This window comes from Eubalaena glacialis, chromosome 4, assembly GCF_028564815.1.
Source record: "Eubalaena glacialis isolate mEubGla1 chromosome 4, mEubGla1.1.hap2.+ XY, whole genome shotgun sequence".
Classification (NCBI taxonomy): Eukaryota; Metazoa; Chordata; class Mammalia; order Artiodactyla; family Balaenidae; genus Eubalaena; species Eubalaena glacialis.
Genome location: NC_083719.1, coordinates 183,948,367 through 184,086,578, shown reverse-complemented (window position 1 = coordinate 184,086,578; position 138,212 = coordinate 183,948,367). Strand labels below are relative to the sequence as shown.

Genomic DNA, 138,212 nt, shown 5'->3' with positions numbered 1-138,212 from the left:
CTGACTCCAAAGCCCAAACTCGTTCCACAGCACATGATACCGACTCATCCCTTCTTGGAGAGTAGGATAAAGAACAAGAGAGGAGATACACCCAGAAAACCCCACAGCGGGTCTCTCCCCTCCTTGGAGCCCCATCAGAGGGGAGAGCTCACCTGCCCAGCTCCTCCCCCATCTCATAGTGGTCTTCCACATCTTCCTGCTTGAATGTGGACATAGCAGCCGGCCTGCCTTCCAGCGCCTTCCACTCCAGTGCAAACCCAGTCACAGTGGCCCGGGGGACAGGACCTCAGGGAGTCCTCTAGCCGTGACCCTGGAGGAGGAGACAGGGAAATAAGAAAGGAGTGAGATGCCAGCCATTACTTCTAGGTCAATGGAGTGACCTGCTCCCCCGAAATAGGTTTCACATCACACCATGCTGAAATTCCACGGTCCTTGTAGAAAGCACTTGCACTTGGTGGGCGGGGCACTTCCATATGTCGGCTCATTTAGATACCACACCGCCCCCGAGGTCAGTGTTAGCCCCGCTGTGCCACCTCCACCCCCATAGCTCCCACCAGCCACAGACATCTGCTTCCAGACACAGCACCCCTGTCTTTTTCTGCCTCTCCCTCCTAGGCTTCTCCCAACCTGCTCGTCCAGAGCCCCACACACTCCTGCAAGTTCCCCACACTCTTCACACCCCCAAACCCTGGGGCTCCCTGATTCCCTGCCAGACCTCCAACACGCTTCCATCTCCCTACCCATCAGCGGCCTCAATCCCTCTTTCCCTTACCCACTAACCCCTCCCCCTCGGCTGGTCTCTTAAGACCCTCTGCAGCGCTGTGCTCACCCCATCTCTTGCTCCCCCCAATCCTGAATTCCCCAGTAACTGGACAATGGCTTCCAAGCTCCTCCAAAGGCCCCGACCCGCTCTTGCTTCCCCTGACCTCCACCGTCCTAGCAAATATAACTTCTTCCTCCCCCCGTCCCCGAAGGCACCCCTCCAGGTTTCAAAGGCCCCCCCACCCCGGTCTCCACAATCCCAACGGGCCTCCTCAAAGGGCCACAGCTGAGAGTCTCCTCCATCGTCCTTCTCCCCCGACCGTCTCCCAAGCTCCAAGGCAGACTCCGACGGCTTTCTTCAGAGACGCCTCCAAGGTCTCCCCAGCCCCTGACGTCCCTGCTCCAGCGTCCCAGAGACCGCCACGCCCCTCACAGGCCCCGGCCCAGCTTCTTCTCCCGCCCAGTCATCCCTTGGGTCCCCAAACGTGCCCCCCGCTAAGTCCCCCAAGAGCCCCCCAACCCGCCAGCCTCGGACCGAGCCCGCTCCGCACCCTCCTCGGCCCCGCGCCGCGAACCGGACCCTCAGCCGCGCTGGCCGCCGCCGCGTCCTCAGGGCCCGCAGCCTTGGCAGCCTCGGCAGCCTCGACGCGCTGACCCGGGCGACGTCACCGCGCCCCCCAGGGCCCGCCCCCAAGAGGTGGAGCCCACCACCCATTGGCCAGTGCGCCCGCCGCTCGTGAAGCCCGCCCACCGCCGTCTTCCAGGCTCAGGCCCTCGCGCGTCCCGCCCTCCTCACCAGAATGCTGCCTCGTCTTTGGCACAGGCTAGGCTTCCCGCAGGTGATTGGCTGCAAAGAACGCCGGTCAAGCTTACGGAAGTCGGCCTTCCGACTTCCGGCCTCTGGACCGCCCCGCCCGTTCTCCTCTGACCGGGGTCCTGAAGCTGGGAGGCGGGATGCTGAAATCCTGCATCCCTATTCCTGCCTACCTTGGGCATGAGATAGCGCGAATCCAAGGCCCAGCTCCGGCATGACAGCCCCTGAGGTGAACCCTTGGGCTGCTTTAGTCCCTGAGTGGCAGTTTCCTTCTCTGTAAAATGCTAACCATATTCCAAATACATAAAGATGCAAATTAGAGATTGTCAGATGGTATCTGAGTTAGTTCAGTGTGGGCTTTGGGTTCGGGCTTTGGGTTAGGAGATTGGTCTGGTGTTGCCATTAATGCTTGAGGATTTTTTAAAAATTTTTATTTATGTATTTATCTTTGGCTGTGTTGGGTCTTCGTTGCTAAGTGCGGACTTTCTCTAGTTGTGGCGAGCAGGGGCTACTCTTCGTTGCAGTGCGCGGGCTTCTCATTGCGGTGACTTCTCTTGTTGTGGAGCACGGGCTCTAAGCGCGTGGGCTTCAATAGTTGTGGCACGCAGGTTCAGTAGTTGTGGCGCAAGAGCTTAGTTGCTCCGCGGCATGTGAGATCTTCCCAGACCAGGGCTCGAACCCTGGTCCTCTGCACTGGCAGACGTATTCTTAACCACTGCGCCAACCACGGAAGCCCCTTGAGGATTGTTTTGTGACTCCTTTTAAGCTCAAGATACATGGTAACAGCTAGCATTGATTGAGCCTTAGTGCGTACCAATCAACAACCCAAGGAGGTAAAGTACATTAATATTTTACCCTTTCTATAGTTGGGGAAACAGACCCGAGAGGTTAGGTAACCCACCCGGAGTCACACAGCCGGCAAAGGCATAACTGAGATTCGTTCCCAGAGAGGCCCGAACCCAAAGCCCATGCTGAACTAGCTCAGATACCATCTGACACAGACCTGTGTCTTTTGGTCCTTGCTGGCCACCCTAACCTCGTGCAATTCCCCCCCTTTTTCACTCCAACACCATTTGCCTTCTCGCCTCAAGCATCTCATTGAGATGGCACCAGCTTTCTTCCTCCTGCCTGGGGACCACGTTCCTCCACTCTTAACTCCTAAGCACACTTCAGTTCACAGCTAAAGCAGCACTTTCTCCCATATCCAGTTTCCCCTATTACATCTTGTATTTGTCACCATTAATGAACCAAGAGTGATACATTATTAACTAGTCCATACTTTATTCAGAGTTCTTGTTTTTCCCTAATGTCCTTTTCCTGTCCGAGGATCCCACGTCACATTTAGTTATGTCTCCTTAGGTTCCTCTGGGCTTTGAGCTTCTCATACTTTCCGGTTTTTGATAACTTAAGACAGTTTTGAGGATTGGTCTACTCCCTCAATTGGGATTTGTCTTTCTCATGGTTAAAGAGGGGTGACGGGTTTTAGGGAGGAAGCCCATACAGTGCCATTTTCATCACTCCTTATCAAGGGTCCATACTATCATCCTGACTTATCACTGATGTTGATCCTGGTCATCTGGCTCTAGGCAAAGTTCATCAGGTTTCTATAACAACTCCTTTCCTCCCCTTTCCATACCTTAACAAGACACATATTAGTGGAGGTATAGGTCTGGGCAGCCTGGGAGCACAATGGCCACCCTCCTGGCCTGGAACCCCACACCAGCACCTCATTGTCCCTATCCGCCTTCCTGAGGACAGGCATGTAGAGTGATAACCCACGCATAACGGTACAAATCTTGGGTAAAGTTTGAATGGACAAATCCGGAGAATCCTACAAAGGAATCCTTGCTGTTTGTTCAAAGAGCTGCTCCTAGCATGAAAGTTAGACTGAGGCTCCTCCCACATCCCAGGCACAAATCAGCCCCCAGGGTGCTAGTCAGAACTGCAGTAACCACAGGGAAGTTTTGATTGCACAAAGCTGAGCACAAGGGCAATTTTCCCAGCCTGCACTGACTGCTATGACAGCACCAGCACCATCAGACTATGTCAATATATTTACAGCTAAAAGTAATGGTCCTGGGCTGCACTGCCCCCATTTCAAAGGCTCAGTAGACACGAGGCCAGTGGCTGCCCCTGTGGACAGCACAGATGTAGGACAGTTCCACCGGCTGGCCCCATATGACAGATGGACAACTGGGCTCGCCTGGATCACATGAAGTCTCACGGACCTCTGCCTCGGCCCTGGACATTTGGAGGTGATACTGAACACTGTATTGGAGCGTCACCCATGGCCTCGCTCACCGGCACAAGGAGTCCATTCTAGCCTGAGCGGATGGAGAAAGACCATGGACACGCATGCACGATCACCACCATATCAAATTTATTATTCCAATGGCACTAATACAGCTGGAGGTGCTCATGGTGACACTGCACAGGATTTCCTGCCTTCTAGCTTCTGTCCGAAGAGAACATCTACCCGCTTGTTCCTTCCCTCTTTCCGGAGAAGAATCCACTACGGGCCATTTAGCCAAATAAACCTCTTAATGCGTTTATTTTTAACTTTTTTTGGACATGTGAATTTCCCTCTTAACAAAAAAGCTTTGGGTGTCCCATCTCCTCCCCCATCCCCACCGGCCAGATAAGTCCCTGCTGTGAGGGCACTTCTGTTGCCTCTGAAATCTAGAAATAAATATCGAAAGAAACGGCATCAAGTGTTCATGTTGAGCGATGGCACGGAGTGGGCCCCAGAAACTTGTCAGGCAGAGCGTTACTGGGTCTGGACAGCCTCAAGGTGTCGTGGAGAATGTGGGGCTGTTGCTGTGGTCACCTGTCCCTGGGCGCAGGGGCTGCGCCGAGTCCCACCAGGCAGCAGGCTGCGGGGAGGCCACCTACAACTTGTCCAGGAAGTTGTCCAGGGCCGGGATGCCTTCCTTCAGGCCTTTGCGCTTGCGCGTCTCTGCCACCACCTGGCTGGGGCGGCTGGTGCTGTCGAAGGGGTCACCGGGCAGGATCTGCCAGTGGTCGAACACACACTGGGGAAAGGCCTGGCCGCCCGTGTTGGACCTCAGGTCAGCGGTGAAGCCTGTAGAAGGCACAGAGACGGCACTCACCGGGCAGCCCAGGTGTGGTGCCTCACGGCTCCCTGGCGCAGGCCAGGAGGGGAAGGTGGGAACACAGGCCCACACCAGAGGATCACTGAGTCCGGACTACCTGGCTCATGTCAGATGTCAGGCCCATTATCCTATCCCTCACCCAAAGGCTCCCTCAAAGGCTACTGATTAATAAGTGAGGCAGGGCTGGCCCTTCCTGGGCCTCTGGTCTCCACCTGCTCCTTCTCAGGATGAACCGGAGCTCCAGCACAGCTGCTCTGCAGGCTTTGCTCTTAGATTTACAGGCCCAAGGACCTTCCCCCTAATTCAACAGTCCAGAGACCCATGTGAGAAACAGGGCACCTCCTCCTCAACTGCAATGCAGAAAGCAACAGCTCCCATCAGACCCACCCTGTACCATGCACTACGAGAAAGAACTGGGCCCCTGGGACTTCCCTGGTGGCGCGGTGGTTAAGACTCCACACTCCCAATGCAGGGGGCCCGGGTTCAATCCCTGGTCAGGGAACTAGAGCCCACATGAATGCCGCAACTATGAGTTCGCATGCCACAACTAAGGAGCCCATGAGCCGCAACTAAGGAGCAAGCCTACCGCAACTAAGACCCAGCACGACCAAATAAATATTAAAAAAGATAAAAGAAAAGAACTGGGTCCCGTCCTAGACCAGATGGGCTGAATGTCTGCTGGGCTCCACCCCAAAGGCAGCGGGCATCTGAGGACCACACCAGACTGGCACTTACCAAAGGACTCATTGACAGGCAGGTAGGCCTTCACAACAAACATGGGGGTGCCGGCCACCTGGGTCTCCTCAAAGACGTGGCCCCGCTTCCTGTTTAGGACACCGTAGATACCACCAACCACTTGTTCCGGACACTGTCAGGCAAAGAAAGGCTATTAGCAACTGTTGGGCAGGCTGGGACTGGGAGCAGCAGCTGGCGGGGCCAGGCCTCCCCACCTGGATCTCCACAAGGTAGATGGGCTCCATGAGCCGAGGCTGGGCGGTCAGCACGCTGGCGTACAGGCAGCGCCGGGCCGTGGGGATGATCTGGCCGCCCCCGCGGTGAATGGCGTCCGCATGCAGTGTCACGTCGTGGACGTCGAAGCGCACGCCCCGCATGTTCTCCTCACACAGCGCCCCCTATGGAGGAAGGGGAACACCATCAAGAAACCGCCTCTACTGCAGCTCCTGAGAACAGGTCAGCCAGAACTGTCTGTGCCAGCTCCTCCAGGTCTCACCGACAGGGACCATCTAGGCCTCCCTAGGGTCCCCTTCCCAGAAGGCAGGACCACAGCCCCACCTTGCCAACAGGGAAACAAGGAAAGGAGGACCCCCCAGTGACAAACCCGCCAGAGTCGTGCCTGAGCGGCCCCTCACCTCCTTGGTGGCCCACTGGAAGCCGGCCACCACGCTGTCCTTGATCTCGTTGAGGTACTGCACGCCCTTGGTGATGTCAGTGAGGATGTTGGGGCCGGTGCCATCAGGGCCAAAGCACCAGATCTTGCGGGCCTCGGCCACATCCCACTCGTACTTCTCGGCTAGGTAGCGGGCCCGCTGCTTGAGCTCCTGGCGGGAGGACACCTCGCCCTTGTCGATGTCCTCGGCCAGGCCGTCGGGGAAGGGCCGTGCCTTCATGTACAGCCTGTTGTGCTTGTTGGGGGACTTGGACAGGCAGAGCACGTTAGACTCCTCACTGACGGTCTCTCGGTACGAGACGACTGGGTCGGATTTCTGCAAAAGGAGCACGCAGGTCAGGTCAGGTCTGCCACAGGAACCAGACACCTGAGAGGCATCTTAACAGAAGGTCTTCCTAATAACGAGACCCACTTAACAGTGGCAGTGGCACAGAAAGCAGAGCGCGTTTGATCTGACGGCACAGAGCCATGCACGTCTTCTGTGTAAACATGAGGTGTGCAGCTACTCCCTCGTAGGAGGAAGCCCACTGCCAAGAGGACTAGTGAAACTCCACATATGCGGTACTAACTGGGAAACAAATCTCAAAAGATACAAGTGCTAGGCCTAACCCCACCCCCCAGCATAATAGTTTTCTAACGTAGAAAACAATGGGGAAAAGCTGTCACCATACCCGAAAAAAGAAAACTTCATTCCTATAAGTAGAAACGAAAAGACAGAAGCTTAACAAGGAGAACCACACGTAAAGAAACCCAAATCCAGGTCTGAGAACAGACACAGATCTGTACTCAGTTCTGTGGGGGAAAAAAAGGAGAGAATGGAAACCAGAACGCACCAGCTGGGCGTGGGGCCGGCTATGTAAGCCTCAGTGTCTGCACTTCCCAAGAGTTTTTTAAAAAATTTGTTAAGAAGCAGACCACTCACACTCCAGCCTTGCCAACGCATCTAGGCCGCTGGTGTCAGCACATACCACCTGGCAGTAACGGACAGAAGGATGGAGAACCGAGTGCCCCAGTCAATGGGCCCCTCAGAGCCCAGCCGGGACCCAGGTCCGTGCTCTCCACCGGCCCCTCCATCCTGGGGACAGTGGGCCTCCGGCCACCAGAGCAGTGCCAGGCCTCACCTTGATGGGAATGCAGGCGTGGTCCTCCTCCAGGTCCTTGAGGCAGATCTCCAGGTGCAGCTCCCCGGCACCCGCGATAATGTGCTCCCCGGACTCCTCAATGATGCACTGAAAAGGGCCACGTGTCAGCCTGAGCACAGACCCCGGGACAAATGCGGGAAACCCAAGGGATTCTAGGGACAGGTGGAAAGCGGGCTCCAAGCTTCCCTCCAGCTGGAAAAGGCAGACTCCCAAAATGGGGTTTTGGGGGGAAGATAGCAGGGTCCTCTTTACTCGTTTTCAACGTTAACCTTCTAAAAGGCCCCTCTGTGCACAACCAGCCTGTAAAGACCCAAGCAGCCTACAAAAGAAATCCGGTTCCTGGGTGGAAAACCACCATTTAAATTAAGGGCAGCACCTCTGCCAGGGCAGGTGTAACCAGCACAGCTGGTTTTCTCAACACGGAATCTCTACTTGTGTGAGAAGCCAGCGGAATCTTTCCGGCTCAGCCACACCACATAAGCCAACAAACCACCGCCGCAGGTGTTGCCTCCGGCCGGGGCCCACCCACCTGCACCATGGGGTCCGACTTGGCCAGCCGCTTCAGGCCTTCCACCAGCTTGGGCAGGTCGGCCGGGTTCTTGGCCTCCACAGCCACCCTGACGACAGGGCTCACGCTGAACTTCATCACCCGCATGTTGTGGGCATGCTCGAAGGTGGTGATGGTGCCTGTCTTCACCAGGAACTGGTCCACGCCCACCAGGCCCACGATGTTGCCACAAGGCACGTCCTCAATGGGCTCGACGTAGCGGCCCATCATCAGGATTGTCCTGGGGGAGACACAAAAGGCCACAATGCATCGGCACTGGGGTGACAGATCCCCAAACGACCAAAGACAAGCCTCCTTTGTCTTGGAGCCTGCGGCTGACTTCCTGTCTGGAGGGACAGTGCCACCCCACCCTGGGCCAAGCCCTGAATCTATCTTGCGACCCAGGTCTCAGTGACAGTTCTGGCTCCTGCACACCAGGACAGAGCCACCTGCTCATTAACACGTGCCCTGTGCAGGACTCTGCACCCTGACCCAGGCCAGACATGCGTGCCACAGGGAAACCGGCGGCACTCACAGGTCACGGTACAGTCAGGGCCCTGAGGAACTAGCGGGAATGGAGACTGTCTTCCCACTACCCACACCTGGAGCAGCGACTGGGTGGCCACCCACCACATGACATCTCTGGGGTCAGAGCCTGCCCTCTGGGTATTTTAAAAATGTATGCTGCCCCCATAATTTCTGCGCAACTGCTTCCCCACTCCGGGCTGTGTCTCACTGTGAATTCCTAGTGAGGAGGAGGAGACACTATTTCCTGGTGGGCCTCCCCTGGCCAAGTCTCCTACATTCAGATAACCCTCCCCCTTGCCCCTTCACTGGCTTGAGGGGCGGAAGGGAGGCTGCTGGGCACCCTCTGCCTCATGGAGCACCTCACCTCTGGATTGGCTTCAGGTATAGGTCTTCCTTCTTCCCGGGCGTGTAGTTGGGCCCCATGATCCTGACCTTCAGGCCGGTGGACACCAGCCCTGAGAAGACCCGGCCGAAGGCATAGAACCGTCCTTTGTCAGAGGTCGGCACCATTTTGGAAATGTACATCATAAGAGGGCCTTTGGGGTCACAGCTTTTAATGCCTGAAGAGAGAGAAAGGAACCCCCCACAGGGGAAACTGATTCCCTGGCAACTCAGCTTTCCAGAATTCTGCAGCTCTGCCCAGCGTTCTAACCCCGGGGTGCAGGCACGCCCCACGTACCCATGGCAGCCTCGTCATCTGGGGGCCCCTCGTACAGGAGCTCACAGCGGTACTTCTGGGCCGTCACAGGAGAGGGCAGGTGGATGGTAATCATCTGCAGCAGGGCATCCCCGGCAGGTAGCCAGCGGCGCATCACTGCCTAAAGGAGGGGATTTGAGAGAGGGAGAAAAAAAATGACTTGAGAAAGAATCTAGAAGAGCAGTGTAAAACACCTGATGTCTCATACCCACCCCTGCTGGTGACAGGGCTCCTGCTGGTGATACTTCTGATGTAAGCCTGGGCCCAGCATGGAGCCCTGGGACCCTCACAGCCATGTCTGATTACCTGAGAAAACGGCACTCAAGCTGGGATGGGGACTCACAGGATGGCCGCTCCACTCACCTTCAGAAGTGGTTTGCCTTCTTTGTCCTTATCTTCACTGTCCAACTTGATGTCCAATTTTTCAATTAGTTTTGCTGTCTCCTCTTTCTTGAAATTCATGATTGCATCAAACACCTGACACCCAGGAGACGTGGCAAAGTGGGTTTGGGAACATACTGGAAGCCTGAAGCTACCTGCTTCCTGCTCTGGAGCTTTAAAGGCCATCCTCACTTACCGCCAAAGGCCTGACCCAATTAAGCAAATCACGGGGACACTTCTCGACAGATTGTTAAAAGAAAAAAACCCATTTCTATTTTCAGACATTGAGCATACACTCACTAAACTCACAGGCTTACAAACCCCAGACCCTCCTACCTCATCTCACCTGCTGCCCAACCAGGGAGGCTGATGGTCCCCCTGATGATGAAGCCCAGGGGTCGGGGTGACTTCCTTGTCAGGGTGGAACCCTGAGGGCGTTCTGACCTCATGCTGCCTCATCTTGTCCCAGGAGCTGCCTCTGCAGCCTGGCCCTGCCTTGCCCCACGGCATCTTGCTACTGGCTGCAGCAGGTTGGGTACTAGATTCTCAGGGAGCTCAAAGACAGCCCTGGGGACGCCCACCTATCAAGCACATGCCAGCTCACCTTGAAGATGGGGTCCAGGATGAGCTGGCAGAATGTCCGCGGAAGCTTCTTGCCATCCGGGCTGTTGGCTGACTTGCTGAATTTGCCGTTGGCTGGATCAAAGTACCTGTCAGAGAAGGCTCAACCCAAGTTAGGGGAATCTGGGGGGGCGCGGGTATGAAGGACCCCACAGACACTTGAGCTGTGTCTCCAGCACTCACCGGTCTCCCCACAGCTTCTTCATCATGTCCTCCACCTTCCTGGCCCGCTCGGCAGGCCCCAGCTGGCCCTCGCCCTTAGCGGCAAACTTGGCCACATACATCTCCGCAAACTGCTTCAGAGTGAAGGCCCAGCCGTGGAGACCAGACCCGAAGCCAACAGTACCGAGAACGGGGTCGATCTGAGAGAGCAGGAGAAAGCTGTGAGTTGGGACAGTTGGACACAAGCCACATCTACGAAGTCCCCAAGCACCCCGGCCCTCAGACACCAGATTTCTTCAACAGCCATCAGGTCAAAGTGAAGAAATTTTAGTCATCACGTACAGGGTGCCCAGCTCTGCCCCCATCACGACGGGGTGCGCGATGATGCCACAAGCACTGCCCCATGCCCCTCTGTTAGCAGGCTGAGCCTCTACCCCACAGCCTCCACCAAAGTCCAGCCTTCTTGCCATTCCAAGGTTCCTGGCAACCTCACCTTCCAACCTCCCAAGAATCCCCAGGAGGCCATGGCTTCACAACAGTGGTTTCCCAAGGGCAGCCCCCAAGGAGAAGACCACAACCCTTCCAGTCTGCATGAGGAACGCTGCCCACCCGGCCGAAGAAGCGGGAGGGGGTACTAGGAACGCAGCAGGAGACGGTGATCTGCCAAGGGACCCCAACTTCAGCAGTCAGGCAATCCTACCATGATGTTGCCCATGGGGCCGCTCTCGCCCTCCCCGTAGGTGGAGATGATGACATTGACATTCTCCACGATGCGCTGGAAGGTCTGGTAGAGCTCCTCGGGCTCCAGCTGCAGCTCAAGCAGCGCCCGGTCCATCTTGTTCATCATCAGCACAGGCTTGATGCGCTCAGCAATGGCCTGGCGCAGCACCGTCTCTGTCTGCACGCACACGCCTGTGGACCAGCACGGGATGAGGCGTCTCCGTCAGCCAAAGAGGGGACAGCCCCAGGGTCCCCGCCATCCGTGGGGAAGCCTGCTGCTTACCCGACACGCAGTCCACCACCACCAAGGCACCATCAGTGACACGGAGGGCGGCTGTCACCTCTGAGGAGAAGTCCACGTGCCCAGGGGAGTCAATGAGGTTGATGAGGAAGCCAGAGCCATCCTTGCTCTGCTTGATGAAGTTCAAGTCATTCTCTGAGAGCTCGTAGAAGAGGGAAATGGCCCTGAGAGATTGGGACAGATTACCCAGATGGAGGCACACCTCAGCCTGGCTCCTAACCTGCTCCCACTAGCCCTGTGGTCCATCAGGTTCCTGCCCACGGGAGTCGGGGTGGATGCTCTTGATTCTGAAGTGAGGCTGTAATCCAGTAAAAAGCCAGACAGATGCTGCAACCTGTCTCCTCCCCCCGCATTACTCATCCCTAGAGATGAACTGCAGACTTCCCACGCAAGAGCTATCCTATCCAGGGACATTTACCTCTGCAGCACCCTCTGCCGGGAACCACCACCTCCCTGGTACAGGTGCAATGGTAGCACAGTCCACCTGGTTCCTCAGGCTCAACAGACCTGATTTCAAAGAGCAGCTACACAATCAGGCAAGATCCCGAAACCCCAAAGACTACCTTTCACCCGTCCCGCCCCAGCTGAAACGAGTCTCAGAGCCAATGACCAAGGAGATGTTACCAGATGAAGACAACTGTTGTTACAGCCTCTTTTTTTTTTTTGTGGGGGAGGGGGGTTTTCTCACCCTCTTAACATCTGGGGCCAGAAAACTCACAGGGGGCCACCACAGGCAAGGCAAGACCTTTAACAGTATCCTTGGATGTCAGCAGCACCCACCCAGACTTCTCCAGACAATGCCAAGAGCCCCTCGGCCCCCCTCCTCTCCAAATCCCCTTAATACCACCCATCACTGTGCCTCCCCCACAGCAAAGGTTCCCATCTCACTAGCTTAAGCCCCATTGTCCCTCACAGTCCAAAAACCCAGCCCCAAGCTGCTCATCTCCTCAGAAACCTGTCAGGAAAGGGCTGGCTACTGTCTGTCTTCCCTACCCACCACCCAAGGACTCAGAGTAAGCACCTCCCCCCTTCCCTGTCCAGAGGGCACCAAGGCTTGCTCACGTCGACTTGATGGTGATGCAACGCTCCTGCTCGTCCTTCCGGGTGTCAGTGAAGCGGGTCTCCCCAGCCCGGGCGGAGGCGATGATACCCGCCTTGCACACCAGGGAGTCCGTCAAAGTGGACTTGCCATGGTCCACGTGGGCGATGACGGACATGTTTCGGATGTTGGCCTTCTTGTCCATGATGGCCCGGATCTGGTCTACTGTGAAGTTCACCTGGGCGGGGGGGCGGGGGGGAGGCTCAGGATGGCCCGGCACTCCAGGAATGAGGTTTGGCACTGAGACCTTGATCAATACAGACTGCTAGGCCATGGCCAGAGGGAGCTGGTCCTGGCGCTGCCTCAATTCCCACCCAGATGCCCCTTTCTTTGTTGACACCCCTTTAAAAGTGCAATTCACCCTGTCCCTGAAAAGCCAGACGCTGGTTGTCACAACCCAGAATGAGTACTGGGGACTAAGTCTCAAAAGAGTGACAACAGTTTCCCTTTATAGTATATTGCCGTATCTGGGGTCCAGCTTAAGTTCCCCCCACCGTGTTGCCACTGGTTATACCCCCAGCCCTCCCACAACCGAAGGGACTCTTTAAAATCCAAGGTCACCTCTCGCTGTGCAGGGTGGGGGGGTCAAACAGGCAGAGCCACGCACCCCGCCCCCGATTCTTAAATATGCCACCCCCGGTGGGGTGGGAGGCTTGCGCAGCCCTAACAGGCAGGAGCCTCCACCTCGTGGTTCTGGAATCAGGTGTTCACAATTGGGAGGTACAGGAAAGACCAAGATTACACAACGTCAGAAGACAAGACGCTTCTAAAGGTCTTACTCTTCTCTCCTTTTGCCATTTCCTTGCCGCCCCCGGCTCCCGACAGAAAATCGAACTCTAACTCCAAGCCCACGGGTTACATAAGGCGGCTCCCCTCTCCCCGCTCGCACCGCGGCGCCCGCCATTACAGCGTCTGCCACATCATCATACCCCCCGCCCCGCCTCCGCCCCAGCTTCAGCCGGGCCCGGGGTCCTGGAGGCGGCGGCGCCCCCGGAAGCGGAGCTCGGCGAGCAGTGCAGCGCGCAGACATGGCGGCAGCCGCGTCCCCAGCCCCGGGCCCGCCGGCCCCGCCGCCGCCATGTCTCCTCTCAGTCAGGGAGGCCACAGCTTTCCAGGCCTGGTAGGGCCGGCCCTACGGAGGTCCCGCCGCCGATTCAGGCCACCCGCTGAACAGCGCTGCTCACCATGGTGGCGGATGGCGGTGGATTCTCCCAGGCAGATCCGAGTGTAGCTAGCCGCGCCGAGGATGGCGGCGACGACGGCGGAAGAGAACGCTGACGTCAACACCCGAGCTTTTATAGGCCGACGCCGGTTGGGCGGGTCATCTGACCCCGCTTCTGGGGCGGGGGCGAAGCGACGCCCCGCGCAGGCGCATGGACGGCCTCCCACAGGGTAACCCTTATGCGTCGGCGCCGGTGCACTAATACAGAGGGTCTGCGTTCCACACTTGGATTTTCCCTGGGGCGTGGTCCGCCCGGTGAAGGGTGCACGCCTCCGGGATGCCACACTTAGGTGCAAAAAGCGAAGAGCCGTTTTAGCTGAGAATATTAACCATATCATAGCAACTATATCAGTCTGCAAAGTGCCAAGCACTCCTTTTAAAAGCAGATTACAATATTAATAGGGTCTGTGGATTGTACCAAGGTTAATTTCCTCGGTTTGATGTTATGTAAGATGACAGTACAGGGGTAAGAGTACTAGGGACCTCTCAGTACCGTTTTTGCAACTACTTGTCTATTTACAAGAAAAAAAAGCTTTTTTAAAGGCAGGTATTAATTACTCATTTATTCCACAAAGACAGATTGAGCGTCTACTATACCAGGCACTGCTATAGGTGTTGTGGATATAGCAGTGAACAAAACACCTTATTAGCTCCACCACTTTAAGTGTTCTTACAGTAGATACTCGTATTTTTCTATTCTTCAGTTTCCTTATCTGCGCAATGGGGTCATCAGTACGACCTCACTGGGGGAGAGTAAAATTCACTAAATATATGCACAGGGATTAGCGCCGTGCCTGACACAGTTCTCAATACACGTCAGCTATTTTTAATTAGCTATCATTACTATTAATAAAACACATTTCAAGTACTGGTTTGCCCTGTCGCAAGCACGGGGGCTAAGCGCTTTTCTACATGCGCAATCTCATTTTCTACTTCATTTTCTCTCCAGGGGGAGGCGCAGGAAGACTATTTTGCATTTGTGTCCTAATATGACCCTAAGAAACAGCTGTATTTCAGATCTTTGGCTCAAGAGAACGAATTGGCATTCAATTCAGTATTTTTATTCTTGGTAAAGAGCCCAGCTCAATGCCTGGTACACAGTAGGCGCTCATAAGTATTTCTTGCATCAATTAATGATATTCTCATTAGCGTAAATAAACCCCCTTCAGTAAATCTTCCCCTAAATTCACTCTGTCAAAAAGAGGGGGACTGCAGTACTTTCCCTGCGCTGGGAGAAGGGGAGATGTGCGTCTATAAAAAGCCAAGCAAGTTCGGGTCTGGACTCTAAAATAAGCCTATGCACTCCTCTCTCCGCAAAGCCTTTGCGCGTTTTGCTTTGTAAAGCGCTATCACAGCCCTGATTTCGTTTAATCGAAGACTGCCATCACTATCCCGCGTTTAACCCAGGGAGAAACTGAGGCAGGAAGGAGCTGCTCCAGAAATATCTACCGAACGACCGAGGATCGGAGCCGCAGAGTGGCAGGCAGCAGACGTCAATGCCCGAGCTCAATCCCGTATCTTTAACACCTGCGCCTGTGTTCCTGACACGTTATGTTAATTTTACAAGGCAAGCGCATGCGCCGTTCGGGGGACGCGATTTCAGCAGATGGAGATGCAGTTTCCCATTCTTAAATAAATGATTTATCTTAATTTTTAAAACATGTTTAAGTGCACTCAGCACTCACTGTGTGCTGGGCTCCGTCTTAGGCACTTCACAGCACTTCCTTGCAAATTGGAACATTTCAGAGATGAAAAGCAAAGGTTTTCTCGTTAAGAGGGTTGAATTTGCTCGCAAGTGAATAGATTGCTTATTGAGAAATTTTAACTTAATGTAAATTAAAGAAGCCGGGGAGAGTTTAAGGGGAATGGGGAAATGTGACATTCCCTCCCCTCTGTAACCCTCCATGCAGAGGTGTTCCACCCCACAGCTGCAGGGATGGGGCCAGATGTTGGCAGGGGACAACTCCCCACCGCCATCCCCAGACCCAGAAGCCTGGGGGAGGAGCAGGGCTTCAGCACAGAGCAAAAGCAGACAGGCAGGCTCAGGGTGTGCAGTAATAAATACAGGCGAGGGTACAGGGCGGGGAAAAGCACGAAAAAAAGCAACCGCTGCAGGAAGGCTCTGCTGCGCGTGCGCTCGCTGCGGCGCGGGGCGGACACGGAGGTCCCGGCAGCGGCTCCTGCTGACCAGAGGCCGCCACTGCACGCCCCTTGCATCTGCCTTTTGATGACGTTGAGCGCGTGTTGGATACCCATCACTACCCTTTAAATCAATTAATTCACGGGACTTCCTTGCTGGCCCAGTGGGTTGGACTCCGTGCTCCCAATGCAGGGGGCCCAGGTTCGATCCCTGGTCGTGGAGCCGGATCCCGCATGCATGCCGCAACTAAGAGTCCACATGCTGCAACTAAAGATCCTGCATGCCGCAATTAAGATCCCATGGGCCGCAACTAAGACCCGGTGCAGCCTAAATATTAAAATATAATAATAATAAACCAATTAATTCACGTAATCCTCCCCACACCCTGGGCTTTCTGTGGGCTTATTTATGCAGGAGCAAACTGAGGCTCAGAGAAGTTAAGTGATTTCCCCAAGGTCACACAGCTAATAAGGGCAGAACCAAGTGACTTAAAAAGGCATGGTTTAGTGGTCCATTCATACGCTGGAATATTAGCCTTAAAAAGGAAGGAAATTCTTCTCTTTTTTTTTTGGCACTTTTATTGTTATTTTTTGAATTTTATTTTTTTATACAGCAGGTTCTTATTAGTTATCCATTTTATACATATTAGTGTATATATGTCAATCCCAATCTCCCAATTCATCCCACCACCACCACCCCCCCGCCACTTTCCCCCCTTGGTGTCCATATGTTTGTTCTCTACATCTGTGTCTCTATTTCTGCCCTGCAAACCGGTTCATCTGTACCATTTTTCTAGGTTCCACATATATGCGTTAATATACGATATTTGTTTTTCTCTTTCTGACTTACTTCACTCTGTATGACAGTCTCTAGATCCATCCACGTCTCTACAAATGACCCAATTTCGTTCCAAAAAGGAAGGAAATTCTGACACAGGCTACAACATGGATAAAATGGTATGCTCAGTGAAATAAGCTGGACACAGAAGCACAAATATTGGGGAATTCCCTTGCGGTCCAGTGGTTAGGACTCTGCGCTTTCACCGCTGAGGGCCCAGGTTTCATCCCTGGTCAGGGAACTAAGATTCCACAAGCTACATGGTGTGGCCAAAAGAAAAGGACAAATATTGTATAATTCTACCTATAGAAGGTCCCTAAAGGAGTCAAATCCAAGGGACAGAAAGTAAAGTGGTGGAGGCCAGGGTCTGGGGGAGGGGGAGTCAGTGTTTAATGGGGACAGAGTTTCCGTTTGGAAAAATGGAAAAGTCCTGGAGATAGATGGTGGGGATGGCTGCACAACAATGTGAGTGTACTTAATACACTAAACTGTACACTCAAAAACGATTAAAAAGGGCAATTTTATGTTATGTATATTTTACCACAATTAAAAAAAAAAAAAAAAAACATGGTTTAGTCAGGGAGCAACTCTGCTCCACTACTACTTCCTAGACGGATTTCAGATTTGGTTGATCTGAAGCCAGAAATCATGAGTTTAGATTCTGCCCTCACTGCCTGTGTGAACTTGGGCAAGTTACATAATCTCTCTGAGCCTCAGGATTCTTCATGTAAAATGTTGAATAATAACAGAACCTATTCTATTATGGGGCTCTTGTGAGACTTAAAGAAGTTAATATAAAGTACCTAGCACAGTGCCTGGCATACATTAAGCCCCGTTGAAGAGTTTGCTCCTGTTATGGGCTAAATTGTGCCCCTCCCCCAAACATATATATTAAAGTCTTAACCCCCCAGTACCTCAGAATGTGACTTTATTTAGAGACAGGGTTTGAAAGAAGCAATTAAGTTAAAGTGAGGTCTTTAGGGTGGGCCCTAATTTAATACGACACCAGTCATATTGGTGAGATTGGGAAAAGACAGGCCCAGAGGGATGACCATCTGAGGACACAGGAAGAAGGCGGCCGTTTGCAGGCCAAGGAGAGAAGCCTCAGCAGAAACCAACCCTGCCAACACCTGGATCTGGGGCTTCTGACCTCCAGAACTGTGAGACAATAAATTTGATGTTTATTTACCCATTCTGTGGCATTTTGTCGTGGCCTCCCCAGCAAACTAAAACAGCCCCCATTGTGAGATAGAAACACCAGATTTTACATATTGCAACCATTCCTTCTAGGAGCATTTATTAGCACTTACTACCTGCTGCATTGAGGAGAGCAAGGTACTCTCCTCAGGCACAAAATTTAAGGGGGGGGGGAGCTCCGAAAAACTCAGTCCTGATGGTTTTTTTTTTTTTTTTTTGGACCACACCACGAGGTATGTGGGATCTTAGTTCCCCAACCAGGGATAGAACCTGTGCCCCCTGTAGTGGAAGCGCAGAGTCTTAACCACTGGACCAACAGGGAAGTCCCCGATGATTATATTTTAGTATCTTTTTTTTTAAATGCTTTATGAAATGATGTTTTCTTTTTTTTCTTTTTTTCTTTTTTTTTTTTAAAGTTTTATTGATTGATTGATTGATTGATTGCTATGTTGGGTCTTCGTTTCTGTGCGAGGGCTTTCTCTAGTTGTGGCAAGTGGGGGCCACTCTTCATCACGGTGCGCGGGCCTCTCACCATCGTGGCCTCTCTCGTTGCGGAGCACAGGCTCCAGACGTGCAGGCTCAGTAGTTGTGGCTCACGGGTCTAGTTGCTCCGCGGCATGTGAGATCTTCCCAGACCAGGGCGCGAACCCGTGTCCCCTGCATTAGCAGGCAGATTCTCAACCACTGCGCCACCAGGGAAGCCCAGTATCACCTTTTAAACTTCAAATAAATGCAAAAAAAGTCCATGATGAGCAAAGCATCCAAATTTTAAAGAAAGATAGGACCAGGGACCACGTTCGCGGCAACTAGAGAAAGCCCGCGCGCAGCTATGAGGACCCAAAGCAGCCAAAAATAATTAATTAATTTAAAAAAGAAAGATAGGACCAGTATTATTGATTTCTCTTTTTCTCTCAGGGTCCAGGATAACTGCACACAGCTCAGGGTTAGGTAGTCCCACTACATGCCCTAGGGATGTTCTGTAGCATGGAATGTTCTGTAATAGCCTTAGGAAGGGGTGTACTGCTTCTCCGGATGGTTGAACAGCTGAGTTTAGGGAGGTCTGGTGGGGCTGCATGGTGGGAATGGGTGGTCCAGTGTTGGTTCCTAAGATCACTGAACTGTGCAGAGGTCTCACGGAGGAGACGGATTTGCTGGCCCTTTCAGAAGGTTCTCACTGTTCAGATCCAGTTTACAGAGGCTAAAACTGAGACTCTTAGACGGTAAGTGAAGGTGGGTCTGTTCCGGACTCCGCCTCCTGTGACGGCTCCCAGCAGGTCCACAGGGACTCACTGAGAGCCCTAGGCAAATTGTTTTGCATTTCTTTGTAATCTGCCCCTGGGACCTCCAGGCTGAGGGACTTTCCACCCGCCCCGCCCTTCCCCGCCTGCAAACACACCCATCAGCTTTGCAGCCCAGCTCAACCTTTTTGCTTGGAATTCCTCACATCCCTCCAGTCTCAGAACTCATTGGTCTAGCAAATGTTTTCCTGGGAGCCTGTCAGAGGAAAAAAAGAATCCCTGCCTTCCAGGAGCTGACCCTCTGGTGAAGGAAATAGTCAATCAAATATCTGCACAAATGGAAGCTTTCAAATTGTGCCAGGAAGGAGAGAGAGAAGGAGCAAAGGAGAGGATAGAACAGGGAGGGCTATGATCTAGCCTAGGGATCCCAGAGGGCTGCCTGGAGGAGGTGATTCCTTAACTGTTACCTGAAAGATGACCAAAAGTGGAGATGGCATTCCAGGGAGAGGGAGCAGCAGATACAAAAACCCTGAGTGGGAGGCACAGTGAAGAAACAGTGTGACTCTGAGTGTAGAAAGAGCAGAGGGGGTACTTCCCTGATGGTCCAGTGGTTAAGACTCCGTGCTTCCACTACAGGGGGTGAGGGTTCGATCCCTGATCAGGGAACTAAGTTCCGGCTTGCCACGCAGCACCGTCAGAAAAAAAAAAAAAAAAGCAGAGCGGGCTGCTTTAGATGGACCAGTCAAGGCATGACTCTGAGACAAATGTTGGCTCATTTCTTCTAAAAGGGCCAAGTAGAAAACATTTTGGCTTTTCCGGCCCCACGGTTTCGATCACAGCTACACAACTCTGCACGTAAGCAGCCACAGATGACACATACTCAAATGCGCATAGCTGTGCTCCAATAAAACTTTATTTATGGGCTCTAAAATTTGAATTTAATACAATTTTCACGTGCCATGAACGATAATTCTTCTTTTGATTCCCCTCCGGGACTTCCCTGGTGGCGCAGTGGTTAAGAATCTGCCTGCCAATGCAGGGGACAGGGGTTCGATCCCTGCTCCGGGAAGATCCCACATGCCGCGGAGCAACTAAGCCCATGTGCCACAACTACTGAGCCTGCGCTCTAGGGCCCGCGAGCCACAACTACTGAAGCCTGTGTGCTTAGAGCCTGTGCTCCACAACAAGAGAAGCCACCGCAATGAGAAGCCCGCGCACCGCAACGAAGAGTAACCCCTGCTCGCTGCAACTAGAGAAAGCCTGCGCGCAGCAATGAAGACCCAACGCAGCCAAAAAATAAATAAATAATAAATAAATAATTTTTTTAAAATGTAAAAACCATTCTTAGCTCACTGGGGCATACAAACAGGCAGTAGAGGGGGATACGGCCCCTGGGCCTTAGTTTGAGACCACCCCACCACCCTGCCCGGCTCTAGGAGAAGGGTGTCCCTATAATTTATCTAAATAAGAACACTTTACATTTGCAAAGTTGCGATTGAATTTTTTCAATTGAAGTATAGTTAATTTACAATGTGTTTGTTTCAGGTGTACAGCAAAGTGATTCAGTTACACATATATATGTGTGTGTGTATGTATATATATGTATTCTTTTTCAGATTCTTTTCCACTACAGGTTATTATAAGATATTGCATACAGTTCCCTGTGCTCTACAATAGGTCCTTATTGTTCATCTCTTTCGTATATAGTACTGTGTAACTGTTAATCCCAAACTCCTAATTTATCCCTCCCCTCCCCCTTTCCCCTTTGGTAACCATAAGTTTGTTTTCTCAGTCTGAAGCTGTGATTGAAGTTTAACCAAAATAAGAAACGGCATAAATCAAACGTATAAAATCTGATGCCTTTCACAAAGTAAACACATGCCAGTAGCCAATATGAAAATCAAGATACAGAATGACCAGCCCTCAGAAACCCCAGAAATCGCCTGTGTCTCTTCCAGTCACTACCTCCCAAAGATACACAGCATCCTGTCTTCCAACAACACAAACTGGGGGGGGGGGGGGCTATTTTTGAATTTCATACACCTTGAATCATGCAGCATGGCTTTTTGTTTTTAACTCTTAGTCCTTATTTTTTTATTTTTATTTACTTTTTGGCTGCGTTGGGTCTTAGCTGCGGCATGCGGGATCTTTCACTGCAGCATGTGGGCTTCTCTCTAGTTGTGGTGTGTGGGCTCAGTAGTTACCGCGCACGGGCTTAGTTGCTCTGCGGCATGTGGGATCTTAGTTCCCCGACCAGGGATCGAACCCGTGTCCCTTGCATTGCAGGATGGATTCTTAACCACTGGACCACCAGGGAAGTCACAGCGGCATGGTCTCTTTTCAATCCAGCTTCTTGCACTCAACATTCATACGAAGGTTTACCCATGTTGGGGATGACTGAACTTCACCTGTTCTCACTGCTCCATTCTCTTTCTGAGACCCTGGCACAATTTACTTATCCGTTTCACTGTTGGTGGGCATTTGGGTTGTTTCCAGCTTGGGCCGGTTATGACTAATGTGGCTATGGAACATTCTAGCACGTGTCCTGGCAGCATTTCTGTTGGGTACATACATAGGAGTGGGAATGCTGAGTCATACACTGTGCCTGATTCCAGCTTGAGTGGATGTAGGCATTCACCAAAGTGCAAATCAGGACGGGTTTGAAAGCAAAAGGGACACTAATTGATTTACACCAGAATGATGGTTGTAAACCAGGCTTATCCCAGGCCCCTGGGATGTGTGGTCCCCCAGGGTATAGGGGAGCATATGAGTGAAGAGCCCCAATGAGCACAACTCTGATACCTCCCGTGCCTGATGTAAGCCTCATTTCTAAAATGGAACGGGTAATCCTCACCCTCCAGCACAGGGTCACACCCAGGAGTGATTTTGCCCTCAGGGGACGCTGGGCCATGTCTGGGGACCTTGGTAATTATCACAGCTGGGGGGGGGGGGGCTCCTGGCATCAAGTGGGTGGGGGCCAGGGAGGCTGCTCCATACCCCACAGTGCCCAGGACGGCCCCCCAGACAATGATCTGGCCACAATGTCCACAGTGCCAAGGTTGAGAAAAACCCTATATTTGATTATTTACAACATGGTCTAAATTTTTCGAGTGCAGATAGTATTCATTCATCCAACACATACTCAGTGAGCACCTCCTGTCTTCCCGACATTGAGTGAGGTTCTGGGGACACAGAACAAGCATCCCTGTCCTGGGGGGCTTATAGTTTAGTGAGAGATGACAGGGAAGACAGTAAATAAATATGTGATATGTCAGATGGTGAGAAGTGCCATGGAGAGAAGTGAAATAGCATTAGGGAATGCCGTACTGGGGGCGGATGGTAGCAAACACTTAATATGTATAAGGAGATATCCGAGCAGAGCCCTGAAGAAGATCAGGGAGGGGGCAATTGTGTGTGTCTGGGGGAAGGGCATTCCAGGTGGGAGAAACAGCTTGGGCAAAGGCCCTGGGGCAGCACCATGCTTGGCATATTGAAGGAACAGCTAGGAGTTGACTGAAGCAGAGTGAGTGAAGGGGAGAGAGAGAGGAGGGAGGTGAAGATGGGGGGTGGGCGGGGCCTTGTAGTTCACAGGGAAGATTTGGGCTTTTACCCTGAGGGAAGTAGGATCCTAGGAGGGCTGGAGGGCTGTGGGCAGAGGAGGGGCAGGACCTGACTCAGGTACTCAGGTACTCTGGGACTGGACGCTCTCTAGTGGCTTCTGTGGGGAGGACAGACCATGGTGGGGGAGGGGCTGCAGGGGGGAGGCATGGCCTTGGGGATTGTGCTGATCCAGGAGAAAGATGGTGGGGGCTGAGGAATGGAAAAATAAAATGTGGTCCATTCACACAGTGGAATATTATTAAGCCATAAAAAGGAGTGAAGCACTGACACATGCTACAACGTGGATGACCCCTTAATACACGACACTCAGTGAGAGAAGCCAGACACAAAAAGCCACATAGTGTGTGATTCCATTTATATGAAATGTCCAGAACAGGCCAATCCACAGAGACAGAAAGTGGGTTAGTGGTTGTCAGGGCCTAGGGGACAGAGGAGTGACTGCTAATGGGGACGGGATTTCTTTTTGGGGTGATAGAAAAGCTTTACAATTAGAGCACAGTGATATTAAAACTCATTAAATTGTACATTTAAAACAAACCCAGTGGACTTCCCTGGTGGCGCAGTAGTTAAGAATCTGCCTGCCAATGCAGGGGACACGGGTTCGAGCCCTGGTCCAGGAAGATCCCACATGGTGCGGAGCAACTAAGCCCGTGCGCCACAACTACTGAGCCTGTGGGCCACAACTACTGAAGCCTGCGCGCCCTAGAGCCCGTGCTCTGCAACAAGAGAAGCCACCGCAATGAGAAGCCTGCGCACCACAACAAAGAGTAGCCCTCACTCGCCACAACTAGAGAAAGCCCGCGCGCAGCAACGAAGACCCAACGCAGCCAAAAATAAATAAATAAATTTATTAAATAAATAAATAAAATTTGTTTATTTAAATAAATAAAATAAAACAAACCTGTTGACTCTGTCCATTTCACCCCATCCCCCCTGGCCCCCACCCTGGTCCAGGACCCCATCATCAGTTGCCTGGGTGACTGCACCAGCCTCCTCCCTGGCCTCCTGCCTCTGCTATTATTCCCCACCAGCCATTTTCCACTGCTGCCAGGGGGATCTTTGTAAATACAAATCCTATCTTACCCTGGGTTAATTAATTTTAATTTGGTTAATTTTAATTTTTTTTTTTTTGGCCGTGCCGCATGGCATGTGGGATCTTAGTTCCCCAACCACGGATTTAACCTGTGCCCCTGTGGTGGAAGCATGGAGTCTTAACCACTGGACCACCAGGGAAGTCCCGCTGGTTAATTTTATGTGTCCGCTTGGTTGAGCCACGGTGCCCAGTATTTGGTCAAACATTATTCTGGCTGTTTCTGTGAGGTGTTTTCAGATGACATTGATATTTTAAATCAGTGGACTATTAAGTAAAGCAGGTTCCCCTCCCTAATGTGGGTAGGCCTTATCCAATCAGTTGAAGGCCTGACTAGCACAAAAAGACTGATCTTACTAAGCAGGAATTCTGCCAGGAGACAGCCTTCAGACTTGAGCTGTGACTTCAGCTCTTCCCTGGGTCTGAATATTCAAGGGCAATTTCAATGTACTTGTTTTCCTAGGTGACATTGGCAAGTCACGTAACCACTCAAGACCTCAGTTTTCTCATCTGTAAATTGGACCTAATAATGGTACCTATTTCATGGGGTTGGTGTGAGGATGAAATGGTAGCACATGTTAAGTGCTTAAAACAAGGCTTGGGACTCCTCTGGCAGTCCAGTGGTTAAGACCCATGCTTCCAATGCAAGGGATCAAACCCTGTAGGGAACTAAGATCCTACATGCCCTGCAGCAAGGCCAAGAAAACACAACAACAACAACAACAACAAAAAACACTGAGGCTTGACAGTCAGTATTAGCTGGTATTGTTACCATCAGCAGATTACAGTGATTTCCGTGGAAAGTGGAATTGGTGGGTCAAAGGTTAATTGACCTCCTTTTTCTGAAAGGCAGTCAACCCAGCCATTTTCCACTCTGGCTCTTTTAAATATTCTCAGCTTCTCTTTCTCCTCATTTTTTTTTTAATTTTTTTTATTTTTTTAATTTTTTTTTTTTAATTTATTTATGGCTGTGTTGGGTCTTCGTTTCTGTGTGAGGGCTTTCTCTAGTTGTGGCAAGCAGGGGCCACTCTTCATTGCGGTGCGCGGGCCTCTCACTATCGCGGCCTCTCTTGTCACAGAGCACAGGCTCCAGACGCGCAGGCTCAGTAATTGTGGCTCACGGGCCCAGTTGCTCCGCGGCATGTGGGATCGTCCCAGACCAGGGCTCGAACCCGTGTCCCCTGCATTGGCAGGCAGACTCTCAACCACTGCGCCACCAGGGAAGCCCCTCTTTCTCCTCATTTTTTGAAAAATAAAATACTAATCACCTGGTAGAAAGGCCTCAGGTAAAGCAATCAAAAACATCAATTTGGGAAGCAGTGGGTTTGGGGAAGAGGGGATTGGGGCTATGTATCTAACATTTTGTCCCTGATAAGAAAAGGCTGCCAAGGACAATTTTTTTTCTATTTTTCTTTCTTTCTTTTCTTTGGCTGCGCGGCTTGTGGGATCTTAGTTCCCCGACCAACGATTGAACCCGCACCCTCGGCAGTGAAAGCACAGAGTCCTAACCACTGGACCTCCAGACAATTCCCTCTTTTTTTATACTTAAAAACAACTGTGGTTAACATACACATAAAATTTGCTCTCAAGTCTACTCCATTGGTCTATGCTTTTGTGTGGATGCCAGTATCACACTGTTTTACTTAGGTAGCTTTATAGTAAAATTTGAAATCAGGGAATGTGAGTCCTTAAGTTTATTCTTTTTCAGGATGGTAATGGCAATGTGGGATCCCTTGAGATTCCATATGATTTTTTTTTTTTTTTTTGGCTACACTGCAGGGCATTCGCTATCTTAGTTCCCCAACCAGGGATGGAACCGGCGCTCCCTGCAGTGGAAACACGGAGTCCTAACCGCTGGACCGCCACAGAAGTCCCGAGATTCCATATGAATTTTAATTTTTTTCTTTAACTTTTAAAATTTTATTTATTTATTTTTGGTTGTGCCGTCTTAGTTGCAGCACACAGGTTCCTTAGTTGTGGCACGCGAACTCTTAGTTGTGGCATGCATGTGGGGATCTAGTTCCCTGACCAGGGACCAAACCCGAGTCCCCTGCATTGGAGGTGGATTCTTAACCACTGCGCCACCAGCAGTCCCCCCTATGAATTTTAGAAGGGACATTTCTATCTCTGAAAACGTTGTTGGCATTTTAACAGGAATTGCATCGAATCTGTAGATCAATTTGGGTAGTGTTGACATCTTAATAATATTGAGTCAGACAACCTAGGGAATAGGAGAAAATAGTTGCAAATCATATATCTGATGAGGGATTGATGTCCAGAATATAGAAGGAACTCTTACACCTCAGCAACACAAAAACAAACCCTGATTTTTACAAATAGGTAAAAGACTTGAATAAACATTTTTTTCACAGAATATATACAAATGGGCAATAAGCACATGAAAAACTGAGAATCCTAATCACTAACCCTTAGGGAGTTAAAATCAAACCCCCATGAGATACCACCATACACCTATTAGGATGGCTATTATTAAAAACTAACAAACAAAAAGAAAGAAACAAAAACAAAGAAAAAAAGTAACAAGTGATGTAGAGAACCTGGAACCCTTGTGCTCGGTTGGTGGGAATGGTAAACAGTATGGAGGTTCCTCAAAAAATTAAAAGTAGAACTACCATATGATCCAGCAATTCCACTTCAGGGTATACACCCAGGAGAGTTGAAAGTGGGTCTCAAAGAGCTATTTGTAGGGTTTCCCTGGTGGTCCAGTGGTTAAAAATCCGCCTGCCAATGCCGGGGACACAGGTTCAAGCCCTGGTCCGGGAAGATCCCACATGCTGCAGAGCAACTAAGCCCGTGCACCACAACTACTGAGCCTGCGCTCTAGAGCCCGCGAGCCACTACTACTGAAGCCCGCACACCTAGAGCCCGTGCTCTGCAACAAGAGAAGCCACCGCAATGAGAAGCCTGCACTTCAACAGGCTTCATTTGGCTACAACAAAGAGTAGCCCCCGCTCGTCACAACTAGAGAAAGCCCGCGCACAGCAACGAAGACCCAACGCAGCCAAAAATAAATTAAATAAATTAATTTTTTTTAAATCCTTAAAAAGAAGAATCTTTAAAAAAAAAAAAAGACCTATTTGTACACCCATATTCATAGCAGCACTGTTCACAATAGCCAAAAGATGGAAACAACCCATGTGTCCATCGACAGATGAATGGATAAACAAATTGTCCATCCACACGGTGGAACATTACCGAGCCTTAAAAAGGAAGGAGATTCTGACACCTGCTACAACATGGTTGAACCTTGAGGACATGATGCTCAGAGAAATAAGCCAGACACAAAAGGACAAATACTGTCTGATTCCACTCACAGGAGGTCCCTAGAGGAGTCACATCCACAGAGACAGGAAGTACATGGTGGGGGCCAGGGACTGGGGGAGGGGCTGGGGAGTCAGTGTTTCCTGGGGACAGAGTTTCAGTTTGGGAAGATGAGAAAGTTCTGGAGGTGGATGGCGGGGATGATCACAAGACACTATGAATGTACTTAACGCCACTGAGCTGTGCACTTAAAAATGGTTAAAATGATAAATTTTATGTTATGTATATTTTACCAGAATTAAATTTTTTTTTTTTAAAAGCAGGATGGAAGGAAAGAGGAAAGGGAGGGAGGAAGGAAGGAAGGGCCAAATCTAGCCTGACAACTGCTTCTGTAAAGCCTTTGAGCTAAAAATGTTTCTTTTTCTCTTTTCAGTGTTTGAACCAAAGAATAATATTTCATAACATGTAAAAATTCTATAAAACTCAAATTCAGTGTTTAGAAATGAAGTTTTACTGGCACACAGCCATGCCCATTGAGTTAAGCCGTTGCTACAGATGCTGTAGCCAGCAAAGCTGAAAATATTTATTATCTGGACCTTCACAGAAAATGTTTTCCCACCTCTAATTCAAAACAGTGTCTAGCATGTAGTAAGTGTTTGATATTTGGAGAAATTATTACTGAATATCTGATGGAAGAATCTGATGCAGTTTACCACTTGACTCTGCTCTTTGGAGACGGTCAGGCCTGGATTAAGATTCTGGCTCTGGGGGACTTCCCTGGTGGTCCAGGGGTAAAGAATCTGGCTTACAATGCAGGGGACGTGGGTTTGATCCCTGGTTAGGGAACTAAGATCCCACATGCCGCGGGGCAACTAAGCCGGTACTCCTCAACTAGAGCCCAAGTCCTGCAATCTACAGAGCCCAAGCGCCCTGGTGCCTGCGCACCGCAGCTAGAGAAGATAAAACCCGCATGCCACAACCAAGAGCCTGCGTGCCACAACGAAAGATCCTGCATGCCTCAACAAAAGATCACCCATGTGGCATCTAAGACCCGATGCAGCCAAAAATAAATTAAATAAATAAATAAATAATAAAATAAATCTTAAAAAAGAAAAGATTCTGGCTCTGCCTATGTCTGGGCAGGTTGCTTCCCATGTCTGAGCCCGGGTTTCATCATCAAAAAACAGGGGTCCACAAGAATGCTGATCACACGGAAAGAGCTTGATCTGGCAGTTCTGTGAGAGCTCAGCAGCCTTAGCTACTTGAATATCATGACTCCCTCATAAGTCCATATCCCTGGCCTCAACGATAAACCACTTACAGTCCATTTTGTTTCGTCCACCTTTCCCCATGCCCTCCTCATTCTTTTTTTTCTTTTCTTTTTTTTTGCTGGCCAGGCCACACAGCTTGTGGCTTGTGGGATCTTAGTTCCCCGACCCGGGCCCTCAGCAGTGAAAGCAGAGTCCTAACCACTGGACTGCCAGGGAATTCCCTCCTCATTAGTTTAAAGCAAATCCTATATCATTTCTTCTGTACATATGCCCTCATGTATTCTTTTTTTTTTTTTTTTTTTTTGCGAGGGCTTTCTCTAGTTGTGGCAAGTGGGGGCCACTCTTCATCACGGTGCGCGGGCCTCTCACTATCGCGGCCTCTCTTGTTGCGGAGCACAGGCTCCAGACGCGCAGGCTCAGTAGTTGTGGCTCACGGGCCTAGTTGCTCCGCGGCATGTGGGATCTTCCCAGACCAGGGCTCGAACCCGTGTCCCCTGCATTGGCAGGCAGATTCTCAACCACTGCGCCACCAGGGAAGCCCCTTCATGTATTCTTCACAAAGACTCTTTTTATTTTTTTCTCCTGTATTTTATTTATTTATTTTATTTTGTACTGAAGTATAGTTGATTTACAGTGTTGTGTTAATTTCTGGTGTACAGCAAAGTGACTCAGTTACACAAATATACATACGTATATTCTTTTTCAGATTATTTTCCATTACGGTTTATTATAGGATATTGAATATAGTTCCCTGTGTTATACAGCAGGACCTTGTTCTGTATCTATTTTACATATGGGAGTGTGTATCCGTTCATCCCAAACTCCTAATTTATCCTCCCCACCCTCCCAACCAGTGCCTTACCCTTTGGTAACCATAAATTTGTTTCTATGTCTGTGAATCTATTTGTTTTGCAAATAAGTTCATTTGTATCATATTTTAGATTCCACATATAAGTGATATCATAGGTATTTCCCTTTCTCTTTGTGACTTACTTCACTTAGTGTGATAACCTCTAGATCCAACCATGTTGCTGCAAATGGCATTATTTCATTCTTTTTTTATAGCTGAGTAATACTCCATTGTATGTATAAACCACATCTTCTTTATCCATTCATCTGACAAATACTCTTTCCATAACATAGCCATAGCACCATTATCACACCTTCAGCTGTTCCAATCGTGATGGTTGCAAGAATCTATAAGTGATCAAAGTTCATAAAACTATACATGACCACCACCACCAGCAACAAAAACATGCATGTAAAAACCAGTGAAATCAGGCTTCCCTGGTGGCGCAGTGGTTAAGAATCCGCCTGCCAATGCAGGGGACACAGGTTCGAGCCCTGGTCCAGGATGATCCCACATGCCGCGGAGCAACTAAGCCCGTGCGCCATAACTACTGAGCCTGCGCTCTAGAGCCGGTGAGACGCAACTACTGAAGACCGCGTGCCTAGAGCCCGTGCTCCGCTACAAGAGGAGCCACCGCAATGAGAAGCCCGCGCACCGCAACGAAGGGCAGCCCCTGCTCGCAGCAACTAGAGAAAGCTCGCGTGCAGCAGCGAAGACCCAACACAGCCAAAAATAAATAAATAAAATAAAAATTAAAAACAAAAACAAAAAAACCCCCCAAAACCGGTGAAATCCAAATATCTGTACCTGAGTTGATTGTATGGTACCAACATCAATTTCCTGGTTCTGACAACACACTGTGGGAATGTGAGATATCATTGGGGGAAGCTGGGTGAAGGGTACATAAGGGTGAAGGGTGCTAGTTCTGCACCCTTTTCAAAATAAAAAAAGCGTAGGAAAAGTAAAACAAAACCCTGCAGAGTCAGAGTTTGGATGAGGTAGGGAGGTCCCTGTACAATTGCAGAGCTGGATTCCTTCTTTACTTAAATTTTAGTATTTTCTTCATCATGGATTTTTTTGCATTAATTTTATTTTAAAAAATACCGCACAAACATACTTACCTTGATAACTGAGTCATTTGGGGCGCTGTTTTAAATTTCGCCTAATTCTTGCCCTGAGATTTATCATCTCAAGGGATGGGCCCTGAAATATGTTTTTGTCCTCTTGCTTCCAGGTTTTGGCACACGAAAGTTTGAGTACAGCGGCCCGCGGGCACTGGGGAGCCACGGAGAGCTCTTGAGCAGGGGAGTTTCCGGTTAGTGCAGATTCCAAAGGTTTACTGTGGGTGGGGAGGCGGAACTAGGGGGGCGGGGTGGGGAGGGGCGGTTCGCCGGCATCCCGGGAATTGGGCAGGGGGTCCGGCATTTCTCCTCCGGGGGCCAACCAAGGAGGTGTAGCGCCCGCGCTCCTTCGGCCGCGCTGGGACCCGGATGTACAGCGCGCGGGTCGCCCGGCCAGCCGAGGCTGTCCCGCGCTGCGCTCCAAGGCGCCTCACTGCACGCACTAGCGGCCGCTGCGCGGGCCAACCGTCTCCTCCCCCCACGCCGCCGGGCGCCCAGTCACGCACCTGGAGGCCGCCTCGCGCCGGGGGCCGCGGCACCTGGCTGCATTGTTGTCGCCTCTGGTGTCTACTCCCTCCCCAGACAGGACTCAGCACCCACCCCCACCTGTGCCGGGCTCGTGCCACTTTAAGAAGCCAGACGCGGCCAGGGGTGGGCGTGGTCGCCGCGAGCGAAGGGGGGGGCGGTGTCGGGCCGCCCTGATTGGCCCGAGGCCCGGGCGGTGGCCGCGCGCGCCTGCGCAGTGCGCAGTCGCGCGCGCCCCGGGGAGGAGGGCGCGCGGGTGCTAATTGGCCGCGGCGGCGGCCCCGCCCGCGAGTGGAGGGTGATCACGTGACGCGACGGCTGGGGGCTCCCGGCGCGGGGGACGCTGGTGGCCAAGATGGCGGCGGAGCTGGTGGAGGCCAAAGTGAGTGAGCGGCGGCAGCGCCGGCCAGGGCGGGCGGGGGGGCGGGGGCCGGGCGGCCGGCCGAGGTCTGCGCCTTCCGCTCGGGGCCCCACAGTGCGGCCCGCCCGCGGCTCGGCGTCCGGCTCCCTCGCCAGCCCCTGGCCCCGGGGCTCCGGTTGCGGGCGGGGCGCGGGGAGGCCGGGGGCGGGGCCCCCCAAACCTCATCCCAGTTTTCGCGCCAGGGGTTCGGCCCCCAGGTGGGAGGTTGGGTTCTCCTCCCTCCAGCTCAAGCGGTTGGGGTCTGGATCTCCCTAAGCACGGGCACAGGGCCGCGCCTCCCAGCTTGAGGCACGGTCCCCCCGGACAGCATGACTGGCTGGACTGCTCGTCCCCTCCTCGAGTTCGGCGCTCTTTGGCCTGGGGGAGTGTCTGCGCCTCCCCGCCCCCCATGGTACAGTGGGCTGGCATCTGGGTCTCAGCCTCCTCGCCTAGCTGACCAGGCTGGGGTTGACGACTCCTGCTCAGAAGGGTCCCCTGACTTTTCTGCCACCGTTTCCACCATCCGGGGTGATGAGCTGGGGTCCTGAACCGCCCCCAAACACAGTGTGTCTCTTGGGGTCTCTACCCTAGGCTGGGGTTTGGAGCCAATATTCAGCTCCCGCTCTGGTCCCAGAGCCCCGCCCCCCTCCCGACACCCTCTTCACCCCGGAGTGCGCGCGGCGATAACTGAGCTTGCCCTCCCCGATGGGATGGAGCCCTGGCCCCTGTGTCGGCGCCTTCCTAATAACTCTCTCCTCTCAGTCTTGGGTCTTGGGCTCTGTCTTCCTCCTCCCTCTCTACTCTCAGGACAGCATCTGTGCTGCTTTGGACTCTGTTCCTGGGGTCTCTGGACCCCACACTCGCAGGATCAGACTCCATTTCCAAACCTTGTCTGCTTCCCTTATACTCTACCCCATCGTGAGTCTACTGCTCAGATCACACTCCCTTCCCACACAGCCCCCAGAACCCCTGCTTTAGATCTGTTTATGCACCCCAACTCTGGCATCTGAGGCACCCTTCTCTTTTTGCCGGTCTCTTACGTCGATCCTTGGAGAGTCCCTGGCTGGTTGCAGGGTAGGGTAGTTAGGAGGGCGATCACATGACGGGACAGCTGGGGGCTCCCGGCGCTGGGGGACGCTGGTGGTTAGTTTCTAGTCTTTCTCCCCCGTATTCCTGTTTGGGGTCCACATTCCACATCCCATAGATGCCACCTCTTCTCCAAGCTTGGGACCCCTTTTAACCCTCTTGGGACTAAGCTGGGAGCATCCCTCTCCTGGGGATGTATCTTCCCCCAGATGCCTCCCCGAGGTGAGGCTCCAGAACCCTTGCCCCTGACTAGGCTAGGGTTCTTCCCGGAGAAGTTTACTCAAGGCCGCTGATCCCAGGGAGGTGGGGGACCGGACCTTGCAGGACCGAGGCACCGCCCCCTCCCCCTGCTGCTCTCCCCTCCCCAGGGTCCTGACCTGTAAATGTTTTCTTTCTCTTGCTCCTCCCTCTCCTTACATCTCCCTTCCCTTCCCACTGGGATCTGAAATTCAGCCCTCAAGGTTCTGTGATTATAGGGTATTAGCCTCCATTCACCCCTGAGTGCCCGCTCCATATACCTGCATCACACACATGGCTGCCCCTCTCCGGAGTTTTGAGAAATTGAGACTTGCCGTAGAGATGCAGAGGTCTGAACTCTGCCAGCCCAAGGCAGCAACCTGCGGCCTGAAGTCCCCTGGAGCCCTGAAATTTAACCTTCTCGGCCGCTGTGGGGCTGTGGCTCTGGGCGCCTGCCCCCACTCCAGCCAGAGAGTAGGATCTGAACTCTTATATCATCCAGGGCCTTGAAATATGATCTGATGAACTCTACTTGACCCTCCAGTGGCTGGGGCCCCCCTCCCCAATTAGATCAAGTTGACCCTTTTTCAAGTGCTCTAAAACACGAGCCTCGTGAGCCCAGCCTGCTCCCATCCTAGGGAGCCTTCTTTCTCCTTCAGTCCCTTGCTGTCACTGTGGAGTGCCTACATGTCATTGAAATGTCCCCCTCTTTTAGGCGCTTTCCCAGCCTTTCGTAGTGAGAGCCGGAGACTTTGTCTTTTGGGGTGCAGAATGGGCTGGTCTGAGGGGAGAGCGAGGGGCTTGTTGATAAGCTTGGAAATCTGAGACTCTTAACCTGAGGCCCCTGAGAGGGGCTTGGGGGTGAGGGGGGGGAGTGGTCTGGGAACTCCCTGAGAGGGTGTGTAGCATTCTGCACAGAGCTCTTAGTTCCTGGAGAGAGGCGCCCCTGTTAAGTTCAGCGCAGCTGCTGTTTCTCCACACGGCTCCGAAGGAGCCCAGAGTTGAGGCTCTGGAAACCGTTGGGGCCTGGCGCTGTTTATAAACACAGATCTGAGGGGCAGGCGGGTCAGGATGAAGCCACGGCAGGAAGTGGTCTGCGCAGCACTTGGGGCTTCTTCCTGAACGTTTGCACCCTGCTTGTGCGGCACCCCCTCCCTCCCAGTGTCAAGGGCAGGCTCCTCAGTGGTGGCAGCTGCTGAGAAATCCGAGTCATGAACATATGGCAGCTCGAGGGGTGTGCCCCGGGATGCGCGTGCATGAGGCGGCTCTGGATGGCCCCAACCTGGTGGAAGGGGTAGGTAGGGGCAGGGGCTCCCAGGGGCAGGAAGATGTGCTGTGGTCAGACTCCAAAAGGCCAGGCCCACCTGCCTTTGGCTCCATGGTGGGCGGTCAGCTTCCATACGACATTGCCTCTCCCCTGGAGCGCCTTGGGGCTCTTCCAGAAGAAACATCTTGTTTGCAAGCCTTTCTTCTCTGTTCAAGGTAGGAAGTCAGGCCGAGGGAGGCGAAGCCTCTTTGTTTTCAAAAGTGTTCAGACTCTCGGAGGGCCAGCAGAGTGCTAGGCCCCCAAGCAGTGGGTGTGCTGGGGAGTGAGGGGCTCTCAGGCAGCTGGGTGTGAGTGGAAGTAAGCAGCCTCAGGAGCCCGATGGCCCCGAGTCCAAATACCGCCAGCCCTGCCCCGGATGCACGGGGAGGCCTTGGGCCAGCTGCTTGCCTCTCAGAGCCTCAGTTTTCTCACCTGTGTAATGGGCACCAGTCCTTGTGAGATTAGTGACCATGAAGGCCCTTGTGCTTGGCATTGGTGGGTGCTCCCCGTCTGCAGTGCAGGAGTAGGAGAAAGACCCTGCAGCAGGAAAAGCCTCCCCGTCGAGGCTTTGCAGGCAGGATGGGGCCTCCCCGCACCTTTGTCTGTGTCATGTTGGGCCCGGCAGACCCCTCTGCCATCAGCAGGAGCCTGGCGCCGTACAGCTGGAAAGAACGTTAGAGTTCCCATCTTGTCCGAAGTGCAGAGAAGCCTGACAGCGGACCCAGGGTCATCTGGGAACCTAGGGCAGGGTCTGGGCTTGAACCTAGGGCTTCTGAGTCCTGGAGCCACCATCAGATTCCACAGCTCACTCTTTGACAGCCCGGAAACAGCAGCGCCTTCTGGCATGTAACCAGCCTGGCAGGGGTCCCGCCCACCTCTGACCATCAGACTTTTTCTAGTTGAGTTTAAGTGATTTATTGGTTTCTTTGGGTGCTGTCCTGCCCCAGGCTCGCCGGCTTTCCATGTCCACTGTCATCGCTTGTAATTTCTCTTTTTCCATCCCCTCCGGAAGTGTCTTTTTCCCATCACGTTTCACTCATCACAGGTCAGCTTCAGGGCTTGGCATGGGTGGCCCCCATACCCCGCTGGCCCTCCCTCCAGGATACTTTGCTTATGTAGCTTATCGGGGAGCCCAGAGGGTCACGGAGGGCAGGCCACTGCCGGCCAGTCCCACAGAAAACACTGGGCTCCACTGCTCTCTTGTATTTGGTCTGATTTCGTTGGAGGGGCGCTGCCAGGTAATAATGGCCAGTCATCACTTTGCCACGGGTCAGTTCATAGCCTCTGTGGCTGCTGGATCCCCGCGCTCCTCTGTTGGGGCTGATCCTACCCCCCAGGGGACATTTGGTGATGTCTGTGGGACATTTGTGGTTGTCACGACTGGGGTTTGGGGGAGCTCTGGCATCGAGTGCGCGGGGCTAGGGATGCTGCTTCACACCCCACCATGCCCGGGACGGCCCCAGTGTCCACAGCGCCAAGGGGAGGAAGCCTGCGAGGGGGACCAGCAGACGCTTTGACAGCCTCGGCAGTGCTCAGCTGAAATAAGTCGGTGCTGGGGCAGCCTGGTAGAGACGAGCCACCCCGGCTTCAGAGTCGGGTTTGGATCTTGTCTGTAACTGGAGCTCACGCCAACCTGGTAGGGGTGTTTGAAGGATCAGAGTTAAGTGCATAATCACACGCCCAGCTCAGTCCCCGGCAGGTGACTCGGTACTAAGCAAGCGGTGGCTACCGTGCTCCAGACCAAAGGGAAAGTGTCTTTGTGGCCGACGTTGGTTGAGCGCTCACTCTGCTTTACGTGCATCGCCTCATCTGGTCCTTCGCACATCCCGATGAGGTGGACCCACCGTCCTCCCTGACGAAGAGGCCTAGGGTCAGAGAGGCCATCAGTGTTCTCGGCTGGAGAGCAGCTGAGGCTGTTTATGGAGAAGCAAGATTCCCAGTTCCTGCCCTGGGGATGCTTTCAGGCTTGAAGATGGGAAAAGAGGACCTAAAATAGAAGCAGTTGGTGGGGAGGGGTCAGACAGAGGAGCTTTTGCTGCGTTGGTGATGCTGAGGAAGATTGGAGGGGGAGGAGGGGAGCAGGGCTGAGCGGGGAGGGGGCCTCTCAGGGGAGGGGGAGGCGGCAGCCTGAGCACAGGCGTGGAGGTGGGACCAAGCCCGGGCCGGTGGGACTGGGGCAGAAGCTGCCGCCTCCTCCCCCTGGGGGCCCCGGGCCGGCCAGCTGCTAGCAGGGTCTCACTTCACTTTCCCCCCAGCTGGCCCAGGCAGTCCCTCACCCTGGCAGCGTGTCCCTCTGAACCTGTGTGTTTGTGGTTGCTCTTCCCCAGAACATGGTGATGAGTTTCCGAGTCTCTGATCTTCAGATGCTCCTGGGTTTTGTCGGCCGGAGTAAGAGCGGACTTAAACACGAACTTGTCACCCGGGCCCTCCAGCTGGTCCAGTTTGACTGTAGCCCCGAGCTGTTCAAGAAGATTAAGGAGCTCTACGAGACACGCTACGCCAAGAAAAGCTCGGAGCCCGTGCCACAGCCCCACCGGCCCTTGGACCCCCTGACCATGCACTCCACCTACGAGCGGGCCAGCTCGGTGCCCAGGACTCCCCTCACGGGCCCCAACATTGACTACCCCGTGCTCTACGGGAAGTACTTAAACGGACTTGGACGGTTGCCTGCCAAGACTCTCAAGCCAGAAGTGCGCCTGGTGAAGTTGCCCTTCTTTAACATGTTGGATGAATTGCTGAAGCCCACCGAGCTGGGTGAGTCCCCGCCGCCCCTGGGGGCGGCCCCACCTTCTGAGTTCTCCCAGCGCCCAAGGCCAGCCAAGCAGCCAACCCAGAGCATTTTCTGGGGAGCAGCAAGGGCCGAGGGGCTGAGGGGGGCTTGTCCCTCCCAGGAAGCACAGGGGCCACCTTGGGGTCCTTGAATTAGTGACTTGTTGCCATGTAACAAGTTACCCCAAATTCCAGTGGCTTGAAACAGCCGACACCTCAGTTTCTGAAGGTCAGAACTTGGGAGTGGCCTGGCTGGGTGGTTCTGGCTTGGGGTCGCTCAGGGGGGTCACAGTCCACCTGTCAGCTGGGGGCTGCCTAATCAGTAGGCTCGACTGGGGCTGGGGGCAGGGCGCTTACTCACGTGGTTGCCAGCTGCTGGCTGGAAACCCCAGTTCTTGCTGCCTGGGCCTCTGGGGGCTGATTGAGTGTCCTCCCAGCATGGTGTGGTGGCTCGCTTCCCCCGGAACCATGATCGGGGCAGGGGGGCTGCGGTGGAAAGAGGGAGAGAGAAAACGTGTGCACCTGTGTGAGTGCATGACCCCACTGGAAGCTGAGGGCTCTCTCACAGCCTCAGCTTGGAAGTGGCATATTTTCGCTTTTGCTGCATTCCACTGGTCAGAGGAACCAACTCTGGTGCACCGTGGGCGAGGGCTCCACCATGCTGGACCACCAGGAGGCGGGGGCACTGGGGGCCACCTGCAAGGCTGGCTTCTGTGGTCTTACTCCTGGTGGCAAAGGGGCTGGAGGTTCGACCTTCCCTCCCGCCCCCCGCGGAAAGCTGTTTCCTAGTAGGCAGCCTGCAGGAGTGACCTCGGTCAGTGGGTTCAGGCCTGTCAACACGGGCCGGCCCGTGAGGACATGGTCAGGTGTGCCTCTGAGAGGCGGGGTGCAGCGCGGATAGAGAGATGATGCCGGGGAACCTCGTTCTCGTTTCTCTGACCTTACGTTGACTGAGGGACAGGCCTGCTGTGTATCAGGCCTGTAGCAGCACCCCCCGTCCCCCGACTCCGGACAGCCTGATGACAGGGCTGGGAGTGGGTGTCAGCCTGGACTCAGCCTCAGATGCTGCCCTGAGCTCTGGGACCAGGACACCAACCAGCCACAGCTTCCTGGGCCTCCAGGGCTCCAGAAAGCGAGTGGAATACGATGGGGCTCTTGTCACCCCTCAGGTTTTACCAGGTGCCTGAGTGTTCTGGAGACCCCTCCTGCCACTCATCACCCACCCAGTCAAACAGCATATACCTGAGCACCTGCTGGGTGGGCACCCATCAGGGGGTGCAGCAGGGAGCAGACAGAGCCCCCCACCCTTGTGGAGGTTCCCTTCTAGCACCCCTTGTTTGGAGCCTCAGGGTGCCCCCAGCCTACCCACGCTGTGGGTCCTGCCGTCCGTCACAGTGGGCCCTGGTCGTGAGTCGGTCCCTGTGTGCTGTGGCCGAGGTCACGGTCCCTCCACGCCCCCACCCGCTGTGCCCTTGGCCACGCGGCTCAGTCCCTCCCAACCCTGCTGACCCAGCGGCCTGCCTTGCTCAGCCAGGGGGCCCTTGTCTGCACACAGGCTTTAGGTCCAGCCCCTCGCCGGCCAGCCCCCTCCGTCCTGCCCTGGGTGGGGGGAGGGGGAGGGATGGCGGCTCTCTCGGAGGGCCTGTGGCTCCAGGTGAGGCTGTAGGAGGTGGAGGAAAGTGCTTCAGGTGCTCCTGGCCCTGGGGTCTGAGGCCCCACACTCTGGCCCGGGGCTCCTCCCTCCGCTGCCTTCTCTCTGGAGTCAGGAGGGGCTTCTCGCCAGCCCCCAGGTGGGGGGCAGGTTGGCTCACCAGCACCTATCGTGGGGGTGACGTGGCAGCACTGGGGACCCAGGGCCCCTTCCTGAGTTTCTCCAGGATAACCTTCCCTGTCTCTGCTCCCCGCAACCTCTCTCTAGATGCCAGGACCCATCCCCCTCCCCCCAACCCCCACCCCACCCCCCACCGCAGGTTTTGGAGTCTCAGGCCTGGCTGGCTGGCTGGCTGGTTCTGGAGGTTGAGCTGAAGATTCAGATTCCTTCTTAAGGACTTGAGCACAATCTTTATATCAGGGAGGCTGGGTTTTTACAGGGAGGCTGCAAGGCGGGCTTGGGAGGTTGCAAGGCGGGCTTGGCGCTGGGCGGGGGGCCTGGGTCTGGAGGTGACTTTGAACTCAGGGCCGGCAGCCCCCCTCCCCTGCCCAGACCATGGGCTTCCTTCCTGCCCGCGAACGTGCAACCATTCCCGCCCCACAATGCATCACTTTGCCCTGAGCCCCCAGGGACCCCAGTCACCTGATCTCCGGGAGAGTCTGCTCCCCTGTCTACACCAGGAATCACTCTGCTCTGGGCTCAGAACAAAGAGGCCAACCCCACCCTGCCTTTGCTCCCACCCACTCCCCTGCCCCTCTCCCAAGATGTACCCTTTTCCCAAGACTCCCCTCTCCTCAGGGACTCCCCGGGGGGCTGCCCGGGTTCCTGGGGGAGGCCTCATCGAGCACTGATGGTGGCCCTGAAGCCATCTGGTCCCTGCTGTTCCAGCACCAGCAGTTCTGTCCGCCTACCCCTCACCCTGGGCGCCTCCCCATGGGGAGTTCTGCAGCACTGGCATTGCCCAGGAGCCACCTCAGGAGGCTCTAGCCAGCTTCCCCTTCCCCCTCACCCCTGGTCATGACCTGCCAACCAAAACGAGGCCCAAACAGTCTGGTCCTATTTTCCCGGAAGAGCCGCCGGCAGGCTCCGGGATGGAGACCGCGCCAGGCAGACAGGAGACATAAATCACGTGGAGGGGAATGTTCTGGTTGGGGGAGGGAAGGGGAATAATAGAGCCACAGACTGGGAGCTGGAAGGACCTTAGGAGAAAGATGATCCACTCCAGCGGGGGCTGGGGGTTGGCACCCAGAAAGGTCAGGAGACTAGCCCAAGGTCACACGGCATCCTGAGGGAAGGGACTCCGGGGCCGCGTGCTCAGCCATCTTCCCTCCTCTGACCCCCTCCCTGCGCCACTGGCACTTTGCTTCCCTGTGGGAAAGCCCTGGTTCTGAACCACATGAAGGTTCTGGACCTCAGACCTCTTCTCAGGACAGGGAGCCCAGCCATCTGGGCCAGGCACCCCGGGGGCAGAGGCGCTCGCTGCTCACCCACAGCACAACTCAGAGGGACTGGGAATGCAGTCTCGGGTCCAACACTGCTGCTTGGGGCTCAACCCTCTTATGGCCGGAGGGTCCCCTAAGCCTGGCCACTTAGGGTGTCAGCAGGCAGAGGCTGAGTGTCCGCTCTGGGAGGCCCAGACCTCAGGGCCAGGGAGCGTGGGGGAGACGAGGTACCATCATGAGACTCGCCACAGGCAGAAGGAAGGAAACGCGACCTGGCCCACCGCTGCTCCTCAAGGCTCCCGGCATCCTGTGGCCAGCGCCTTGTGGGCTGGGACCACTCCCGTGGCCCAGCAGGGTGAGCAGGCTGCCCCCCAGTTCTCCTCATGCCCCAGGACGTGGTCGGCGCTGACTCTGGTGGAGAGCCACTGATCTAGCCCTGTCCCCACTGGGCAGGGCCAATGTATCAATACGTCCCTCATTCAGGCTCCGAGCCCTTTGGCTGGTATTGCCCAAGCAAGGTAGTGGGGTCCCTGACCTGGCGAGTTTTGCCAGGAAGGTGCCCTAGAGGTGATTAAACGGTGACGGGCGAGGAATGCTCTGGTCAGGGAGTGCAGGGTTCCCCAGGGGTGGGGGGGGGAGGGCGCTGTCAGTACCAGGAGCCCCTTATTGTGCATTTGTGGGGAGGTGGCAGTCAGGAAGCCTTCCTGGAGGAGGTCACAATCCCATCCAGACCCAAGGGATAAGTAGCAATTAAGCCAGACAAAGGGGGTGGGTGGGTGAGCGTGTTCCAGGCAGAGGCCCGGTGGTGAGAGAGCTCATGAATGGAGGCCATTGTGACCAGAGTGTGGTGTGCCGCAGGCTGGGGAAGGGAGAGTGGCCTGGACGTGGGTGGCAGAGGCCAGAAAAACCAAGATCGGTGGGGCACGGGGAACGGTGGGGACCAACTGGGCTGTCCTGAGGGCTTCCCAGGTCTTGTTCTTTCGCGTCCTTTCTGAGGTGGATATTACCCCTGTGGCAGGCCTGCCTGCCGCCCCACAGCCCAGCGTGGTACCCACCAGGCCCATGGGCTGTCTGTGGCATCCAGGGGCAGGTGGCCTGACCCACTGGGCTGGCTGGGCCTCCCCTGCCCGTGGTGGTGGGAGGGGCTCCGTCAGCTCTGCAGCAGGTGGGTGCCTTGGGGAGCACCCAGCATTACCTGTGAGGGGGCCCTCAGGTGGGCGTGTAGGTTGTCCCAGGCAAGGCCTCCAGCCCACCCCAAGTCCTGCCAGAGGTGACTCACCTCCACCTGCTGTGATCCCCCTGACTTTCTGCCCGTCCCTGGCTTTAATCTGCCCAACCTCCTTCCTGGTGTCTTCCCCACACACTTTACCCCCAGCAGCCAAAGGAAGCTTTTATTTTTCTTAATTTTTTAAATTTTTTATTATTTTTTTAAGATGATTACTTTTTTTTTCAGTATTTAATTTTTTATTTGGCTGTGTTGGGTCTTAGTTGCGGCATGCGGGCTCTTAGTTGTGGCACGTGGGATCTAGTTCCCTGAACAGGGATCAAACTCGAGACCCCCTGCATTGCAAGCGTGGAGTCTTAGCCACTGCACCACCAGGGAAGTCCCCAGGGGAAGCTTTTAGAATAGCAGGCTGGTCACGTTCTTCCTCCCTCCCCTCACCTCCTCTCTCTCACCTGGCCTAACCCTAACCCTAACCCTAACCCTCACCCTCGCTCACTCTGCTCCAGCCTCCTCCAGCACTCCAGACTTGGTCCTGCCCCAGGGCCTTTGCATGTGCTGTTCCGTCTGTCTGTCACACTCTTCCCCAGACACCCACATGGCCCTCCCTGCCCCATCGTCTGATCTACAGCTCATCCCTCTCTCCTCCTTACCACTCTCTCCTCCTCCGGGGCCTTGCTCCCAACCCTGGCATTGTTTTTTTTTTTGTTTTTTTTTTTAAAGAAATTCACGTTCTTTTATTTATTTATTTATTTATTTATGACTGTGTTGGGTCTTCGTTTCTGTGCGAGGGCTTTCTCTAGTTGTGGCAAGTGGGGACCACTCTTCATCGTGGTGCGCGGGCCTCTCACCATCGTGGCCTCTCTTGTTGCGGAGCACGGGCTCCAGACGCGCAGGCTCAGTAATTGTGGCTCACGGGCCCAGTTGCTCCGTGGCATGTGGGATCTTCCCAGACCAGGGCTCGAACCCGTGTCCCCTGCATTGGCAGGCAGATTCTCAACCACTGCGCCACCAGGGAAGCCCCCCAACCCTGGCATTGTTGATTGCCTGGGACTGGCTTGTTCCCCACTGCATCCAGAGGACAGAGTGAGGTGGGGGTAGGTAAGCAAAGGCTTGGAGATGAGGAGCAGCCTGAAGGCTGCAGTGAGAAAGACTTTGAGTCATTCCTTCAGTGCTTGTTCCTCCCGTAACCCCACGAGCAGGAAGTCCGGGTTCCTCGCCCCGTGAGTGGAGGAGCTGGGATTCGAACCCAGAGCCCTTAGTTGGGGCTTGTACCCGCCCACCCCCTGCTGTTGTGAGGCCCCTGCGCCCAGCCTGGGGCACCTGTTTTCCCGCCTCCTCCAGGACGCCTCCGCCATCACCACTGGGGCCAGGCCTCAGCCTGGAGCAGGGGGCCTCGGGGGCCCAGGGGCAGGGGCTGCCCGCCGAAGGGCTTCAGGCCAGTGGGAAGAAGTCCCAGCTGATCACATTCTCTTATTTTTTTAAATTTTAAAAAAATTTTATTATTTATTTATTGATTTGGTTGCACCGGGTCTCATTGCGGCAGGCAGGGGCTCCTGAGTTGCGGCATGCACACTCTTAGTTGCAGCATGTATGTGGGATCTAGTTCGCTGACCAGGGATTCGAACCCAGGCCCCCTGCATTGGGAACACGGAATCTTAACCACCGCGCTACCAGAAGTCCCCCGATCGAATTCTTAAAATCTCCTTTTCTTTCTATTTAAACTTTTGTAAAAATACGTGTTCATCATAGAAAACACTGGTTAACAGCGAAGAGGTCACGCGCTTGTCCTTGCCGCTGCTGCCTTCTGTCTGCGTGTGCAACCTCGAATATGTGGTGTGTCCTGACTGCTGGTTTGTCAAAACACCCCCCCCCACCCCGCCCCAGTATGTGGTGAGCACCTGCTGAGGTCATTAAATACTCTTCCCTGGTGACAGTTTGCAAGGCTGCCTGGCAGCCGCCTGCGTGCGCCAGACCCTCTGTCGGGGTCTCGGATTGAGCCCGGGGTCTGAGTCCCTGGTCCACTGGCTCCTCCTGGGATTCCAGCTCCCCGAGGACCTTGGGGCAGGGGTTCTCCCTTTAGTCCCGGAGAGGCATTGAGACTGAGACCTTTGGGTGTGCTTGGGGCTCGGAGGGCGTGTACCTCATCCCAGCCCCCAAGCCGCCTGGCAGGGGGCCCCCATGGCCACCCTGCTGTGCAGCATGGGTGACAGTAGAGGTAGTTTTGGTTCTGTGTCCACGACGAACCAAAGACACGGGAAAATTGTGTTAATTCTTAGGAGGTGAGGGTTTGGGAGAAAAATGGAGCCTGGAAGGAGGTGGGGAGTGCCAGCGTCGCTGGTGGGTTGGGGTGGAGGGTGCAGTTTTTAGATACAAGCACTCGGGGAACGCTTCATTCCAGTGGCATTTGCACAGGCTTAAAACACCAGGGCTGTGTAGATGGTTGGGGGAGGAATGTTCTGGAAGAGGGGATGGCGAGTGCAAAGGCCCCGAGGTATGTTCTTGGCAGGTGGGGAGCACAAGGAGGCGCCCAGGGTGGCTGCGGTGGAATCAAGGCTACCAGGGCTGGGGACAGAGCTTCCTCCGAAGCCCAGAGCCAGGGGGAGCCAGGAGACCGGCTCTTCATACTGATCAGATGAGCACTGGGGGTGAAGGGACCGCCCTGGGCGCATTCGGAAATCTTCAACAACGGGATTGGCCAAGGGAGCTGATAGTGGGGGTGAGGGTGAGGGTCACGGACGCCGCCAGAATCTCAGTCCTGAAAGCTGGAAGGGTGGGGCTGCCCCTGGTGGTGGATGGCCCAGGTCCGGGTTTGGGGGACCCCTGCCCACTGTGTCCCAGCTGAGCTGGCAGCTGGCCTCCCACCAGCCACTTGGCTTCCTGGGGGAACAGTCGGCCACCCCAGGCTGATGGCACAGCAGAAAATCGGGATTCGGAATGCATCCCCTGCCTCCGCAGCAGGCTCACCTAGAAATAGGAGTCCTTCCGGGAAAGGGACTCCGGAGCTAGTTCTTCGGCAACCCTTCTCGCGGTTTCTGCAGGAAGAGCTCCTTGGCTGGCGGGTGGGCCGTCCCCTCCCCTGCCTCCCAGGGGACTCTGTGGGGTGGGGGAGTATTTTTGACACGCCCCCCCCCCCAGCCTTGGCGGCCCAGCTCAGATGTTGTGAGACCCCCTCCCCCCATAAGTAATTGCCCGGGGCTCTTCGGGCAGGTCTGGGCGCATCTGCAGGTAGCCTATGTGCACCCCAGCCCTCCAATTAAGCGGCCCTTCTCAAGGGCCCCAACCGGGACTCCGGAGGGACCAGCCCTCCCTCCACGACGAGCAGGAACTGGCGGCAGCAGCGTGGCGGTTTCAGCAGCCACCTCTTCCTGAGCGCCAGCTCCGGCCCCGGCACTATGAACCCCGAGAAACTGGTCCCTTGCGTGGAGGGCGCACAGGCTTGGGTGGGGGTGGGGGCGTGGCTGAGCAGAGCTGGGGTACGAACCCCAGCCCGGGAGCTCTGGCTTCTGAGCCCGAGCTGCTTTTAAATTCAAATTGTGTTTGCTTTTTAAATAGCCTCCCCGAGGCGGCGCTTTGGAATTCAGAAGGTTCTGAAGCAGGGGTGGGCCGACCAGGGCCGCGTGCTCCCTATTGGCAGCCCCGCACCCCGGCCGCGCTGGGCGGGCGCGTGCTCGCCCTCACCGACAGCTTTCATGGTACAAGGCAGAGTGGGGACGTAGAGGCAGAAACAGTGTGGCTTGCCGAGCTGAAAATATTTACACTCCAGCCCTTTGTAGGGACAGTTTGCCCACCGCTGTCCTAAAGGGTTTGCAGTATAAAAAGAGCAGACGCCTTACCTCCCCTGGCTCCAGGGCTGCGGTAGTGGCCAGTTCTGGCACCCACCCTCCCCAGAGGCGGCTCTTGCACAGACCCCCTCCGTGGCTTTGGTTACACGAAGAGCAGCCTGAGGTACACACTGCTCTGCACCTGCTCTTTCCACTTAAAACCGTCTTGGGGATTAGTCTCTGTCGGAGCATAAAGAGCTGCTTGATTCGTGACTCCCTGTGTTCGCGGGAGCGTAGTATTCCTCCCCGTGGGGCCTGGAGCCGATCTTCCTTTTTTGGCTGCGCCGGGTCTTAGTTGCAGCACACGGGATCTTTGTTGTGTCATGTGGACTCTTAGTTGCCGCATCCAGGGTCTAGTTCCCTGACCAGGGATCGAACCCGGGCCCCCTGCATTGGGAGCATGGAGGCTTAACCACTGGACTGCCAGGGAAGTCCCTTGTGTAGTTTTGGTAGGTTTTTTGTTTTGGTTTTGGTTTTTTTTTGGCTTCATCAAGTTTATTTTTAAATTGAAGTATGATTGCTTACAATCCAATATTAATTCTGGGTGTACAACACAGTGACTTGATATTTTTATTCATTACAGAATGATCACTACTTCTCAGTGTAGTTTTAAAATTTTAAACATTGAGGTATAGTTTACATACAACGAAATCCACAGATATTTAGTGTGTAACTTGAGTTTTAGCGAATGCATGTGACCGAGTAACCCCAATGCCACCAAATACAGAACATTTCCATCACTGTTAAGTTCCCGAGGGGCCCCCCTCCCAGGCAGTCCTTGCCTTCCCCCGACCCCCAGAGGCTGCCTCTGTTCTGAGTTCTATCACCATAGATTAGTTTTGCCTGTTCAGGAAGCTGATATAACGCACACGCAGCATGTACTTCTCTGCATCTGCCTTCTTTGGCTCAGCTTTGGGGCTTCAGATTCGTCTGTGTCGATGCGTGGACTGCAAGTTTTACTGTATGAATGTACCACAGCTTGTCCATTTGTTCTTCCGTTGTGGGGCACTTGGGTTGTTTCCAGTTTAGAGCTGCCAGGAATAAATTAGCCAGGCGTTCTTGCACAGGTCTTTTTGTAGACGTACTTCCATTTATTTGGGAAATAGCTAACAGCAGATTGCTGGTTACAGGGTAAGCGTATGTTTAACTTTACTAGTCATTGCCCAACGGTTTTCCAAAGTGTCTGTAGCATGTTACAACCACCCCTACCCCCAGGAGAGAGTCCTGGTTGCTCCAGGTCCTTGTCAACACTTGGAATTGTTGGTCTTGTCATTTTAGCCACTTTAAGTGGACGTGTGGAGGTTTTCAACCAATCTTGCATTCCAGGGCCAGATCCCAGGGGCCCTGGCTGTTTGCTAATATTTTGTTAAGGATTTTTTACATCCACGTTCATGAGGGATATTCGGCTGTGTTTTTCCTTTCTTGATGCATTTTTGTCAGGTTTTGGAAGCAGGGTTATGCTGGCCTAGTTAAAATGAGTTGAGAAGTGTCCTTCCTCCTCTAGTTTCTGGAAGAGTTTATTTATTTATTTGTTTTTGGCCGTGCCGCACGTCTTGCAGGATCTCAGTTCCCTGACCGGGGATTGAACCTGGGCCCCAGCAGTGAAAGCCCAGAATCCTAACCACTAGGCCACCAGGGGACTCCCTGGAAGAGTTTATATAAAGTTCGTATGGTTTCTTCCTTAAACGTCTGATTGAATCCACCAACCTGGGCCTGCAGTTTTCTTTGTGGAAAGGTTTTTAATTATGAGTTCAGTTTTTTTAACTGATAAAAAGCTTTTCAAACTTTCTATATGTTTTGGTGCCAGTTTTGATAGTTGGCATCTTTGGAAGAGTTTGTTCATTTCATCTAAATTGTCAAATTCATTGGCATGAAGTTACAGCCCCCTATTGAAGGCTATAGGATCTGTACTGATGTCCACCTTTCATTCATGATAGTTTGTGTTCTCACGATCTTATCGTTCAGTCTAGCTAGGTATGTATCAAAGAACTTTGGCTTTGTTGGTTTTCTCTGTTGTTGGCTTTTTGGTTTATTGACTTCCATCTTTATCTTTAATTTTCTCCCTTCTAATGGCTTTGGCTTTTAGTTTGGGCTTCTTTTTCTAGCTTCTTGTGGAGGAAGCATACATCATTCATTTCAAACCCTTTTCATTCTCTTTTAATAGAAGCATTTAAAGCTATAGCTTTCCCTCGCACAACTGCTTTAGCTGCCTCCCACAAGTTTTGGAGTATTGTATTTTCTCGTTCAGTTCAGAGTGCTTTCTGATCTTGCCTGGGGTTCTCAGTACAGTTATGACTGAGAGTGAAGAGCTGGCTCTTCACTACCAAGGTCTCCGTCCCCGGCAGACTCTCTCCCGACTTCTGCACCCAGTGCTCCATGATGGCGAGCAGGGCTCTGTGTGTGCTGTCCCTGCTGCCCTCCTCACACCTCCTGCTGTGAGCCAGGCCAGGCTGCTCTGTGACTCTTATTTTGTGCACTTGGAGGTTCACTGCCGATTCACTTCCGTATCTCCTTGGCCATCCCGTGAGTGCCGGAGGCGGGACCTTGTTCAACTTGTCCCCATTCCCTCTGGCAGTGCCGTGCTGAGCCCGTGCGGGTCCTGGGCCGAGTGCTGCATGGTTGGGCACATGGCTCACCAGATGCCCGGAACAGCCCTGGGAGTTGGGGACAGAGTTGTTGCTGGCGTCTCACAGACAGACCTGGAGAAAGTGGCTGGCCCGAGGGCACGCGGCCTGGTGTGCTGCATCCTGCCGGCCCAGCAAAGCTCTTCTGCCCCCGCCGAGCAGTTCTCGGTACTCTTGAGTAGATGCCTGAGCCCCGGAGGGCTGAAGAGGCTGCTACTCCCTTAGTGGCCCTCAGTGGGGGACATGGGGGGGCGTGAGTGCTCCCTGAACCATGGGCTGTGGTTCTCCTTACCCAGGAAGGGGCAGGATCCCCCAAATCCATCCCACCTGGGTGGGGCTCAGCCTCCCCTTTCCTACTTCCCAGTCTGAAGAGGGCCAGGCCTGTAGGAATGACCGTAGTCGGCACCCTCGCCAGGGAACAGACGTGACCCTGACCCCAAATTTGTCTCCAGTTCCGCAGAATAACGAGAAGCTTCAGGAGAGCCCGTGCATCTTTGCCTTGACGCCCAGACAGGTGGAGCTGATCCGGAACTCCAGGTGCACTGTGTCCGCCCCCTGCCCGCCGCTATGGCAGCCCAGGGCAGCCTTCGCCAGGCCCGCAGCAGACCCTGGGCTCGGCGTGGCGGGGAAGGGTGGCCCCCACCCCATGCTCAGGGCCCGTGCGCTCTCACCACCTTTGACCCACAGCCCCGAGGTGGGCCAATCGTCCCCTTTTAACAGGGTCGCCCCCTCACTGCTCCAGATGTCAGGGTCGGGGCGTTCTCTGCGGGGTGTGGAGCAGCATCCCTGCCCCCACCCCCTTGATGCCAGGAGCCCCCCAGTCGTGACCGCCACAAATGTCCCCAGACATCCCCAGTGTCCCCTGGGGGCAGAGCCGCCCCCGGTGAGCAGATGAGGGATGCAGGCTGGTCCCAGGGCTCTGACTCTGCTCTCTGAGGCCTTCAATCTCCAGCTGAGACAGAAGTCACCATTAGGGCCGCCGCTTCTCTGGCACAAGGCCCTCACCCACCAACCCTCTTACTACCCATACCAGCCCCGCATTTTCCAGAGAGAGGCGGTCATTTGCCCAAATCACCCGTGAGTAAATGGCAGGAGAGAACACTCTAGGCAGTACCCTTGGCCTTCGGTCGCCATGGGAAGTAGTGGGTTAGTCCGTCTGGCTGGTCCCCCCGGTGAAGGGTCAGAGGCGGCTGCTGGGCGCTCTCCCGCCATTGACCCTCCCCTCCTCCCCCCGCACAGAGAACTGCAACCCGGGGTCAAGGCCGTGCAGGTCGTCCTAAGGTAAGCCCAGGTGTGCCCGGGCCCCGGGGTGGGTGGGGACATGACCCTTGCCCACCTTCCCCTCCCCCACCCTGGGAGGCCCCAGGACCCTCTCAGACACACACACACACACGCACACCCGCTATCTGGCCTTGTCCGTGGGTATGCCAGCATGCAGCCCACTCAGGCCAGATACGGGTCCTGTCACCTCCACCCTCGCCCCCCATCTGTCCTCCCCGCCTCTCCCAGCGGGCCCTCCCCTGCCCGAGGTGCCCGTGGCCCTATGGTCCCTGGTGTCCTTGCAGAATCTGCTATTCAGACACCAGCAGCCCTCAGGAAGACCAGTACCCACCCAACATCGCCGTGAAGGTCAACCACAGCTACTGCTCGGTCCCGGTGAGTGGGCCACCCTGGCAGCCCTGGATCTGCTGCGGGGGGCGAGGCAGAGAGTGCAGAGTGGGGCGGGGGGGGGGGGCACATGGAACACCTTGTGACGGTCACAGCCGTGGTGTCTGCTTCCAGGGCTACTACCCCTCGAACAAGCCTGGAGTGGAGCCCAAGAGGCCGTGCCGCCCCATTAACCTCACCCACCTCATGTACCTGTCCTCGGCCACCAACCGCATCACCGTCACCTGGGGGAACTACGGCAAGGTGAGCAGGCCCCAGAACTCCCTCCCTCTGCCCTCCCTCTCCTGCCCACCCCGCCTCCATTGGCGCAGCCCTGACTCCCCTCCCCTCCCCCACCCCCAGAGTTACTCCGTGGCCTTGTACTTGGTGCGGCAACTGACCTCCTCAGAGCTGCTGCAGAGGTTGAAGACCATCGGGGTCAAGCACCCGGAGCTGTGCAAGGCACTGGGTGAGCCCCGGGGCTTTCTGCACTGCTGGGTGGGGCTCCCCACGGTCCCTGGGGGTGGCCATGGCTCCATCACTGCTGACCCAGTTTGCTGGGCACAAGGCACAGGCCTGGTCCTCAGGAGCTTGTTGCCTGTGGGGGACCTGGACCTCCCCAGTCTGGCCATCACCCTGGTGGTTGGGGAGCTCTGGGAGGTCTCTGGAGGATGCGGAAGGAGGAGGGGGAGCCAGGCAGCGAACCATCAGTGCAAAGGCCCTGAGGCAGGGACGAGCTGGGTGTGCCGAAAGCCCCCAGCGAGCTCTGTGAATGGGGCGAGGAGAGCCGGGGTTGGTGGGCGAGGAGCCTTGGAGGGCTTGCGGGGAGGGGAAGACCCCAGCTGATCAGTGTTCCAGGCGGGTGCTTCTGGCGGCTGTGCGGTACCGGGAGGGGGCGGGGGCCAGCGCTCAGCGGGAGCAGAGGATGGATTCCCAGTTGGAGGCACACGTGATGATGAGGGTCTGGCCGGGAATGCTGAGGCCATTGTTTTTTTTTCTTTTTTGTACTTTTAAGAACCAGAAAAAAGGGGGTGGGGATACACAGAGCATTAAAAAACCCCAGAAGAGCCACTCAGACGGGCAGATCGAACCTTCCTGTGTCCTGCCCCGGGGGGCTGCCCACCACACAGCGGGGGCTCAGGAGTTCCCTCTCTGGTCACCTGGAGGCCCTTGCGGGGTGCCTTCTGACTCCATCCTCGCTGTGGATCCGGGCAGTGGGGCCTGGCCACGTCCCAGTCTGACCAGTGGGGACACTGAGGCCAGTGTGGCAGAGTTAGGGCTCTGTGACCCCAGGACCTCAGCCTAGGCACCCTGCCCTGCCGCCTGCCTGTTTCCTCAAATGGCCCTTTCTTCGATTCCCCCACCACCACCACTTGCCCGCTTGGCAGGTTCAGGCATTGGCGCAGGGTTGGGCAGGGCTCATCCAGGCACCCGTGGGCCCCAGGGTGGGGACGGACATGGGGAGGCCTGGCTTAACTCCTCCGTGACCGGCCTGGAGCCAAGGCCTGGGGCAGTGCAGGGGCCCCAGCAGCATATGTCGCGGCTCATGGGACAGCCCGGGCCCCTGGTGGGGCGGGCAGGGCCTCCCCTCTGAAGCAAGCCCCCAGCTTCCTTCCCACAGCCAGCTCAGGCTGGGCATCGTGCCTGCTGGGTTGCTGTCTGATTGCAGCCGGGAAGTCCTGTTCTCTGTCTCACTTGAACCCTTCCTGCTGCACGTACCCTCCCTCTATTAGGTGGAGGAGGACCGAGGCCTTGCTTTGAAGCATGATAACGCACTGCACCCGTCCTCAGCTGCCCAGGGTCTTTTTGAGGGGCCAGGGTCTCTGGGTCTACCATTTATCTGCACCTGTCAGCCAGAGATGGGAGCCACAGGGTGGCTGAGGACAGTAGGGGCGTTGAGGGGGTGGGAGGACAAGCTGGCAGGTCACCCTCAACCCCTTGTGGGAGGGGGAGGAAGGCTCTCTGGAGGAGGGGGCGCAGGCGTTGTATCAAGGAGGGAAGGGCAGTCCCATCGTCCAAGCCGAGTGCCCTCCACTCTGCAGGGCCCAGGCATGGTCCCGAGCCATCTGGGGATGGAGCTGAACCGCTGCCCCTCTCAGGTTGGTCGGCCAGCCTCCCTGCGCCCCCTGCAGGCCCATCCCCAGGGCTGCAGTGGGCCAGTTTCCTTCCAGGCTTTTTTCCTCCACCTCGTGGGCTCACCGTGCGGTGGCTTTATGGTGGGCGCCCGCTGTCTTCTGATCTGTTAGAGAAGCAGACTGAGACGGTGCAAGGGAGCTGTGCTCGTGGGCTCACTCCGCCCTCGGAGGGTCCCTGGTGGGGCTCTCCCGGCCTTGGGGCTTCCCAGCCCTTGGAGTGGTGCGGGAGGTCCTGGCGGTTTTCATCAGAGCTAACAGTCACAGCAGGTGGCCTACGGCAGCTCTTTGTTGCCTGGATCTTTCCAGAGAAGGGTGGTCTTGTTGGGGGGCTGGCCCCCCTCATTGTGCACCCAGGTTATTGTCAAAAATAAAATGGCTGCTGCCGAGGGCTTTTTTTCTATTTTTGGCTGCTTTGGATCTTCGTTGCTGCTCGCAGGCTTTCTCTAGTTGCGGCGAGCGGGGGCTACTGTTCGTTGCGGTGCACAGGCTTCTCTTGTTGCGGAGCAGGGGCTCTAGGCGCGCAGGCTTCAGTAGTTGTGGCACGTGGGCTTCAGTACTTGTGGCTCATGGCTCTAGAGGGCAGGCTCAGTAGTTGTGGCGCGTGGGCTTAGTTGCTCCGCGGCATGTGGGATCTTCCCGGACCAGGGCTCGAACCCGTGTACCCTACACTGGCAGGCAGATTCTTAACCAGTGCGCCACCAGGGGAAGTCCCTGCCCGGGGCTCTTTTAACATAGATTCTCCTCGTAGTCCTGGGTCCTGGAGCTAAAGCATGTGTCTCATCGTCCTGGGAGGTGAATATGGGGTGCTCACCGTGTTTGGCTGAGGCGAGGGGTGCTGAGGGTGTTCACTGCTGCCCTCCTGAGCATCTCTGGCTGCTGGGAAAACCTGCCCCTCGGCCCCACTGACACCGGCCGCCCCTTCCCCACAGTCAAAGAGAAGCTGCGCCTGGACCCCGACAGCGAGATTGCCACCACCGGCGTGCGGGTCTCCCTCATCTGCCCGGTGAGTCGGGGCGCGCGGGTTTGTGGGAGCGGCTGGGTGGACAGTGCTCGCCGGGCGGCCGCTCACACCCGTCACCTCCCACCCGCGCAGCTGGTGAAGATGCGGCTGTCAGTGCCCTGCCGCGCGGAGACCTGTGCACACCTGCAGTGCTTCGACGCCGTCTTCTACCTCCAGATGAACGAGAAGAAGCCCACCTGGATGTGCCCGGTGTGCGACAAGCCAGCCCCCTACGACCAGCTCATCATCGATGGGTGAGTCGCTGGGGCGCACGGGGGCCCCGCCGCCTGCCAGGCTGTGCTGGGCTTGGCCCCTTGCCTGTCTGGGCCTCTGGAAGGAGGAGCGGGGCCATGCAGCTTCTGAGGCCTCCTGGGGCCTCCGGGCTGCCCAGCAGCACCCTGTGGCAGCTCTGCAAGCCCTGGGCTACAGAGAGAGGCGGGTGTCAGCCCTGCGGGACTTGTCAGGGCCTTTGCTGTGTGGGTGGCAATGGCGTAGCTTAGGGTTCAGAAGTGGGGCTCCAGATCCACGAGGTCCTCTGTTGCTCCCCACGTCACCTTGCGTTTTGTGAGTCTGTTCTTCCCCCGTGTAAAACGGGGACCCGAGAACCCCTAGCTTCCATCCCATTGCACGACTCGGGGAGCTGCTTCTCAAGTGGTGTTCAGCAAAGGCTTGGTCACATCCTCCACATAGGAAGGTGAAGGGGACGCACGTCTTCCCAAAACTCTGACCACCTTCTGTTGGACCCTTTCCTAGGTGACACCAGCGTGCGGCCAGGCTGTCCCCTGAGCCTAATCAGCAGGCCCTCCCCATGCCGCAGGGGGGACAAGGAGAAAAAGGCCATTCTCCCTAAAAGGGAAACTTTGCTCTGGTCTTAAGTTTCCAGAAACTGAGCCCAGCACCTGACTGACTGGCTCCTGCCAGGCGCCAGCCACACCCACTTCTGTCCCCAGAGCCGGGGCTGGGGAAGGGAATCTGGTGGCCCAGGCAGGAGCGGACCATGGGGCAGCCCTGGACCGCCGACTGCATGGCCTCCGCCCGCACACGATGACCGAGGCGCGGCTGGGGTGTGTGCCATGGGGAAGGGGGTAGCCCTGACCTGCAGTGGCCGCGTGTGAACTTTCCCCACGGTCGGGCACTCGTCTCCCTCTGGTCATTGCGCTCGAGGTCTCAGAAGCCCTCCCTCCCAGCCGTCCAGGGAGGTGGACCTTGATCATCCTCACCTTACAGATGAGGAGACAGATTCAGAAGGGGTGGCCACTAGCCCAGGCCCCCAGCTCACAGGTAGCCGGGCAAGGACTTCAAACCAAGTCTGACCAGCTCTGAGCCTGGGTGCCCTCCCCGGAGGAGCCGAGCAGCCACCCCAACGCTGTCCAGCCTCGGGGTGGAGTGAGGAGGCCCCTGGGGCCGGGCACAAGGGCTGGGCCTGAATGGCAGCTCTGTTCCCAGCCTGGCAGCTGTGCAGCCCGGGGCCCGCCTTCCCCCCCACAGGCCTAGAGCAGGTCACTCAGGCCCGGGTGGTGGTAACTGACAGCTCTAGGGACAGACGGGGCTGGGGCTGGGTAGTGTGACTGTGCTGCACACGGACTGCCATTCCATCAGCGCATGCGGCCTGGGTATAGCCAGGGAGGCTTCCTGGGGGAAGGGTCCTTGAGTCGTGCATTTATTCCACAAGGCTCTGCCACTTGGTTTCTGGCCCTTAGCTGGGTGATTTAGGGGTCCCCAAAAGGACTCCATCCCAGACCCTGCCTTCAGGGAACTCCCAGCTGGACGTGTGGGAGGGGAGGACCGAGCCAGAGACAGACATTCCTATTGCTTGTGCTCTGCTTGGAGAAGAGGAGCCGTAGAGTAGGGCTTTGGAGGGTGAGTAGGAGTTTTCCAAGTGCAAAGTATGTTTCAGGCAGAGCTGTAGTCATACTGTGGTGACCCTCTGCCGTACTATGGCAGAGCTGTATTCATACTATGGTGATGGGGCTGGGAGGGGCCCTATCTGCCACAGAGGGTGTCCTGGACAAGGCCTCCCTCCTGTGTGATCGTGACTGAGGCGGTCAGAGTCACCTGGAGGCAGTTGCAGTGTTGATGTTGAACGAACGCTGGGGGCTCTGGTGTGTCCCTGCTCCCGGCCTGGCATGGGCCCCCGCCCCGAACCTCAGGTCAGCAGGTGCGGCCAGTGCTGTCCTGAAGCCACTTTTGGAGAGCAGGAAGTGGCTCGGCGAGCATCCCACCCCCGGCCAGGGGAGCAGGGTGGGGCCCAGGAGTCAGCACGCCCTCCTCCCGCCTCCAGGCTCCTCTCCAAGATCCTGAGCGAGTGCGAGGATGCCGACGAGATCGAGTACCTGGTGGACGGCTCGTGGTGCCCGATCCGCGCCGAGAAGGAGCGCAGCTGCAGCCCCCAGTGCCCCATCCTTGTGCTCGGTGAGGCCTCAGCCGGGCTTTGCCCGAGTTTCTGTTCCCGGAGTTTGCCGATTGCTGAGTGTGACTCTATCCCACCGCGTGGCCTTTTTATCTGAAACGCGACCGTCCCGGTGGAGTCGATGCCCCTGGAGCGGGGCGTCTGAGGCGGTTAGTGAGCGCCTGCTGTGTGCCAGGCCCCATCCAGACGCGGGGGAGCCGGTGGCCTCAGGTCACCTCGCTCCGTCCTCCGAGGTGTGCTGCTGCACAAGGCTGCCCCCGCCCCTCGCCGGCCTCGATTTCCTTGCTCTGCGGGTCACCTGCCATCCTGAGCATCTGTCCCTGTCTCTCTTCCGCAGGCACCTCGGATGCTAATGGGCTCCCATCCACCCCCAACGTCAACGGCGGGGGTGGCGGCGCGCTCGGGGGCTCGGGCGGCGGGGGCGGCACGGCGGGAGGCGTGGAGAACGGGAAGCCGGGAGCTGACGTGGTGGACCTCACGCTGGACAGCTCGTCGTCCTCGGAGGAGGAGGAGGACGAGGAGGACGAGGACGAGGACGAGGACGAGGAGGGCCCCCGGCCCAAGCGCCGCTGCCCCTTCCAGAAGGGCCTGGTGTCGGCCTGCTGACCGCTGGCCACCGCCACGACCAGCCGGACACTCGACTTTCCTGGTGCTCACCACGCAGAGGGGCGCAGGCGGGCCTCGGGCACAGCGGGAGGAGTGATTTTTTTTTTTTTTTTTTTTCTTTTTATTGTTGTTCATTTTGTTTTTCCACCCCTTTCCCTGCCTGGCTCCTGGCACCTGTACCTCTGGACTCTCCTATCGGAGGATTAAAAAAAAAAAAAGTAAAACGACAAAAAAAAAAAAGTCCAAAAAAAAAAAAAGAAAAACAAACAAAAATCAAACTTAAAAACAAGGCAAGCCACCCACACAGCTGCTTCCCCGGCCGGAGTCGGAGCCCGAAGTCAGAGCCAACCCTGGGAAGGGCGGGTGGGCCCAGGACGCCGCGCCCCCCGGACGACCATTCCAGCTGGTGCGAGGGACCGGGCGGTGGGGACGCGGGGAGGACAGCCTCTACCCGGGCAGCAGCCCCTGACTCTGACGTTCGTCTGTTCCTTTGCTTTCTCTCTCTCTGCAAGCGTGTCCTCGTGTCCTCTCCTGAGAGCCGGGAGCAGGGAGCTTTTTTTTTTTTTTTTTTTTTTAGCCAAGAAGCCATGGAGTGGTGGGGGGGGGCGGGGGGCGGGGGGCGGGGCCGGGCAGTGGGGGGCGGGGGGGGCGGGGCGTGGGGGGCCGGGGAGGGTTTAGCCACAGATGTGTTGTATTTTTTGAAAGTGCAATAACTTGGTATTTTGAAGACCCGGCGTATGGCCAGGACCCCCGGCGGAAGGCGGGGGCCCCAGAGCGCGGCACCGTGTGGCGTGGGGGGGGGTCTGTTTTCTAGCCAGCTACCTCGGTAACTCCAATTCAGGTTAACTTCCCTACGGAACAGCGCAGGTGTCCACGGACGCCGCCGTCGCCAGCCCCCTCCTCAGTGGGGCAGGGGGGCGCGGCCACTTCCGAGGGGTCGGCCAGGACTTGCCCCGGCCTCTCCATTTGGGGCGGTTCCTTCCCCGTCTCCTTGCTCTTGGGTTTTCCAACGGGTACGAGGCCTGCCCGGCACCCGCTCCCCCGGGAGCCTCACTCTTGTCTTCCAACAGGACTGGGCCTCAGCTCCCTGCCCAGCCCCAGGTGGCTCCCGGCCGGGGGGTGGGCATCCAGCGACCACGGGGGCCCACAGCGGCCCCAGACGCCTCCAGGGACCCGCAGCTGGGTGCCCAGCCCCCCGCCCAGCACCCTTGTCCCCCGGAGGCCACACCTGGTTCTCCAGATCTCCTGTGCCCGCCATTCTTTTTGCTTTTTCTTTTCTTCCCCGCACCTCTCACCCCCAAGCCCCAGAATATTTTTTCTTTGTATAAACAGAACTCTCCTAGTCAGGAAGCAATATCATTTCAGGTCTAAAGAAGAAAGGGACATGAATCTGGTCGAGGGCAAATTCAGTTTTACTGTATAAACTCGGTTGTGCAGTTCAGCCCCCCCTCCGTCTGCGCTGGCAGCCGAGGGCCGCTGTTTTCTAATATTTGTATTCTAATTTAATTGTTTTTTAAAAACGCAAATAAAAAAGTCAAGGTGAAGCTACCGCAGCGTCCACTTCTCTGTGCGTCGGGGCCATGGCTGGGAGCAAAGGACAAAACCTGTGCCCTATCCCATGCTTCTCCTGGCCTTGTGCTGCATGGCCTTCCGGATTCAGAAGTCACAGCATTTGGTCAAATGAGAAAGATTCCACCTTGAACTGCCAGGTCCAGTGTGTGTCTGCTGGACCGGGCAAGGAATTCAGACAGAGCCATTGAATCCCAGGATGGCCCCTGCTCCCCTGGGTGGCCAAGAAGATACACAAATGGCCAATAAGCTCCTTAGAAAGATGCTCGACATCATCAGTCAACAGGGAAATGCACATCACAACTGCCACCTCACCCCTCACCCCGACTAGGACGGCTAGATGGCGAGGACGGGGATTAAGTGGGGACCTCGAGCTTGCCGGCGGGAATGTGAGATGGGGCAGCTGTGGTGGGAGAGTCCTGGGCTGGAGTTGCCGTCTGACCCAGCAACTCCACTCTTAGGTGTCTACCCCAAGGTCAACGAAAACAGGCTCACATAAACACTCGTACACACCTGTTCACAGCAGCATGATTCACAACAGCGAAAGGGTTGTTGTGAAAAAATAACCCTTTCATCTGGGAAAAACCCAGATGTCCAACAGGTGAATGGACACACCACGTGCTCCATCCACCCAGTGGAATACGATTCAGCCTTAAAAAGGAGCGGAGCGCTGATGCTCGCTACAGTGTGGATGAACCTTGAGGACATGATGGCCAGTGAGAGCAACCATACAGAAGACCACATAGCGTGTGATTCCATTTATGTGAAATGTCCGGAACAGGCCAATCCACAGAGACAGGGGTTAGAGGTCACCAGGGGCTGGGAGAGGGGGATATGGAGTGACTGCTAGTGGGGAAGGGGTTTCTTTGCGGGGTGATGAGTGTTCTAGAACCAGGTGGAGGTGATGGTTGCACAATTCTCCGAATATGCGAGAATTCTCTTAGCGGGGGAGGCATGGGAGCCTAACCGAAGGTGCCCTCCTGGGCCGAGTGGCTGCAGAACCATCCTTCACCATCATCCGAGGCCTCCAGTCTCCCTCTCGGCTGGCTCAGGTCCCCTCGGGGTCTGGCTGTGGAAGCCCTGGTCCCCCACCCACCCTGGCCCGAGTTGGACACCTGGGTCCACGTGAGCACAGTGACCTTGCTGCTGATGGAGGACCCCCGGAGCCGCCACTCTGCATCCTCCCCAAGCTCCTGGCAAGGGCTGGCTGGCCCTCCTCTCCCAGGCCGCGGCGTGGCCATTGTGTCCCCTCGGGGCTCCTCCATCACCCCACCCCCACCCCAACCCGCTGGCCCCAGTCTGACTGGGAGACAGACGGGAGGAGGGCTCTTCCAGGGCCCTGGAAGTGGCTGTGTGTGGTGACCCCAAACCAGAGGTGGGGCTGCAGCCTACGACCCCTGTCCCCGGTGAGGGGGCCCCGGCCTGACTTCCCCCGGGAAACGTGGGTGGAAGAAGCCAGCTCGGATCCGGGGTCATGTCAGTGGGGCCCAGCGTGGGGTGGCACCTTGGGGCCCTCTGGCAGACTTGAGGTTCCCGGGCTGAGGCCACCCCAACCCAGGGCCTCCAGAAACCCTGCAGTCGGAGGTGACCGAGGAGGCCGCCCAGCCGGTTCTCCCTGCCCACCCCATCCTCGCCCTCACCGGCCCTCGGGCCCCTTCCTGGTGCCACCCGCCCATGCCCCGGGGTGTGGGTCACCTCCTCTGTAGGGGCCCCAGGCCTGGCACTGCTGGCGACACCCACCCAACCCTGGAAGCCCAGAGGCAGGGTCACTGCATCCAGGCCCCTGCCTCCCAGGCCTGGCAGGAAGGGTCAGACTGAGTTTGAAGTCCTCTCCCTGGAACCCGAGTAGGGGGGCCCAGAGTGGTGTGGACAAGGGGCCCAGCCCACAGGGAAGGGGCCCCCCAAACCCTCCATCCCCGCTCCCCAGCCTCCCCCCGCCCCCGACAAAACACAAAGAACATCAAAATCAGGCAAATGAGGCAGCAGCGGTCGTAACAGGCTGCGTTTAGTGGTTTTTTTATGTACAAGAAAAATGATTTTTTTGTCTGGTTTTTCATCATCTTTTGTCTTTTTGTTTTTGTTTTTTTTGCTTCTTTTATTACTTTTAAAGCTTCTCCCTCCCCACCCCCAAAAAGTGCATTTTTATCAATTTTTTTTTTAAATCTCCCACACTTTTATAAAGACTCTCAAATACAGTCTATGGAATGTCTGCTCTGTGCTCTGTGCCCCCGGTGGGCGCCACCCCCGCCCCCCTCCACCAGGCCTGGCCCCCCAAAGTCCAAGGCACCTCATATCTGGGCCCAGGTGGGGCAGGGGGGACCCTGGGCATTGGGACCCCTGGCCACAGCCTTCAGGCAGCCCCAGCCAGGGGATGGAGGTCTCCCCAGCCCCCTCCATCTCCTGCCCTGCCCCCCACCCCCCGTGAAAATCTATATATTTAGTGCGAGCTAGTCTGACTCTGAGGTTATGGCTCCTGGGGTGCCCGAGCCCCAGGCCCTGACCCGTCCTGCGCCAGCCAACATCCCCACTCCAGGAAGGCTGCTTCCTCAGCTTAAATAACTTTTTTAAAATAAAACTGCAAATATAAATATCTTTCTTTCTCAAAAAATAGGATTTTTGCTTTTTTTTGTTGATTTTTACTTTTTTTCTCCTGCTTTTCCTTTCACTCTCTCGTTTCTCGCCGCCTACAATCCTGGCTGCCTGGACTGCCTTGGTCCTGGAGGAGCCCCTGCCTCTTCTGTCCCATCACATGCCACGAGGCCGTTCCCTCCACGGACAATGGGTCTCAGTAGTGCAAAGACTCCCCAGAAGACTCTTGAAGGGGCTGGGGGACCCCTCCCCCTCCCCAAGACCCCCTCCCCCTTGGAAGGAAGCAAAGGGACACCACGTACAAACAGGGTGACAAGACAGGATAGCCATGAGGGGTCTCCTGGGCGAGCCGCCCATGGGGGGCAGACTTTGGTATGGCCCAGGGGAGCCCGGCTAGGCACAGGTCCAGACCCATACCCTTGTCAGGCTGGGCCTGGTCCGGCACTTTACATTCACTGGTTTTTAAGGTTTGTTTTTTTTTTGCCTTTTTCTTTTTTTTTCTCCTAATCTCAAAAGGCGGGGTGGGGATCAAGGTGGGGGGCTAGCCAGGGGGCAGCAGCAAGGGTGCTAATCTCTCTCTCCCAGGTCCTGCAGGCTGGCGACCGCTCCAGGTGAGGGCTCCGGCCCCCACCATCCTGCTGGCCCACCGCCGCCGTCCCAGGATGCCCTCCCCCCGTCCGCCGGAGCCCCCTCCTGGAGCTCCCCCCGCCTGGACCTCACTCATACACAAGCGCACACACACATTCACGCAGCTTCACCAAGATGATGGAAATAACAATTTTGCTATTTTTCTTTTTTTCTTTTTTTTTTTTTTTTGTACCAGGCAGTTTAAAAAAAAAAAAAAAAACACCCCAAAAAAAGAAACCACAAAAAAAAAACCCAAACAACCAAACAAAAAAACTTTTTGCTGTGTCCTTTCTGACCAGTCAGCACGTTCCCCCTCAGATTTTTTTCTTTTTTTTTTTGTTTGTTTGTTTCCTGAAACGCGAGAATTCAGCAGTATCTTTGGCAACACTTTATCACGACCTTAATTTAAAGAATAAAAATAAAATTGATCCACGTCTATATACAGTATGTGATTGCGCGGAGTTGGGGGCAGGGGCTGGGCTGGGAGAGCGGGGGTCCCGGCTCTGGGCCCATGCAGATGCTGCGGCCCCCGGGGATGGGCTGGTGGGCAGCAGGAGAGGGGTTAAGGCGGAGTGGGTGGGCAAGGCTGGCGGAAGCTGAGCGCAGAGCTAGGGGTAGGGGTTTAGTGCAATTCCCGAGGAGGTTTGTGTTAAAGTGTGCTCGGCGGGGGTTCAGCCCTTGCCCCCGCTGTAGTCCCAGAGGCCTTAATCCCCCAAGTCTGGTCTCCCCCCACCCGGCCAGGACGACAGCTGTGATTTTTCAGTTGGTTTTATTGCGAGGGGTTGTGTGGGTAGTGGGGGAGAGGGCTGTCCCCTCAGGGAACCTCTCTGGGAGCTGGGGTGGGGTAGGGGTGCAGGTCCCTAGCCTGGGCACTCGAGCTCCCTGTTCGGCTTCCACGGGTGGTTCTCCGAGAGAGTTCGCCCCACGATGCTGGGGTGTGGGCGGGGCCACCCGGCCCTGGGCTCCCCTGCCACCCCCCTCAGGAGGGGGGGTCCTGAGACATCTGGGGGGCTGACGGGCTCAGGGGTGGGGGGAGCAGGAGGAAACAAAAAACTGTCCTGTAGAAACAATGATGAAAGTTGCCTTCTTTAAAAGCTTCCCTTTAAAAACAAGAAAGAGATGGGGTCCGTCACAGAACCAAGGGGCACGGGGTGACGGGCCAGCAGCTAGAGGCGGGGAGTGGGGACACCCCCCGCACCTCCGGCTTTTGACGAGGAAGGGTCTCCGCTCAGCAGAGCGTCTATTTACAGGGCCCCACGCTAGGGTTGCATATGCGACAGGGGATGGGTGGGGGGGAGGAGGGTGCCCCGGCCTCTGGCGACACGGCCTCCCCAGCCCTGGCCCCAGTCCGTGGCCTGTGGCTCGGTCAACGCCGGGCCTTTGGGGAGCCAGAGGCTGGGGGGAGGCAGGTGCCAGCCCCCAGGTTACAGTCAGTGCCTTTGAGTAAAAAGAAGGGTGCAGTGGGGGGTGGAGTAAGGCCCTGGAGGTGGGGCCCCCTGTCACCCACCTCGGTGGGGATGGCGTATCCAAGATGGCAGCTCCTCGGTGGCCACAAGGAAGGGCGGCCATGTTGGAGGGTTGGGGGACAAGGGCAGGGAGACAGGATTGCTCTGGCTGGTTGGAAGGCCAGCCCTCTCTCGGGCCCATCCCTGAGCTGGGGAGTCGGTAAGGAGGGTCCCCGTGGACACGGGTGGCCACTGTATGGCTAGCAGGTGACGAGACGTCTCCAAATCAGAACCCAAAAAAGGGACAGAATCGGGGGGGGGGGACATGGCAGAAACACAAAAACCCCGCAGTCCTGCCTGCAAGGCGAGCCCCCGTGGTAAAGCACAAATACCTCAGAAGGCTTCGCCCTCACCCGTGACTTCCTGACCCCCTTCTCACCTCGGGGAACAGAAGTGGATTCTACGTCTGTGGTGGGTTTCTTTTTTTATTATTTTGTACAAAAATAAATCGACTTTTAGGAATCTCTGTTTGCTCTCTCTCGCTCTCTCTCTCGCTCTCTCTCTCGCTCTCTCTTATTTTTTTTGTCTTTTTGACTTTTCATAGAAGTTGGTTGCAACTTGTAAACATGTTTTTAAATTAAGAATTAAGATAAAGTGTAGTACCCGTTCTGTTACAAAGTGCCAAGACTTCTATTTGTGGTTGGTTGTCTTGTTGTTGTTTTTTTTTCCTTTCTTTTTTGTACAATCTTGCTTTTATTGCTTTTGTGACACTGGAACTTCTGGACACTCGCGCTCCCCGCATCCCTGCCACCGTGAGACCCTGCGTTCCCTCTGCTCTTGGCTCTTTCACCCCACACTGTCGCCTGCTCCTCTGAGGAAAAGTATATTTTATATATATATATATCTATATATAAATTTTGTTTTTAAGGAGGAAAAGAGAAAAAAAAAATCTAAAAAGTGCTTTTAAAAATCGGGAGAGGGCTAGGGGAAGGGGAGAGGGTGAAGACAAAAAGTTTCGCTCCAAACGTCTCATGGGGTCTGGGGTGGGCCTGGGTCGGGGGACCAAGACGGGGGTGGCAGGGGCGCCCTGAGTGGCGGCCCGCAGGTCCCGCCGGGTTGTAAGTGCCGTGAAGGAAGGCGGCGGGGGCCCTTGGGGAGTCACCCTGGCGCCCTCCCTCCCCCCCTTCCCCGTCTTCTCCCCTTTCTCCACGCCTGGAAATAAATAGATTTGTGTCGCGGTGGCCAGGAGATCCGGGGGACCACAGGCAGGGACGGGAGGCGGGGAGGCAGTCGGGGAGACGGAGGGGGAAACCCCCACTTCGGAAGTGCCCTGAGGAAGGAGGGTGGGGGTGCGGATGGGGCCGTTTTAACGTCCGCTCACAGCGGACACAAATCATTTTTAAGGTCTTATCTCAAAAGACTCTAGAAACCAGCGGGGGCGGGGAAGGGCGAGGAAAAGAAAAGCCCACCTCCCCCCCCCCCCCCCGTGACCACCCTCACCCCTGCCGGGACCTGGGGCCCTGATCGCGCCTCCGATGGGACCCCAGACCCCGAACCGCGGGGCACCCGGGGAGCTCAGAATCCTCGTGTCCCACAAAAACCCCAAGCCGAGCCCCGAAAGCCATCGACGGGGTGGGGGGCAAGCGGGGCTGGGAGTGGGGTGGGGCGAGGGTCCCAGTGGAGGGAGAGAACATCATGAAGGAGAAAAATCTGAGAAAAGCACTACCCTAGATTCTGTGACGCTTCATATATATATATCTGTATATATATATATATAGATATAGATATCTGTATATAGATAGATTTTCTTTTTTTGTGTTTTTGGGGGGTGGTGGTGGGTGATTTGCTCTCTCTCTCTCTTTCTCGGGTTTCTGTTTTCTCTTTTTTTGGTTTTCAAGCGAGTCCGGCCGCGAAGCTGCCATCGGCAGTGGCCCCGGCGCCCCCGTCGCCTCCCCCAGCGGCGCCCGCTACATTCAACCTGCCCAGGCCGTCGGGGCTGGCCTCGTCCTCATCCTCGTCCTCGTCCTTAAAGTGCTTCTCCTGGCCGTTGCGCCGCGCGTCCGGCGAGCCGGGCGGGGCAGGGGCACCGGGCGGCGCAGGGGCCCCCGGGGCGGGGGCGGGGTCGGGCCCCCCAAGCCCGCCACCCCGCACCCGGGGCTTGCGGCCGCGGCGCGAGGGCACGCCGTTGCAGCCGTCCTTCTTGAGGTGTCTGTGCAGGTGGTCGGAGCGCACGAACGTCTTGCAGCAGCTGTCGCACTGGTAGGGGCGCAGGCCAGTGTGGACGCGCATGTGGTTCTTCAGGTCGTAGTTGTGCGCGAACGCCGCCCCGCACTGCTGGCACAGGTACGGCTTCTCGCCTGTGTGCTTCCTCATGTGCACCTTGAGCTTGTCCTGCCTGTGGACGGGCCGAGGGTCAGCCGGCGCCCGGCCGGGCCCCTGCCCGGGATGGAAACCCCTCCGCCTCCGCCAGCCTCGTCGCGGGGAAACCGGGACCCTCGCGGAAAGGTGGGCTGCAGCAGGGGGCGCCCCCATTTTGCGGGGAAAGGGGCTGCGGGTCCCCATTCTGAGAACAGCACCAAGGAACCCGCGAAGGTGTGAAAAGGGCCTTGGACCCCGCTCGCTGTGTGGCCACGGGGAAATGGCTGAACCTCTCTGAAACCCAATTTTTTTGTTTTTTTGTTTTTTGGCCGCACTGCGGGATCTTAGTTCCCCACCAGGGAATCAAATCCATGCCCCCTGCAGTGGAAGCGCAGGGCCTTAACCACTGGACCACCAGGGAAGTCCCACTGAAACCCTTTTCTTATGCATAGGAGGAGGAAGATAACAGGCCTCCCTCCCACCTGGGGCTCTGCCCAGTGGCAGGTGCATGGCTTCACACTACAGGCATTTACTGAGCACCTGCTGCATACCAGACCCTGTTCCAGGTGCTGAAAATGCTACAGGGAACAAGGAGGAATGCCGGAGTATTTGGTAACAGAGAGGGTTAAGCTGTCCTGGTTTTAGCACTGAAAGTTCTGTGTCCTGGGAAACCCCTCAGTCACTGAAAATCCAGGGCAGCTGGTCACAGTAGTAACCAAGCCCCCACCCCAGGGACCCCACCCCCTACCCCCAGTTCCTGCCAGATCTCCCCTCACCTCTGCCTCACTCTGCTCTGGCCACACTGGCTTCCTGGCTGTCACCCCAACATGCTGATAACTATGAGCCTACCTCAGGGCCTTTACACATGCTGTTCTGGCTACCTGGAGCACTTTTTTCCCTCCCAGATCTTCACAGTTGAATTTCAGCCCAAACGTGATCTCAGAGAGGCCCTCCCAGACTCCCTCACCCCGGTCCCTCATGCCACTGCCTTTGTTTCTCATCTGTCTCCCTGACTGGACTGTGAGCCCTAAAAACAGGGACTGGGTGTGATTCCAGGGCCCCTCCATGCCCATCTCACCCCACAGGGAACTGTGTGGACCTGGCTCAGCCTGGGGCCTTTGGCCCACAAAGCTGGTCACCATTATCAGTTCTGGGGTGACTATGGCCCAGGTGTTGCTCTGTCCCCTTGAGCCCTTGAAATGTGGCTGCTCCAAGGTGAGATGCGCAAGAAGTGCAAAAGGCACCCCAGATTCTGAAGACTTCATTTGCTCAATGTACTGTAAAAGATCTCATTTATAATTTTGCTTATTGATCACATATTGAAATGGAACTAATGGATTATGTAAAATGATTAAAATTACTTTCACCTGTTTCTTTTACTTTTTAAAAATGTGGCTGCCAGAAAATGTAGAGTCACGGAGGTGGCTCACATGATATTTCTATTGTACTATGCTGGTCCATAGTGATGGGGGTGGATTCCTTCCTGGAATCCACAAGGCAGGGGCAGGGACCTCGGTCTCCAGAGCTCTGGCTAGAATCTGACCTGCTCCTTGCTGCAGACTCTTATGCTCCACTGAGTCACTCGGGGTCTCTCCCTTCTGATGCCCACCAGACTGAGAGCTTCTTCAGTGCCAGGACTAATAAACTCCTACTCATCCTTCAAAGCCCCACCTGAAATGCCCCTCCTCCTCCAGGAAGTCTTTCCCAACCCCGAGACAAAGGCCTGCACCCCCCTCCCCCGGGGCTCTTTCAGTCCCAAGTCCCTCCCTCTGGCACCGCCCACAGAGCTGGTGTCCCTGCTTGGCCTAACTTTTCTATGGCTTCTTACTATTCTGAGGATCAAGACCTGGCCCTTTGCAACCAGACCCCCTGCCTATTCTCTGGCCTCGTTACACCCCCACGTGAGCCAGCAGAACCTGGGCCACAACAAACTCATCGCTCCCTGGATTAACTTGGGCTGTTACCAGAAAGAGGATGGCAATGGCCAGGCGCTTCCCACCACCCCCCACCCTGCCTCCTCGGAGCCGGCTAACATGGTCTCCCAGTTGCCCCGCTCAGACCCTGGGGCCAGGTCACGGAGGGAACAGGAGGGACTCGGATTGTTCTAGCACTGTACAGTGATGTCCCTAGCTGAGGCTTGGAGGCTCAGAGAGGGGAAGTGACTTGCCCTGAGTTGCACAGAGGGTTGGGGGCTGTCCCAATGTGGGGTGGGGGTGGAGGAAGCCCCAGTTTCATCACCTCAAGCCCCGGCCTGGGTAATTATAGCCCCGGCCGCCACAGGCCCTGCTTACTCAACTCTTTAGTGTGACTCAGAGGGGCCCCTGGGCTCCCCAGCCTGGAGGGAGGGGCGGGGGCTGGGGCCCTGGGGGGCAGAGAGGAGCCAGGTGGGCGCCTGGGAGGAAGAGGCCTGGCCTGGTGGCCCTCTCTACGCCTCAGTTTCCCAGAACGGCAAACAGGATCAGCCCCGGGTTGAGGGTGGGGTGGCCAAGAGAGCTCCAGGCCAGAAGGTGAAACTGAGCCTGGATGAGGGTAGGGGCGTGGGGGAAGGTGTCACCTCTCCAGGCTCTGGCTTGCTGGGCCTCCACCAGGCTGCTCCTCCCAGGCCCCAAGACCCCTGAGGGCAGGGCCCACAGCCAGCCCAGTCCACCATCCCCACATCTGGAGCAAGAGGGAGGCCCCTAAGACCACCGGCACCCCGATCTCACCAAAGGGGGGGAGCCAGGCCACCTACCAGGCTGCCTGCCTCCCGGCCAGTGCCCTTTGCCCCTGCCTGGCACTCCTGGGCCCTGGAGTCCCAGCCACACCCTCCTCTCCTGGCTTGCTGGGGAGGGGGCCCAGGTGCTGGTCCGGGGGTCAGCTCCCAGATCCTGTCCCCACAGGGCAGGGCCGGGAAGTTGGGACAATGGCCTCTTTCTTCGGCCTGGGTGGGTGTGGCTGGGGGAACCCCGGGGCTGGTGAGGGTAGGGGGTGATGCTGAGTCACCCAGCCTGGCTAGGCCCCCGCACACCAGCCCCCCGCCCCCACCGGGCTGGCCCACAAGGCCCAGCCTGCCACCTCTGGACTCTTAAGACCAGATCGCAAAATCCCCCCAGCCTGGCCTCAAACTCCTCCTGTCCAGGGACCAAGCCCAATGGCTCCCGTGCCCTTTTCCCTCCACTGGCTGTGGCGATTCCCTAAGCTGAACTGGCCTCAGGGCCTTTGCAGTGGCTCTGCCCTCTGCCTCTCCCTTCCCCTCTCCCCACGGCTTCCTCCTTCTCCTCCTTCAGCTCTCAGTCCTCAGGGAAGCCTCCCTGTTTAAGGCAGCACCTACAGCCGCACCCCAACCCTGTTCTCTGCTCTTTTCCTCCCTGGCACTTTCCACCAACTAGTGTTATCAGTTCTGCGGTTTTATCTTACACATGCTCCGTCGCCCCCACGGGGATTTTGGCTTGTCCCTCCACTTCTAGAACAGGGCCTGGCACCCAGCAGGCACTCCATAAATGTTGGCTGAATGAAGCAAGTCCCCCGGGCTCACAGAAGACTTCAAAGTTACCTAACGACCAGAACTCCCTGCTCCAAGTGGGGCTGTCGCCCTCTCCCAAAGCCCACATGCTCCAGTCGGGATGAGAAGAACCACCCAGGGAAAAAGAAGAAAAGCGACTCCTTGGGCCCTTCCTTCCAGCCTCACGCAGGTCGGCACCGCCTGGCACGCTTTATGTTCTTGTGGTCACCTTGTTTAGGGCCTGTGCGGCACCACCCACCCAGGCTTTCTCGACAGGCGCATGGGGGTCGGGGGTGCCCCGATGGACAAGGCACCCTTGCAGGGCAGGGCGTGGTGTTGTTTTCACACGCGGAGGCAGGGTGTGAGCGTGCTCGCGCAGGGCGGGGCAGGGGGTCCCCGTGTGGCTGCTTTTGGGGCAAAGCGCCCCCAGGAAGCACCCCCCACGCCCCCCCGACCCCCGCCCCATGCCGCGGTGGCGCCGGCTCACCTGGTGAATCGGACCTTGCAGATGTTACACTCGTAGGGCTTCTCGCCCGTGTGGGTCCGGATGTGCCGCGGCAGCTTGCCGGCGCCCTGGATGACCTTCTCGCAGATGGGGCACTTCTGGAAGGCCTTAGCCCGGATCTTCTTCTCCACCTTCTGCGACCAGGCCGGGTAGACGTCACCGTCGTGGGCGCCGCTGAAGTACTTCAGGTAGTAGTCCACGACGCCCTTGTCATCCGCCCGTGACTCCTCGTCGCTGTCCCCCGCCGTCGCCGCCCCCGCCCGGCCCACCGACGACATCATCTGCTGCAGAAGCGTGCTGGCCGCCAGCCCGTCCGCGTCGGCCCCGTCCCCGTCCTCGCCCTCGGCCGTGCCTGACAGGAAGCCCGGAGAGTCGCCCGGCTCCGGGGCTGCCTCTGACAGCGAGGCTGCCTCCTCCTCCCCGCCCCGGCCGTAGTGGCCGTTCTGTGTGGCGGTGGACGGCTGGGCCACGGGGGTCGGGAAGAGGCCCCCAGTGGGGGCGTCGTCATCCCGCTCCGGCCACAGACCTGGGTTGCTATCTCCCTCATCCCCGTCCCCGGCCGGGGGCCGCTCGGCTGGGGGGCCGGGCCCGTAGAAGTCCAAGCCATTGCAGTCGCCGGCGGCCACAGCGGCCACGGCAGCGGCCACGGCCTCCTTGGTGGCGTCCAGGTCATCGTCGGATGCGCCAAAGGCGGACCATGGAAATGAGGCGGCGGCGGCAGCGGCGGGCAGGCTGTTCATGGGGTTGCTCTGGAAGAACTCGAGGTACTCCTTGGCGCGAAGGAGGTTTCGCTGATCAATTTGATCTACGAGGTCCAGCTGGCCGGCATCGGCACCCGCATCGGCCGCCAGGATCTGCCGGTCGAGGAGGTCGGCACAGACGTGGCTCACGGCAGGGATCTCGAGCAGGCGGGCGGCGCTGAGGATGTCACCCACGTTGGCTGTGCTGACGGTGAGCGTGGCCGTGTAGGCGAAATCCATGAGGGCCGTGAGCGCCTCGGCGCTGACGAAGTCGATCTCGTACACGTTCTGCTGGTCCACCACGGCGCCCGATGTGAACAGCTTCTTGAAGTACTGGCTGCAGGCAGCCAGCACCGAGCGGTGCGTGGGGAACTCGCGGCCCTCCACGAGGATCACCACGTCGCACAGCAGGCCCTGCGTCCGCTGCTCGTTGAGTCCGCTCAGAATGTCGCTGCTGTGGTCGGGGAACGGGATCCCAATGGGGCCGTCCACGCCGCCGGCCATCTTCCGCGCCGAGACCTGCAGCACCGGGGAGGAAGGGGTGGTCGTGAGGGACAGGGAGGGCCGGGCCAACTGGCCGGGCTGCGAGGCCCTCAGAAAGTAGTGCCCCCACATCCCCCCCCCAGCCTCGGTTTCCCCAGCTCTGCACCAGGATGGTCCACGGCTGGTTCTGCATCATCAAAGTGAGAGGACGTTGGCGAAACCCAACTGGGTGCTTCAGAGATGAACACCGGCCCCCATACCCGCTTTACGAGAGAGGGGAGTGCCCGTCCAAAGGACAATTTGAAGTGGCGTGGGAGCACACAGAAGGTGCTCAATAAATGCCCGACACAAGTTGTTTCCTAATGAATCTGAGCACGGGATTCTGCCCATGCCCTCTCTAGGAGGCCACAGCGGTGACATAAGGCACCCACCGTGCGCTGCCCTGGCTGAGCGCCCAGCAGTCTCAGAGGCAGCACCGTCTCCACTGCAGAGGTGAGAAAACGAGGCTCAGGGAGTCCCAGGGCCCCATGGCTGCACCTCAACTCAAACCCAGGGCAACTGACCCAAGACCCAATATCCAACCAGCATGGCCATCCATCCCTGCCTAGCTCCTCAGCCTCCCTAACCTTCTCTCCTGCCTCCTGGTCGGGCCCAGTTCTCTTGTGGGGCTCTGAGTCAGCAGGACGGGATAAGGCCAAGACCCGGGTACCTGGCCAGGGTCATCAGGGCCGAGGGTGTGCCCTGGTGGGGTGGTGTGGTGACTCTGCAGGACAGACCCCTTCCTGCCTTGTGGAACCCCTAGGACATGGCTCGGCCCTCGCAGTGAGTAACTGGGGGAAACCAGGCCACTGCCTGACGCTCCTCCCTGCCCACTCAAGCTGACCCCGTCAAGGAGGAGTGGGGGGCCAGGGGCCTCCTGCCCACCTCCTGCCTGGCCAGCCCCTCTCCTTTTGGCCACCCTGTTTGCACTGTTCAACCCGGGACAAGGCCCTGCCACTCTCCGGGCCTCAGTCTCCCCATCTGTCAAATGGGCAGAAGCCTTTGGAAAAGCAGGGCCATGGGGGGACTCTGTCCCGCTCCTCTCCCCCCCCTCCTATTTTCCGCCTTCCCCTGGGCTGTGACTCATCCACCCACTCGGGCGCTTGTGCAACCCTCTGGCTCTGTCCCCACCCCTCCACCCTCTCCGGGGAGCCCCCGGCTGCCCCAAGCCACCCAACAAAACCCACATTCCTCTGGGCCCAGCCAGCCTGCTTTCAGGCCAGAGCCTCTGCGTGTCTCTGGGGAGAGGGCCTGAACCGGGCGTTCCTCAGCCTCCTAAAGACCCCAGGACCCCCAGCTGGGTGACCCAGCTCAGCTCTAACACAGATCCCTCCCACTGTGCCTCTAGTGGGATACAGGCGGCTGGCCTGGCAAGGGAGCTGGGCTTGGTCTGGTCAGCCCTAAGGCCAGGTTAGGCCTGTCCCGACCCAGGGCCGCCCTGCGAATGGGGTCCAGGCCTTGGGGCCGACACAGAGGCCTTTGTGTGGCGTGCAGGCGGCCAGTACACTTCCCGGGACGCCTCTCTCCGCCGCCCGCCCTCTTTCCCGCCGACCGCACCAGCTGCTTAGCTCCCGCCTCTGTTCCGCCAGCCCGCGGTGGGTGGCGGGGCACGCTCAGATGTGGCTGCTGGGAGCAGGAGGATGGGGATGGGGGCGCGACGACCCCCCCCCCCGAGGCTCGGCCACGGGAAGCCTCGGCAGAGCCCCCTGTGGCGGCTTCCACCCCCTGCCACCATCTGCCGTCTGGCCCCGGGCCCCAGGGAGCAAGCGGGCAGATGGGACTCCGGATCAGACCGGCCTCGGCCCCTCCTCGCCCCTCCTCTGATCCGGGCCACCAACATGCCAAGATGGCCACCCTGGCCCTGCTTGCCAGTGTCCCCTCAGGGGTCCTCCTGGGGCCTCTAGGTCGAGACCTGAATTGGTCCGGGTGACTCACCCCTCGCCACGGCCCCTCCACCCCCGCCTTCCCACCAGCACCGAGCCCACCGGGCCAGGTGCTGGCACATCCTTACTTCAAGCGTGAAGCTGCCCAGGCTCCCACTTGCTGGAAGCCACCCGGCTGGGAAGGAGCAAGCTCTGGCCTTGAACCTGGCCTGGGGCAATGTACCCAGCCCTGGGCCTGGGTCTCCACCAGCTGCAGGAGCCGGGCCACATGCTAAGAGCCTGTTGTGTGGGGCAGCCCTTGGGTCTGGGCTGGGTCTGAGGGTCTGCGCCCCTGTCCTTTCCCAGCTGGGGCCTCTATTTCCCCCAGATAATCATCTGAGACCCTCCCCCAAAGGGCAGGGCCTGGGGCAATACCAACCAAGGAAAGCCCCAGGGAAGTAGCATGACCCCCATGTACAGATGAGAACACCAAGGCCCAGAGACAACTAGAATCCAGGCCAAGGGCACCCAGCAAGGCTGATCCAGGAGCTGACAGAGGTGAGAGGCTGGGGGTCCCCCAACCCGCCCCCCGCCGACACCTCCCACCCAGCCACAGCCCCTTCCCTGGCCCTGGAAACTAAACTGACCCAGCCCTCTCTCCAGGAACACACGCCACCTGCCTGCCACGCCCGGGGCCACTGCCCTCCCCGCCCCCCCCCCCCCCGAACCGGGCCTCTCAGGGCCCTCCCTCTAAGAAAGCAGAGGAAGACCCTGCCAGGTGGGAGAAAGAAGCCACGTGGGTCCAGGCAGCAAAAAGCACGTATTGCTGAGCACCCCCTGTGCGCCACAGCACCACCTCACCGGGAGGGCCCCGTGGCTCCCTTCCTGGCTCTAAGAGGCCCTGCCGGCACCTGACACCTAGTAGGTGCCCCGACACGTGACGGTTTCCTCAGTAATGACGAGCCAACGAAAAATTCTCTCCTCCAGGAAGCCTCACCCCCTCAACGGCCAGGGTCCCCTGAGCCCAGGCCCGCACCCACCCGGGGCCCCGTGTTTCATCACAGCTCCACCCCGACACTCGCCCCCATGGGATTTCCGGGGCCGTTCGATGCTGACTCGGCGGCCAGCCGAGGGGCAGGCCTCGGCAGGCTCTTCCTGGGCTGGAGGTGGGGCGCCCTCCTCCCTCTGGGCTGCTCCCAGGCCACCCTCCACCCCCCGCCCCCGGCCCAGGCCTCCCCTGGGCAGTGCACGTTAGGGGCGCAGCAAACGACAGGAGGAACCAAAGACCAAAGAGCTATGCGCTGGAGAGCCCACACCCAGCCCCGCCCACCTGGCTGGCAGGCACACCCAGTACCAGGGGACCGTGCCAGTCCCACCTCCAATCTAACCTAGGGTCACTTGCTGCAGCAGGCAGCAAGGACCCGGGCCTGCTTTTTGCCCTCCCAGGGGGCCTCCTCTGTGCCCTGGAACCTTCAAGAACTAACTGGACCCTGGGCTTTAGAGATGAGGACAGGCTCAGGGAGGTGATAAGACCAGGGCAAGGTCACACAACAGACTGGCAGCCAGGCTGGGACTCAGATGCTCTCACTTGAGCCGGCCTGAGCTGACACCTCTCAACTACTGGGGATGCAAGGAGAGGTCAGGAGCGTCCTGACCTGGTCCCAGGAACAGCAGGTGTCACCCAGGAAGGACCCTAGGATTGTGGGAAAGGTGTCCCAAGCATGGGAAACAGCAGGGGCAAAGGCCCGGAGGTGGGCACCTGGGAGAGGGGCAGGGGAAGGAGGCTGGAGAGTCCCCAAGGTCAGGTGCAAGGTGAGGGTTGGGGCCGGGCCTCCTCCTCCCCCCCACACTCCTCAGGGGGTGGCCAGCAGTGGATAGGTAGGTAATTGCCACCTGACGCCTTCCTGGAGGAGTGTCCAGGGATGCGGGCAGCTTAACAGGGGGTTAAGGCCTCCCTCCCTACAACTCAGGGAGAGAATGAAAGGAAACTATATAAGGGACCTCTAACACCTACTACTTGCCACAGCAGCCCGCGTCCATATCCTGGCTCCTCCATTTCCAAGCTGGGTGAACCTGGGCCAAGAAAAGCACCTCTCTGTGCCTCATTTTCCTTGGGGGTTGTGACAGTGGCAAAGGGTTCCACTCCCATCCTCTTAGCAAACTTTGGCCTAGGACCTACTATGTGCCAGGGACAATCCCCAAAGGCCCAATGAGGCTGTTTACCCCCTCCCTTGTGGATTGGGGGCTTTGAACTTCACCTCTGAACGTCATTCCAGGAATCCAGCCCCCTCCCCAACTACTGTGTACCAAGGAAGTGTGTGGTGAGCCCCAGGAGGAAGCTGAGCCATCATGTGTGTGTGGGGGGGGGGAAACCAGGCCCAGAGAGGGTGGGCGGCCGGCCCAAGGTCACACAGCAAGTCTGGCGCCCAGGTGCAGCTGCCAGGCCAGTGCCCGGCCGCCCCTGCCCGCTCCCAGCCTGGCAGCCTGTGTTGCAAGGTTGGTCCTGACGGGTTACCCCGCCCCGACCTGGTGCCAACCCCCGCCTGGCCCAGTACCGAGGCCGGGGTTTAATGGGACAGGAATGCAGCATCCTGGTCAGGAGGTGGGGGGCACCAACGGCTCAGGGTGACTGCTGGCTGCCAGCTGTCAGCCTGCCCCCTGCCCGCCTGTCCTCGCAGGCCTCCCTCCAGGCCAGACACCAGCAAACAGGCCCTCGGCCATTTTATGTGTCCATTTATTGCCCTAAATGGGGAGGGGCTTCCTGCCCGGGCCTTAAAGGGCCAGAGGCAGGAAGGTTGCGGGCCCAGTGGGAAGTGTGTGTGTGGAGGCTGGTGGGGGTGGGGATTAGGAGGTCATGGGGATCCCATCTGAGCCCCAACTCATGGGTGGGGCTGAGGCCCACCCTGTTCCCACGCTCTGAGTGCTGTCGTGGGCCAGGAAGTACAGCCCCGACACCAAGACCAGCTTCCAAGAGGAAGCCCTGCGAAGACAGAGCCATTCTCAGTGGAGGTGGAAGGAATAAGCTTCCTGTCACCGGGGGTAACCAAAGCCAGGCTTCACAGAATCCCATCCGTGTCTACACTGCCCTCAACTCAGGCTGCACCTGCTTATCCAAGATGCCCAGGAGAGGCCTGGGTGACTTCCATCCAGACTGCTCCCTCCCTCCCCTGAGGCCGGCTTGTCACCTGGAGGTGCCTGTACCGCCCCCAGCCCCACCCACAGCCTGAGCAGGCAGACAGCTCGGCCTGGAAACCCCAAAGGGGTGCTTGGCCCACTGGGCCCCCAGTGTCCTGTGCCTACAAATCCAGCCAGTTCCCTCCTATCAAACACATCCTGATGGGAGGTGGGACCGAGCCTTGTTTTCCAGTCAAACCAGAAAGGCGTGGGTGGGGACGCTTCCACCGAGTGGCCGTCCACAGCCTGCTGGGGGGACAGATGGAGGGGCTGGTCCTTTGGCCAGATTCTCCACAGGGCACCTTCCGCGCTTTGGTGCTCCAAAGACTCGGGACTCAGGCCGCAAGGGCAGGGGCTGTTCCTCAACGGGGCTTGACGGGGGCCTGGTCTGGATCAACTCAGCATCAATCCTCATAGCTCTGGGAGGCAGGGTCTGTAACCACTGCCCCACTTCACAGGCCAGGAAACTGAGGCAACTTGCCCAGGGTCACACAGTAGAGCTGGATTTGAACACGGGTCATCTGTCTGGCTCCATCTGGCCAAACTAACTAGTCCTCCCAGGGCTCCACCCTCCTCCCCCACCACACACACTGCCCCCAGGTACCAGCAGGGGACTAAATCCCCCCACCCTGGGGGCCTGGGGGGGAGGACAGCTTATTCTCACACCCCCTCAGAGCTGCCTTGTGATAGCCCAGAAAAGGGAGAGGTTTGCCTGAGGTCACACAGGGAGCCTGGGGCAGGGCTGGAGTCCAGCTGACACCTGTGAACTCAGAGCATCAGAACAGAGATGCAGGAGAGGCTCCCCCAGGCCCTGACACCACACAGCAGTCACTCAACAAACATTCCTGGGGAATCACTGAGTAAATCCTCACTTTTGGCCTAAAGGTAATCTCCCCATTGTACCGATGGCAAAACTGAGGTTGGCAGAAGGGAGGTGACCTCCCGAGGTGGACCTCAGCTGGAGCGGAGGGCCGGGCTGAGATTGGACCACAGTGGCCCCCACCCAAGCCTGTTCCTCTGGTCTCCACTGCCCAGGGCTGTTGCAGGGTGGTTTATGGTCTATCAGGTGCCTGGAGCACAAGATGACAGGTGGGGGGGTGTCTCAGACACACACACACACACACACACACACACACACACACACACACACTCTCTCTCTCTCTAGCAGAATCCCTGCTGTGTCCTGAGCTGACCCAGGTGCTTCCTCCATGAAGGAGGAAAGGAAAGAGAACACAGGTGGATCTGCAGGCAGTACCTGGGGGGAACCCACAACCACCTCATTTTACAGAGAAGGATGCTCAGGCTCCAAAAGGCCACGGGGCTTGTCCAAGGTCACAGAGCAAGTGGGCCAGCATTTGAAACCCCTGTGGACCCCTTCCTCAGGCCAGCTCTGCTTCAGAGGGGCTGGCCCTGACTCTTGGCTCTGGGAGGTGACCTGGGTCTCCTCGGAAATAATGGGTTGTAAAAACACAGAGCCCTGCCGGTCTCCAGGGGCCAAGGTGCCAAGGGGCGGGGCTGCAGCTCAGATGGGGTGGGAAGGGCCTGCCTCGGAAGGCTGGGATGCAGGGAGGCTGAGGCCCCTGCTGTGTGACCTTGGACACCTTGCTGCCCCTCTCTGAGCCTCACTGTCCTCTTGGGGCAAAGGCTCCATTTGGCAGACAGGTGCCTGCTGTCAACCTCCAGGCCCTCTGGAAGAAAGGTGGGCCGGCGCCCCTCGGCTGTGACACACAAAGGACTTTGGACGCGTCCTAAACTAGGAGGCAGGACCACAACGGTCAGACCCAGCTCTGGCTGGGTGACCTTGGGCTGCTCTCTGCTTCCCCCAGGGCCTCAGTCTTCCCTGCCCCATAGAGCACCGCTCTGAGCCTTGCTCTAAGCCCCTGAGGCCCCACGCTTGCATCTGGCCTCCCCTCCTGGTCTCAGTTTCCTCGCATGGCATCGGGGACCTCCACCAGCCCAACCAGCTTATGGGTCAGAGGGTTCCAAGGAAAAGAAGGGAAGGAAAAACGCCAACACAAGGGCTAGCTACTGCCTCGAGAACCTTCCCCACTGGACGAAGGCTGAGCACTGCCGGGCCTCAGTCTCCCACACGGAGAAAAGGGTGCATGGGCTCCCCGCAGCCACCCGCTGCCGAGGGCCTCTGCTGAGAGTTGCGTGGCTCCCCGCCCGGGCCAGGGTGCTGACTGGCCACCACGCAGCCAGTCAGCCAATCAGAACTGAATAATAAATACCCCCCCAAAGTGACCCACGAATTAAAATTTCAGTGTCCCCGTTGGCTCCTCTTTCCTTCATTAGGCATGCGGATCCCAGGGCTTCGCTCTTCCAGCCACTGGCTCCTGCCCCCCCTTCTCCCCCAGGCTCCCGTCTCCACAGCGATGGCTGGCGGTAAACAGAGCCCCGAGCCCAGCCGATAAGTGCCAGGCCCCACCCGGGGTGGCCCTCGGGGGAGAATGCCCCCCTACCTGGAGCCTCGGGGGCCTGGGCAGCAGCAGGGCCTAGCCTGGACTCCCCGGACCTCTCCCAAGACCAGCTCTGCCAGTAGGAAGTGATCGGCTGGTCCTGGGGAGGGCCCCCCAGTGTGGGAGCGGCACACTCAGGGTTACGCCCTGGCCCTGTTGGGGTGGGGGTGGGGGGCTGACATGGAATCCTGGACGCCCTCTCCGGCCGGGCCTGCTCCAGCCCTGGTCCGGGAGGCAGCTGGCAGGGAGGGGGGGTGGGGGAAGCCAAGCAAGCCCGCCACCCATGGGTGAGCCAGGTGGGCACACCCGGTGGAGGGGCACCAACACCTCTCTCACTTCCGCCGCCTGGCTAGGAGAGAGGAGTTGCCTGCCTCCCCCTGCCACCCCGCCAACTGCTGGCTACATTCCCCAAACATTTAGTGGGTGCCCACAGGGTGCCCGGGCCTGGTTGGACAGCAGTCTCTTGCCGCGGTCCACCGGACTCCCTCGCCGCCGGCCAGCCAGCGCGGACAGTGCCTCCCAGGACCCGCAAAGGCCTGGGCCCCGGGGGGTGCACCGGCCCCAGCTCAGGCCCCTGCCTGGTTCCCAGGCCCGGGGCTGGGGGAGGGGGCCGGTTCCTAGGCCGGGGAGGGAGGCAGAGCGAGGGAGGGGGCCGGATCCCACCAGCTCACCCCCTCCTCTGCCCGGGCTCAGGGTTCGCACGTGGTGGTGGCGTCAAGGGGAAGGAGGGGTGTCCGGGCCAGAGGAGACGGGGTCACGCGCTTTGGGGGCGCGGGCGGGGGAGAGGGGTGCTCTCTGCTCCCTCCCCCGGGGCCGGGGCCGGACGGCCGCGCGGGCAGGGCGAGGGGCCTGGCCGGTCCCCCCGCCCAGGGCTGAGTCAGGCCCGGGCGGGGGCAGGAAGCGGCCCCCTCCCCCGCCCCGGCCGCAGCGCGCGGCCCCCGCCCCGGCCCGCGGGCCCCCACAGCGCCGCCCGCGTGGGGGGCTCCTACCTCCTTCCCGGGGCAGCGGCGAGGGGGCCCGGCCCCGGCGGCGGCGGTGGCGGCGGCTGCGGCTGGGCTGGCTCCCTCCGAGGGGCCGGGAGGCGGCAGTGAGCCTGGCCCCGCGCCACCCCCCGCCGCCGGCGGCCAATCCCCACCCGGGCTGGGGGGAGGGCGATGCAAATTACCCCGGATCTGGGTCCGCCCGCCCGCCTCCCCCACGCCCCGGCCCAGTCTGCACTAGGCCGCGCATCCCCGGGCTCGCCTGCGCTGTGCGGCCGCCCGGGCCGCCGCCCTCCCCGGGGAGCGCCGGGTGGGTGACCCCCCCCCCCGGGGCGGGGGGCTGAGGGGAGGGGGGCTGGGGACGGTTACACAACCAGGCGGGGAGGGGCCCCGGGGCGGGGAGGGGGCCGGCCCGCGGGCCGCGCAGCCGGAAGCCGGGGACCGCCACCGGCCCCCGGCAAGGGGAGCCCGGCTCCAGGCCCCGCCCCCTGGCCGGCAGGGCCCGCCCCCGAGCCGCGCCGCGCGATCGGCCCGCGCCCATTGGCTCGCCAGCCCGCCGCTCACCGCCCCTCCTCCGCACCGCCCCTACCCGCGGGCCGCGGCGGGCCGCCGGCGCAGGGCACCCTGGGACTTGTAGTCCTAGCCGTCTGCCACCTGCCAGCCGCAAGCGCGGGGGAACTACGATACCCAGAGGCCCGAGCGGCCGCGCCCGCCCACCCGGACACCCCACCCCTTCTCCCTCCTTTGCAAAGCCCCCCTCCCTGTTTTTTCAGCCCCCTCCCCCCCCATCCCCCATGGAGCTCAATCCTGGCCAACTCCAACGTATGCACGCAGCACCGAATAGGCCCCCGGGGGGCGAGAGCGCCCCCAGTACCCAGATGCAAACTTAGCACGCGACGCGCCCCCCTATCTCCCCACGCCGGCTCCCCCCACCCTCAATGCAGCCCCGCTTCCCCTCCCCCTCTCCCCACGCGCCTGGGAGCCCCGAAAAACCATGCACGGAGGGGGGGGGCTGGCGCACAAGCCCATGCACTTCGCCCCCAATACCCACTCCCGGGCGGCGCCCCCTCCCCGCCCTCGGGATCCAGGGCGCCTCCCGCCTCCGGGCAGCTGCCAACCACCCCCTCCTCTGAAACTTGCGGAACGTCCCCGGATCCCGGGATCGCCCCTTCCCGAGAGGGCAGCGGTGGGCGCAGCGCCCCCGGCCCGTCCCCGCCCTGCACCCCGCGCTGGGGGCTACGCCGGGCGCTGACTTACCTCGCGGGGCCGGGCCGGGGCCGGGCCGGGCCGGGGCGCGCGGGGCCGGGGCCCGGAGTTGGGACTGGGCTCCTCGGCCGCTCGCCTCTGGGGTCCGCGTCTCGCTCTCCCCTCGCTGGCTCTCCCCTCGTCGCTCCCTCGCTCCGGCGGCGGCGTCACTGCCCCTACAGTAACTGTACAGTACAGCCAAAGCCCCGTATGATGCTCGCGACTCCCTTCCTGGTTTCTCCGAGGGCAAGAGGGGTCCTCCCTTGTCTTAAAGGTGCCGCAGCCGCCGGCCCCCCCACGCCCAGCCCGCCCCCCCCACCCCGGCCTCAGAGGCCAGAACAGGCTCGGCAGGTCCCCTCTTGCCACGTCTCTGCCCTCCCGTGGGGCTTCGCCCGCTGCACCGGGGAGACCGGGCTGTTATTAGGTTTTGTCAAGTTGTTGGGGGGGTCCAGCCCGCCCCCGGCGCGCCCCCCCCCTCCTCTGACCTCTCCGCCCCGCTGTGCGGCGCCGTGCCAGCCTGCCAGCTTATCTGGCCCCAGAGCTCCCCGGGGCGCGGGGGGAGCGGGCCCCCCGGGGTGGAGGGGGTGGGGGCCTCCAGATAAACAGGCCCCCAGCCTCTGCGCAGAGGCGGGTGCGGGGGGGCGCGGGCTTTGCCCCCGACGCCTGGGGCGTGGCAGGATGGCAGCGGGGGCGGGGAGGGCTGTGCGCACTGCGAGGAGAGACGCGGGCGTGGGTCGCGGCTGCCCGGGCTGCTGGGGGTGGGGGGGGCGCGAGGGGGTGGGGACCGCGGGCCTGGCGCCGGCCCTCCCCGGGCCTCAGTTTGCCCAGCCGCGGAAGGGACCCGGGGGCAGGCTTTCAGCTGACTGCTTGGGTCCGCTGGGCTCCCGGGTCCCTCAATGAAACAGCCAACCTGCCCGCCCGAGATTATATAAAGGAGTCGCCTCCGCCCGCTGCGCCAGGGGCGTAGCGGGGGAAGGGGTTGGCGAGGGGCGGGCTGGGCTGTTGTTTTCCCGGCTTTCCAAGTTCCCCCACCCATCTGCGGGCCACTGGGCGGGACGGGGTCCCGGCCCCGGACGCCTGGGTTCTGCGGTCCGCTCCCGCAAGGGTCTGCGTGGCTCGGGAGGGCCGGAGGTGGGGAGTGGGGAGGCGTTGGCTCAGCCCAACTTTTTTTCCCTGTCCATTTCTCCCACTTCCTCCCCGGTCGTGGGAGAGGTCCGGCGGGGGACGGGGGAGGGGGAGGAGGGGACGAGGGGTGAGAACAGCCTGACCCGGCCCGGCCGGCTGCCCACCGCACACAGCAGGCGCCCGGAGAGGGCTGGCTGGTGCAATCAGCCGCCTGGGGAGCTCTGAGCCTCAGTTTCCCCTTCCTCATTCCCTTGGTCGGAGAGGGCTGGCACCTGCTTCGTAGCTGTCGTTTACTGAACGCTTCTCTGGTGACTGGCTCTGTCCGGGGTCCTGTTTACCTTCATTCTAACATCTAATGCCATTATCATGATCATTATTTATTGTTATTATCATTTTTACCACCATTACCTTACAGGCAGGAAACTTCCACTGCCGTGGGTGAAATGCACCCCGTCTGTCCTTCTCCGACTTCAAAGCTTTCCTCCCCCCCCAACCTCCTGCACTTTACTGCCTCTTCACACACGTATTAAAAGTGCCTTTCAACGCCCAAATGGGTTGAATTGGCTTTTGTAATAATAATTGGGCTTCAAGGGGAAACCCGGGAGGCCCCCAGAAGGGAAGCGACAGACCCAGGACTTGCAGCCTGAAACCAGCCCCGGGGTAGGTGGAAAGGGACTGAGGGAGGGGCCGCATGCGTCCAGCGTGAGGGCGGAGCCCAGGGACTTTGTTCTAACGACCCTGCCTGGGATATAAGCCCTCTTCCTTCCAACGTGCAGGTCCCAGGGTAGTGCTTGGTCTCTGTAGATACCTGAAGCTCAAGCCTTAGTCCTCAATGGTCTCATTTGCCATCCCGCCTAAGCTCCACCCACTCAGCCACAGCAGGGGTGACTCAGGGCCCCCTCTGTACCACCCAGCCTCAGATATCTGGCACCCTTCTCTGCAGTTAATAACCTGACTCAGAAGGGGCAGGGAACTCGTATGTAGGATTGGCGTTGAATCTAATCCTTATCAGGCCCTGGGAAAAAACAGGGATCATATGATTTCCATCTTACATTTGAGGAAATTGAGACCCAGAGAGGGACAGTGGCCAAGGATGTTGAACCCAGCTTCACCTGGCTCTGGACCCTGCCGGAAGGGCTGTGGGCAGGTCCTTCAGAAAATAAATGCTGGGATGGCGTACCCCTACCCTGTGCCCACTCCTGTCCCTGCAGTGAAAAGAGAGGGAAGGGAGCAAAGCTTTGTCCTGACCCCCACTCCTCAGTCCCACCCCCTCCCCTCCCCCCAAAAAGATACCCAAGTACATACTATTTGAAAACCTAATAAAGTATAAAAGATTGAGTTGCTGTGTGACCTTGGGCAGCTTATTTAACCTCTCTGACCCTCAGAGTCCTCTGTAAAGAATAATGGTAGAGGGACTTCCCTGACGGTCCAGTGGTTAAGACGCTGCACTTCCACTGCAGGGCGCATGGGTTCCATCCCTGGTCCTGCAACTAAGATCCCCACATGCCGCAGCGTGGCCAAAAAATAAAAATTTAAAAAAAAAATTTTAATTAAAAAATTAAAAAAGAATTATGGTAGAGACTTCCTAGGGTTGTGACAAAGGAGAAACAAGATGGTACATGTAACATACTTAAACAGCACAGTGCCTGCTGGTGGGAAGTCCTCAACACAGGATAGATGTGACCATGCTGTTATTGCTGTCATTATTATTATTACTTGGGCCATACCCTTCCCCCCACCCTGTTCCTGGCCAGGGTAGAGTTGAAACCCACATCTCCAAAGGTGAAAAATTCACGCACACACTCAAGGCATTTTTTTTTTTTACCTCATTGGCACACACCGCCCCCCCCCGCCAATGTGCTTGGCTAAAGGGTTCTTGGAATGTATCAGAACCAACTCCATCATAGCCATAAAACAATACAAAAATTGATAAATACTTGAAACTTGCCTCAGAACAGATTTGTTCTAGGGTGAGTAGTAACACCAGCTCTCATTTTCTGAGTTCCACCTTTGTGTGTTATTTTAGTTTATCTGTGGAGCAGGGATTATCATCCTTGATGTACGTGATAAAGACACCGAGACCCAGAGAGGGTAAGAAATTTGCCAAAGTCACACAGCATTCGAGCAGGGTGACTTGAATTCGAGTTATATGGGCTAGGCTGCAAAGTTGTATAATATTTTGAACCGATAATTCTTGTCACCATAAACAGGTGTTGCTTCTGGGAGCAGAGAAAGAGAGAGCTTCTATTCACTCTCTTTGATCTTTTGAATTTTGTATCATGCATTTATTACTTATAATAAAATAAAAAATACTTCTAAAGTAACACATTACTTAACCTATGTGCTTCAAAGAACACCATCAAGAAAGTGAAAGAAAAACCTACAGAATGGGAGAAAATATTTGCAAATCATAGATCTGATAAGGGTCTACTACCCAGGATATATAAAGAAATCTTTAACTGAACAATAAAAACACTACCGATTTTTTTTTAAGGGGCGAAGGATTTGAATAGACATTTCTCAAAAAAGATATATAAATAACCAATCAAGCTCATGAAAAGTTACCCAACATCATTAGTCATCAGGGAAATGCAAATCAAAACCACGAGGAGACACCAGTTCACCCCTGCTAGGGTGGCTAGAATCAAAAAGACAGACTGTAACAAGTGTTGATGAGGATGGGGAGAAACTGGAATCCTCATATGTGGCTGGTGGGAATGCAAAATGTTATAGCTGCTGTGGGAAACAGTTTGGCACTTTCTCAAATGGTGAAATAGAGAGTAACCATAGGATCCATTAATTCCACTCCTAGGTGTCTCTACCCAAGTGAAATGACAACACGAATATCCATAACAGCATTATTCCTAAGAGCCAAAAGTAGAAACAGTCCAGGTGTCCATCGACTGATTAATGGATAAATAAAATGTGGTCCATCCATACAATAGAATATTATTCAGCCTTAAAAAGGAGTGAAGCACATACACGCTACAATGTGAATGAACCTTGAAAACATGATGCTCAGTGAAACAAACCAGACACAAAAGGCCACATAGTGTATGATTCCATTTACATGGAATGTCCAGAACAGGCAAATCCAGAGACAGAAAGTGGGTTAGTGGATGCCTGGAGCTGGGAGGTGTTGGAGAGAATGGGGTGGGGGGAGTGCACCAATAGACATGAAGTTTCTTTTTAGGGTGATGAAAATGTTCTGGGATTAGATAGTGGCCATGGTTGCACAACTCTATTACTAGGCTAGAAACCACTGAATTACACACTTTAAAGGATGAATTGTATAGCATGTGAATTATATCTCAATAGAAATTATATGGAGAGAGTTACTTTTTTTTTTTAATACATTTATTTATTTATTTACTTTTGGCTGCATTGGGTCTTCGTTGCTGCGCGCAGGCTTTCTCTAGTTGCGGCAAGCAGGGGCTACTCTTTGTAGCAGTGTGCAGGCTTCTCATTGCAGTGGCTTCTCTTTGTTGCAGAGCACGGGCTCTAGGCACACAGGCTTCAGTAGTTGTGGCACGTGGGCTCAGTAGTTGTGGCTCGCGGGCTCCAGAGCGCAGGCTCAGTAGTTGTGGCGCACGGGCTTAGTTGCTCCGCGGCATGTAGGATCTTCCCGGACCAGGGCTCGAACCCGTGTCCCCTGCATTGGCAGGCGGATTCTTAACCACTGCGCCACTAGGGAAGTCCCTAGAGTTACTTTTTTGTTGAAGTATAGTTGGTTTACAATAGCTTTACTTTTTGGTTGAGGAACATTTTGCAGCTGACAAAATTCTTACATCTTTGTTATCTCATTTAAGCTTCCAAATACCTGAGATATTTTAAAAGAGGGTATCTCAGTTACTACAGAAGGTCATACGGGTGCTGAGCTTGGAAGGGGGACTGGAGTTCAGGTTTCCTGAGTCATAAAGGTTTTCAAGTGGGGATGTTAGCTGTCATCTAGGGAACTTCTTGGATGAGACAGGTTGAGTTCCTGAGAGCTCGCTCCCTCCTGGGGGAAGACGTGGAGGAGAATCTCAGGGCCAAGTGAGCTCTGGGCAAGAGGGAGCCCGCCATCTCTCCATCCCAGACCCCAGCTCCTCCACAGCCTGGGGGGTGGCTGTCTGAACCCCTAAGGCTCCCATGCATGAAGCTGGCGTTTCTTGAGACCAATCTTCTTGTTCTGATTCTGCGGCCCAAGTGACCCTCCCACTCTGGGCCTCAGCTTGCCAATGGCAGCGAGTGCCATACCTCTTTCACAGGCTTACAAAGCAGCCACCAAACAAGGCAAGGTGCCTTTGGGAACTTGGATCAGATGTCTTTAGGTTTTGTTTGTTTGTTTGTTTTGTTTTGTTTTTAAATTTTATATTGGAGCACAGTTGATGAACAATGTTGGACTAGTTTCAGGTGTACAGCAAAGTGATTCCATTATACATATACATGTATCTATTCTTTTTCAAATTCTTTTCCCATTTAGGTTATGTCTTTAGGTTTTTCAACAGGTATTGACTGTTCTCTCAACCACGACCCAAGAGGGAGTGGATGAGGGGCCTTCCCTGACTGCTGTGGGTGAATTAGGGGCTGTAGCTGGACCCAGGGGCCTCACAGCTCAAGGTGTTAAAACAGTTTCTGCCGTGGACCCGGGTTCGATCCCTGGTCGGGGAACTAAGATCCCACAAGCCGCGTGGCGCAGTCGAAACAAAACAAAACAAACAAAAACACAGTTTGCACATGGGCCTTGGGAATCCTAGCTGATATTCCTGGAGGAACTTCTGGGAAAGGGAGCTGCGGGGTAAGTGTTCCACTTTTGAAATAGACAGGGACATAGGTAGGTTCTAAAACCCGGGGTGGGGAGGTGGGAGGAATTGGGAGATTGGGATTGACATATATACACTATTGATACTATGTATAAAATAGATAACTAATGAGAACCTACTGTATAGCACAGGGAACTCAGAGCTCTGTGGTGAACTAAATGGGAAGGAAATCTAAAAAAGAGGGGATATATGTATACGTATACCTGATTCACTTTGCCATACAGCAGAAATTAATACAATATTGTAAAGAGCTACACTCCAATAAAAATTTTTTTAAAAATCTGCCTATAATTTGCATAATGTAGTTTATGAAATAGAGTCACTGCAACCATCTTGAAAAAATTAATAAATAAAATAAAACCCAGGGGGTCACTGAGCTTGATGTTGACCCCATGACGATTTTAGTATTTATTTTTTATTTTTGGCTGTGTTGGGTCTTCGTTTCTGTGCGAGGGCTTTCTCTAGTTGCGGCGAGCGGGGGCCACTCTTCATCGCGGTGCGCGGGCCTCTCACTATCGCGGCCTCTCTCGTTGCGGAGCACAGGCTCCAGATGTGCAGGCTCAGTAGTTGTGGCTCAAGGGCCTAGTCGCTCCGCGGCATGTGGGATCCTCTCAGACCAGGGCTCAAACCCGTGTCCCCTGCACTGGCAGGCGGATTCTTAACCACTGCGCCACCAGGGAAGCCCCCCGTGACGATTTTAGAACATTCTGCTCAGAGTTTGGTCTGCCTGGAAGCCCACTTAGCCAGCCCTTAGTGCCTCCCATGGACCAAGTCCCTGATCTCCAGCTTACATTTTAGTGACAAATACTGACAATAAGCAAAGACACAGATAAAATCATTTCAGACAATTAGCGGTGAGTAACTGAATAGACAGTGATGGGGACCTGGGGGCTATTTTTTTTAAATGAACACATGTCAAAAGATTTTATTTCGTTCATTAATTAATGAGGGAACCAGCAAGATGTTACAACGGGTTCAAAGGAAAAATCCGAAGAACGTTCCTATAGAGACAGGTGAGCAATGCTGGAATGAATTACAGACAGAAGAAAACAGGACTGTGTATGATTCATTTGTATTTGTCTGGACAAGAATCATTGCCAGCGAGTTCCCTGGAGGTCCACTGGTTAGAACTCAGCGCTTTCACTGCCATGGTCCCAGGTTCAATACCTGGTCAGGGAGCTAAGATCCCGCAAGCAGCACCACACGGCCTAAATAAGTAAACAAATAAACAAAAGAAAACAAAAAAAGGATCATTGCCATAAGTATCAGTTTTCTACACGTACACAGTTGTAGAATAGCCCAAAGATGGCAAAAGGTGAGAGACCCCATAGAATCAGACCATGGCTAGGTTTGTCTAGGGGCTAGTTCTGTTATTGAAATGATCATCAGGGAGAATTCTTCAAAGGAAGTGATACTGAGCAGAGATCTGAATGAAGATATGGGGGCAGGTTCCCAGGCCTGAGGGTAAAGGGTACTGTGTGGGACTGCCCCTCATGACGGAGGCTCAGCCAGGAGGCCAGTATGGCCGGAGCAGCAGATTCAGAGGACAGTAAACGGGCACCTGCAGGCCAGGCAAGTGCTTTGGACTTTATTTAAAGTGTTATGGATTCAGTCATAAAAAGGAGTGAAGCACTGACACTCGCTACAACATGGATGCGTCTTGAGACCATGTTGCTCAGTGAGAGAAGCCAGACACAGAAGGACACATAGTGTGTAATTCCGTTTGTGTGAAATGTCCAGAACAGGCAAATCCACAGAAACAGAGACTGGGTTTGTGGTTGCCAGGGCCTGGGGGAGGGGGAGGGGAGTGACTGCTAAGGGGGATGGGGTAGTTTTTGGGGGTGATGGAAATGTTCAAAAATTAGATAGTAGTGATGGTTGCACAATTCTGTGAAAACCACTGAATTGTCCACATTAAAGAGTGAATATTCTGGTAGTGAATAACATCTCAATTTTTAAAAAGCAAAGAAACACCCATGTTTAATAACAGCCGTATTCACAATAGCTAAAATATGGAAACAACCCAAATGTACATTGACCGATGAATGAAAAAGCAAAATGTAGTCCATCCACACAATGGAATATTACTCAGTCTTAAAAAGGAAGGAGATTCTGACACCCGCTACTACATGGATGAAACTTGAGGACATGATCCTCAGTGAAATTAGCCAGACACAAAAGACAAATACTGTCTGATCCCACTCACAGGAGGTCCCTAGAGGAGTCACATCCACAGAGACAAGAAGTATATGGTGGGGGCCAGGGGCTGCGGGAGGGGCTGGCGAGTCAGTGTTTCATGGGGACAGAGTTTCAGTTTAGGGAGATGGGAAAGTTCTGGAGATGGATAGTGGTAATTTTTGCACAACAATGTGAGTATACTTAAATGTCACTGAATTGTACATTTAAAAATAGTTAAATTGGTAAATTTTATGTCATATATATGTTGCCGAAAAATTTTGTTTTAAGTTCAAAAGGAAAGTCGGCCTGGAACAGGATGTGAGGGTGGCCAGGCGCCATCTCATTCCAAAGTCTGGGAACTCCTGCGGTGCCTAATGGATTCGCACATCCCATTAGTATGAAGCGTGGTCATTTTAAAATTAAATGTTATTTAATTTTAAATGTTAAAATTAAATGTTTTAATTTAAAAAAAATAAAATTAAATGTTTTTCCTTTCCAAAAAATTAAAATATTGAAAGGTACCCCCCAAAAAGTATTGATGGAAAGACATCAGTAAGAATAGAATTACCGTATGACCCAGCAATCCCACTCCTGGGCATATACCCAAAGAAAACCATAATTCAAAAAGACACATGCACCCCAATGTTCATTGCAGCTCTATTTACAATAGCCAGGTCATGGAAGCAACCTAAATGTCCATCGACAGACGAATGGATAAAGAAGATGTGGTACATATATACAATGGAATATTACTCAGCCATAAAAAGGAACGAAATTGGGTCATTTGTAGAGACGTGGATGGATCTAGAGACTGTCATACAGAGTGAAGTAAGTCAGAAAGAGAAAAACAAATACTGTATATTAACTCATATATGTGGAACCTAGAAAAATGGTACAGATGAACCAGTTTGCAGGGCAGAAATAGAGACACAGATGTAGAGAACAAACATATGGACACCAAGGGGGGAAAGTGGCAGAGGCGTGGTGGTGGTGGGATGAATTGGGAGATTGGGATTGACATACATACACTAATATGTATAAAATGGATAATTAATAAGAACCTGCTGTATAAAAAAATAAATAAAATAAAATTCAAAAATTCAAAAAAAAAAAAAAAAAGAAAGACATCAGCCTGGGTTTGAGCAGACATGTGCCCTGCTTTACGTTTTGTTAATCTTTCCAATAACTGTGTAAGAGCCCTGAGCGGGGCAAGACCAGTTCGGACACTGGTGTGGGCAGCCCGGTCAGCATAGATGGAGACAATAGTGAAGGAAGGTGGACAGGGTCCTTTTTTTTTTGGCCGCATAGCACTCGGGATCTTAGTTCCCCAACCAGGGATCGAACCTGTTACGGAAGCGCTCAGTCCCAACCACTGGACCGCCAGGGAAGTCCCTCCTTACACTTATTTTTATTTATTTATTTATATATTTTTTAAAGTCTTTATTGAATTTGTTACAATATTGCTTCTGTCTTATGTTTTGGTTTTTTGGTCCCCGAGGCATGTGGGAGCTTAGCTCCCTGACCAGGGATCGAACCCACACCCCCTGCATTGGAAGGCAAAGTCTTAACCACTGGACCGCCAGGGAAGTCCCTCCCTACATTTATTTTTAAAAGGCTCATGATCTGCTTTGCCATCTTCAAACCTGCAGCTTGACATCCTCCCATTTCTCTCTAACTCTGACCCTGCTAACTCCCTCTTATAAGGACCCTATGAAATATGTATATAAATTAGTTTCCTAGGGCCTCTGTAACAAAGTACCACAAACTGGGTGCCTGGGGACAGCAGAAATGTATTCCCTTTCAGTTCAGGGAGCCAGAAGTCCATAGTCAAGGTATTGGCAGGGCCATTCTCCTTCCAAAGGCTCTGGGGAAGGGTCTGTCCCAGGCCTTTCTCCTGGCTTCCTTCCAGTAGCCTCAGGTCTCCCTTGGCTTGCAGGTGGCCAGCTTCCCCAGGTCCCTTTAGGTCATCTTCCCTCTGTGCTCATCTGTCTCTGCATCCAAATGTCCCCTTCTTATAAGGACAGCAGTCACATTGGATTAGGGCCCCACTCTGCTCCAGCATGACCTCGTTTTAACTAATTACATCTTCAACAACCCTATTCACAAATAAAGTCACCTTCTAAGGTACTGGAGGTTAGGACTTCAACAAGTCCTACATACATATGTGTATATGTTTATCTATCTATCTATCTAATCTTTTTCACCAGTGACTTTGAATAAAGATGCCAAGATGCTGAAGGCTGGCTTATCAGTTCTGGGAGAACGGAGATAAATTTGGATTCAAGGCATATCACAACAAACACACAAAGAAACACTAACCTTCCTGGGAGAGCTGTAAAGTTCTATGCACACTCTCAAAAGCCAACTGAGGGGACTTCCCTGGCAGTTCAACAGTTAAGACCCTGTGCGTCCACTGCAGGGGGCAAGGTTTGGATCCCTAGTCGGGGCAACAAAGATCCCGAAAGCCACGCGGTGTGGCCAAAAAGAAAAAAAAAAAAAAGCAAGCCACTGAGTAAAAGGTGACAGAGTTTCAGTTTGGGAAGATAAGACAGTTCTGGAGATGGATGGTGGGGATGGCTGCCCAACAGTGTAAATGTGCTTAATGCCACCGAACTGCACACTTAGAAAGGGTTAAAATGCTCAATGTGATGTAGGTATATTTTACTACAATTATTTTTTTTTTAAGGTGGGGAGTCAGTTGATTCAGCCCAGTATGGGCTCCAGGATGGGATCCTGAAACAGAAAAAGGGCATTTGTGGAAAAACTGGTGAAATGTAAAGACAGTGTGGGGTTCTGTTCGTGGTGATTTACGGGTATTCGTTCCTAAGTTGTGACAAAGATACCGTGGTGATATATGACAGCATTAGGGGAAGATGGGTGAAGGGTATATGGGAAGCCTTTCTGGAATCTTTGCAAGTTTTCTGTAAATCTAAAATATTTCTGAAATAAAACATTTATTTAACAACAAAAAAAAAGCAAAAATTGAGTCCACATGGGTGTATATATTTGTCAGATTCATCCAACTCTATACGTAATATCTGTACATTTTATTGTATATAGCCTATACCTTAATTTTATAAAAACACACAGAAATTAAAACACCCGAAAAAAAGTTGCTTGACCAAAAATGCGTAAAAATGTGCACAGCCTTTGGCCCAGAGATTCTGTATCTAGAAATTTATCCAAAGGAAATATTTTGAGACAGTCAAGCTACAGTAACTAGAAAAGTGGGTTACAAACCAGTACATTTAAAAGGCCCCATTATTCTGGGGTAGGGACTTCCCTGGCGGTCCAGTGGTTAGGACTCTGCACTTCCACTGCAGTTTTGATCCCTGTCTGGGGAACTAAGATCCCACATGCTGTGCTGCATGGCCCCCCAAAAAATTTTTTTTAAATAAATGAAAATAAAAGGTCCCATTATTCTTAAAAATATACACATGTATACTCTTTGTACACACACTGAGGTATCAACAGTGCTTATCTCTAGGTGATGGGATAAGGGTGACTTTTTTGCTTCTCTGAATATTTGAGTTTTTCTTCAATTAATATATATTGCTTTTCTAAAATAAAAAAAAATTTTTTTAAAAAGAGGTAATTGCACCAGATAGAATATCCTGTGAGGGCTTTGTATGAGTTTCCTTGGGCAACTGTAACAGATTACCATAAATGTAGTGACTGAAAACAACACAGATGGGCTTCCCTGGTGGCGCAGTGGTTGAGAATCTGCCTGCCAATGCAGGGGACACGGGTTCGAGCCCTGGTCTGGGAGGATCCCACATGCCGTGGAGCGACTGGGCCCGTGAGCCACAATTGCTGAGCCTGCGCATCTGGAGGCTGTGCTCCGCGACAAGAGAGGCCGCGATAGTGAGAGGCCCGTGCACCGCGATGAAGAGGGGCCCCCGCTTGCCGCAACTAGAGAAAGCCCTCGCACAGAAACGAAGACCCAACACAGCCATAAATAAAAATAAATAAATAAATAAAAACAAAAAAAACTGATGTCTTACATTTCTAGAGGTCAGAAGTCCGAAATGGGTCTTGGGCTGATCCTTCGGGAGGCTCCAGGGGAGCATCGGTTCCCGCCTTTTCTAGCTTCTAGTGGCGCCGCATCCCTGGCTCGTGGCCCCGTCCTCCATCCTCACAGCCAACAGTGCAGCATCTCCCATCTCTCTCTGTCTCTGACCCTCCCATCACAGGGTCTTATAAGGACCCTGTGATGATGCTGGGCCCCTAGAGAATCCAGGATAATCTCCTTTGTCAAGAGCCTCAACTTAATACCATCTGCAGAGTCCCTCTGACCACGTAAGGGAGCATCTTCGTAGGTTCCAGGGATTAGGACACAGACGTCTCTGGGAGACCATTACTCTGCCCATCACAGGTTTGTATGGACAAACCAGGCAATTAATAGTGCAGCTGAGATTCTGAAAAAGCTAATGTGATTTCAGGCCACATTAATAGAGGTCTAGCGCTCAGCTCGAGGGAGATGGTGTTCTTACCAAACCATTCTGGGGACAAGACCAGCATGCTGAAAGGAGACAAGGAGCCATGTCCCGCGAGGAAAAGACAGACAGACAGACTGATAGCTGGGCCTGGCTCCCAGGAGTTCTCTGTAGGGCTTACAGGTGGAAGGCGGAAATGATTCTGGGATGTTCCCGAGGGAAGGAGGGATGTCAGACCTGGTCCCAGTCCTATCTGAGTCTCCTCTTACTGCCTGGCACCCAGCACTAGGCTCAGTCAATGGGTGGTCCACTGTACTCTTGGGGGGTGGACCAGCCCAATATCAGGAGAAACTCCTGGAAGCCTTGTCGGGGGCGGGGGGGGGGGGTCTTTCCACCAGACTCATTAGGTCAAAGTGCTGACAGGGCTGCCGAGGCCTAAGTCAGAGAATCCAGAGCAAAGTTCAATTCCTAAAACCGTGCAGGTGTTTGCACACCTGTATTCATAAGAGCATTATTCACAGAAGCCAAATTGACAGATGATGGATAAACAAATTGCGGTCCATCCACACAGTGGAATATTATTCATCTTTAAAAAGGAAGGAGATTCTGACACACACTACAACATGGATGGACCTTGGGGACATGATGCTCAGTGAGAGAAGCCAGACACAGAAGGACAAATACTGTCGGATTCCACTCACAGGAGGCCCCTAGAGGACTCAAATCCATAGAGACAGAAAGTAGATGGTGGGGGCCAGGGCCTGGGGGAGGGGCTGGGGAGTCAGTGTTTAATGCGGACAGAGTTTCAGTTTGGGAAGATGAGAAAGTTCTGGAGATGTTTGCACAACAATGTGAATGTACTTAAAACCGCTGAGCTATATGCACTTAAAAATGATCAAGATGGTAACTTTTGTGTATATTTTACTACAATAAAAAAAATCAGGGTCTGTTTTTAAAAAAAGGACTAAAGAAAAACCCAAAAGAAACTATTTTGGGGTCCAACTTAACAGAGCGCAGCCTTTTTATTTTCACAAGTGACGACATTGGAAAGAAAAGAACGTGAGAGCCACCAGCCACAAGTACAGAGTCAAATGGCTCCCAGCTTGGCTTCTGGACGCTTCAAGCCCTGCCGTGACCACTCACAGGCACATTGCTGGTTTTGTGGGCAGGGACTTTGTCTGCCCTGGGTGCCCCATAAACCCGGAACTGGTGCCCGGGTGCAAGGAAAGCCAGGTGAGGCGCCGGAAGGCCCTGGTTCCCCAGTGGGTGGATGCCTCCTCCCATCCAGGCTCCTCCCAGGTCCCCAGAGCCCCACCCAGACGAGCTAACATTTAACCAGTACAACCCGGGGTGGCCAAACCAGGTGTGCAAGTATCGAAATACTTCAGCAGCTTCACGGAGGGCCCCCAGCATCACGGAGAAACATTTTCTAAGCAGCAGAGGGTGGGGCAATGGCTGGTCCATGGGTACCTGGGGGGCTAGGGAGCCTCACTTAAGAGGTGGCTTAGACCGCTCCAGAGGTGGAAAAGGCAGGACTGATCTGGTGCTGCTGTCCCTCCCTCCTTCCACCCACCCCCAGGATTCCCGTCTGTGCAATGGGCCCTGCCAGTCTGTGCAATGGGTCCTGCCAGCCGGAAGCTCCCAGTCTCTGCCCGGCCCTGGCTCCTCTCTACCTGAGCGCCAGTTTCCTGGATGCCCCCTCACATTCAGGCTGGATGACAGCTCCCAGGGGCCTCTCAGAACCTCGAAGGAGTGCTCCAAAGCCGGGGGGGCCAGCCTGTCTGCCTTTGGGGTCCAGCCCAGAGTTCTGTCTCTGTCATTCTTTCTGCAGCCGAGTCCCCCCCGACAGGAGTTAGCTTAGTGCAGGGGGTCACATTGGGGGGGGGGTGTGATTCCCCTACCTCCTGGGGACAACTATGGCTGTCATATTGGGGGAACTCCAGACATGGAGCTGGTGGAGGCCAGGGATGCCGCTCAACACCCCACAGTGCCCAGGACAGCCCCACCCCAGGGAATGACCGGTCCCAAATGTCCACAGTGCCCAGGGGGAGAAACTCTGGCCTGGATCTAACGCGCCTGCTTGTTTCTTCCTCTCCGGGCTCTGCAGAGAAGGAAAACCACTACGCGGTGGCCTCTGCTTGACCGGTGGCCAGGTCCCAGCCCTTGAGCCATCCCGCTGCCCTTCCCCCCTCCCCCAGCAAAGCCTCCTCCCCACCCACACCCCTACACTGCACCAGGCAGCCTGTCTCCACGCTGGGGGGTCCTTGGCTTTTTATCTGTGCGGGGGGCCTGAGGCTGGTCCCTCAGTAGAGACAGTCTCCGTGGGTCAGCTTCACCTGAGGGACCCCGGGTGAACCAGGCCAGTCCTGTCCTCCCCCACCCCAGCCCCTGCCCACCCAGGGCCGTCTACAAGATGGCACCCCTGGGGGAGCCTGCAGAGTGGAGGGGGCCACAGCCAGGGAAGGCAGTGGAGGAGCAGAAGAGGAGAACGTGGCAGCCTTTCGGGTCGGCCAGACCTCCCCTTCGGATCTTTCTTTTTTTAAAATCACCGCAATTTAAGGAGGGACTCCTCCCTCCATCCTGCCGCCTGCCACGTGGGCCAGCCAGGGGAGTCACCCGCTGGCCCTCTCGCTCCCTTGGCTGGTTTGGCTGCGAGGCAGTAGCTTCAGTTTCACTTTGGTGTCACCAGTTTCACTTTCCGGGAGAGAAAGAAGAGACAGAGAGAGACAGGGAAGAGAATAGGGACAGAGAGGGAGGGCAGCTGTGTCAGGTGCAAGGTCAGCCGCCGCCCTGTCCTGCGGGGCCACCGTCTGCCCGCAGCTCTCTCTCCTGACCTTCCTCTGGCCTGTGGATTCTCAGAGTCAAGGTCAAGGGGTCAAAGGGCAAGTTCTCTCTGCATGACCTTGGGCAAGGCAAGCCACCTTCTTATCCTGGGCTCCTTCCCCACCCCCCCCCCCCCGACCTCCTGTAAAAGTGGGGCAGGGGATCAGGTCCACCCCATGGGGTGCTGGGAAGATCAAAGCTCTGCTGACCGCTGACTCGGGCCAACGAACGTCAAGAGCAGTCCCACAACATCCCCTTTGGGAGGGGGTGGAGCTAGGTCCAAGGCAGAACAGGATGTCGGCTGCCTTAACCCAGCAGGGACCCTTGGCCCAGAAACCACCAGGAAGGAGGATCCATGTGGCCTGAGTCAGGGCTGGGTGGGGAGTGGGGGGGGACAGTGTCCCCTGAGGCCACCTGCTGTGGCTTGGGGCTCATGGTCTGGCAGATGGGGCCGCAGGCCCAGGTGCCCCACTTGCTTACTGGCAGGCCTGCCTGTCGCCGGGCAATGGCGTGGCCTTGTCCCCCTCACCCCTGCTGTTCTTCCTGCAGGGTGTGGGTCCACAGCCTGGGGCACGGATTCACTGCCTTCTGGGCCTGGTTGAGAGCTACTTGATGTCAGGAGATGGGCCCATTCTCCAGGACTCCCCAGACTGGATGGGACGCGGGGGGCGGGGGGGAGAGTCACCTGTGGATGTCAAGAACATAGCTCAGGGAATTCCCTGGTGGTCCAGTGGTCAGGACGTGGGCTTTCACTGCCATGGGCCCGGGTTCGATCCCCGGTCGGGGAACACAAGCTGCGTGGCGTGGCCAAAAAACAAAAAAACCTCACAGCTCAGCGAGATAGGAAGCGTGGGAGCCAATGGGAGAGGGTGGTTCATTTTTTATTTATTTATTTTTATTTTTATTTTTTAATTTTTTAATTTTATTTATTTTTTATACAGCAGGTTCTTATTAGTTATCTATTTTACATATATTACATTTTAGTGTATATATGTCAATCCCAATCTCCCAATTCATCCCACCACCATCCCCCCACCCTGCCACTTTCCCCCCTTGGTGTCCATACGTTTGTTCTCCACATCTGTCGTTTTTTAGTATAACAGCTTTAATGGGATATAATTCACATACCATACAGTTCACACACTTAAAGTGTGCGATTCACTGGTTTTCAGGACATTCACAGTGTTGTGCAACCATCACCACTATCTAATCTTAGAACATTCCATCCCCCCAAAAGGAAACCCTGTCCCCATTAGCATCACCCCCAACCCCTGACAACCAGGAACCCACTCTCTGTGTCTGTGGATCTGCCTGTTCCGGACGTTTCCCATCAATGGAATCACACCCTGTGTGTCCTTCTCTGTCTGGCTTCTCTCACTGAGCATCATGTTCTCAGGGTCCATCCACGGTGTAGCGAGTGTCAGTGCTTCTCTCCTTTTCACGGCTGAGTGATGTTCCCGGGTGTGGATGTGCCTTATTCCGCTTATGCATTCCTCAGCCGATGGACGTTTGGGGCGTCTCCAGTTTGGGCTGCTGTGAATGAGGGCAGGTGTTAACCGAAGTAGGTGTTGATTGGTGCATGTCCACCCACCGTAAGTGATGTCTGGGGACCCCACGTTTTCTGGGGGGTAAGAAGCACACCCTAAAAGGCACAGAGAGAAGGAGCACCCCCAGGGGCGGCCCAGCACCCAGTCTCCCTGGATCTTTGCTGGATGCTGGGAAAACACCTTCCCCATCCCCACCCCCGCCCAGGTTGGCTCCAATTGTGAACCCAGAACTTCAAAAGGGAGAGTTTGAGAAGCTCCCAGAACCTCAGGGGCCAGCACGAAGCAGCAGGGCAGGCAGGCTGGGAGCAAGGCCCCGGAAGATGGCCCCTCCCTTTTAATGAGGAGTAGAGCCGGGCTGAGGGTGGGCCGGCCGAGGCGGGGGAGGGGAGAGCAGAGGAGAGGCAGGAAGGGGAGGAGGGCAGGGGCGGGGCTTCCTCAGAGGGCAGGTAGGCAGGTGGCTTCTTCGCACCTGTGCCGGGCTTTGCGCCGCCCCTTTGGCGGGGAGCCCCCGGGCAGGGGAGGAGGAGGAGGAGGAGAGGGAATCACACAGGATTCCGTTCCTGTCACTCCGGAGCCACTTCCTGCTCTTTAATGTGGGGTGAAAGCAGGAGACAGCGCACCTCCGGGTTCACGCATGCCGGGGGGACCCCACCCCTCTGCGTAGAAGCTGATCCCACTCGCCCCGTCCCCTCCTCCAGCCCAAGTCCAGGTGTAGGGAGACCCCGTCCAGCAGCTCCTCACGTGCTCACTGGGCACCTGTACAACGTCTTTGGGGAAATACCCGCCTTTTTAATTGGGGCGACTCTTTTGGTTGCTAAGTTTTAAGGATTTTTTCTTTTTCTTTGTTGTAAGGATTCTTTATATCTTCTGGGTACTAGGCCCGTCTCCCCTACAGGATTTGCAAATACTTTCTTCCCACTCCGTGGGCTTTCTCTTCACTCTCCTGAGGGCGTCCTTTGATGCACCCAAGTTTTCAATTTTGATCAAAGTCCAAGTTCATCTATATTTTCTTTTGCTGCTTGTGCCTGTGTGTCATGTTGAAGAATCCACTGCCAAGTTCAAGGCCATGAAGATGGGTGATGGGAAAGTCAAAGGAGCAGTTTTGCTGAGGGTTTTACATGGGTGGGGGTCTGGCGGCCCTCGGCGGGGGGAAGGGAAAGGCTGCCTGAAGTTTGAGCAGGAGCTGAGGGTGGGGAGGGGGGAATGGAAGAGGAATTCCATAACAGGGAACAGCAGGTGCAAAGACAGGGAGCCAAGAGTGAGTGAAAGGCTTGCACTGCCTCCCCTCTCCCCCCTCCTCTTCCCCCTCCCCCTCCCCTCCCTCTTCTCTCTCCCCTCCCCACTCCTCCTCCCTGACACTCTGACCCCTGGGCAGTCCCTACCGCTGTACACTGGGTCCCCCCACAGACATCAGGGGTTGGGGGGTGACGTGTCTGTGCTTAGAAACCTCACTGGTCCCCACCTCAAAATCCAAGGCTGTTATAGAAGAAAGGAGATGGGTGGCCCGGCAGGGGAGCTGGTGGCGGGCTGACCCTGTGTGTGAACTTGCAGGTGAGGGTAGTGGGGGGGGCATCCCAGCCACACGGGAGGGGGGAGGGTTATGGGGGCTCGGAGAACCCTCCCCAAGAGACACCCACAAGTGAAGGAGCAGGAGCTAGGCAGGTGCAGACAGAAGGGAGTGAAAAGGCTCACAGGTGAGCAGAGTAGGAAGTGCGACAGAACAGACAGCAATGCCAGTGCTGGGGACAGGTGGGCTTGGTCTTCTGGGAGGAAGAGGGGACATGGGGACAGGAGGTAAGGGGCCAGCCTTTACCTCCACCCAGGGCAGGCCACCAGGATGAGGGTATTTGTGGAGCGATAGGTCTAAGGGGAAGGTATAGGGGGGTCTCCAGTCCAAGGCCTTGCCCTGCCCCACGGCCTGGCTCTCTCTGTGACTTTTTTCTTTTTATATTTATTATTATGATCATTATTATTTTATTTATCTTGGCTGCACTGGGTCTTAGTTGCGGCACATGGGATCTTCGTTGCGGCATGCGGGATCTTTGGTTGCAGCATGTGGACTTTTTTTTTTTTTTTTAAATAAATTTATCTATTTTTATTTATTTATTTTTGGCTGCATTGGGTCTTTGTTGCTGCACGCGGGCTTCCTCTAGGTGCGGCGAGCGGGGGCTACTCTTCGTTGCAGTGCGCGGGATTGTCATTGCAGTGGCTTCTCTTGTTGTGGAGCACAGGCTCTAGGAGCACGGGCTTCAGTTGCAGCATGCGGGCTCAGTAGTTGCGGCTCGTGGGCTCTGGAGTGCAGGCTCAGTAGTTGTGGCGCACGGGCTTAGTTGCTCTGCAGCATGTGGGATCTTCCTGGGCCAGGGCTCAAACCCGTGTCCCCTGCATTGGCAGGCGGATTCCTAACCACTGCACCACCAGGAGAGCCCAGCATGTGGACTTCTTAGTTGCAGCATGCATGCAGGATCTAGTTCCCCAACCAGAGATTGAACCCGGGCCCCCTGCATTGGGAGCGTGGAGTCTTACCCGCTGGACCACCAGGGAAGTCCCTCTCTGTGACTTTTTGCAGGAGAATCTGTAACCTGAGGCCAGCTTCCCTGGATGTCCATGCCCTCCTAGCTGGTGTGACCCCCAAGAGGACAGCCACAGTGGGGACTGGCCTGGACCCCTATGGTGGTATTTCCGAGCATCCTGTTCCTTTGCTAATTCATTTTCCCAAACCTGCTTGTCTGAGTTCACTGCCCAGCTTGCAGTCGGCCATCGTCCCGACCATAAAGTTCCGGTTTCTTAGCCAGACATCCAAGTGACCTGGCTCCCCACTCAGCCACCATGTTGTCCTGCACCCAAGGCCAGTGGGGGCTGAAATGTCGACAGGCTTCCGTTCATTCACCTGGTAGGCACCCAACACCCCAGCCCCTATGTCCCCCGCACCCCCCCCCCAGAAATTAAACAGTCAACACGAGGTCCAGTAGAGGACCCCTTTCTGAGTCCAGGCGCCCTCGCGGGCCCATTAGGAATGGGCACTGCTCTGCTGGATGGTTGTTAAAGATCTTGCACCCTGGCCCCGCTGCCACGCCCTTGCTCACGCGGGTTCCCCTGCCCCGGATGCCCTCTCCGGTCCAAGGGTTCTCAGCGTGGACACCCAGTCCACGGCCTTCTGCCTGGTGCTGCCGCTAGGGCTGTGAACTCTCCAGCACACAGGGTGTGGAGATGGGGGGCAGCCGGCATCTGTCGGGGGAGCTCGGAGCCTCTGGACAGGTCCCGTGTCGCCAGGGCTCAGGGGGGGACGATGGGGTTAGCTGTTCTGGCCAATTCACGGGGTGTAGCCAGGGTGAAGGGAAAAGGGATTCAGGATGCTCAGGAGGAGAGGGTCTGCTCCTTCCTGGGGGGTCAGCAGTAGCCATCTCATTTAGTCCGGGATGACCCCCTTGCAGGGGGCGTGGCCTCCCCCAGGGGTGGGGGTCAGGCGAGGGATGGGGGTGGGGAGGAGACTCAGCTGCGGGCCTCGGTCCCTCCCTCACCTGAGGCTTCTCTCTGATTCTCCAGGTGCTTCTCTGCGGGCCTCCCTCGGTCCCCAGGGAAGCCTGGGCAGAAACCCGAGCCTCGGTTCAGGCTGCCATGGGGCCTGGCCTCCCCCTCCGCCCTTCTTCCTCCTCCAGAGCCTCCCTGCCGTTGTCACGGGGACTGCAGACCGGGCAGGTCCTCCAGCCACTGGCCTGAAGTTCAAGGTGTGGCCTCCAGCCCCGGGTGGGCGGCCTGGGGCCCGCACACCTGGTCAACAGGGAGCCCCAGCCCCGGGAGGCGGGGCGAGACCCGCAGGGCCCCTGCTGGTTTCATTTTGAGGCCGTCCCTTCCCCTTCCTCACTCCCACTCCGCCCGCCCGATGCCCACTTTCTGGGAAACGCTGTGGCAGCTTCTTCTGAACTGAACTCGGTTAACCCGGAGTCCACTGAGTTCCGCCTCCCGGACCTGAGGCTTCCTGCCCAGCACACACCTCCACCCCCGGGGCTGGCTGAGCGCCCTTCTCCAGACTCCCTGCCTTCCAGAAGGTTCTGGGCCGCCCCTGCCCACACGCCCCCTGCCACACCGTGTCCCAGGCTCTGGACACAGGAAACCTGGTGGCTTCAGACAGGGCTGCCTTGGACATAGAAGACCCAGGGTCTGATTTCTGCTACTGGGGGACTGTGGCCTCCTACACTGTCGGATCCCGGGAGGGGTGTGGGCTAAACCAGCTTCCTCCCTTCACTGCTGACAGGGGGCCGGGTTACTCTCTAAGGGGGCCACTGCGGGCTTGGTGGGCGGAGCAGCATCCCCGGCCCCACTCGCTGGATGCCAGGAGCCCCCCAGTCGTGATGACCACAGATGTCCCCAGACATCAGTGTCCCCTGGGTTGAGGAGGGCAAGACTGTCCCCACTGAGACCCAGTGGGCATGATGACAGCTGGGAGAGGACAGAGCAGCCTCTGGCCACGTGGGGCATCGAGCACTGGAGATGTGGGCCGTCCGAATTGAGATGCACCGTGAGGGCAAAACACACGGTATCACAACTCCGTACCAAAAAAAAAAAAAAAAAAAGGAAAAGACCAGACTGATTCTCATATTGATTGCAAAGTGCAAGGGTAATATTTTGGCTACATTGGGTTAAATAAAACATACCATCCAATTACCTTCGCCAGGGACTTCCCTGGCGGGTAAGACTCCGCGCTTCCACCGCAGGGGGCACAGGTTTGATCCCTGATTGGGGAACTAAAGATCCCGCCTGTCACGTGCCATGCGGTGAGGCCAAACCAAAAAACAAACAAAAACAAGAAACCAGAAGGGTTAACTCTTTTTCCTATTTTAAATGTGGCCACGAGGAAATTTAAGTTGCGCCTTCAGCTGAAAGATGCGCATGCGTCCCAGTGGCATCTGAGGGCGCAGGGGGCCGAGACCCGCCTGGAATCTGCCTGCCGGTTCTGGGTTCCGCACACCTTCTTTCCTTCCATTTTCCCTCTGCCCCATCCCCGGAACATCTGTTACACTCAGAGAAGGGAATGCGACGGTCCCGGGGCCGGGGCTGGTCCAACCTGAGAATTCCACTGGATCAGGCGGGCAGGCATTTGCCCGCCCGTGACCCCGAGCTTTTAGATGGCTCTGGCCCATGGCCAGGGTTGGGGGTAAAAGCCTGTGGCACCCTGATTGAGCTGGGCCACCTTTCCCGGCTCATCACTTGTTCCAAGGTCACTTGTGAGCTGCTCAGAACAAGGCAGGGAGAGTCTGCTCTCTGGGGACACAGGGGGTCAGCACACGTGGTGTTGTAAAGTGCTGTTTATTTAATATGATGAAAACTTGGACCTGAGGAGAAACTTGCATCGACAAGACGCTGGATACCTTCTTCTTCCAAACCAAGCGCAAAAGGAACCAAAAAAACAAAAAAACCCCAAAACCCCAGAAGCGAAGAAAACTCAAAACCCAAGTAAGAAAACACCCAACAGGTGAGATTCTGAAGCTCTTGGATTCATTTCCTGATTGATTTGTTTTTGGACAAAGAGGTTAGACAGAGGGGCGCTGGGGGTCCCAGGGGCCCCGAACAGGGCGGCTGCATCATCTCACGCACTTGGCCGTCTCGGGGTTTAAGGAAGAGCCACGGGGAACCTTGACACAGAACACAGTTTCTCACAGGAAGCTCGGGAGAGGCCAGCAGCCTGGCTGCCTGACCCCCCCTTCTGCCTGGACCCCTACACGTCAGGAGACCCCAAACCAACAGATGTTACATGTTTCAGGGAGAAGAGCTTGCCCCCTTGCAAGAGAGGACCTCGACAGGACAGGCAGCAGCGTCCCCAGGCCTGCCTGTGGTCACCTTTGGCCAGGTCGCTGGGAGCAGCCAGGCCTGGACCACTGTGAACCGGGGAGAGACGGGGTGTCAGGGTGTGGGAGCAGAGGGGGCCAAGTCTAGGGACGTTTGCAGGGAGCGGGAGCGAGGAAGCGGGCGGGGGGCCGGGGAGGGAGAGAGACCCCTGGCTGTTAAAGTCGGACACTTTCATCACGGTCTCCAAGGCTCTGGCGTGTTCCTGGCTGACTCGGAGTGGGAAGGGTAAGCGCCAAGTGTCTCTCTGGTCCTTTCCTGAGGCGCCTCGGGGTCCTGGCAAAGCAACACAGCAGACGGTGGGCGGCTGGAGCCGATGGGCTGGGGGAGGCGCCTGCTTTCGATCCGTGCTCCCCCAGCAACCCTGGAGGCCTTACCCCACTGACCCGATTCACCCGCACCCCTAGGAACCCCGTCAATGTGGTCTCACTCCTTGCAAACGGCAGTCGGCTCTGTTAACAGACATTGGTCAGGCCCACAGCCTGACGTGTACAGGACTGGCCCGACGATGGGGCTGTGACTGCCAGCGCCGGGCGCCCACGAGCCAAGACGCTGAGTCACAGTCACCCGTTAGGCCCCCTTCCCCCTCTGAAGCTCTGGAGGGAGCTGGGGTACCCACAGAGCGACACCTCCATCACTTTTAGTTATCTTTTTTATTCTTTTCTAAATCAGGAAAGACTTTGGGGGCAACTACGAGGTGGCGGAAATCTGGAAAGCTGGTTGGAACAGCTTGCCAACTTGTCTTCTCTTTGGTGACCACAGGAAAAAACAGAGGAGACTTGAAGGGTCTCCCTAGGAAGAAAAGGACCCAGCAGTTCCCAGAGGGCCACAATCCCCCACCTTCAGCTGTACCTTCTCCAGAAACGCGGGGCCGGTGTGGCTTGCACCAGGACCGCTGCTCTACGAGAACCCTTCCTCTGCAATTTATCACAGATAAATATCGGCTCGTTTCGAGCCTTCAGGAAGTATTGGGGTTGTGGGGAGACTCACAGCTTCATCTTCAGAGAGCCTGCAGGAGGGGAAGCCTTAGAAGCAGCCCTGCCCTCCACCACTTCCTACTGCCCGATGGCCCAGAGGCGGCCTTCTCCGTTGGAGGTGGTACGGCCCTGAAGGCGCAAAGGCTGGGTCTCGGGGCTCGGACCTCATGCAGACCCCTGCAGGGGGCCTGGCTGGACACCTCAATGGCCACCAGGAGTCAGGACAGCCTCACCCCCACCATCTCATTTCCGATCCGCTGCGGTCGAACGGTTCAAGACCCGAGACAGTGACGTGCCTTGGGTGGTCACTTCTGATTTGCTGGGCGAGCGGAGGTGACACAGAGCCACCCGCCCACATCTGTCGGCCTGCAGGCATAGGGGAGCAGGCCTTATCTGCAGGATCTGCTGGGGCTTCAACCACAGGACAGCTTGGAAACCCAAGGCTTCCTTTCTGAGGAGCGAGTGTCAGCTCAGGCTGCTGCGAGCTGTCAGAAGTCTCTGTTCCCCGAAGCACAGGAGAGGACCCGGGGGTCCCTCCCAGAGGGCAGGTCCCACACTGCTGAGGACAGGCTGCATGGCCCGAGGCTGGAGCCGCCGGGGCGGGGGGGCGGGGAGGGGACCCCACGAGAGCCACTGGGCCCGATGGCTCTTGCGGGCCGGGAGGGCCACCTCCAAGGGGCAGATGCCAGGCTGGGGGCACACACGCACCCCAAGGCGGCAGCCCCCTTCTCTTCTGGTGAAAGTCACCCACGGCTGTGGGTCCCCCCAAGGCTTCAGCCCTGGGAAAGGAGCAAAGCCAGTGCCCAACGCCACGCCCGTCTCTCGGGGGTTGGGCCGCCCTCGCAGAGGCGCCCACCCCGGGCTGGACCAAGGCTGACACCCCAAGGACGAGGCACAAGAAGCACAACCGGCACGTTTGCGTTTTCTTTCCCTGTTTTGTTTCGGTTTTTTTCTTTAAACCTAAGGAAGCAGGTTCTGAGAAGACAGCACAGCGGCGTCGGCCTCCCCGGGCCCGAGGGCCACACGCGCATCCCCGCGGAGGGTGCAGCGGGAGGGGCGGGAGGGGGAGCGGGTCAGACGGCGGTGCGCGTGGGCGTGCTGGGCTGGTTCAGCCGCAGCGTTTTACACAACCAGCCGGCAAAATCCACTTCTTCCACCTCGGACCGCTTGATGAAGGCGTGGTTCTGAAAGGGAAGGAATGACGTGAGTGGCCCGGCCCTGGCCGGCCAGCCGGGTCCCCACCCCAGAGCAGGGAGGCCCGGGCCCGAGGCCACGCGGCCTGGGACGGGGTCTCAGGCGACGGGGGAGGCCACTCTATGCCCCCTGGAGCCCAGGGTGACGTGGGGTCGGCTCACCCTCTGTGGGGCGTCCCGGGCACTGCGGGGTGTGGAGCAGCATCCCTGCCCCGACCCGCTCGACGCCAGGAGCCCCCCCAGGTGTGACAACCACAGACATCCCCAGATGTGGCCCAGGGATCCATGGGGGCAGAGTCAACTGGGTGAGAACATCTGATCTGGAACCACGGAACTCTGTGAGGATAGCAAGTGCCCTACGTGCCCTGTCCAGGCGGCAGCCACCGGCCGCTTGAGGCTCCTGAGCCCTTGAAACAGGGCCCGTGTGGCTGGAGAGCAGGATCGCGCCTCGTCCGTCAGTTTAAGTAACTTTAACAGTCACCCTGACAGCGGTTCCCGTTCGGAAGGGCGGGGGTCTAGGCCTCCCACGTGACATCCGCCTGTTATGCCAGCTGGGGAGGCGAGACCACCCCCACCTCCCTAAAGGTGGGCGCAGGCTTGGGTGAAACACCAAACCAAGGGAACAGGACTCGTGGTCGGGGAGACAGTCAGCCCCACACGGCCCGCGGTGTCACGCAGGCAGAGACCTGGACGTCGTCCCGCACCGTGTGAACTGCGCAGAGCTGGGCGGGGTGGGGGGTTGGGGGGGAAGACGATGGCAGGTGTCAAAGTTCACTCCCCTGTTCCGTGGGTCTGCATGTTCCACAGTGAACACGTGCTTCTTATGTCGTGCGTGCCCTGAACACACGTCACTGGACTCAGTAAGGAGCTTCTAGAAAGCAGCAGATGGACGCAGACCCCTTCCCACAAGGCGCTCCAGGCCAGGCTCACTCTTGGGGCCACAGCAAACTGACTACAGCTGCGACACACAGGCTGTAGCCACAGCTAACAGAGGGGTGGGCTTAGACAGGGTGCCTTCCTGGAGGCGGTGCCGAAGCAGAGGCCCACAGCTGGGGAGAGAGCAACAGGACACGTCCCAGAAGGAGAAGGGCCATCCTGTGCAAAGGTCCTGAGGTGGAAAGCGGGAGGGAGGCTCGGTGGAGGACATGGTGGGGAGGGGGGAGCATGGTCCTGCAGGCGGGGGCAGGGGCACAGGAGCCCACCGGAGGGCGTGGCTCGGTTATTCAAACTACCGCATCGTGACCACCCTAAGAGGCTCCTTCTCTCCCGTGTGGACACCTGAGGTTGACAACCCACGTCTCACGCCTGTAGCTGGCAGTGTTTTCTCTCTTCGAGACACAAGATGCATAAACAAGGGGCTGACTCAGCATCGGGGGTGACTCAGGGGGTCAGGCCTGGTGGTGGAGGAAGAAGGCCTAACGTCCACAGCGGACGTGGGTGGAAGGCACTGTGACGGTCACCCTGAGGCTGGCAGGCAGCCCTGCCGGGGGAAGGCCAATGCTGGAGACCACCTTGGTTTTCAAGGACGTTGGACAGTATGGGTTTAGAGGAAGGCAAACACCCCCAACGTTGGTGCCCCCAACGCCTTGGAGGCCGGCCATTCTGAGACACAGCCCTAGCCCCGGGCACACGGGCCCTTCTGTCCCCCGAGGAGCTAAGGGGACCACGGCCGCTCTGCACAGCCCCCTCCAGCAAGCCAGGGAGACCCACAGAGGTTCTCCAGCTTGGCCGAGAGACAGCGGAGCCAGCTCAGCGTTCACTCAGGGCGAGGAGGGCCTGCCAGGGACCTCCGGAAGTCCAGAATCTGTGGGTGTCACTCACCATGAGCATCTTCAGATCTGCTCGCTCCGCTGGGTTCTTAATGAGGCTGCGGGTTCCAGGGGGGGGAGAGAGAAGACAGGCGGGCAGTCAGCGGCCTTGGGGGAAGAGGCCTGCATCCTGCTGCCCCTTCCTGCCTGGCCCCCGTGGGTGAGGGGCTCCACCGCCACCCTTGGGTGGGAGAGCAGGATGCCCCGGGAGGGCAGGGCAAGAATCTGAGACCAGGACAGGAGGGAAAGGGGAAGAGGTGGGAAACGCCCCCACGCTGCTCCATCAGAGGCCCAGCAGCAACCGCAGCTAAGTTTCTAATAAAAACCCCCAAGTCTGGGAGTCCAAGGGTCAAAGTGGAAGTCTTCTCTTCACGAAAGCAGAACTGTCTAAAAGGCAGCTGCTCAAAGCAGTTCAGGGCTGAGTGGCAGTTCTTCAAAGTGGCAACCTCACAGGGCACAGAGAGGTTTACGGGGAGCGCTGGACGCACAGCCAACAGGCTGGCTGCGAGGTACGCAACCCTGGGCCGCAGTGTCGCGTCCTGACATGCAGGGCGCTCGACAGGCCGGCCCTCCGGGTCCACAGCCCGCTCGCCCGAGGCCACATCACCCAGACGCTTCAGAGGGTGGGAGGGCCACCCCCCGGAAACCGGCTCTGAAGGCCTGCCTAGCAGCAGCGGGTTAGGGGCTTGAGGGGTTAGGACACTGGGCTGCCTGCTGGCAGAAGGCAAGGCGGGAGTAGCATTATTTCCAGAGAGCCTGCCATCCTGGCTCGCGTGGGGTTTTGGGGACAAGCTAGGGGTGGCAGCTGGACGCCGTGACTCAGCAGCCTCGGTGGGGGGTTGGCGGGGGGATCTGGGTTCTCAGGTGAGCTCCGGTCCCGCCAGACGCCGCCACTGCCCGGCATCCCCGAGGCCCCGGTCGCCCCAGGAAGCAGACGGCCTGGCCCCTGCCCCACCCGACCCGAGCTGGCAGCCGTGGCATCTTACCATTTATTTACAAACTCCTGGAAGTCCTGGGTGAAGACGCCATTGGGCAGCTTGGGAGGAGGCTGTGGGGCAGGACAGACAGGCGGGGGAGAGAGCTCAAGGATGCTTCTGGAATCAGGGAGAAAAGGCGCTTCCCAGCCTGTGCCTCTGAGGACAGCTCGGCACTTGTCGGGGACCCTCAGGACGCACCCTTCCTGGAGGCAGAGGGCGCCCACCCCCCCCTTCCAGCAGCTTCCCCGGGCAGCCCTGCCAACTGGGTCGGCCTTTTCCCAGAGTTTCCTCCAAAAGCTCTTCTTGTTTGGGGACCACGACTGGTTCTGGAGTGAAGGAGAACAGGGCTCATCCTCATTTTATGGACGAGGGTGGTTACTCTCGACCACGTGCTACACGGTCTGGGCCACTACCCTCCGGAGGTGCTTGGAGAGAGCTGGGGGTCTGCCTGAAAAGAGGGGGAGCCCGAGGGGCCTGGCCCCGCACAGGTCCCGGGGTGGGGACAGCCGTGCGCAGGCTCAGGCCCCGTCCAGGAGGGCGGTGGGGCTTCTTCCTGTTCAGGGGTGGGAGGTGTCGGTGGCCTCCCTGGAAGGACGTGCTCGCTGGGCCTGGGCGTCACTGCCAGGTGCAGGGATAGCTGTGTCACCGGAACCACCCCGCTGTTCTGTCACCACTGACCCTGCTGTTCTGTCGCCACTGACCCTGCTCTGAGCTGCTCACCTCAAGACCCAACCCTGGGCCAAGCTCGGCCACCCCAACTCCAAAGGGCCACTGGAAACACACTTCCATCAGAGAAGGGCCAGGAGGGTGACCCGGCCACGCCGAGGAGGAGGGCTGTAGGGTCAGGTCCTGCTCGGTCCCGTCCCAGCTGCAGGCCTGAGGAGGCCACTCCCATCCTTATGCCTGGATTTACCCATCTGTACACTGGGAGTATCCACGCTGCCCTCTCACGGGGCGGGGAGAAGGATTGCGTGGGTGCCCTGTGCCCCCTTCCCAGAGAGGAAGGTGACGCCTCAACTTTCCCTGAGGAAGTGGGATGATTTATGGCTTCACCCACAGGGCCCCAGCGCTCGGCCACTGCGCTCAGAGTGAGAATTCTGGGTCCATCCCCGTGAGAGGATAAAAAAGAGTCCCCTGGGGAGGGGAGGTGTGCGCGTCCTACTGGACTCAGTGGTCTCCACGGCTCCCTGCGGCCCCTCCCCGACACGACCCACAGTCTACACGTCGAACGCTCTTCTTTCTGGGGGACGCTTTCCAACGCGAACGGCCTGATGCCGCTGCTGTGGAGACCTGCCTGCCAGCAGGGCTCCGGGCACGCACCTCGTTCACGATGTAGTCCAGCAGCTCAAAGATTGCCATGGCCGGCCGGCTGTCCATCCCATGACCTGCCCAGGGCAGAAACAAAGACGGGTGAGATGGGCAGGTGGGCACCGTGCTTCCGTCGGGCGGCGGGGCCTGAGCGCCCTCCTCCGCACCCGGCCCGACCCAGAGGGCAGGCTCCCGGGCCCAGCTGCCTTCCTGGGAGAGGAACGTCCCTCCTGAGCCTCTGGTGAATTAAAAAAACAAAACACCAGAACGAACAGGGACGTTTGTCGAGAAGGCACACATCTGGCAGGGGGCTGCGTCCGGGCTGTGCTAAAGCCGACCCCCTGCCCCCTGGCGTTGGGGGAGGGGGCACGGGGGGCCGAGCAGGCAAGGGCAGCAGTGTGACCTGGCACGGACCTGCGGGCTCAGGATGGTGGCTGGCTGGGATGGCTGACCCCTGTCCTAGACCCAGCTGGCCAGGCCCGCGTTTGGCAGCTGGACTTTTGCCTTCTGTCCCCTGTCCTGAAATGGGCACGTGGGCCAGGGCCGGGCCTGGGGGAGGTGCTGGCAGGCCGAGCGGCCTGGCACAGCGCCCCGCTCCTCCCCACCTGGAAGGCCTGGGCACCGTCTGGGAGTTGGGCTGGAAAGGGAGGGGCAGGGCCGGGGCCTGAGGACACAGATGCGGGCGGGGGGGTTCTCCCCTCGGAGGAAATCAAGACACCTCAGCAGTCTGGGTGCGGCACCAGGAAAGGGGAGGGTCTGGGCTTGAGAATACTGTGAAAACCACCATCTGACGACCCAAGTGTCCGTCAGTGGTAAACAGATACCACACGGTGGAATATTATGTGACCATAAAAAAGGAGCGAGGCACCGACACTTGCCACGGTGTGGACAGATCTCAAGAACACAATGCTCAGTGACAGAAGCCAGACACAGAAGGACACACAGTGTGTGATTCCATTGATGGGAAACGTCCAGGACAGGCAAATCCACAGACACAGGGAGTGGGTTCGTGGTTGTCAGGGGCTGGGGAGGGGACAGGGTTTCCTTTTGGGGTAATGAAATGTTCTGAAGTGAGATAAAGGTGATGGTCGGACAACTTTGTGAAGGTATAGAGATCCAGTGAGTTATAAGCCGGAATCGAGTGGACCATATGGTATGTGAATGCTATCTCAATAAAGCTGTTAGAAAGCAACCAACTGCAGTCCACTGCATGGTCCTTTGGGCTCTCACTCAATTCAACTCTCTTCCGGTCACTTGACTTTAAAAAAAAAAAAAAATCACAGAGCCCTACGCGCCGCTTCCTAATTACACCACCTGAGCCATGACCCTGACCCCTCGCCAGCCCCCAACGTGGTGGAAGCATCGGCCTGAACCTCGCAGGCGGCTGCTTGAGGTACCAGGAGGCCCCTGGGAGCCCCGCTGCCCTCTCGTACCCGTGCTGTGTGTTGGAGCTGAATCTAACCAGCCGCCCGAGACCCGAGTCGAGTTCCTTTCACTTTGGACTCCCTGAAGGGTCTGGCCCAACACAGCAGGACGGCCACTGCAGAGTCCAGGTGGGGGGCAGAAGACTGCCTGCTGGGCAACCCTTTCGGCTTTTCCGTACACTTGAACGTTCTCGTGATGAAATGCTGGAGAAACCACCCGCCACCCCACGGCTTGGCTGAGGGGCGAGTGTCTTGACCCCGCCAGCTGGCAGCAACAGGTGCAGCTGCCCCAGACGGGACAGTTCGGGGCGTTGCTTGCAGCGTTGTCCCCAGAAGCCTCAGGACCATCTGAGGACTGCTGACCGCAGTGAGCGCGGCCCAGAGGGACAGGTGGCGCTAAGAGGGGCCAGAGGGGAGGCAGCTGCCGTCCCCAGGCGCCGTATGCCCCATCCAAACCGGAAGTCCCAGCCTCGGGCCATACCGCTGATGGGGCGTCCGGGGGGTCTCGGCCGCGGCGAGATGCTGTGAGGCTCTCCTTCCGCGCCGTCGACCATGGGCCGGCCAAATATGGCCTCCAGCTCCTTGGCGTCCGGCGGGGGGATGGGGTACCTTCCAATGGACAGCTCCACCAGGGACAGGCCCATGCTCCAGATGTCTGACTGCACTGAGTAGTGAGTGCCTTGCAGCCGCTCCGGCTGGGGGGGAGATGGGCAGAGACGGCCCGAGGGAGATGGAGGGGCGCTGGCACCCTAGAGTGTCCCTGTGGTCCCCCTGCAGCCCCCATCCCGCTTAGGGACCCAGCAGCAGAAAGAAAGCCATTCCGCCCCCTCCCTCCACCTGCTTCCAGCCGTGCTGACAGCAGTCCCTTAAAGCCCCACAACCCAAAGTGCTTCTGGAAAGCGACCGGCCCAGGAAAGACGCCGGAACGTCTCCTTCTCCCAACAATCCCAACACGGACTTCTCAGAATCTGCTCTTAAAATCACCCAGATGGGGACTTCCCTGGCGGTCCAGTGGTTAAGACTCCACGCTGCCAACGCAGGGGGCGCGGGTTCGATCCCTGGTCGGGGAACTAAGATCCCGCATGCCACGCGGTGCGGCCAAAAAAAATTAAAGAGATAAAAATGAAAATAAAAAACTAAAATCACCCAGATAGTTCCTAAAATAACGGAGGGCTAGTCGACTGGCTCAGAAATTAACTGACTACTCTCCCCGAGCGGACAGACACCAGGCCGGCGTCTCCAGAGAGACAAAAACCCAGATGAGAAGATGATGGAAACTAGAAATTCTAAGGAGAGAAGAAAGCCCGCAAAACAAACTATACTACAGGGAAGGGCAGGCTTTTGGAAAAGCTTCTGGAAAACGGGGAAGAGCTGATGAGGGTCGGGGTGGGGGGGCAGGATGCTGGAGGGACTCACAGACATGTAGGACCGCGTCCCCACGAAGGAGTTGGCCATGGAGTCGATGAGCTGCCCGCTCACCCCAAAGTCGCACAGCTTGATCTCCCCTCGGGAGTTGACGAGGATGTTGGATGGCTTCACATCTGGGAGCAGAGCCGGCGGTGTGGACGCTGCGGGCCGCCGCCAGCCCCTCCCGGCCCCGGGGCGACCGTCCCCTTACCTCGGTGCATGATCTGGTGCTTCTCCCGGAGATACGCCAGGCCCCGCAGAACCTGCAGGGAAGCCGCAGGGCGGTGCCGTGAGGGGGACTGTCCTCTGGACAGGCCCGAGGCCCAGGCCGAAGTGGCCATGTGACAGTGACGACATTCTTCGGGTGGGTACAGTCACCCACCTCCCCAACTCTCACACGGCCCCCCACCTTGAGGAGGACACCGCTCTCCCCTTGTCTGAGGAGGGCCCAAGGCCCTGTCAGCAGGGCTGTAAGTGTCCAGCCGACCGCCCCGCCTCAGGGGTCACCCCAGCCCGAGAGGCGTCCTCTGTTGAGCCCTTTGGTGCCGGGACTGTGCTCAGGGCCCCCAGGTTGACGGCGTGAAGGATACAGTGGCTGTTTCACCGAGTTAGACAGGCAACACTCGACGACGACAGCACCGTGGGACAGTGTGTGCCTGGCGCCACGCCACGGCTCCTCCTGCCACCCCTATGCTTGTATGGGGCAGGGAAGTATCACCCCCACTTCACAGGCAAAGGGACGCCACCCGCTCAGTCCCACAGCCAGTGGAGGCTGGCACTGGCACCTCTGCCTCTTTGCCCGGAGGCGGATGCCCACCACTGGCTTCCGGAGGCTCCTTGAACCTGGCCGCGTGGAAGGGGGCAGAAGTAAGAAGAAACCCATGAGAACGCGGGGCCGGGAGCGCGCGCCCGCACGCACTTACCGCGATGCTGACCTTCCCCAGGATCTCTTCGGGGATTCTCTTGGCTTCTTTCAACACCTGGTCCAGGGAGCCACCATCCTAGGGGCAGCACAGGAGAGAGAGGCAGAGCTGCCCTGAGCCGTCGCCAGGCAGGGCTCCCCAGAGGGACGCCAGAGTGGCAGGGAGGAAAACGAAGCATTTCCCTGGTTCCCAGCGAGCTGGTGCTCAATTTCCTCCATGGAAAACAGAGGCCAGACCACAGCCAAAGGCAGCCCACTGGCTCAGAGCAGGGACTCCCGCAGCCCCGGCCACCTCTGGGGCCTCAGGAAACGGAAAGGGTGCCAGTGTGCTCGCCAGGAGGTCCATCCTTCCCGGAACTGAGGCCCATGGCTGGACGGCGTGACTCAGCCTTCCTGAGGTTGCCACGGCAGCGGCAGGCGGCCAGTGCTCCACGAGGCCTGCGGCTGAGCCGCCCAGCTTGCAGCCGGAGCACCAGAGAGCGTACCTGAGCCAGACCCGCAGCTCTGGGCCTGCGTCCCCTCCCAGCAAGTCAGCCGCGGCCTCGGGAAGGGGAGCGCGAGCACAGGGGCGCCGCCCGCAAGTGCCCGGCGCAGACGGGAGGCCAAGCCAGCTCCGCCAGGAAGGCCTGATGGCCGAGGGGCATGGGGGAGGGGGAACGATGGCTCGGCCCCCCGTCCTGCCGGTGTAGCCACTGCTCGCCACCCTGAACCTGGGATGTCCAGCAAAGGACGTGACACAGGGCACCCTAGTTGATCCCCTGACCAGGGCATGGCCCCAAATCCACACGATAACGAGGAAGTGACAGAAACCAAGTGTCTTGCGCAAGGTCACCCGGCAGCAAACCTGGAGACCAAAACCCCGGGTGTCGCCGACCAGCCCAAGGCACCTCTTCAGAGATGGGCTCCGAGGACACACCGAGGCCCCCCCAGGATGCTAGGCAGACCAGAGCTGAGGCTCGGGGCATGCAGTGGGAGGTGGTCAGCATCTGAACTCACAGCTGGGTGGAGAGCCTGTTTTCTCTCCATGCTGCTCTAGGACTCCTGTGGCCACCGGCTGTCCCAGGAGGCCTCTTATTCCGCTTGAGGGTGGGCGAGAAGCCTGCAGCCTCGGAGACGCCTGGTCCCCCCTCCCTGGCACTCTGCTCCAGCTGTGCTTGGGGAGAAGGGCCGTGGCAGGAGTTGTGGAAAGCCCCAGGCCCTCCAACGCTTTGGGAACCCATGAGGGACTCTGTAGGCTAGCCCCAGCCTGAGGACGAGGGGGCTGTGCGTGCAGCGACGGCGGGTGTGGCCGCGGAGGAACCCACGGGACCAGGCGGTCCAGTGCACTTGGTCGGCAGGCTGCCCGGCCCAGCCCCGTTCTGCGTGCAGGGCGAGATGGGAATTCCACTTTTTTCTCATTTTTTGTTTCATCAACCTCAAAAGGATTTTTTAAAAAAAGCGTTCGTGATCCCTGCTCCCTGACTCGGCTCCCTATACTCTTAACTTTCCGTAGGATTGCGGTATGTTTGCTGGATGACATTCAGGGAGAACGTCTCCGCAGCGACTACGGTGGGCCAGGCCCCAGACTGGGGTCTCAAGGCGACTGAGGACACAGCGCGGGTCTTCTCCACGCAGCCCCACTGCCACCCACCCCCTGACATCAGCGTGGATCATCCTCTGTGAGGGGCCGAGCTGATACGGAGTTTTAAGTCTATCTATCTATCTATCTATCTGGGGGCTCATATTATGCATACTTTCCTCTCGGGGGATTTTCTCATCCGGTGCATATATGCTGCTTTCACTTCTCCCCTGGAAAGCGGCCTGGTGTCATTCTTCACCTCCCCTTTGCTGACGGACGTGTCTGATTTTTCATTATTGTAGAACAAGGGAGTGCATTCTTCAGTAGATTTGACCAGGACCCAAGAAAATACCAAGAGGTGCCTCTGAGTGGTCAGTCGGCTGCTCCTTGGCCGCTCCGGCCCTGAGACACCCGCTGTCCGCTGGTCCAGGCCCCTAGTTTCCCCAGGAATAGGAATAGGTCTGGGCACCGGGGAGCCGCCAGCCCTGCTGTTTCCCGTGCCCACAGGTGAGTTTCTCCTTCTGTGCTGAATCGGGGCTGCTCGTCACAGCCAGCGGGCCTTTCTCACAAGCTGGAGCTGGAATCTACCCGGTGGGAGACGAGAGTCAATTCGTGCACGACCCTGCGTAGAGACGAATGCGCGCCCTCGACAGGGAGAGAAATGGAGGTGATGCAGGAATCCGGGGAAATGGTGGCGGTGGGGACAACGTCACGGCTGACGCTCCGTCAACGTTCATGGACCAGCTCGCCCCGTCCTCACACCCTTGGCCTGACAGACAAGGTGTGAGACTCGCCCAGTCCCGCGTGAGAAGTGGGGGGACTGCAAGCGTCCTCTCACCGCCATGTGCGAGACCCTGCAGGGGACCATCGGGCACGAGGACGCCGGGGTGGGTGGCACAGGCCCTCTCAGCGCTTCCTGTCGTCTTGTCCTCCGCACGCCCTCCCCGCCCAGCAGCCGCCCGCCACTTAAGGCTCACCTCCACGGATGTAACCCGTCAGCAGAAAGAGGGCCGCGCGGGCCACACCCGGGCCCGTGTCTTTGCGTTTGTGTGCCATCTACGCGTTCCACTGTCGTCATACGCTCGCTATGAAAGCGAACAAGAAAAGCCCAACCGTGAAGCTCTGAAGGACGAACACAGCCAACAAAGAGAATCCAGCATCTCCCCTGCATCCCAGTGGTTCCGTCTGTGCGCTGCCGGGGTGCAGGCGCCTCACCTGGAACTGATGCTTTACACCCACCAAGGACAGAGGGGGAGGGGGTGGGGCTGTGAGGCTGCCTCTTTCCTTTTTTATTTTATTTTATTTTATTTTTTTTAGACCGTGCTGTGTAGCACGCGGGATCTTAGTTCCCCAACCAGAGATGGAACCCGTGCCCCCTGCAGTGGGAGCGCGGAGCCTTAACCACTGGACCGCCAGGGAAGCCCCATGCTGCCTCTTTTGTACAAGGCAAAGAGGGGCCTCCAAACTCTCAGGGTATTCAGGGAGCAGGGATGGGGGTAGCTGAATGGGGGGGTGAGCAGGGGAGGAGCGGGGAAGGGGAGAGGGAGGGAGGAGGCGGGGAGAGACAGCACAGAAGAGGCTCCCCTCACACCACAGCGATGTCACATCCTTTTCTTGCCCTGATACTCGTCTGTGCAGTGTCGACCAGGTGGGTGGGCAGATACGACTGCCCTCTCCCAGGTGGGGAAGGGGCTCCCACGGGGCAGTGCCAGGCGGGAATCAGGCAGCCAGGTCGGCGCAAGGCAGCTGGGGGAGCCCTCCCTCCGGCCCACATTCCTCGCGGGCTCTTGCTCAAATTCGTTTCCTGCCTCCGTTACAAAACCATCAGAGGGGACGGCACGCTGGAGGCGAGGCGTAATCGAAGCCACCCGCTAAAAGCCACGCGACATCCTGGTTTTGCAAGGGCCCTGAGGGCCGGGGCCTGGACAGCCGGGCGCGGGCAGGGCCCTACCTGACAATGGAGGCACGGCAGAGGGCCGGCGGCATTTCCTCTGGGGGCCTTCGGCTCTGACCACTTCTGCTTTCGTTACACCTGATCCCACCCACTTCTGAGCCTCGAGACCAGAGTTCCTTAATGAGGGGGCACATCAGAATCAACCATGGTTTAAAAGAGATGGGCGGCCGCCCTCCATGGCAGAGGCCTGGTCCCATGGGTCTGAGCTGGGGTGCAGACCTGGGTCCCCAGACCACGCACTCTGGTTAGAGGGCACTTGGGAAGGAGAGATCAAGTGTTTAGTCGCGTAGCCCACCGGCGGGCCTCAGCCCTCAGGCGTGCCTGCTTAGGTGCAAGGACTTTCAACGCTGCATTACTCAGAAGGCCGCGGGGGCCGGAAACAACCTCAGTGTCCACCAAGAGCGTTTCATAAATTACCCAACAGGTACACGTGGACGCCAGGGCGCTAGACGGGGGGGAAAGAGACGGAGCCGGCTCTGTGCCGACAGAGAGCAACGTCTACCATGGATCCGGGGAAAAAGCAACGTCGGGAGGAGGGTGTCTGGTGCTTAAGAAACAAAGGAGCCTACGTGCACACACGGCTGCACCGCCTCGCCCACCTCCAAGAGGGTCCCCCGGGAACAGGACGGGGACTCCGGGGTGGGAGGGGAGGTGCCCCGGGCCCCGCCGCGCTCACCATGTGCTCCATGCAGATGCTGATCTCGCCGTCGCTGTAGAAGGCCCCGTAGAAGCCCACGATGTACGGGGAGTTACACTCATGCAGCACCTGCAGCTCACGGATGATCTGGTTCCGGATGGCTGGCTTGATCTCCAGGTGGATCAGCTGCAAGGGACAGGGAGGCGGGGTCAGGACCGGGCCACTGAGGGGGGCCGGGAAGGGGGGGTGTCTATGTACCTGAGAACGGGGAACACACACCCACACACAGACTGGAGCGGGAATGTTCGCAGCAACCGGCTTCACAGCAACTGAAAGGTGGAAGCAACCCAAATGCCCTGAATCAACGGAGGAAGGGACAGAAGAATGTCTCTCTACGCCCTGAACATCGCTCAGCTGGGAAAAGGGGTGATGCACTGACACTCGCTGCAATGTGGATGGACCTTGAGAACATCATGCTCACTGAGAGAAGCCAGACACAGAAGGACACACGGTGGGTGACTCCACTGATGGGAAATGTCCAGAACAGGCAAATCCACAGAGAGTGCATTCCTGGCTGTCAGGGGCTGGGGGACAGGGGAGTGACTGCTAACGGGGATGGGGCATATTTTTGGGGTGATGAAAATGTTCTAAAATTGATGATGGTGGTGGAGGCACAGCTCTGTGAATATACTAAAAATCAGTGAATTAAATACTCTAAAAGGGTCGTTTGTATGGTAGGTGAAGTACGTCCCAATAATGCTGTTTAAAAAATATATATCATCAGAGGCAACATTATTCACTTGGTTACAGGGGGAGCTCTGTTAATCAAATCATACAAAGGGCCAGCCTTTCCCAGGAGCAGACCAGGTAATGCCCTGTCCTATGCGGCAATTACTTCACCTCTGCCCCCCTCCGCCCCTTGGGTTTTCTGAACCCCTTCCCACCCCCAGCCTAGAGAGAACAGATAGCCTTCCACTGCCACCCTAGGATCCTAGCTCCCCTTCCCCTTGAGTTTGTCAGCAGAGAGGACTGTCACCAAATTCATCGCAATATCTGGAAAAGTTAGAAAAGAAAGGATCGTCCAGAGATGCAGAAAAGACAGCTGACAAACAGCCAAGAGCAACGCCCAGCTACAAACCCCAAATAAGCCAAGATCCCCCGTACAGCGGGGGAGAGTCAGGCCGCGGGTCCACGTCCTGGTTACTTCGAGTCCTAGATGCTACAGCCATGGTGATAAGACAAGAAAAGGGTGTGATTTCCACCTGTCCATCAGAGAGGCGGAACCAGATCCCCGGTACCTGAAAATGACCACTATCAATTCAACAGACATTTCTGTAGAGTCAGTTACACTCGGGGCTGGTGAGAGGGAGAGACAGCACAGATGGTCCTGCTTGGAGGAGACGCACCACCAGGAGGGGAAGAGACGCAGGCAAAACAACCCCGCTGTGGTGGAGATGCTGACGGAGGAATCACAGAGGGGGGTCCAGGGCTCAGGCGACACTCAGGCCGGGCCTTGAAGCACAGGTGGGACTCTGCCAGACGGACCAGGTGGGGTGGGCATGCCGGGCGGAAGGACACAGAGCTGCCTGTTGGCGGGCTGTGTGCCGAGTTCAGCGGGGCACAGGGCGTGTGTGGGGCACCCACCAACGACCTTCAAAACCTTGAGAACTGCGGCAGCTCCCGGCAAAACGGTGCCTGGTGCCTACGCCGCCCCCAGGCAAAGCCTCAAGCCTCCACGTGAAGGTTCCCCACCTGACCCAGCCTGCAGAGCAGAGCTCTGGCTGTGGGCCCTGGGACACCGCACCTGTCCCTTGGCCACCACCAGCGGGATGGCGGAACACACCAGAACCCCAGGTGCTCTCTCCTCCATCGGCCGCCCCCGTGAGCACGTGCACACAGACCCGCTTGGAAAGGGCGAGATGAGGGTCTGAAAGCCAAGTGCTGCCGTCCGCATGCAGCGCGGCAGGTTCATCCTGCAAGCCAGGCGGGAGGGCACGGCGAGGCTGACAGTGGGCAATGCCAGCGTCAGGACCATCAAGGCCCAAGAGAAATACAGCGCGGGCCACCAATTTAATTTTGAATCCTCTAGCTGCTGCATTCAGAGTACAGAGAGACAGGTGACATGAATTTTTCATGTGTTTTGTTGAAACTCGGTGTAATGTATCAAAAATTGACTGTTTCGACCTGAGGGCGATGTAAAAATATTAACGAGTTTTTTCACACGGAGCCCTTGAAACCTGGTTTGTGTTTCTGCACGTACGGTGAGCCCTGGCTGACATCGACCGTGTTTCACGGGCTCGGCCACCGCGTCTGACCAGGGGCAGCCATCGTGGACAGAGCTGCTCTCGACCAAGAACTTCAAAGGAGCCGCAGATGAATCACTGGGGGGGTGGGTAGAGAAGCAGAAGTGGGGGAGTGGACGAAACTGGGCAGATCTGAACAAATCCCAGGGGTCCTGGAAGCCTGGAGTCAGGGCCTTAACGTGAATAAGGCCAAAAGAAGTCAGAGGCTTTCCAGAAAAATATGGTAAAGAGAGGATGCAGGGGCGGCTGCCATGTGAAGTGAGCCTCATGGATCACCTAGGAACCACCGCTGAGGGGGTGTGGAGAAAAAGCAGGAATGGGACGAGGGCCACGTTTCTGAGCACTGGTGCTTGCGATTTGCCCTGACGACGATGACCCATAGTGGGTGGAGAGTGGTGGTGAGAACTGCCCCCATTGGGCTGACCAGCAAGTTCAGGTTCAGAGACTTAAATGACGTCCCCAGGGGCATACAGCTGGTGAGCGGTCAGGGAGGGTTGGGGTCTGGCTCATGGAACGCCAAACAAAACCCACGCTCTTTCCACGGCAGCACCTGGGCCGTGCGAGCTCCAACAGCTGATTAAATAAGTATGGTGCTAGGAGTTCAAACCCCATCTAGGAGTCTAAGGCTGTTCCTACTGCAGAATGGGGGATTCAAGTTAGGGATGGGGGCAGGGGGCACAAACTAGGTAAAGAGGGAAATGGATTGTGGAGGCGAGGCCTTGACAGCTTCCTCTGGGTCAGGGTCAACTGCAAAGGGAGAACCCGAGAGGGTTCAAGCCCAATTCAGACACCGACCCAGCTAAGCCTCAGTTTCTCAGTAAAACAGAGCTGTTGGTCGATACAAATGAGAACGTGCGCACCGGCTTTGACCCAGGGCCATCACTAGAAAGAAGGCAGCTAGTGTTAGGACGTGGCCTTGGGCAGGTCTGTAACCTCCATTCTGGAAGCATGCAGATGCCGAGGGGAGAGAAACACACACACACACACACACACACACACACACACACACACACAGAAGGCTGAAAACATCCCTCCGCTTGGAGCGCAGGGAAGTTGGGAGAGCCCCACAGGTGCAACACGGTCACCGAATTCCTCTGCCGGTCCCAGTGACGCAGAGGTTGTGTGCCCAGGGCTCCCGCAAGGATGCGGGAGGAATCCTGACACCAGGCATGAGTTCAGAGAACATTTACGAACGGACTAACAGTGGAAATGGAGACCGGTTCTCGTGGGTCTTAGGGAACTGGTGTCACTGCTCGTGTCGTAGTGGTCAGGATAATCCCCTGCCCATCACAGGGGCTGGAGGGATGCCGGCCCACAGCAGGATCTGTACAGGCCTTCCAGAATGTGTGGAATTCCTACTCGGCTTCCCAGGAATTCGGAATTCCACCCAGGGTAGTGGAGGAAGGACGGAGGCCACTGTTCCTCAAAAACCACTTTGACACGTCAATTTTCCCACCTGTGTCCTCGGCTGAATACAGGCAAACAGAGCTCCTGGGAGAACTGGCACTCTGGGAGCCCTTGACCTCCGCAGACCGGCCGAGGGCTCCGGGGTCACCAGGGAGTAAATTCACGCCCTGAACTGCATGACTCTGGGTGCGGCTGCACAGGCCACAGGCAACTGGAAGGGGTTACGATTGATGGGGAACAAAATCTGAAGTTCACTCCCCCAATTTTTAGAACTTTTTTTTTTTTGGCCGTACCACGTGGTATACGGGATCTTAGTTCCCTGACCAGGGATCGAACCGGGGCCCTTGGCAGTGAAAGTGCTGAGTCCTAACCACTGGACCTCCAGGGAATTCTCTTTCTTAAAACAATTTTTATTCTATTATTATTATTTTTTTGGCCAAACCGCGCAGCATGTGGGATCAGTTCCCCGACCAAGGATCGAACCTACGCCCCCTGCAGTGGAAGCTTGGAGTCTTAACCGTTGGACCACCAGGGAAGTCCTCCCTTTTTTTTTTAAGCCTTTTATTTTGAAAGGATTATGCAAGCACGGGAAAGCTGCAAAAACAGCAGAGAGAGTCCCGTGTGCCCTTCACCCAGCTTCCCCTGGCACTGACGCTGTCTGTGACTGAGGCCGGTGTCACAGCCGGGACACAGACATCGGGGCACCACCACTAACTAGACTACACCCGGGCCCCCCAGCTTTAAACCCGGAAGCCTTACTTCGCAGGCTTTCAGAAAGCCGTAGACAAACTCTCGGATTTCATGGTTATACAAGGCACGTCGGCAGCCACCTGGAAGAGTCCTGGCTGGCCTGAGAACCCTCCGACCCTGACAAGCACTCTGACCCGTGCACTCTGTTCCCAAGTCCCCTCCTTCCGTCACCGTCTGAATTTCACGTCTGCCCTTCCACTCCCTGTGCTTTGGGCGATGGCAGACCAGGGATTTCGGGGGCTGCTCTGGTTTTGAAAAGGCTGCCTGTGGTAAGCAGACAGAAATAGAAAGCATGTGGCTGTAGGTTTCAGGAGGGAGGGCGGGGCTCTGGAGGCAGGAGGAATAGTTGCTGTGCTAACCTTCCCCCCCCATGGAAACCGAGTGCATGGTTCCCAGGAAAGGCGGGCCCTGCGCAGATCCCCCCGGGGAACGGGGTGGTCAGGTTTCCAAGAACGCAATTCGGAAACTACAGGACGATGGGCTTCCAGAAAGAGGGGGCTTTCTATGTCTGCAGGAACATGCCTGTGTGGGCTGAATCACGTGTCAACTCAACATCCCCCAGTCACGTGTGCAGGAGCCACCATCCCCAGGTGGTGACCTCCTCCTCTTCCCCACTCCCGATGTCTCTCAGGGACCCTCCCCTACGTGTAACAGGGAGGCTGCACTGTGGCACAGGAGCCCCGATGAGGGACTTCTCAGCACCAGGGTTTGCACTGAACAAGGAGGTGATGGTTGATTTTGTGTGTCCGCTTGGCTAGGCCATGGTACCCAGCTGTTCGGTCAGACGCCAATCTAGACGTCACTGTGAAGGTATTTTTTAGATGTGATCTAACATGGAAATCATCAGACTTTGAGGAAAGCAGGTGACCCTCCATAAGTGGGTGGGCCTTATCTAATCAGTTGAAGGCCTTAAGAGAAAAGACTGAGGTCGTGCCCCCCTGCCCCCACAAAGAGAGGATTCTGCCTCCAGACTCCTTCTCTCTCTCTTTTTTCTTCTTTTTAAATTTTTTGGCCACGCTGCGCAGCATGCAGGATCCTAGTTCCCTGACCAGGGATTGAACCAGCGTTCCCTGAAGTGGAAGCATGGAGTCTTAACCACTGGACCGCCAGGGAAGCCCCCAGACTCTCTTTGGACTCAAGCTGCACCAGCTCTTTCCTGGGTCTGCGCCCACCGGCCCGCCCTACAGATTTCAGACCCGCCAGCCACCACGATCACCTGAGCCAATGCCTTAAAGTACCTCTACCTACCCCACCCCCTACACACCCCTAGTGCTTCTGTTTCTCTGGAGAACCCTGGCTACTACAGGTGGCTCGGGTACCCCGTTGCCAAGGGACCTCCCTCCCCCACCCCACCGATGTGACCGTCACTACCAGCAGCCAGTCCTGGTCGGCAGGGCCTTCTCCTGGTTGTGAAGTCAGGGGAAGGCCGGCTCTAAGGGAACTCGATTCTCCTCCCTTCCGTCTGCTACCCTTCTCAAGCCAGTCCGTTCCCGGCGACCTGAATTTCAGACATCCCGCAAGGCAGCGGGTGGCCTCCAAGAGAAGAGCTGCGTGGGACCAGGCTGCATCACCACATTCTAACTAGAACCCACGTTGGCGGGGGTGGCCTCTGAGCCTGGGAGCCCGTCAGAAGGCAGAGGCCGGCACCCTGGAGGTCCCTCTCTCCCGCTGCCAGGGCACCCGTCGCCACCGCTCGCACCCGCAGAGCACGGGGACAGAGCCGTCGCCCTGCCGCCAGCTGCCTCTCACCTTTCTTGCCATGATGAGGCCCGAGGGTCTGTGCTGGACCTTGGTGACCACCCCACCGTTCCCGGCGCCCAGCTCCGAGATCCTTTCAAAGTCATCGTCCTTGAGCTCCCCGACCTTGGCCTTCTGGGTGAGGAAGGCTTCCAGCCTCTTCTTCTGCTGCTCGTCAAGTTCTAGCTCCTCTAGCTTCTTCTGCAGGTCCACCAAGCTTGCTCTGCGGAGACCCCAAGGGCGAGGGTTAGCCAAGACTGCACGCGCTACCGAGAGATGACTCAGCCCGAGCCGAGGTCACCGCGTGGCCACTGCACATTCCAGGCCCGGGGTTTGTAGCTGGGAGGTGAATCAGACCTGGTTCTGGTGCTTGAAGGGCCTACGATCTCACGGGAAAGAAAGACCACGCGCAGACACACAGCTGAGGTCCCTGAGAACTGGGGATGCCGTCCCTCTCCCCCGCTCATAAAGGTTAGGAGACCTCAGGACCTTGAGGACCAGCTCTAGCTCAGTGGCCCTGGTATCTGACCCGGGAGCCCTTCCTCCTGACACAAGAGCTCTGGACCACATGGGAAGGAGACAAGGGAACCGGAGAGACAAGCCTGGGGGTCGGGGAGTGAAGGCCCAGGTCAGGACACCTGTCTTTCACAGGGATGGAGGAGCAAACTCATTTTGAGTGGCCCCAGAGCAAAGAACTAGAACCAAGAGGCAGATGACAGAAGCCGTAGCATCTGTGCCTCTAATTTACACGAATTACCCAGAGGTACGGGCGGGGGAAAGGAGAGGGGCATAATTTAAACAGTGCAGACAATTCCAGGGCATTCCGTTCCAGCAGCACGCTCTTATTATATCTTGAGCGTTACTGTAAACGTTAGGCATTTATACGTACAAGCATTCCTAGAGCCGGTTATTAAAAACCAACCATGTGGGACTTCCCTGGTGGCACAGTGGTTAAAAATCCGCCTGCCAATGCAGGAGACACAGATTCGAGCCCTGGTCCGGGAAGATCCCACATGCTGCGAAGCAACTAAGCCCGTGCGCCACAACTACTGAGCCTGTGCTCTAGAGCCCGCGAGCCACAACTACTGAGCCTGCATGCCACAACTACTGAAGCCCGCGCACCTAGAGCCTGTGCTCCACAACAAGAGAAGCCACCGCAATGAGAAGCCTGCGCACCTCAATGAAGAGTAGCCCCCACTCGCCGCAACTAGAGAAAGCCTGCGCACGGTAACGAAGACCCAACACAGCCAAAAATAAGTAAACAAACAAATAAATAAATGTATATAAAAACCATGTATACTGCACTTTATTGGGTGATTCAACGAACTTTCAAAGGAAAGGTTGACAGTTAGCTATTTTCACTAGTGCCTTGACTTTGAACCAAATCCTGGAGTAAAAAGCAGCTCACTATAACAGGCAGGTAGACGCCAGCTCAATGCTCAGCGCGCACAAGGACTAACCTGAGGCTGCCCAACAGGAAAAGAACATGAGCTATGTACGCAATTTTAATAATTTCTAGCCACGTTAGAAAATGTTTATCTGGTGAAATTAGTTACTCTGGAATACGTATTATACTTACAGCTTCCCTGAATTTGGACAAGCCACATTTCAAGCGCTGGCTGTGGCCAAGGGCTCTACCCAAATAGTGAGTGCAGCTCTAAGAAAAGTCACTAGAGGAGAATGGGCCACCTCCAGAGGTCCCCACTCACCATTCTCCAGGGCATTTAAGCCAAGGTTTACCGCCCACCTAGGGGAGACCCCCCCCCGGGGGAATTCAAGCAGGAGATGAAGGGGGACACTGGAGTTCTGGCAGGAACCTTCCAAGCCCCAAGTTCAACCATGACTTGCCTACAACTTAAAGGGATGTGAGCAAAAGGGCACACAGGAGCAAGATGACCTGCCGCTGGGTGATGTCACCTGAGCTGGTACCTCGAAGAGGTCGCTGGGAGGTAGGGGGCTAGGTGCCACTTCCTGAGCAGGTACAAGAGCTTTAACTCCCACAATCCTCCTGGGAGGTATCTCTCTTGTAGACCCAGCCCACCCAGGAGGGACAAGGCTCAGAGGTTCAGTAACCTGCCTGAGGGTCACAAGGCAAGGAAGTGGCAGAGGCTGGAGCGACACCTATGTCCTTCCAGCCTGCAAAGCCTGTGCTCATGGTAGTGGTCCCCTGAGCCAGGACCTGGATAAAGGGGGAACAAGAAGGACGCTGACGGACAGAGAAGGAAAGGTAAAGGGAAGGAAAGAATGTGCCACGACCCCTTCACCATAGGGCTGAAGAGGCAGCTTTTGCAGCCAGACCCTCAGACCCTGGAATGTGTCCAGCCTGGCCTATGACATCTAAAATGCATTCTGGAGTCAGCTGATTAAGCCATTTTACATTTCATGGCAACTCCACTGTGGTTATTTAAAAAAACCCTGGAATTCCAACGGCTGTCTTCTTCTACTGGGGGAATTCTTGAAGGGATGGAAATCACAAATCATATTTTTAAAAAAAACGAGAAGAGAATATGATGAAGGAGCTGTCTTGTAAGAATAAGTGGAGTTTTTGAGAATCAGGAACACGTCCCCACACTGAGCTGCGCCCTCGGGGACAGAGAAAGATGTGAACTCACACACATATGCATCAAGGCGCTCCTCCTTCACCTGGTTGCAGGAGGCCAAGTCCCCTGAGAGGCACCAAACATGCCATTCGCCCATCACACCTGGTTCTCATGGGTCACACCACAGGCAAGGCACACGGCACACGGATCCCAGCCACGGACCTCTGAGACCAGCCTGGCCGCTCCAGCATGAAGAACGGGAGTGGGGAGGTCATAGGGACATGCTCTGGGGCCAAGTGGCGTGACCTCACACAACGCGACTCTGCCATCGTGTAACCCCAATGCCCCGTGCTTCTTCCTCTGTCCCTTCCTTCCTCTCAAATCCTCCTGTCCCCCTCAGTTGCCTCAAACCCACCCACACTTCTCCAGCCCCTCAAGGCTTTGCTAATCCATTCGATTCAGAATCTCTGTTCATCTGCTTTCAGGGGTCCCAGCAGGCCCCCGACTTCTTTCCTGCTGGGTGCCCAGTTCTCCCCACCCCCGCCCCTTCAAATGCCCCTCGCTCCTTGCTCCCCCCAGCCTCTATGCCTCCTCCAGGCCTCCTCACCACTCTCCCCAGGTTCAGCTCCACCCCCCACCAGCAGGGTCTTCTCAGGCTCCCTTCCCCTCAATTCCCTGAGGACCCCCCCACCCCCTCAGGGATCCCTCCCCACCCTCAAATCTCTCAGGCACCCCCTTCCCCTTTTCCTGGACCTCCTTACCCCACGCTCACTCCCAGGAACCCCGCTTGCCCCATCCCCTCCTCTCAGGAACCCCACGCGCCACCGTTCTTGGAACGCAAGGACCCCCCCCCACCCCCCCGCCTTTCCCTCCACATCACTACTCACGGACTCCTCCTCCTTCCTCCGATTTCACTACTGCGGACCCCTGACCCATCCTCTCCCCTCAGAAACCCTCCCATCATCATCCTGGCTTCACTATTTAGGGCGCCACATTCCGGTCTTCTCCCCGCAGGGACCGATTCACTATTCTGAGACCCTCCATCCCATCTTCTCCCAGCAAGAACCCTCCCCCAGCCCGATTTCACCATTCAGGGACCTCCCTCCCGCCGACAGCGATACTCCGAGCCCCTCACCTCTCCTCTCCTCTCAGGGCCCCCTCCCCGACCTTGCTACCCAGGGCCCCCTCCCCTCCTTTCAGGGACCCCCTTCCCCGATCTCGCAACTCAGGGACCCCTCCCCCTGTCCTTCCCACCCAGGGTCCACTCCCCCGTCCTCTCATCTCCTCGACACCCTCCCCCCGACCTCGGTACTCTGGGACCCCCATCCCGTCCTCTCCCCGGCCCTGGCCCTGCCCACTCACTCGGAGGCGCCCTCGCTGGTGGGGGACGGGCCCTCGGCGATGGCGGGGTTGATGGTGAGCGCCGGCAGCACCGGCTTCCTCCGGGCCAGCATCGGGGATCCGAGGGCCGGCGGTGGCGGCGCCTCTAGCCGGGGCCCATAGGGGGCGGGCCGGGAGCGGGCGGCGCCGACGCTAGCGCGGGGCTGCGGCCGCGGCCTAGGCCGGCGCCGGGGGGGCGAGGATGGGCGGCGCTGCGGATCGGGGCCGAGAGGCGCCAAGGGACGCAGGGGCTGAAGCCGAGGGATCGGGGCCGCGGCAGCCACAGAGGCCGGACCGAGGCTGACGCTGCAGCCGGAGCCCGGGAGGCAGAGGGAAGGGAGGGGGAGCTACGAGATCGCGGGCCTCTCGCGAGAACCAGAGCCGGGGAGCCGAGCCGGGCCCCGCCCCTCACCCCGACGCGTGCGCACCAGCCTGAGGCCGCCTCCTCGAAGGGAAAAGGGGAGGATACCGACTCTAGGCGGCGCCTGGAGCATGCGCACTCGCTCGTCTCCCACCGAGCGTGTGCGCATGTGCTTGGGGCGCCTGGAGGGGGTTCGGAGGAGGCAGGGCGAGATGGAGGGCGCGATGACCAGGTGCGCGTGGGGAGACGTCAGACCCTTAGAGCCTTGCAGGTGCCGGACTGGGAATACATCACCCGGTAAAATCCTCAAAAGTTGTGGGCGACTTAAATTGACCTCAGAGTCAAAGGCTTTTTGCCAATTATGGACACACACCTCCCCCCCCACACTCATAATATCAATTACCATCATTCTTTCACGAAAGAGAGGTCATTTAAAAACTTTTGTTGTTGTTGTAAGTATATGTAGCATAAAATTTACCGTTTTACCATTTGTAAGTGCACAGCTCAGTGGCATTAAGTACATTCACACGGTTTGGCAACCATCCCCACTATCCATCTCCAGAACTTTCTCATCCTCCCAAACTGAAACTCTGTCCCCATGAACCACTGACTCCCCATTCGACTCCCCCAGACTACCACTACTTTCTGCCTCTATGAATTCGACTCCTCTAGGGACCTCATATAAAGTGGAATCATACAATATTTGTCCTTTTGTGACTGTCTTATTTCACTCAACATAGTGTCCTCAAGGTTCATCCATGTTGTGGCGCGTGTCAGAATTTCCTTCCTTTTTAAGGCTGAATAATATTCCTCTGTATGGTTGGACCATGTTTTGTTTATCCGTTTACCCAGTGATGGACATTTGGGTGTTTCCACCTTTTGGCTGTGATGAATAGTGCTGCTATGAATATGGGTGTACCAATATCTGTTCATATCCCTGCTTGCAATTCTTTTGGATATCTACTTAGAAGCGGAATTGCTGGATCATATGGTGTTTCTATGTTTAATTATTTTGAGGGATCATACTGTTTTCCACAGCGGCTACACCATTTTATGAGAAAGGTCATTTTTAACACCAACTAAAAAAAAAAAAAAAAAAAAGGCAGTATATGGCGCAGAATAAAGGCACAGCCATATAAATGGGAAAATGTTGGCTTCATGAAAAACTCACCACATTGCTTATTTTGGCTCACATCTATGAGCACCTGTGTGCATTTCATGGTAGGGTGCATCTTCACGTGGGAAGAAACAGAGAGAGGAAGGTTCAGTCCACCTCTTCTAGGTCCAGCCCAGGTCCCCCGGTCCCCCTGGCTCAGCCCTGCCCATTTCCTGTCCAGGCGCCCTGCAGTCATTCTTTTAACAGTTAATTTGCAAGCCTTTTAGGTGCTAGACCCCCGCTGGGCACTGAGAGATACAATGTTTAAAAAAATAGCTACATAATCTAAATATACATAATTGCAAAATGTGACAATGGTCTAAAAATGCAAAAATGTAACCATAGCTCTCCCCTGATGAAAACTGCTCTCAGACACTGCCTGCCCCTCCACTTTTACAATCTGAGCCGTGTTTGTTTTGCCTCTCTGCTCCCAGTCGCTCATCCAAAATTCAGAAGAATGCTCATCTAGCCTCAAATAATGCCATGACCTTTCCCAGATCTGGGTGTTTCCAATGTCTTTCTGTTCTGCAAAATGATTTCTCTATGATTTTATTTTATTTTAGGCTATATATACGTATAGTCTTTTTTATTGAGCTGTAACTTACATGTAATAAATGCACAGTTCTTGAATGTTCAGTTCGTTAAGCTTTTATAACTGTATACACCCATGAAACCATTCCCGGAAACAAGATGCAGAACATTTCCATAACTCCAGAAAGTTTTCTCGGTGTACTATTCAGTTAATCCCCCTTGCCCCAAGCAGCAGTGGTGTGCTGGTAAATGTTTAACGATGGGCTTGTGAAACGAGAGATTGAGAGAGAGAGAGAGAGAGAGAGAGAGAGAGAGAGAGAGAGAGAGAGAGAGAGAGAGAGGCTGCTTTGTAATCTGTAGTACTTGTCCTTTTCTGTGGTGTATATATTCCCACCGAGACTTATTTCCATCTACCATGAAGTTGGAAAGGATGGTAACAATAGGCACCTATGAGCCAGGACAAGCTGGCTGCAGCCCCCTACTCCTCTACAAGCACCTTAGATTCTGATTTCTATCCAGAGATTAGTTTTACATGTTCTAGAGCTTCGTGGAAATGGAATTGTACAGTATGTACTCTTGTGCCCAACTTCTTTTGCTCAGCAAAATATTTTGGCCATTCATCCATGTGATTGCATGTAACAGTAATTTGGTTTTTTCCTTGCTGTATGTATGATATTCCATCGTGTGTATTTGGGGGACTGCCCTTCATGTAGACCAATCAATTCTTTTCTTTTTTAATTGAAGTATAATCAATTTACAATGTTTCAGGTATACAACAAAGTGATTCAGTTATGTATATATTATAATATATATTTTTTCAGATTCTTTTCCATTGTAGGTTATTAAACGATATTGAATATAGTTCCCTGTACTATACAATAGGTCCTTGTTGTTTATTTTATGTATAGTGGTGTGTATCTGTCAATCCCAAATTCCTAATTTATCTCCCCCCCTTCCCCTTTGGTAACCATAAGTTTGTTTTCTATGTCTGTGAGCCTGTTTCTGTTTTGTAAAGAGGTTCATTTGTATCATTATTTTTTTTTATATCATTATTTTTAGATTTCACATATATGTGACATATGATATTTGTCTTTGTCTGACTTAGTATAATAATCTCTAGGTCCATCCATGTTGCTGTAAATGGCATTATTTCATTTTTTTTTTTTTTTTTTTTATGGCTGAGTTAAATTAGTTCTTGAGGAGGATCAAGGAATCAAATCTTTTCTAATGAGCAGAATTTTCTCCTCGATTCCTAGTTGGGGGCTCAGTGTACATTAAATCTGATTCTCCCTGTTCCTTTCAGTTCCCTATTTCTTGGAATTCCCAATACACCCTGCTTGTTTCTGGCGTATGGCTCTTGCTGCATTCTGATTCCCTTCCCTGCTCTCTTATTCTATCTTCCCTTCTAGTTATGAACATTTTGAAGGCAAGGAAGATGTTGGATTTGTCTCTTCCTGTAACAGTCCAGCTCCTTGGATAGTGGAACCCTCCGAATATATCCTACTTGAATTAATGAAATGGGTGCTCCTGTCCTTGGGAGGCGAACTTCCTGCTAATCACCTAATGCTCAGCCCTTGTTATAAAACATGAGCTTTTATTGTTGCGATTACAGCAGACTTGCCCTCCACCCCCTTCTCTATCTTGACCACGGAGTACATTTTGCTCTGTAACCTCACCCTGTTACCTATCTCTCTGCTTATCGTTGGTTCCAATCACATCTTTCTTGATACATCTGTTACCTGGTCCCAGAGACTTGGATCTCTCTGAAATCTCCCCCTCCCCATGGAAATTAATTTCTAATAGCTTTGTTGATAGATTCAATCCAAAGTGACATTTATCTTACTCAGGAACAATTTAGCATTAATATCACATGTGTACACTCTGCTTATCTCAGAATGCACCCTGAACTTTATCTCTCTCACCTGGGCAATGGATTAACTGAAGAACGGCTGACCTGACCCCTTTGCATACTGCAGTTGAGCTCTATCTAGACTACCTACAACCCAGCAATTCTACCCCTAGGTATATGCCCTTGTATAACCAGGAGACACATACACTAATGTTCTCTGTGGCAAAAATCTGGAAACAACACGAATATCCATTGATGGAAAAATGGAAAAATATGTTCCAGTATAGTCCCCAAAGAAATATTAGGGAGCAGTAAACTCACAAATGACAACAACAACGTAAAAAAGTCTTAGAAACAGAAAGTTACAGGAGACTTTTTACGACACCATTTTTTTTTTTTTTAGATTTTATTTAATTTTGGCTGCATTGGGTCTTTGTTGCTGTGTGCGGGCTTTCTCTGGTTGTGGCGAGCGGGGGCTACTCTTCGTTGCAGTGCGCAGGCTTCTCATTGTGGTGGCTTCCCTTGTTGCAGAGCATGGGCTCTAGGTGCGTGGGCTTCAGTAGCTGTGGCATGTGGGCTCAGGAGTTGTGGCTCATGGGCTCTAGAGTGCAGACTCAGTAGTTGTGGTGCACGGGCTTAGTTGCTCCGCGGCATGTGGGATCTTCCTGGACCAGGGCTCAAACCTGTGTCCCCTGCATTGGCAGGCAGATTCTTAACTACTGTGCCACCAGGGAAGTCCCCATCACCTCAGTTTTTTTTAAAGGTAAAAAGTATTTATACTCAAAACATCACATCCTAATTATATTTTGCTATTATGTATGCTTTTTAATTTGCTTTGATTTTCACCTATTTTCATTGTTTTTGTTATTGTATCTGTTTGGTGGAAATATGATGGGGAGGTACTTTCTGTATCTTTTTAACTTTGTGTCATTGACATCACATTGGTAGATTGAAATGGTCCCTAGTGAGAGTATTTACACCCTGGAAATTGGCAAATGATACAAATGAGGGCTTGATTTATTGTGTTTTTGATTGCACAGAATGAGTCAGAAAATATTTTGGTAAAGGATCAGTCAATATTTTCTGCTTTGTGGGCCCTACATCTCTATTGCATGTCTGTACGGAGAGAGCAGCCACAGACCACACTAACCAAATGGGCATGGCCACGTGCCAATAAAACTTTATTTACATAAACAGGCAGAGGATCATAGCATGCCAACTCCTGGTTTAGGCTTTAAAAAGTGGTGGAGAAAAGTTAATAATGCAGATTAAATGTCAAAATGTGTGTGTCTACCATTGTTAGGTTGTGACTAGCACACACACACACACAGAAATGGAAAGATATTTTCCAGTATTCAAAAACCGTTATATGATTTACCAAAGAAGACATTCACATTATTGATGAACAAGTGAAATTCCAACATACATCTTCACTTTCATGTTACTTATTAACATAAATGAAAAATATTGCCAACGTTCATGTCAGAACTACACTTGTTCCATTATTTGCCACCAGAGGTTGGCTATGGATACAAGAGTTTGGCAAAAATCAACCAAAACCTATTCTGAGATTCAAGTGGCTATAGAGAATTTATAATACGATATTGTATATGTGATTATTATCTGTAAATTGTGTCCTACACCTCCTTTATATCGTTAACATTTAAAAATATATATTAGGGACTTCCCTGGTGGTGCAGTGGTTGGGAATCCACCTGCCAATGCAGGGGACACGGGTTCGAGCCCTGGTCTGGGAAGATCCCACATGCTGCGGAGCACCTAAGGCCGTGCACCACAACTACTGAGCCTGCACTCTAGAGCCCATGAGCCACAACTCCTGAGCCCACATGCCACAGCTACTGAAGCCCGCGCGCCTAGAGCCCGTGCTCCGCAACAAGACAAGCCACCACAATGAGAAGCCCATGCACCATAACAAAGAGTAGCCCCCGCTCGCCGCAACTAGAGAAAGCCCACGTGCAGCAACGAAGACCCAAGGCAGCCAAAAAATATAAAATTAATAATAATAATAATAAATATATATATTATATAATGCATGTATATTATATACGTGTAATGTATATTCGACATATAGAGATGTCTGCAACGCATGTATATTATACACATGTAATGTATATTCGACATATAGAGATGTCTGCAATGCATGTATGTTACACATGTATAATATATATTAGATATACAGAGATATCTAAATTCCCTTCCAAGAGAGCCAATTGTTAAACACAGACCAGCACACCGCTACTTTTACACATTGGGGAGCTGAGATATTCCTCCACCAAAACGGTGTGCATTCATTCAACTAACATTTATTGAGTGTCTCCTCCCTGCCGGGCAGAAAGACCTACCCCAGGGGATATGGATATTCACTAATTACTTCAACAGAAATGTCTGTGATCATTCCCTGCATCAGCTTCGATCCAGATACTTAGCTATTCAGAGAGAGAAAGGGATATGGGGTTGAGCAAAAACTCAGGAAGTAGCAAATAAGTGGACAAAAGCACAGAGGGCCCATCTCTGTGATGCCATCCCTAGAGGGTTTTTTTTGTGTTTTTTGCTTGTTTTTTTGTTTGTTTTTCATTTCGTTTTCTTGGTGGCCGCACCACCGTGGCTTGAGGGATCTTTGTTCCCCAGCCAGGGATGGAACCTCAGACCTGGGCAGTGAAAGTGCGGAGTCCTAACCACTGGACTCCCAGGGAATTCCCATCTCTTTCTTTCTTTCTTTCTTTCCTTCTTTCTTTCTTCCTTCTTTTCTTCCTTTTTTTTCTTTCTTTCTCTTTTCCTTCCTTTCTTTCTTTTTACTTTCTTTCTTTCTCCCTTCCTTCCTTCCTTTCTTTTTTCTTTTTTCTTTCCCTTTCTTTCTTTCTTCCTTTCTTTCTTTCTTTCTTTCTTTCCCCTTCCTTCCCTCCTTCCTTCCTTTTTACCTCCTTTTATTATTTGATTATTTTTCTTGAGATATAATTGACATATAACATTATATTAGTTTCAGGTGTACAACCTAATGATTTGGCTTATGTATATATTGAGAAACGATCACCACAACAAGACTAGTTAACATCCGTCACCACACATAGTTAACAAACACCTTTTTTTTTCTTGTGATGAGAACTTTTAAGACCTCCTCTCTTTGCAACCTTCAAATATACAACACGGTACTATTACCTATAGTCACCATGCTGTACATTATGTCCTCAGGACTCATTTTATAGTTGGAAGTTTGTACCTTTTGACACTTTTCACCCATTTCTTGCCCCTCCTATCCCCGCCCCTAGAGTTGTTTTTCCTTTTTAATGATGTTGTATCATGTCCTGACCAATGGATGGGCAAGATGATATCTATTTTACAGCTGTGCAAAAAGGGTCCATGCAGATGAATAAGAATTAGGAGGAATGTGGAAAAGGAGTTTGACTTGGGGCAGGGGTGGTTAATAGGTGAAATTTACTTTTTGCCTTCCCTTTATTTATTTATTTCATAGCACTATTATTTAGTAAGAAACAGATAAGCATTGTCTTTTAAAATTTATTATTTTTTTAAATTGAGGCATCATGTATGTAATGCAAAATCCACCCTTTTAAAGTGTATGGGGACTTCCCTGGCGGTCCAGTGGTAAAGACTCCGTGCTTCCACTGCAGGGGACACGGGTTCGATCCCTGGCTGGGGAACTAAGATCCTGCATGCTGCGTGGCGAGGCCAAAAAATTATAAAAAAAATAAAATACAGTGTACGAATCAGTGGTTTTTAGTATATTCACTGTGTTGTGCAACCCTCACTGCTATCTAGTTCCAGAACATTCCATCACCCCCAAAAGAAACCCCGTTCCCATTAGCCGTCGCTCCCCAGCCCCCGGAAACTTGCTTTTCTGCCTCCAGTTTGCCATCAGCTTCTGACTGCGCCCATAAATGTCTGCGGAAGGGATGAAGTCAAATGGAGTTTTGATGGGATGTCGTAATCACTCCGATCAAAGTCCCAAACTCAAGGTTTCTAGAGTGAACGATGACTTTATTTTTTCTTTTTTTACAGGGGCAATTAAAAATCTCCGGGGCTTGTCAAGATCAGATGGTTGGGTGCAGATTTCTCTCTCAAGGTTGGTACCTCAGGTGACCTTCAATTTATGAAGGTGTTTCTTCATCAGTCTGATTTCTTTCTTCCTTCCTTCCTTTTTTTTTTTTTATAAATTTATTTAGTTTTATTTTTGGCTGCGTTGGGTCTTTGTTGCTGCACGCAGGCTTTCTCTAGTTGCGCTGAGCGGGGCCTACACTTCGTTGCGGTGCGCGGGCTTCTCACAGCAGTGGCTTCTCTTGTTGCGGAGCACGGGCTCTAGGCGTGCGGGCTTCAGTAGTTGTGGCTCACGGGCTCAGTAGTTGTGGCTCGCGGCCTCTAGAGCGCAGGCTTGGTAGTTGTGGCGCACGGGCTTAGCTGCTCCACAGCATGTGGGATCCTCCCAGACCAGGGCTCGAACCCGTGTCTCCTGCGTTGGCAGGTGGATTCTTAACCACTGCGCCACCAGGGAAGCCCCTTCCTTTCTTTTTTTAATATTTGTTTATTTATTTAGGCTGCGCCGGATCTTAGTTGCAGCATGCCGGATCTTCGTTGCAGAACGCAGGATCCTTTAGTTGCGGCATGCAGACTCTTAGTTGTGGCATACATGCGGGATCTAGTTCCCGACCAGGGATCAAACCTGGGACCCCTGCATTGGGAGCGCGGAGTCTTACCCGCTGGACCACCAGGGAAGTCCCCGGCAGTCTGACTTCTGTTTCCTGTAAAGCATCAGAAACATTGTTCAGATAATTCAGCAAAGGAGGAGTCCCTCAGAAACGTGGGGCCTTGGAAAACTCATCTCACCCCTCTGGGTCTCAGTTTCCCCTTTGGCAACACCATTTCCTCCTTTGACACGAGAGCAGGGCTCTGCAAACTTTTTCTGTAAAGGACCAGATAATAAATATTTTCAGTTCTGAGGGCCAGTCTCTGTCGCAAAAATATAGAGACAAATGGGTGTGGCCAGGTGACACTGACATTTGCATTTCATATCATTTTCAGTAACAGAAAATATTCTTAAAACTTTTTCTCAACCGGTTAAAGAGTGTAAAATGCATTCTTGAAGACAATACAGCAGCAGGTGGTGAGCTGGCTTTGGCCCGTGGGCTGTGGTTTGCCAACCCCTGATCTAGGGCATCAGGACATTGGTTACACTTCGAGGCATTTGGGGTATAAGATGTGGCATGTTCTTCATAACTAAGTTAAGGCAAATCATTCATTCATTCAACAGCTATAGCAGTTTGTTCAAATTTTTATTGAACCCCTACTCTGTACCAAGCTCTCATGGAGCTCACAGTCTGATAGGGAGAAATAGGCCACAAACAAATAAAAAACAGTATGTCCCATTTCAGCAAGTGCCGCGGAAGAAAAATAGCAAATGCAAGAGAAGAGGAAACACAGAAGCTGGGAATAGGGCAAAAGTCACAGTTTTAAATAGGATGTCAGGGACTTCCCTGGGGGTGCAGTGGTTAAGAATCCACGCTCCCAATGCAGGGGGCCTGGGTTTGATCCCTGGTCAGGGAACTACGTCCCACATGCATGCCGTGACTAAGGAGCCCGTGAGCCTCAACTGAGACCCGGCACAACCAAATAATAAATATGCCAGGGAAGGTCTCATTCAGAAGGTGACATTTGGCAAAAGCAGAAAAAGTTGGGAGTGTGCTCCATCGAGATCTGGAAGAAGAGTTTTGAGGCAGACGACACAGCCCGTGCAAAGGTCCTGGGGCAGGACTGCACCTGGCGTGTTGGAGGGACAGCCAGGAGGCCCGGGTGGCTGGAGCAGAGTGAGGCAGAGTGGATAAGACTGCTGATGGATGGATGTGGGGTGTGAGGGAAAGAGGAAACTCAAGGACAACCCAATGTTTTGACCTTGAGCACTGGAAGGCTGGAGCTTCCGTTTAGTGAGACAGGAAGGGCAGCAGGAGGAGCAGGTTTGGGGGAATGGCAGGTGCTCAGTCAGCCACGTTGAATTTGGGAGGCTTGTGAGACGCCCGCATGGAGATGGCAAAAGGCAGTTGGATATGCAGGCCATTTGCCAACCTTCAGCAGTTAACCCTGTAAACAAGGTCAGACTTCTAGAAATGACAGGCGTAGCAGAAGCACTTGCTGCATTTGCGGTAGGGACTGAGCTAGTTTTTGTTTGTTTGCTTGTTTTGTTTTTGGCCATGCCCCACTGGCATGTTGGATCTTAGTTCCCAGAGGAGGGATCGAACCCGGACCCCCTGCAGTGGAAATGCAGAGTCTTAACCACTGGACCGCCAGGGAAGTCCCTAAGCTAGTTCATTTTGAATCTAATAACTCACATCTGATATCTTGGAGAGGTGGTACTGGACTTTATAAATAATCACAGCTTTTTGGGGGGAGAAAGGTCCAAGCATTATTCTAATATTTGAGAAGGAATGGGTAACGTCTTATTACATCAGGTAAATATTTGATAAATATTTGATGGGGAAAATGAATGAGTAAATGAGTGATGAAGGAAGGAAGGCTCTGAAAAAGAGTGATTTGTCTTCCCGAAAGTCCCTGGCACAGCTGGCATGGATGCCCTCTCCCAGGAGGACTGTCTTCCTTTCTGACTGCCATGCTGGTGATGCTCTGCTCACATCCCAAAACGCAATGGTTACACCTTCCCTCTCGTGATCCACACAGAAAATCCCTAATTTGTAGCATCTGCCGATTCCTGAGGTGTAAATACCCCAACCTTGGCCCATTTCAATCTACCTGTGTGATGTCATTGAATCTCACCAGCCAGAGGAAGCCAGCTCCAGCTCACCACTGTACCTGAGTCTTTTCGGGCCTTGGCCCCAACATCATCTCTTAGCCTGAGCGTATATATTACCTATCTCCTCTGTCCTTCTATGTCTTCAGTGTGAAATACCAGCCAGTTCCTGCAGATATTGGATGAAATGATGTGGATCAAAATACTTCGGGAGAGGGACTTCCCTGGTGGTCCAGCGGTTAAGACTCTGGCTCCCAATGCAGGCGGGCAAAGGTTCGATCCCTGGTCAGGGAACTAGATCCCTCATGCCGCAACTAAAGATCCCTCATGCTGAAACTAAATATCCCACACGCCACAACCAAGATCCCGCATGCCCCAACTAAGACCTGGCTTAGCCCAATAAATAAATAAATATTTTTAAACAACACTTTGGAGGGGCAAAGAATGGCATGCTACACAAATGCAAGGCGTACGTACAGATAAAAAGCACAAATTAAGAGGTGGTGTGTATACACACCAAGGGGCTTTGGAAAGTAACGAAGCTGTTCAAATTTGTCGACATCTTTTTATTTTTATTTTTTTAAACTTTGGGTTTATTTATTTATTTATTTATTTATTTATTTATGGCTGTGTTGGGTCTTCGTTTCTGTGCGAGGGCTTTCTCTAGTTGCGGCAAGTGGGGGCCACTCTTCATCGCGGTGCGCGGGCCTCTCATTATCGCGGCCTCTCTTGTTGCGGAGCGCAGGCTCCAGACGCGCAGGCTCAGTAATTGTGGCTCACGGGCCTAGTTGCTCCGCGGCATGTGGGATCCTCCCGGACCAGGGCTCCAACCCGTGTCCCCTGCATTGGCAGGCAGATTCTCAACCACTGCGCCACCAGGGAAGCCCTGTCGACATCTTTGACACCGACTGAATGGGATTTAATTCATTGAGAGTCCTAGTGTGTAGAATATGGTGGGAGAGTAGGAGCATGGCCCCAGGAAGGGGGAGTCCTGGAGACCTTGGCAGGGGGCAGGGGGAGGAATCAGAACAAGGGGGAGGCACAAAAATAACCTCCCACTCCTCCCCACTTCCCAGGAGACCTGGGGGGGGGGCGTGGGCGGGGCCGCCAGGGAAGGAGGTTGAGAAAGCAGTTGCTCGCGGGGTCCACTAGAGGGCGCTAGGGACTGAGAAGTTGACCGGTCTCCCCTAGCCTCAGGCCTAGCCTGGGTGGGAAGGGGAGGGGTCCACCGGGTGACGCTGGGCAGCTGTCTATAGAAGAGGACCTGGGGGCCTAAGTCTCTGAACATGGACTTCCAGAGTTGGGGGTTTGGAGGAGAAGGATTGAAAAATTAGAGCAGCAGTCTGCAAAAAAATTTTAAAGGGCCACGTAGCAAATAGTTTAAACACAGCCCGTCACAATTAGTCAACTCTGCCCTTCTAGGCCCAAAACAGCCACAGACCATACAGTCCCTAAATGCGCGTGCTGTGCGCCAACGAAATTTTATTTTTGGAGGCTGAAATTTGCATTTCATGTAATTTTCCTGTGTCGTGAAATAATTTTTTCCTATATTTTCAAAGCAAAATAATTATTCTACATTGTAAAATTATTTGAAAATGCAAAAGCTGCTCTTTGCTCTCAGTCTTTACAAAGACAGACTGTGGGGGTATAGTTTGTCAGTGAACTATGGATGATAATAAATATTTGTCTGACACTAGGAACCAGGTATTAAGTGCCTAAGTGCAGTGGCTTACATAGCACATTTAAAAGCTGGAGGAAATCTTGTTTTAACACTCACTCCTCTATAAGCCAGAAAGTTTCAGTAATAATTATGCAAAGCAACCAATAATTGTAATAGCCATAAGAGAAATATAGAGTGAAATTTTTTCTTTCATTGAACACCAGCTATATAATCACACCAGT

At 55.7% G+C, this 138,212-nt stretch overlaps 6 protein-coding genes and 1 non-coding gene across 9 annotated transcripts in view; 1 reads left to right on the top strand and 6 right to left on the bottom strand.

The window, feature by feature from the left end:
* The window catches only part of DAPK3 (death associated protein kinase 3), a 14,802-nt gene extending 13,394 nt beyond the window's left edge, over positions 1-1,408 (bottom strand). Inside the window, exons 1-2 of the mRNA XM_061190730.1 lie at positions 1,314-1,408; positions 153-310 (exon numbers count right to left, since the gene is read on the bottom strand). Coding sequence (XP_061046713.1) covers positions 153-214 — 62 coding nt within the window. The 5' untranslated portion in view covers positions 215-310; positions 1,314-1,408. The remainder of the gene's footprint in view (positions 1-152; positions 311-1,313) is intronic.
* Positions 1,409-3,934: 2,526 nt separating this feature from the next.
* EEF2 (eukaryotic translation elongation factor 2) lies at positions 3,935-13,583 on the bottom strand. The gene is made up of 15 exons (XM_061190729.1): positions 13,480-13,583; positions 12,259-12,473; positions 11,179-11,360; positions 10,876-11,087; positions 10,197-10,375; positions 9,997-10,102; positions 9,375-9,488; positions 8,994-9,132; positions 8,679-8,874; positions 7,769-8,027; positions 7,219-7,326; positions 6,060-6,413; positions 5,640-5,822; positions 5,425-5,557; positions 3,935-4,658 (listed from the first exon to the last, which is right to left on the bottom strand). The coding sequence occupies exons 1-15, from the start codon at positions 13,480-13,482 to the stop codon at positions 4,465-4,467; spliced, it is 2,577 nt and encodes an 858-aa protein (XP_061046712.1). The 5' UTR covers positions 13,483-13,583; the 3' UTR covers positions 3,935-4,464.
* LOC133091619 (small nucleolar RNA SNORD37) lies at positions 10,453-10,517 on the bottom strand. Its single transcript, XR_009700952.1, has one exon. It is a non-coding gene; the product is annotated as a small nucleolar RNA SNORD37 (small nucleolar RNA).
* Positions 13,584-30,992: 17,409 nt separating the features above from the next.
* Positions 30,993-55,629, top strand: PIAS4 (protein inhibitor of activated STAT 4). Of its 2 annotated transcripts, none has more exons than XR_009700797.1 (11): positions 30,993-31,071; positions 36,046-36,472; positions 47,703-47,787; positions 48,490-48,531; positions 48,816-48,906; positions 49,033-49,161; positions 49,261-49,366; positions 51,962-52,035; positions 52,126-52,286; positions 54,314-54,591; positions 54,780-54,824. XR_009700797.1 is itself a non-coding variant. In XM_061188893.1 (11 exons), the coding sequence occupies exons 1-11, from the start codon at positions 31,045-31,047 to the stop codon at positions 55,046-55,048; spliced, it is 1,542 nt and encodes a 513-aa protein (XP_061044876.1). In that variant the 5' UTR covers positions 30,993-31,044; the 3' UTR covers positions 55,049-55,629. The 2 variants fall into 2 exon arrangements, 1 of the variants encoding a protein (XP_061044876.1); XM_061188893.1 differs by having other exon boundaries at positions 54,314-54,444; positions 54,780-55,629.
* A 4,400-nt stretch (positions 55,630-60,029) lies between these two features.
* Positions 60,030-78,764, bottom strand: ZBTB7A (zinc finger and BTB domain containing 7A). Of its 2 annotated transcripts, none has more exons than XM_061190728.1 (3): positions 78,617-78,764; positions 67,605-68,881; positions 60,030-63,673 (listed from the first exon to the last, which is right to left on the bottom strand). In XM_061190728.1, exons 2-3 carry the CDS (start codon positions 68,864-68,866, stop codon positions 63,172-63,174), a joined length of 1,764 nt encoding a protein of 587 aa, XP_061046711.1. In that variant the 5' UTR covers positions 68,867-68,881; positions 78,617-78,764; the 3' UTR covers positions 60,030-63,171. The 2 variants fall into 2 exon arrangements, with proteins under 2 accessions (XP_061046711.1, XP_061046710.1); XM_061190727.1 differs by lacking the exon at positions 78,617-78,764 and adding an exon at positions 77,369-77,477.
* Positions 70,229-79,976, bottom strand: LOC133090709 (collagen alpha-1(I) chain-like). The gene is made up of 10 exons (XM_061189068.1): positions 79,090-79,976; positions 78,617-78,789; positions 78,411-78,527; positions 77,622-78,013; positions 77,138-77,519; positions 76,811-76,996; positions 76,436-76,601; positions 73,649-73,726; positions 71,787-71,983; positions 70,229-70,704 (listed from the first exon to the last, which is right to left on the bottom strand). Exons 1-10 carry the CDS (start codon positions 79,974-79,976, stop codon positions 70,229-70,231), a joined length of 3,054 nt encoding a protein of 1,017 aa, XP_061045051.1.
* Positions 79,977-103,254: 23,278 nt separating this feature from the next.
* Positions 103,255-126,006, bottom strand: MAP2K2 (mitogen-activated protein kinase kinase 2). The gene is made up of 11 exons (XM_061190726.1): positions 125,627-126,006; positions 121,737-121,947; positions 115,567-115,713; positions 111,380-111,457; positions 110,668-110,719; positions 110,466-110,590; positions 109,531-109,744; positions 107,638-107,702; positions 106,327-106,388; positions 105,354-105,399; positions 103,255-103,523 (listed from the first exon to the last, which is right to left on the bottom strand). The coding sequence occupies exons 1-11, from the start codon at positions 125,716-125,718 to the stop codon at positions 103,413-103,415; spliced, it is 1,203 nt and encodes a 400-aa protein (XP_061046709.1). The 5' UTR covers positions 125,719-126,006; the 3' UTR covers positions 103,255-103,412.
* Between the last annotated feature and the right edge of the window lie 12,206 nt (positions 126,007-138,212).

Coding starts and splice junctions, on each gene's coding strand:
- EEF2 (XM_061190729.1), bottom strand. Junction 11,361..12,258: donor TGCATCACCATCAAGTCGAC/GTGAGCAAGCCT, acceptor CCAATCTCTCAG/GGCCATTTCCCTCTTCTACG. Junction 9,489..9,996: donor TCCTGGACCCCATCTTCAAG/GTGAGCTGGCAT, acceptor CCTGGGTGTCAG/GTGTTTGATGCAATCATGAA.
- PIAS4 (XM_061188893.1), top strand. CDS start 31,045: ATGGCGGCGGAGCTGGTGGAGGCCAAA. Junction 49,367..51,961: donor GGAGCTGTGCAAGGCACTGG/GTGAGCCCCGGG, acceptor CCTTCCCCACAG/TCAAAGAGAAGCTGCGCCTG. Junction 52,287..54,313: donor GACCAGCTCATCATCGATGG/GTGAGTCGCTGG, acceptor TCCCGCCTCCAG/GCTCCTCTCCAAGATCCTGA.
- ZBTB7A (XM_061190728.1), bottom strand. CDS start 68,866: ATGGCCGGCGGCGTGGACGGCCCCATTGGGATCCCGTTCCCCGACCAC. Junction 63,674..67,604: donor TGCAAGGTCCGATTCACCAG/GTGAGCCGGCGC, acceptor GCCCGTCCACAG/GCAGGACAAGCTCAAGGTGC.
- LOC133090709 (XM_061189068.1), bottom strand. CDS start 79,976: ATGAGGAAGGGGAAACTGAGGCTCAGAGCTCCCCAGGCGGCTGATTGC. Junction 77,520..77,621: donor CGGGCGGCCGCACAGCGCAG/GCGAGCCCGGGG, acceptor CCCTCCCCCCAG/CCCGGGTGGGGATTGGCCGC. Junction 76,997..77,137: donor CGCCCGCGCCCCCAAAGCGC/GTGACCCCGTCT, acceptor TCCCCGGCCTAG/GAACCGGCCCCCTCCCCCAG.
- MAP2K2 (XM_061190726.1), bottom strand. CDS start 125,718: ATGCTGGCCCGGAGGAAGCCGGTGCTGCCGGCGCTCACCATCAACCCC. Junction 110,720..111,379: donor TGGGGAAGGTCAGCATCGCG/GTAAGTGCGTGC, acceptor GCTTCCCTGCAG/GTTCTGCGGGGCCTGGCGTA. Junction 110,591..110,667: donor GCACCAGATCATGCACCGAG/GTAAGGGGACGG, acceptor CTCTGCTCCCAG/ATGTGAAGCCATCCAACATC.